This window comes from Prinia subflava, chromosome 5, assembly GCF_021018805.1.
Source record: "Prinia subflava isolate CZ2003 ecotype Zambia chromosome 5, Cam_Psub_1.2, whole genome shotgun sequence".
Lineage (NCBI taxonomy): Eukaryota > Metazoa > Chordata > Aves > Passeriformes > Cisticolidae > Prinia > Prinia subflava.
In genome coordinates, this window is record NC_086251.1 from 39,912,587 (window position 1) to 40,026,486 (window position 113,900).

Here is a 113,900-nt window from a genome sequence, read left to right on the forward strand (position 1 = left end):
ATTTCTTTTCTTCCTTCTTGGGTTGCAGGATAATGTCGAAAACTGCCCTTATTTCCAGCAAATAGCAAAACAAGCACTCTTTCCTGTAGTGAAAAAGTCACTGTAAAGAGCAGAGTCAGGTTCTGTCAGGTGTTTGGGTGAATAACAATGGCTTCAACATAAGGGCAGCACCATATGCAGACCTTGCAGACATGCTCTCTGACCCACCCCTCACTATAAAACCATGGGGCAGCTTTAAATAAATCCTTCTCTCAGGTCCTGCTGGCACATTTAAGGGAATCACCAGGAATGTGCAGCGACCCAGCATTTCCTGACAGAGTTGACATCACCATGTCACCATGCCTGCGGCGCCTGCGGCCTGGCCAGGCTGGCTGGTGACCACACTGCAGGGAGGGCACAGCTGTGCTGGCCCTGCCCAGGAGGGAGCCCTGTGCTTGGAGATGGGCTCCTAGAGTGTACAGGGACCATGTTTGGCTCCTGCCGGGGCACCCCAATAGCTTTCCAGCAGGGAGGGTGCTTTTGTGCTTGAGGTGTCCACAGTGGAGCCCAGGACTCACCTCACAGCTGGCATGAACCCACCACAGGGTGTGCCGCAGAAATGGCATGCCCTGCATTCCTTAGAGACTGAAGAAGTCAAATACCTCCATTTCTGACAGGATGCCCTGATATGCTCCTTCCAGCTGGAACTGAAGGTAGAGCAGCCAGGCTGTGCTGCCCTCACAGGAGGGAGGAGGGTGGGTGGTGAGGACACGGCCAGGCTGGGTGCAGGGCAGGCTCTTGGTCCAACACAATAAGAAGAAATGAGGTGTTACACAAATCAAGTGTTTTGGCACCCTTTCACAGAGCTCTGTGGGACCACAGCTCACTCCCTCCAACAGATATTTCATGCTGTAAGTCAAGCCTGAGCCTCTACATCTGTAGCCACAGTTCAGGAAATCAGCTAATTCAATCACACAGTGAGAGCTGCTGCTTCATGGTGCAGCAGCTCCTGTCTGCAGCCTAACCTTTGCATGCAACAGCTGCTTGGGAAGTGAAATCAAATCCTGCCCTTACCAAAATCATCGTTGGATGATTCTGTAGCAGAAGGTATTTTTGCATTGCCTGGTTCTGGGTAGGTGACACAAGCTGTCCCCAGCTAGCTGTGATTCCCGGCTGTGCCAGGGGCTGTTCCCAAACCTGCCAGCAGTCTCAGGTGACAGTGCAGAACAAGGCTGTTCTATGGCAAACAGGTGTCGTGGTGTCTAGGCTTTGGAACAAGGAATAGAGAAGGCTCTTTTTCATATGATTTCTCAGAGACCTTTATTCCCCAAGAGGGGGGACGAAAAAAGAGGATGGGACAAAGCCCGTGTGTACTTTCAAACAGGGGGTGAGGGGCGTGAACAAACGGGACTGGCCCCGGGGCAGACTGAGAGGTGTTTTTCTATAACATAGGGCAGGGTCAGGGGAAAGATGAACAGCAGACCAAAGCTTCCAGAGACAGGGCAGGGCCAGGAGAGGTGGACAGAGAGACAGGGAAGAGATACCTTCAGGTATCCCCCCGATAAGTCAGGCCAGTACCTGACTTATCGGGGGGATATGGGGAAGAACCATTGAGATACATACCTCCAGAACAGATTAACAAAAACCCACCACCACAGGTAAGTTTTTTATTATATCATTTTCTCTGTTTTGCAGGAAAAAAATTTAAAAATAAAGAGAGAGAGAGAAAGAAAATAAAAGAAAAAAAAAAACCAACACACTTTTCAAGCTATTTCCCAAAACACAGGGTCAATATATTCTTACCACTAGTAATGAATCTGAAAATTCATTCAGTGATCACAAGTTACCAAGTTACCACTATGACCTTGTTCCTATAGATTTTTCCTACAGTCAAAATCACCTTTTTTTAATTTTTGGGCCCACTCTCCCTATTACTCATGGTATGGAACAAGTCTTTGCTTCACATGACTGGGTATGTTTACCTTCAATGCCTCTTTTTCCCTGCAGAAAAGTCTTCAATTCTGTTTGACACGGGAAGAACTTAACAAGGTCTCCATAGTCCTTGCATACATAAAAACCTTCTATCAAAATTGAATTCTTGTGACCTGAGCCTTCCAAGCTAACAATGAAGACTCTGATATTTGTGGAACAAAGATTTTCTTTTCCCAGTTTGTGTACCTTGAATGTTGCATTCAAAGATAAAAAAATTGTTTTATCAAAAGCTGAGTCCACCAAAAAGCCATGGCCTTATGCAATATGCATGTACAATAAACACATTCCATGGTGTATGACATTAAAGACTTAGAAATATTGAAGTATGCATTAGCAATCTGAATAAAGATAGGTCAGCTGGATCTGAGCTACATCTGCGCCTTGCAAAGGTTACAAGTGAATGTCACCTTAACTACATCTGCATTGCATTAAAGTAAAAACTCCCAATTACTGAATGAAGAAAGAGGGAAATCATTCAGATTTAAAGTGGCTCCTGCAGGGCAGGATTGTCATAAAAACTGGGTCATAAGACCTGTGAGTTGGCCAATGGCAGAATTTTGTCAAAAAATAATAAATGAATAGATGTACCAAAAAAATACTCTTGAATTCTAATTAAAGGCTAATTTTGTATACTACCAAAAACTTTGGCAGAAGGCCCAATTTACAAAACAAGGAGCCGCTGCCGCTAATGAATTAAAATTAAAAAAAAAAATCCAAAAAGCAGAAACAAAGACAGGCAGCAAAGGAGGACTATAAAGTATTGCATGGGCAGTCAGGGATGGTGTCAGTAAAGACAGAGCCCAGTTAAAGCTCAAGCTGCCCAGGGGCGTAAAAGGTAAAAGGAAAAGAATCTTGTAAGCAGCCTAGTGGCAAACTGAGGATCAAACAAACTGTGAAATTGGTGTTTAACGGGGGAATACTGCAAGATTTTTTGCCTCAGTCTTCAAAACATTTCCAGACCTCCATACACACCTGCATTATTTCTTAATATAATGTCAAAAAAGTTTATGAGAGGTTGTTTACTTTAGAGTGTTGTCATTTTAATCACAGAGGTTCAAACTGAAATCATAAAGAAAGAAAGAAAATATTGCTGTGTTTTTTCTAAGTGAAGGTGAATTTAACTGAAATTCTACACTGATTGGGCCCGTGCTTTTATGGACCTCTCCTGGTTTCAGCTGGGATAAAATTATATTTCTTCTTGGTAGCTAGTACAATGTTGTGTTTTGGATTCAGTATGAGAATAATGTTTGATAGCACAGTGATGTTTTAGATGTGGATAAGTAGTGCTTAGTCAAAATCATGGGCATTTCCTAGTGCACAAGAAGCCAGGAGGGAGCATGGCCAGGACAACTGACTGAACTGGCCAAAGCGATATTCCATACTGTAGAAAGCCATGCCCAGTATATAAACTGGGGGAAGCTGGCCAGGAGCTGCCAATTGGTGCTCAGGGATGGACTGGACATCAGTCAGCAGGAGGTGAGCAACTGCACCGTGCATCACTTGCTGTTCTTGGGTTTTATTCCTTTCTCTCCTCCTTTTCAAGATTACTATTATTATTGTTAGTGGTTATAGAAAGGTGTTGTCTGGTGAGGCAAGTACCACTATTTAATGCTAAAATAAGCCCTGCCATTTCATTCTGTGTTTTTGTAGGACTGCAGGAGCAGGGCAACTTTCATTTAATTTTTTTCAATTATTAAACTGTTTTTATCTCAGACCATGGGTTCTACATTTTCCAATTCTCCTCCCTATCCAGTAGAGGCAGGGTGGGCAGTGAGCAAGCTGCTGAGTGGTACTCAGTTGCTGAGCGGAGTTAAACCACAACTGGAGTGAAAGAGGAACAATCAAAGACACTCGATTACACCAGTAATTAACTGGAACCAGAATCAGCCAACAAGCTTCTTGTATCTACCGTGGTCTGGAAGTTTGCTAAAGGTAATGCAGTGATGGAAATACTCCCACTCACTGGGAAGCTGCAAATCCATATTACTATTTTCTCTGCTGTTGGCCCGCTATTGCAATCCTACAAAAACCAGAGTGTGGTGGAAGAGGCTTATCTGTTAGCATTAAGTACTGACACTCATCTCAGAAGAGAACATTTTCTTTTAACCAAAGCTCTGATCCTGCAGGAGATTAGCACACACATTTGATCCACTCACAGAGCAAAGCAACCATTTATTCCATTGGGATCAAAGCTGCAAAATCAAATTATTCCATTCCTTTGTGAGACTGAAGGCTGAAGCTGTAAAAGTATTCTTTGCCTCTTGCAAGAACATGAGAACTGCCAATTGCAATGGGCAACACAGTATTTCAAATATTACATCTTTTTGACATATAGTTCTATCAGCAAATGAAATGGTTGCATCTAAGATTAAGAAGTTGCAGAATCTGAGTAAAACAGACATCCTATTTATTCTGTTCAACTTAATTCCAAGTTATTTCAAGCTCTGCTTTGAATGACATTATATCATACATTACCAAATATAGCAACTCAAAAAATAAATCCAGACTTATTTATATACATTACTTAACTAGGACAAAGCATAATTTTTCATACAGATACAACTGGCCTACTCTGCCTACATGTCACTTCATGCATTTCAGGTACACACAGGGAACAATTTAATTTTTTATTTAATCTGCTTTCAGTCTACTTATTAAGATGGATTAAGCCTTTGAAATTTTCCTGCCCACATTATCTTTTCAGTTAAAATTATCTCCCAAAAAATACTCCCTGTATGTTTATATGTGTAGTTTTGTATCATGCCAAAAAAAGCATAGGAAGCAAAGAGCTTTTAGTCCACTTCCTGCGGTTTATGGGACTATTTCCATTTGGGCTACAATTATGCTGGATAACAGAAACCTGTGCAAGGACTTCTCTATAAATTTTCAGCTCCTTTTCAAGTAAAAAAAAAAAGCCATCTACATAAGATCTTGAGTAACCAGCTGTAGGTGGGCCTGCTTGAACAGGCTGGACAAGAAGGTCCTTTCCAATCTTCACCTTCCTGTAATTCTGTGAAAAGTAGCACATACAGTAAAAGAACACTCTATCCTACAACAGTTCACATATAATTACCAAATCCATCCATTTTCTGTACAGTTATCTATCAGGGTTGTATTCTCCCTTTCTCAGGGAAAATTCTTTCATATCCCTTAGCCAGAAAGAGGATATGATGTTAGTAAATCACTTAATGACTTCAATCTGGAAGCTGCAGCCACCAGTTTGTGCACCTGTGATCAAAAGTGTCCTGTCTACATGTGACAAACACATCTCATAAGTGCAAAGTAAATCAGTTTCAGGTATTCACAAAGGAAAGGAAGTAACAGCAGAACATTTATGCACTAAAATTTCAGCATAATTATCTATTTATTGTAGTCAGCCAAACTATAAAAATACCAAGCACAGTGTACTTTGCTCAATTTGTTTTTGATGGGCCAAAAATCAGAAAACAGAATTAAGTAAAGATTTTGTTGCCATGAACATACAGTATAACCTATTCTGCAAGGGCTGCAGGAGTCTGCTCCACCACCACTCAAGGCACAGCTGTGCATCTGGGGCCTTTTTTGCCTTCCTTGGAAACAACCACTAACAACTGCTTGCTCTAGGACGCCAAACTGGTGCTCATAATCAAATGAAAGCTCCTGGGTGTCTTGCTAGCATTTCACGTAAAATTAGCTTCCTGATTAGAACATAGCAAGGATTTTTCTGCTCTGGTTAGATTGGCAGGGAACTCCAAGGTACGACATTTCATATAGCTAACTTGTTCCATTACCTGGGCATTTCACTTAAAATTCTTTGCTATTGCAGACACCGCCACACGCTTTCAATTGCAGATGCTTTTTCTGCCATATCACAGAGCAAATTTCATCTTATATTTCTGTGAGACAAGTTAGTTTTTCAATAGATGTTAAAATACCTTTTGTGGCTGTCATCTCATTTACAGAGGAAACAGCAAAACATAGACCTGCCTGAGCAAAGTCTCTGTTACGCAAGTACGGCTGTGGGGACTTATCGGATGGCAATCTCTCTTTCCAGACCCATCTGCACTCCAGTGAGAAAATTCTGAATGTTCTGCAAATGGTTTTAACTTCAAGGAGACTGTGATAAAACCCTCAGTTTCTAAATGACAAAATATACGTTCTTCAGAGTTCTGCAGTAAATTAGCTTTCTCATTTTCTGCTTTTACAGGGCCAAAAACAGTTCCATTATCTGGTTCAATGCCATCACTCAAAGGGTGTCATCTCCATTTACCTCCTCCTCTAGTAAGGTGAGGGGGAGCACTTCTGAAATGAGAAGTTATATCTCCTCATGCCCAAGCACTGCTCACATCACATCTGGGCTATTTTTCCCCTACAGTGCAGTGTGTAAACCTAGAGTGGAAGGAAATATCACAGCAGCTTGTATGGGAGGGTCACATTTTGATTCTAACTAGACCAGCAGCATTGTCTGAAACCATGAGCCACACCAATAGCCCCAGCCTGGTCCTTGAGAGCCAGCTTGGCCAGTTGTTAGTACGCACCCTTGCAGTTTGTCTCACATCTGCTGTTAGACAAGTAAATTTGTCAGCAGCTGGGCTTCCATGCAGACAGCAACTGTGGTAGCAAGAAGAGGTCAGAGGATCATTCATGGCATGCCAGAAAAATGCAGCAAGCAGTATTTTGCCCACCTATAAACTTCCTGTGAGTTTTCTAGGAAAAATTCAAGTCATCTTAAAAAAACAGGGCTAACAAAAGTACACTCAAGGATGAATAAAGACCAGCAGTGCTATAAACTCCTTATAAAACTACCTCATTACCCAAGTGTGACATGTCTGCTGATTAGGATAGGTCAGTTTAAACTGTTCGTGTCTCAACTAGTAATTCAAACAATCCTGTTATGCTGACATATCTAGCAGGAAGAAACACAGTAAAAAAGGAAAACCAATCTGTCTCCCATGGAAGCACTTGCTCAAGGTCACATAGGATAGGTCCTTAAAATGTTCACAACAATTCAGAGCCAAGATTCAAACATGTCTGTGCTGCTACAGAAAGCAGCAAAGTCCACACCAGCTCATGGTATGCAGCTGAAAAGGAGCTCACAGTTAAACGCTAAAAACATAAAACCCCTTTCTTTGGTACTTATTAAATGTAACAGCTACTTCATACCAATCTAGTGCCATCTAAGCTTTTCTGGGTCTCTGCCCAGCTTCACAAAGGAAAGGAAGTAACACCAGAACATTTATGCACTGAAGTTTTTCACACATGCTCCCTTGCTAAACTTTTACTAACAGCCCTATAAAAGCAATGCAGTTCCATATGCTACCTGTAGACTATGAACTCTGGTACATGAGTCACTGGCATGTCTTCAAGGCTGAAAGGTTGGTAACCACAAAGAGGTGAGTTCCAACTCGGGAGGAAGTGCATGTTCAGGGAGTCCAGGGGCTATCCCAGTTTTGTCTTAACTCCACTTCAACAACCATTATGGTTCCAAGTTATCCTGATCACATAATTTATACATATGCTTGGAAAGTGATAAATCCCTTGAGTGGTTGTCTGTTCCCAGTATCCAGGAAGAGAGACTTTGACAGGGCTGCCATGCCTGGACTTTGTGAGACACAGGTTCTTTTTCTAGTAAGGTATATTGGTATATTGGTCTTTGGCCATTCTCTGTCCAGGGAAACATCCCTAAATGTGCACAGTTCCAATGCATTAAGCTCTCTGCAAATCATGACATAACATACACATTTCTCCCCAAGAAAGCCAAAGAACAGCCTACTGCTTGTTCCATACACATGAGCCAGCAAACAAAGCCTTACCCCACTTCACAGCAAGTGTACCACACAGCTGGATACCTCCAGACAGCCATAGAAAAGAATGGAAAGACACACAAAATGGACAAGCTGTAAGAACTGGGGACAGTCTCCCTTACGTATGTAGAGACCCTGTTGCTTTTCTAAAATCAGTTTATGAACATTGATTTAATTGTTTATCTTTTAGCATCTCAATTCTTCCTTCAGACAAAAGCTTACATTATTAGGAACAATCTGCTATTTTAAACAAGATTTTAGATTAAATTCAGAGCAGAGCAACAGCTTCATTAGTTTTTCCATCTGTTCTGTTCAGGCTTGTTGGCTGTCATGTAACATTTAACTTTTGTATGAACACAAAATGCCAAAAGCTAAACTGAGCTCAATTCTATTGTGCTTTGCAATCTGACAGGAGGCAATACAGTAATTTGCCTTAGATTTGGTTGAATAGGATAGGCTTCTCATCACTGTTCACCAACTATTCTATTTAACCAAGGAAAATAGGGAACATTGAGAAGTGCAATTTTCCTAACACTGATGACAGCCATAGGACCACTCATCGATGTTACAGTTCCACACACCAAGATGTGAAGTTCTAGGAATTTGACAGTATTTGTATTCCTAGGCAAATCCACATGCCTTTAACCAACTTAACTTCAGCTTGTGGTTGAGCTTGTTAAATCTGTGTCTAAACTTGGGAGTTATCCCATCCAAGCATGAGAAGACAGTCTACAGTTAACAATCCAGTACTTTTTCCCCAGGAAGAGGAAAGCAAATTATGAATAGTTGGTATTTAAAAAACCACAAAATATGAAACTGAGAGTAGCTAAAAAACCCCAATCCTAGAGTCTCCAAAAAAAAGGGAAAAAATAGATCCTGAACCCCTGAACCTGTATTGTAATAGCTGATTATGTCTAGTATTTCCAAAGGTTCTTAACACACTGACTGTGCCAGTGTGTTAAGCCCCAGTTGTGTGAAGCAGGAGCAGCCAAGGGGCCAAGCCAGGGCATCTATCACAATTGCCCAGAGTCAGCAAGAAACCAAACAGCTGAGGCTTGATGTCTTGCTAGAGAAAGAACAGAGCACTGTCAAGGATGTTCTGACCTTCTTTCCAGCATACTTAAATATCTATGTGGATGGCAACGATTCTGGTTTTAGATCTAGTCAGAAATACTTCAGAATTTAAAGGTTTTTTACATATTAAATTATCATCCACATTTTAGATGATGGCTTCAATTGCTCTAAATGGCTTGTTTCAAAATAATTAATTGCCATTTCTCTTCCTGAGTGAAGGATCGCTCACACACTTGCAAGGTCCAGAAAACTTCTACCTAATCTTTAAGACACTGACAATAGGAGCTTTTTGTTGTGGGCTGATCTAAACACACGAACGGCATGTGTGTATATATATATATATATATATATATATATATATACACACATATATATATATATATATATATATATACACATATATATATATATATATATATACACACACACATATATATAATAAGTGGACTTAAGTTCAGGACTTAAGACACTAGAAAGAGAAGAAAAATTTAGATGGTTGTGTAGCATGCACAGCCTGTAAAGGTGTGCAGAGAAAAAGACTACAACTAAGCACCTTATAGACCAGGCACTATGCAAGCACTGTCAATCACAATGGGCTTTCCTATATGTCCTAACGTCAGACACAAGAACATCAAAGAACAGGAACAGCTGTTATATTGCTGTGAGCTCCATCTGATTTTATGATCCTGGCAAACCTTTAACTTCAGAATCTCCCATGCTGCTCTCTGAGACAAATGTGTTTCCCAGATGGCAATGCTTCATGTCCAGTGAGGAACTTCAGATCAAGAACAGATCTTACACTGTTCTAAAACCCACAGCCTGCCTAACAATGTGAAGAAAGCAGCACCTGGCTGCTTGTTCCCCTACCTCTGACTTGCCGTGGATAATTTTCAGTCTTTAACTTGCCAGTCCTTAACACAACAGTCAGCAACTGTTTTACCACCCCTTGTTCTGCAGAAGGTTATCTCTTCCAAGATGGTTAAAGGGTAGGAAGGAAAGCACAAAAAAAAATTCATTATCATGACTTGGTGGTGAATTCATTTATTAGGCAAACAGTACCTAACTATCAAATAAACTCGACATATTTAGTGTTACAAAAAAAAAATTAAGCTATTTATTAGCTAAAACAAAAGAAAGTCAAAAAGGCTACTGAATATTCTTAACTGCCACTAGCATAAACCATTCAGTACCTCTGGGAGTAATATTCGTTTGATACCAATTATTACACAAACAAAAAAAGGAAGTTATTCTAAATTTTATCACTACCTTTATTTCCACACCTCATTTCAAGAACTGGCAGAAACCATCACAAATACAAAAAGTGAGAGAAAAACATGTATTTTATTTGCATTGAGGCAAAAGGAGCTCATCTCACATCAAAGAAATGGAGAGCAAACGATTTAATCAAGTTTTTAAGAATCTACAGAAAACAGAAAAAACACCTTCATGTTTATCACACCAATAAACAACTGAATTTCCTATGAACTCTCTATTTCTTTAGACTTGGCACATTTTTTTATTGCCTACTACCACACTTCAAATCTTTGCTTGTCAAAATATCATATTACCTATGTAAACATCTGTTTTATGTGTAAACTTCAACAAGTAAATGAGAAAGCCTAATTTATCCACCCCCCCAAAAAATCAAGTATGAACTAAATATCAAATTAATTACATCATATTTTATGTAATACTGTTTCAACAAGAACTGTAGCCTGTTGAATTCATAAAAAAAGATGCAGAAACAAAAAACAGGTGTGCAGTGTCATGCATTAGTGTAATAACATTATAAGGCAATAATAAAAAAGATAAATTTTATTTTTAACTATACCCACCAAGACAAAAATCAAGGCTGTTCTCTTAGTTAATTTTGATAGTGTAGGATTTCTTCTTAGCTCAACCTAAAAGTGTTAATTTTTGAGCTTATTCACCTGTTATTGTGTTTGATGATAGATACTTTGGTCAAAATATATGTGGATTTAGATTTTGTGCAACAGCAGATTTTGTATGCTTTTAGTTCAAATTTCTTATGTTGAAATAAAAGCTCTGTTCTCAAAGAATACAATAGAGTAAATGGGAAGAAATACTTGACATTAAATACCCCTAAAAAAAACCAACTCATGAACAGCAATATCTCTGCAGGAAATAGAAGTTCATCAGCCTAAAACCAAAAGACTGAATTAATACTATTCTTATATGCTTTTTGTTGTTGCTTTGCTCATTTCAGGGTCAAATTAAGTGAACAAAAGTAATCACATGGCAGTCTGGAAAGCCAGACATCACCAAAGATTTCCTTTATTGTTCAATGGGCATTTGTACTGCAGAGTATAATCAGCCCCAACCATTTAAACAAGAAACTGAAATCACACCTCAAAGTTCTTGCAAATGATCTCAAAGTAATTATAGTATCACAGTAATCAAAATGACTGTTCTTTTTCTTCTGCTTATATCTTAATCTACTACCTGTAATTTTTACAAACTGCAGTTCACATTAAAACATTTGCTGATAAAAAGCTTTTCTTTGAAAACAACACTGCTTTACATCTAGTCAGGCAGCTTGTGCATATCAGAGCATTCTGTCAAGAGAGACAAGGAAAAGGGTAAAGGAAAAAAAAGCTGAAATATGGCTGCAGTTTGTCTGTGCCTTCAATGCACTGCAGAATTTCAGGCAGCACTAGAGACAGCGAGTTTCTTCAGATGATCCATAAATACTTGTAAGCTGACATCATCAGTAAGAATGGGTGCTCCAGACTCCTATGAAATAAAGGAAAAAAGGAGAACTGATTATACACACTGTGAAGAAAAGGCATTTTAAGACACACTGTGCTCCACTGAATAAACATTTTATAAATTTAGCAAGATCTTGGAATTGTATCATTGCTGAAATTCTCTGACAAAAAAACCCAGCAGACTGTACATTTACATAAATTTTCATGTTTACATGAATTCAAGCATAAACCACAACTACATTCTCTTCCATATTAATACATACAGCAATGACTTGCTGTACAGCAAGACCTTTACATCAGCCATACAAAACTCAAGAGTTTTTGACAGCTGCCAAATATTAACTTAGAAACTTTTAAATGTAAGTAAAATGTCCATGGCACAGTTCCTGCATCATTCCTACCTCAGTAGAGCAAAAAGGAGAGAAACAGTAATATAAAAATGATGCAACCAACAAATCAGTATCTGTCAGTGAAGCTCAGACATATCAAAATGGTGAAAGGAGGAAACAAATCTCCTAAGGGTCTGATTTGACACCAAGTGAAGGTCAACCAGCCTTCCCAAAGAGAGGTAGGCCTATTCTCTCCTGTGGCTCTGTACCACCTCAGAGAAAGACCAAAAGCATCTGAAAGTCATGAGCAACCAGATCACAAAAGAATTGAAAAAACCTTTTGGGTAGATTTTTGCAATTTCACAAATCCAAGAAATTCAAAATGGTCATGTTTTTATTACTATTTTTAAACAAATTTACAGTCAAAATAAACCAGCAGTTGGCAACCCTGTAAATATTACACAGTAACTCCCTTAAATCTTTTGAGACCAGTCTACCACTATTTCCATTTACAGATATAGGAAGAATTCCTGTACATCTCGACGATTTAACCTTTTCAAAGGTGCTAGGCATCCATATTTCCAAATAAAACCAGAGCTGTTGTAACTCTTGTAAACTCTTCCAAAACACAGACATAGAAGTCTTTACAAGGATGGTCAGAACTGGTGCTGTTTTCTGAGAACTGACCAGAAACAGTTCTCAGTTAACAATCAAGAGACAAATCCAAGTGCAGCAAGATTTCCTGGAACACTACAATACACAGCCACTCTCAGGGAAGGCACACTAAATTAGCTATCATCTGATGGCACAAAAATGAGATTAAAGGATGCTCTGTCAAATGCTAAGTCTGAGCTCTCTTATTTAAGAATCATAGAATCATTTAGGTAGAAAAGACCTCTAGGGTCACTGAGTCCAACCATTAACCCAGCACTGCCAAACCTGCCACTAAACCATGTCCCTAAGTGGCACATCCATACATCTCTTAAATACCTCCAGGGACGGTGCCTCCACCACTCCCCTAGGCAGCCAATTCCAATGCTTGACAACCCTTCCTATGAAGAAATTTTTCCTAATATCCAATCTAAATGTTCTCCGGCATCTTGAGGCCATTTTTCTTTTCCTATTGCTTGTCAACTGCAAGAAGAGACCAACTCCTACTGGCTCCTTTCAGATAGCTGTGGAGAGTGATAAGGTCTCCCCTGAACCTTCTCTTCTCCAGACTAAGCACCCTCAGCCACTCCCCACAGGACTCGTGCTCCAGAGCCCTCAGCAGCTCCACTTCCCTTTCCTGGACACCCTCCAGCACCTCAGTGTCCCCCTTGCAGTGAGGGGCCCAAAATTGTACACAGAACTCCGAGGTGTGGTTCAGCAGCTGCCAATCAGCAGTCACAGGTCCTTTTTGAAAATTTCAATCACATCTGCAAACACCAACCACATAACAGAGATGCACAAGAGGTTTATCATTATTTTCTGAAAATGCTATTCTGACTATACTATTAAGGCACCTGCCTGCTAAAGTTTAAAGAAAATCTTTACTTAGAATATTAAAAACCAAACTAGGCAATTCATCACCTCCTGAAACATGTTTTCAGTGGTGTGTGGGTGCCCTCTTCAGGTCAATGTGAACTTTCAGTTGTGCACAAAATAAAACATGAAACAATCCAGGAAGGTCATGAGGAAAAAAAAAAGCAAGATGCAAATCAGTTCTAAATTTCTCCCAGATATAATATTTCTTATTTCATAACTAGAACTTGATTCAATGTTTTTCACAAAAATCCTGCAAATAAAAGGGCATATTATCTTGAGTACACACACTGCAGTGCCCCTGGGAAAGTTAAAACACCATTTCTTACGTTACCCTAGAACTGAATTGTTTTCAGCATTAAAATGGACAGCTAGATTTATCAGTCTCCCCTGCCCCTGAAAAATTATCTTCCAGATCAGTTAAAGAATTTTTTCATATTTACATCTGTAATACTGTTTCATTTGCTTATTAATTAAACAGAAAACAGTTGTCCTGTACTGCTGGAAATATGGAAATTTTAAAAAATTCCAGGAAATGTTTAAACTAAAAATAACACCTTCCAAACTAAAGCATTTGTGTGTATGTTGAGGGGAAACATGATGAAGAGAAGCACTAACAAACTGCTGGTTACATTAGCAATTTTGGAAGCAAAAGATTTTTTGATTTGTGTTCAAATTGTGCTGAACTTGACTCAGTACAGAATTTTCAAGTATTTATTTTCACTCTGGACCTCAGTGCTGTTCACTTGCAGAAGCTTCATTAGAACCAACTCATCCTTATGAAAACGTAGCCTGATAAAACTTACTTGACAACATGACTGCCATAAAATTGCTACAGAGCTCTCTCACTCATGACTCCAACACCATTCAGCAAAGTACTCTATTCAGCAAAGTACTCTAAGAACACAGTTAATATGTAGCTTCAATTTGCAGGAGAAGATGAAACTGCACTAGCACTTACTATAAGAAGCTCAATTTGGAAAGAGAACGTGAAACAGAGATGCAACATTCAAGAATACAAGCTGTTACAGAATGTTTAACTTCTGAACTTAACTTCCTTCCTAAAGACAAGATTTGAAAACTGATTCCTGGTCAATCAGGCTACAGAAATTGTAGAAGACATCAGTACACTGGCACTGGTGTATTTTCCAGTTCTTGCTTATAACTACCTTCAAAACTTATTTCCCTTATTGCAAAACAGTCCCTTAGATTTTATATGTGGAAACCATTCTCATTTCCAGTATTTTGAAGGTATTTATAGGGATGAGACCTAAAGCTCTGTCATACAGATGGACAAGAGAATAACAATACAAGGCTGACTTGAAGAGGAGGCCAGCAGGCAAAGGTCAAGCAGCCTTACTAATGGCTCAGCCAGGTGGAGAAGCAATACTGAAGTGTTACAGTTCTGTTCTGCCCTTGAGCAATATGCGCACATTTTCATCCACAAGACAGCTCAGCCTGGCCAAAGCTGCCTAAGCCCTCATTGTCACTCATTTATATATGAAAAAATACACCCACCAATATGAAAATGGTAAAGTGGGTGTCCTTCTTCCATCTTTCACAGCAGCAACACGGAACCAATCCTATTTGACTACAGCAGGTATAAAATTGGTATTTTAAGTCCACCGTGGTGTGAACAAGAATATGATTCTGCCTTTCAGATAGGCTGATGGGTTTGCTCCTCTACTCCTCCAGAGCAGGAACACCATTTGCTAAGATCTGCATCTCTGCTACTTTGCAGAATGAAACTAAACTTAATTACTGGTGAAGTTAAGATTCATGAATTGTAAACTTAGCCTAATCAATCGTTGTCTAACCTTAGAATATTTAGTACTAAGGCAGTAAGTGCACTTATCAGTGACTATTCCAAATCTTTTTATCTGTTGCCTGAATAAAATATCTGCTTTTGTCTTTGCAGAACTGTTTCAGTGGAAGTCCTTGGAGGAGCTCTGTCAGGCAAACATCAAACCCACAGTCTTAAGACAACACTGTCTAAGAAAGTAGGCTAGACATGAAAGCAGCCTAACAGAAGCTTAAAATAGTAAACCAGATATCATTTCTGTCTGAAGAAATAAAGCCCATTCTTCTTAACTTTTGTAATTTTGGTCACATCAGACCAAAACTGCATTTCTTTTTCAGTTTCAAAAACTTCACATTATTACTCAGATGTACGTAATATACCACTTGCCTTCTGAAATAGGGGGAAAAAAAATCATGTACAAGATTCCTGGGCAGATTCATACTCACCTGTCCCCACGCATACATATTGTTATGAGTCTGAGAGGGATTTACTTTTGAAAGCAGGAAACGAGCCTTTAAAAAAATAAAACAAAGACAGTAAATTGAGCTTCTCAAACAGAATTTTCCTGCACTCAGAAAAAAGTTGAGTATGTATGAAATATGTAATTTCTATTATCTGGAGATACAGACACTGCAAACAACACCTCTGTAAATAAAGCCACTTGCTGATTCCACAGCTATAATAAAGAACTGCTAACAACTTTCTGATGCAGCTGAAAGTAAGCCCTTGTCTCCTTCAAGCACTAGCAAGGCAAACGTGAATATCAACAAGACATTAAGTCTTAAAGTTTTAAAAAGATAACACAAATAGTAATTCTGGTATACATTCAGTGACCCAAACAAGTGCTGTCTTTTCTGCCCTATGCACCTTACACAAAGCATCTGAGAGTCCAAGTCAGTATGATTAAAATAATAATAAATAGTAGAATTCATAAATTAGGGAGGAAGCTACTTTTAAATATCTTGCTCTGTAAAAGCTTTAAGATTCAAAACATTGATTTCCAATTTCTGTATATTTTAGCAGAGAAATGCATGTTTACTACCAAAAGTATCTCACAACATTACTAACACATCATTTTCAAGATTATATAATATACATTTCACCGTACCTGGCTTCCTCCATGCTCTGTATCAATGTATCTGGGCATTGGAAATCTGGAATGGAGAATTTCTTGAGCATCATCTACTGGAGCTTGCAGCAAGTGGTGGAAATTTTCATATTCTGGCATATCTTGGTACCCTGACTTACGCCACTGCGCTATGGTCTGGGGACAGGGGAAAGAAAGAATTTTAGAACTGATTCACCAAACTTTCTTAGAGGATACACAGGTATTTTCAGAGGAGAATGTTCCATTGTTGGCCCCTTTTCTATCACTCATCCCTTTCTGCCCTGTAGAATGCAAGTGCATTTTTAAAAGCCAAGATGTGTAAGTGACATGTATTAGATGGGTTTTTTTCCAAGGTCAAACTTAAACATTTGTGGTCCATTTGTATTTCCATCTTTTGCATGCCAAATATTTTGTTTGGAGGAGGTCATAGATATTATTTACACTTCTCTAATATGCATGTCTATGACATATAAGAAATAAGTACTTATAATGTTTTCTTTCAGAGTCTGTAGCACAACTCCCCACCCTCTAGGAGTGAGGCTAGCTGCCCAAGGTCAGCTCACTGACACAGGCAATTGTTAAGAAACAAACCTGGAGGGACCCTCAGCTGGGCTCCTCCCTCCTCTGCTTGGCAGCTGCTTTTAAACAGAGAGTCTCGTTCCTGGCTCCTGCCTGAGCTACACGCCTGCACCAGGCCATGAACCCACTGATCTGGACCCCACTCAGGGACTTGACTTCATGGCCAGAACTTGGACCTGCCTCAGCCTCATCAAATTGTCTGGTGATGTGGTCAAAAGGCTGGGTCTGGCTACAGCCCACAGCTGCTCTGCTTGCCTTGCTCAGGTACAGTGGGGACAGTCCTCAGTGACAAGACCCCGCCTGCCTTGCCGTGATGCTCAGCTCCTTGTTCCCCTTCCCTCAGGTAGCAGCCTACTGCTGCTGCTTACTGATAGCACCATACAAAAATGAGATAACATTCTGCTACTTAAGAAGTGTTAAAGTTTAGTAAATATTTTTATCAGTGCAGCTACAAGGATATGATCCAGAGCAGTATTTTTCAAATTCTCAGCTATGAACCATTAACAGTTCAAAGTAGTAAAAAGCAGCAGCTCAATTCCTGCAGGGAGGCAGAGCAGCAGCAAGTCACATGCACTGGAATTTTATTACCAAGAAATGTCTATCTACCAAACTGCCAGGAGCAGTTCCATTCCTCCAGGACAGTACACAGACAAAAGGTAACCATAAAACTTGGTGCTCTGACTACCCATCCCTGAAGAACCATATTAAAGGTCTAAAATAAATTAGTGAAAAGTGGGAGAGAGGCAGGGTATAACACTCCATAGAAAAAATACTGATCTAAAAAAATACTCTGCATATTGAAGATCATTCATATCAAACTCATCACAAGAAACAGGACCAAACCATCAAGTCATGTCAGGTATCTGCACATAGACATGTTGAACTACTGAATTACAAACACAAACTAGGAGTCTGCTGTCAGCCATGCAGATGAGAGGGTCAAGCACCGAGGTGCATGAGAACTGGAGCCTGACTTCCAGTGATCTCCATAATGTAGCCCTCCTACAGAAAAAGAGTATTTATGTAAGACATCACAACACTTACCTCTCCGTGATAAATAAGGATTTGGAAAAAGGTGTCCATAAGGAGAATGCGATCTGGTAAAATGCTGCTGCTATCCAGAAGAACAGGCTAGTGATTTAAAAATAAATTAAAAAATGATCAACTGATGAAGAACGGAGCAATCAGATGGCATTGCCAGATTTTTTAATCAGTAACTGAACCTTAGGAACTTTTTCAATCACTTACTAAAGCTCTGTATTTGCTCCTTTTCATGTTACACATCTGCAACCCACACAATTTCATTCTGAAGTTATCCTGCCTGATGCTGTATCTAAAACTTCATGAAAGTAATAAAAAATGTATTCAAGAGCTGAAACCCCTTTCATTATTATGCACTTTACTAGTCTTTCATGTACCTCTGTATTTACCCATACAATGCCATTAATTTGAATTGTATTTCAATGCATAAGGATTCAGTAGTTATTCAAGTGTAAGATTTGGGGCTTGTGGATTGTTTGGGGTTTTTTTTTAGTCTTGTTCTTGCAGCATATTATTACTAAGCATATATATCTCCCAATACTGTATATAGTAAATACTCATGATTTATGAAATCTAATATAATATTTAAGGTTTTAAGTCACATTTTTAAGGGTAGTGACACTGTAGCAGTGCTATATGATTTAACTGAATCAGTATTACTAGAGATAACAAAAATATTAACTATTCCAAGAATCAAGAAAAAAATACTATTCATTCTACACTGAGACATCAGTTCCTGTTTAATCATATTTATCCTTCAATCACCAATGGAACTACTTGGTTTTCATACATGGGAGAGTGATATTACACTTGCAAGCTGCTCTTCACAAACCATCTTATTACTTTCATTTAAACTCCACTTCTAAAAGTCTTTTTTTTTATCCTCATGAATAGTCTAAAAAAAAAATCCTAAAAAAATTAGAAATCCAACCTGCCAAGATCCTTGACTACTACGTTGGTTTTCACTGCCTCATTCTCTTTTATGTAGCAGACTACTTTTGTTACCTGCTGACACAAAGAAGCGTCTGACACTTCTTTCAGAAGCTTCTTGAAAGATCTGCTTTTTATTTTAAGTTTATACAGAATGTGCCATCACAAGGTCAGCTGGAAGGTTCTGTACTAAATCTACACATAATGGGAACTATATTAAAATTAGAAGCTTTGGATTATGGCAGTAAAACAGAGCAATTTTTGTACATTTAAAAAAACTCTCAACTTTTCTTTCATACAACAGTGAAACTACATTTTTAAATAAAAACATTTTTGCATATGTTTACATTCCAGCTCCACAAAATAAAAAAAGCTCTCATGAACTAACAAAAAAGTACACCATCCTTAAGTTTAAAACATAACCTCTCTTTACAAAGTGACTTTTCTTCTCAAGACTGCTACATCAGAATTCTGAGATATGACTTCCTCATAGCTTTTTAAAATTAAATTAATTTTTTTCTCAGATGATAAACTTTAAACCAATACATTTTGTAACATGTAACAATGAAGACAACAATCACCCCTTTTCTAACAAAGCACCTTTTAACCCACTATGGAGTTATTTTACTGATACCTCTGGAGGTCCATTGAAAGAGTAGGCATAAAGAATTGGCTGAACCATGATGAGCGACTGCGTTAGATCTTGACGCATAAAATGATGACGATAGTAGGAGCTCTCATCTGGACTGTTGTTAAAAACTTGTAAGAAAGGAGATCTTCTCAAGTGAAACATGAACTGCAAAACAAGAACCACTTGTCTTGAACTTTGACAGATACAAAGAATAGTTGTACAAGCAGAAAAATATTTTCCGCAAACTACACGAGAGCAATGACACAACAAAACCTACAAAACAGCTTTGAAATCCTTCCTTTACTGTAAGTTCTACTCTTCCTAGGAGGGAGGTTGCTGTTCTACAACTAAGTTATAGCACGTGAACAAAAAGAAGAATATTAACCACAGCAAACTTTCCTAGTAAAAGCATATACTTTCATTGCTGAAACTAATTCTCCACATACTGATTCAATCTCTACACAACACCCACAGACAGATTAGTGGGTAACTGAAACAGAAATATCATGGAAGTATATGAGGAGTGCAAAAGTGAAGTATCTGGAGCTGTACGAAGGGTGAAATTTATCAAAATGGATTATTAGCAAAAGAAATTATTCAAAGTTTAGTACAGTCAAGGTCAAGTTCACTTCACAGAGAAGTGTCTTTTTTCTCATATCATAAATCATATGGGAGAGAAACAATAAAGCAAACCCATTTATTTTCTTCTGTTTTCTGCATTTCTTCATTAGAACAGCCCTTTAAAAAGTGTCATTACATGAATTATAAATTCAGGTGGGACAAGGATTGCATTGTAGGAGAAACGAGAAATATACATAGTCAGACATTTAACTGTGGGGGCAGAGGACAAAAGGGGACACGGCAGCACAGACAACAGAAGTGATTTTCCTAATGTTACATGCCAGACAGGAGCTGGGGGCAGGGAGTCTGTTCATCCTGATACACCTTATTGTACTCAGTGCTACAAGGACTCTTTCTTCATTGAGCATTCCCTCTGCTCCTGTAGGCAAACCTTCCTATAGACTAACTCACCTGTGGATAAAGTGAAAATGTTTCTGAAAATCTGAAAGAGCTTGGATCATCCTTGTGATATTCTCCAAATTTCTGACACTGGAATAAATGAGACAGAAAATCTCTATTAAGAAATATAGTTGCATGGTCATTCCATTACTGTAAGTTTGGTTTTAACAGGCACATGACTTGTGGTGCTAGCAACTTTGTAAACAAACAGAAATCTAGCAAAAACACTGACACAAGTTCTCTTTTTAACAAGCAGTGATTTTCTTGTATATGAGGCTTTAAGAAACTTGTGTGTTTTCCCCTCTAAAATCACTAAACAGATTTAGATGATTAAACAGCCCAGAAGAAATTGTTTAAAATTAAATTATTAATAACTAATTACTTAGGAATAAAAATTAAAATCCATTAAAATAAAACCAAACAGAAAACTGAACTTCCAAAAATAATAATTAAAAAACCCATGCAGTTTTCTAGATACTTTGCCTCTTTTTTTTTTTGCTAAAAATATTTACTCTACAAGATCACTATAGATAGCAGAAACTAGAGAAGACTCTGATTACTGCTTATCACATGCTAAAATTTCTCTTAATTCCTGGCAAATGTCCTAAGCAAACATTAATAAATCAACTGAAAATACACCTGCTCTTTTTTTAATTTAAAATAGAAAATCTTAGTTAATTCTGTATAAACTTATGTGGAAATTAGGCATTTTTATTTTAAAGAAGCTACCACTGAACAGTAGTTACTTATGTGTCAGCAAACAAGAAACCCATCAGACTCTTTCAAAGGAGCTCGTTTTACCAGTCGGATAAGTTGTCTGTCCAGCCACCTCAGCACATCAGGGCCCTCCTCGGTCTCTGCCCTGTACACTGCCAGTCTAGCCATGAGAATTGCAGCAGCTTCCTGGTCAAAGGATGCAGCAATGTTTTGAATCTGGGTCTGTGCATCTGCCCAGCTGCAAAATAAAAATACAAGGATTTGCACCACTTCAAAGGAAAAAATCCAACCTCAAAATATCCCTTCAAAATTAAGGCAAGGAAAGCTTAACAGTTAGCAGTTTAACAAACTCATGCTGAAGCTTCAAAAAAATCTGCTGGGCAGATTAAATGAGCAGCCTCCCAGTTAACCATTCTTTAATTAGAAATGTTCCTTATTTGTACAGATGCCATGCAACCAGTGAAATAAAATATACTATCATTAATAGAACACTTATCTTTTTTTTTTTTAATTAATGATAAAAGGTTGTTACAGAAAACACCATCCAGGAATCTAATCGCACATTCCCACATAAGAAACTTTCCTGTGCACTTTGCCAGTTCTTTTTAATTTACAGAGTAAACTTAATTAGACCTTTCATCAGTCACCGGGATTCTACTAAAGCAACTAATTAAGTTAACAACATAGTCTTTTTAAGTTAGGGCAATGCTTTTTCCCATAAATTTTCCATAGAATTAACCAAGCAATGATCTCCTTCAGCTTAGAGTAAATAAATGTCACTGACACTGAAAAATGTCTTCAAAATATTAAACATAATTTCCTAAAACTGTGAAGAATATTGAATCAAGGAGGCTGCAGATAAAGGTTATACATGGAATACCAGGTATTTACATCCCTCTGAACTGCAGTTAGCATTCTCAAATGGAGTGATTTTTGCGATTCCCTAACTCCAAACATATCTTCAGTTTTGGCCACAGAATTTCACTCAGAGCTTCCCCTTTGACTAAAATCACTTGGCTTTCTTCAGAGCAATCCTATAATAACATTATACAGCCACTCAGAGAAAAAACAGTCCACAGAACAAGAGAGGAAACTGTCTCAAACAAGAGACTGCTTACAAAATCTACAAATTAAAAGGCATAGATAGATAGATAGATAGATACACACACACCCCATAATTTTCCAAAATGACAAGTAAAACATACTTTCTGGCAACTGTGGTCACTCTGATACGTCTCTGTCCACTGGAATGCTGGTACTGAGTCACAAACTGGATTGCACCACGTCCTCCTTGAGGAATGGGAGCATTGTGCTAAGTACAGAAGGAAACAAAAATAAAAGAGAATCTCAAGATTTTACAGAATAATTTGAAGATGTATAACTAATGACTAGAAAATCATAAGATTCTTTGCAATAGGTGAAGTTATATTAACTTCGAAGTTATCTGGAACTTTTGTTATGTTGAGTACCTTTACTAAATATAGATAATCAGCATATTAAATATACTAAAATATACATCAGCATATTAAATATATCGAAACTACACTCAGCTCACTTCCTGAGCTACTTCTAGGAATAAGAAACAGTATGAGAATAAGTACCACGTTTGAGCCTCCTATTTTCATCCCCTTTTTTAGTAACCCCTCAGGGAATCAGGAAAACAGACTATTTGCCCTTCATGCATTTCAATAAAATCAATCTTTGCCTGATTGATACTGAGCAATAAATTACAATGTAACACTATGTAGTAACTACCTTGTAACTAAAACATCAGAGGAATAATAAGCAGCTGTTTTAAATATACAGGTAACAGCATTTTCATATAAAGCAATAAAAATACATTCATCAAGTAACACACTGAAAGAAAAAATTGGAGTGAGAGATCATGAACTTTACACAAAATTTGTAAAGCTCTTTAGCAGTCATTATCACATACAAGAATAGCCCATCATTGAGCAGTTAGTGTCCACCTCTAAACTTTGACAACACAAAATGGCAAAATCATTTTTATCCCTGCTACTGTGCTTGGAAGAAATCACACAAAAATACAAGCTTCAACAGTCATATAAAGCAAGATTATTGTGTTTAGTATACAAGTAGACAAATATTTATTACCTGGTTTACCACCTCAAAGTACAGTGCAAGTGTTGTAGTAGGATTAAGACCACAAATCTTCCACTGACAAGTGCCTCCTGTTCCAATCTCCTGCAGAAAGATTTTGTAATACTTTTATAAACCACAAGTATTTCCTGGTTTGTGAAATACAGCATCTAGCCATTATAGGAAACTGTTTGCAACTACCCTCACAAGCTTTCTCCCTGCTCACTCTGTCACCTTCTCAGACAAACACTCCTGCAAATCAACTGCAGTGCTGGATGCAGGAATAATAAAAATAAGATATTGTTGTTTTTAAAATTAATACATTAGAAAGATCAGGAGCTGGCATTAGAAGAAGACTGAAAAAGCAAGTCAGAATCAGGAAAAAGTACCAGACTTTGCCTAAGCAGAGACAAAAAGCACATGTAAGTGGAATGATCCTTCTAAGGTACAGCAGTAAAACTTTAAATAATAGCTTACACACTATATTTTATTTAGTTACACAGTCTCTACTCACTAACAAGGTAACTGTACACAGATAGCAATATATTTCAACTGACAATTCCTTTTTGGCATCAAAGCAACATGGATATCCAGCAAAACCAACTGCAGTAATCCATCATCCATAATGGACACAGAGAAACCAAATAAAAATTTAAAGAAAACTGTGCTGCCAATATTGTCACTGTGCCTGTATTCACTTGAAAGCATTATGGCTAGAGGAATTGTCCAGTTACCACTGAAATGAGCTGCATGCACTCTCATTTTATTCATATTCAAATTTTAATTCAGATAATTTTAACACAAAGGGGTTTGGAATATAAATTAATCATGATATAACTGCAAAGCAATGGACGATCTCAACTGAATTTCCTATTACCTCCTGTTAAATAGATATGTAGCTTAAATAAGAAGATGTACTTTTAATTTATTTTGGGGGTTTTTAACTTTTATTGTAATACTTGCCATCCCTTCAGGCAATGAAATGAGAAAAATCTGTACCAGATCACCAAGAAAAAAAATGCTGGTTATATTGAAATTTTTATATTCACAAAGATGCAATCATAAATACAAGAAAAATGTAAGGAGTAAAAGTGCTTGATTAAAGCAGGCCATTAGTGAGCATTTTCGTAGTGGGAAATCCTCTATTATGCAGATTGTTAGGAACAAAAGTGAGACTTCTCAAATGTTGCAGGAATTGTTTTTTATTGGCAAACAAAAGTTAAAATTATTATCTGATAAGAAAATAAGTGATGATTTAAGTCTAATGTAATTTAAAGGTATTACTTCAGGAGCCCACAATAGCTGGCTCTTTCAATCAATTCATTAAATGTGCATTTGATGAAACAGCCATAGAAATGGGAAGACAGAATTCAGATAAAAGGGATGTTTCCAAAGTCTAGTGTCCTCCTGTTCTGTCAATTCTTTCTAAAAATGTATTTTTATGGTTCACTTTGGATAAAAGGACACACCTCTGATTTTAACAATAAAGCAGGCTAACTCTCTACTTGGTAGAAAGTTTCTGCTACATCATTATATAACTTTTGTATAATAACTTGAAAGCAACCTGTGGAAGTGGACTAATCTAAACAAGTAACAAGGGCTCTACAAGGTCTAATACAATTGAATCTGATCTAGTAATGAATGTGAGCTTGCATGTATTTAATTTAAAATTGGTACAAAGTGAACACTTTGTTCCATTTACGGAAGTTTCAGCCTCTCTTCAAATCCAGAAATCTTAAACCCTGTTTTTCTATAGTAGAACATTACCTTCATTTTCAGCCAAGTTTACTTACATTTTCTGAGACACAAGGTCCCTTCGAGTTGAGAGAGACACAGGGTCCAATCGCTCCAGAAATCTTCACTTCCCTTGAAGTCTTCATATTTCAAACAAAAATATACATTAACATGCCACACTAAAGAATTCAGTCTCGTTTTATCATCAGATAATTAAAACCTCAAGGCACATTACATTACTGATACCTTTAGGAAAGGTTATAATAATGCTTGATACATTTGGAGACACTTTTCACATGCTCAGTTTCTACCCTTTATTATGTTTGTTTGCTATACCAATTAGTATATATTAACAGCATGAACATAAATTAAAGCATGGAGAAAAGCTGCTTGATTTATAAACATAGGAGCCTATGATGTATACAGGGAAATATTTCCTTTCTAATGAAAGGATTAAAATATTCAAAGGTAAGACTAAAACTGAAGACCAGTAAGATAAGCCTACACACACCTGATAAGGAATTTATGTTCTAAACATATTTAGCTAAAAGCAAGATCCAGTTATTCACATTCTTCCAATGTCACTTTCCTCTTTGAGGTGATCTGTACATCCCTCTAGAACTAGGATTCCCTTTTTACATTTTCCAGGATCTTTCAACAAAATTCACATAAATACGTATACAAAAAAAAAGAGGGTTCAACTATTTGTCCTAGTAGTAAAAATTTAAACAGAATTTTACCAAAAAAGAAAATAGTCTCATATTCTTCTGCAATATGGGATCGTAATATTTTTCAAGAAACATCAAGAAAGGCAGTGCCTGAACCTACAGCATATTCGGCTCTAAGCTTCTCACAATGGTGGAAGCAAAAATCAGTATTGTTAAAGCTGGTTATCAGAATAGGTTCTGATAAGGATGGAAAATGAAAGAAAATTTGTCCTGGACTACACAGAGAAACTGACCTACCTAAAATCAAGAAACCACTGATATCAAAATCTAAGCTCACAGCACTGTGAGTTTCTAATGGAAACACTTCTTTTGCTTTAGCCTCTCTTTAAGCTGTCACTGAATGCAAGGTGAGAAGGAACTACCATTATACCTAACTCACATTTACAGAATCCCAGAACTGCAGAAAGATAGCTAGGACTATGTACAGGCCCAACTTAATACATCTGTTTAGCATGTTCCTAAAAATTCCTTAAAAGGGCAAAGATGCCACAGTTGATAGCAATCCTATTCCATTGTTTCCCTAAGAGGCTGCACTTTTGTACACTTACCTTTATCTCTAATGTGCCACCAAATCCCATTTTAAATTGTCCTTGCATATCTTTAGTGAATACTCTCTGGAAAGTTTGTTTGAACAATGATGTATTGAAAGAGTCTCCCATTACCATGTAGCCTCTAGACAACAACAAAACAAACAAGCAAAACCCATGAGTTAAAATAATTATTTATATAGCTCATTTTTATTAAAGACTAAAACTAAAGACAATTCACTGTGAGACATACTTTTACCTTCTTAAAATAGAGTAATGTTAAATTAGAAGTTTGCTATGATTTTAAGGATTAAAGTTTTAAGTGAGCTTCTTGCCCAATGCATCTTAAGGTCATTATATTATGTAACAAAATCTTTCACCAGGAAAATACTATACTGGACTTTCAACACTAAGGATGTCTCAAGATCTTGTTACACAAAGTCAGTTTACTTCTAATAGTTATTATTCCAAACTACAGCATTTTGTGTAGTTCATTCATTATTTCAGGATTAAATCTATGCTCAAGAAACACGATTTATTTTTATGCTTAGCAACATTCTGTGGATGTAACTGCAACAATTGCCACTTGTCATGAAATATGCCTTTAGAAAACAGTAATGAGAGATATTATTTTCAGTCATCAAAAAATGTTAATTGAAACCCTTTAGTAAAATATGTCAATAGGTCAAAAACTACACCCAAAAGAAGTTTCCAGGTGGACACTCAAAATAGAAGAAAACAGACATGGACAGAATCATAAATTCTTCCCTGCATGCAGGATGTAACCAAAACCAAAATACAAGAATACTATTCTCTGTAGGAGAAATAATCAAACTATATATTAAGGCTACAGAGATAGGGTGAGTCACAGGAGCAGACAGAAAGAGCGAAACAGTATAAACTTGAATTGGATTCCAGAAAAGGAATAGGTGTCAAATACACAGGTAAAATCATTTTTAAGCATAAATATCCTGAACAGTGAAAGCTCCCATGCTAAGGCTATACAGCTCTGAAGAGAAGCAGTGATTAGCATGGCCAAGCTGGCCTGAAACTCGGGAGCTGTACCTGAGTCAGGGTACCTGATAGTCATCTAAACCACTAGCTGAACCTATAAACAATATATAAAAGAATGGCATAAACAAGACAGAAAGAATAACAGAATAACAGGTTTTGTACCACCAGAGTCTTGTCTCTGAAGAAAAATAAGGACAGGTCCTTGTCTTTACTGAAACCTGCCACTTACACAAACACACATGGAAAAACAGAAACAGGGTTTCTGCATATCTGATAAACTGTCTTTTTAAAAGATATCCATGTTATTCAAGCCTCAAAAAGATCACATCAAAAGAAAACAGCAAACACGCTTCAGATTAAATCCAAAATTGTGGTAACAAATCTGCCAGAGGCCAAGATATTCCAAAATTCCAGTACAAATGTAACCATCACAGTTTATCAGTGTGGGTTTTTTTTTTAAATAGCACAAGATTCTTTGCAAGTGCTTCCTGTTAAACAATTTTAAACTGCACCTTCATATACTACTAAAAAACAGACACATACCCAGTGTAGTTGGGACAACACTTCATCTCCAGCAGACCAGTCTGATCCAATGCACATGCATATATGTCAATAACATGACCATTTGTTGCAGCTCGATTGGCCAGCGCTTCAAAATGCTAAACACAAGATGAAAATACACTTCAAACAATTTACAACGTGAACTTTCCTTGTCTTCACGTTAAATCCTAAACTCACAACATTTTTCCAAAAAACATTATCAGATTCCATTCATGAAATAGTATATTTTTCTTAAAGTTAGTAAGACTGGAATTTTCAACACTTGGAGGTTTTTTTCTGATCAGCTGAGCACCTAACTCCCACTAAAGAGAACAGTGGTTGCTATTTAAACTAGAAAATTAGTTTGATCTTCTTCCTTTTAAACTTTGAATTTAATACTAGATCCAGCACAGAACTTGAATTTACTACTCTAATCTCAAATGTCTACAATGAGAGGTGCCTGCAAGTGAGCTAATTGTTTGAGCTCCCATTATAATCAGTCAAGATGAATTCAGCGGGTTTTGGATGCAGTTCACCAACCCAAAAGTACATTTTAGATTAAATTAGATGTGACTAAACTCTACAGTCTAATCCTTCCCCAACTACAGTGCTCAAAACTGTCTTAGAAGCCTCAGCCTTACAACACCAGACATACCACTTGGTCATATAAATTTTCTGGAATTAAACCAGAGAAACACTCAAAAGAACTTCAATGTGAGCTACACAAGTCCTAACTCAATATACTGAAATTTCTGAAGAAATTCTTGAGACATACTATGCTATTCAGAGTCAGGTAAACAAAACCACACAATTCCCACCTCCTTATACATTTGCTATTACTAACAGCAATAGTGTCCAGCAATTTAAATGTTTACTTACTGGGAATATGTATGAAATCCCACCATCATCTCTTACCTTAGTACCCTTTTTAACATATTTTGCATTGTCTTTCTCAATGTCATGCCATGATCTTATAGGTAACTTCAATTCATCCCCTACAACCATGCCAGGTCCTTGTGTGGCTGGTCCTCCAATGAACATCATGATGCGTGCACCAGTATTAGGGAAAGTGCACTGCAGGAAATAAAAGACAAGACCATTGGGTTTTACTACAAACTGAACAAAAGAAATAAATATGTGGCTACTTGTCACACTGATAGGATTATAACAACAACTGCATTTTTTCACTCACAGAAGTTAAATCTGCCAGTAATTCAAAGTCTCAATTTTGCCTTATTAAAATACGTAAATGTCCGCAAAATTCTGCGCATGTAAGGGATGATATCCATCAGAATCATCCTACAAATCTAATACACATCAATTAGTAAGGTTTTCACATATTGATTGTGGCAGCTTTTCTGCAAGAAAACTATCTATGTTTACCACAGCTATAGTTAAAGCCTTTACCTCAAGGAGACCGACAGCTATGGACAGGGCCACTCCAGAAGAGCGTAAGGGCCGTTTTCCTTGGGGAACAGGCCAAGGATCCCGTTGCAGTTCACCCAAAAGATCAGTAAGATTCATATCAATCTTCTGCACTGGTTGCAAAAATCTGGAAATAAATACAAAGAAGTAGTTTAGATTTAAATTATTAAATAAAAAATTTCATCAATTGCTCACCAGCAATATATTAGATATATATTTGAGATGTCTAATTCTAGATTCTGGTCTGAATTCAGACCAGTGTCTCTGCTTCATCAAAATAAAGCAGTTTGGAATTACTACATACACACTCAGCTTAAGAAGTTCAGCAAAAAAGCTTGCAAAACTGAAACTTGCAGACTTATACATACCACCACTATCCAGAAAGAATTCTACCTAGTCAAAAGAATAAAGCAGGTGATGACCTAAAAATAAACACGTTTCCCTACTTCAGTGACTATCAAAGATCAGGACAAAAATTAATGGTAAGATCTCTTTCGTGCTGCTGCAAGCAGTCTACATATGCAGCTAATTTTTGGACAGCAGAGACAGCAAATCTGTTTTCCAATCATTTCAGAAATTTCTTCTATGTCACAGTGAAATACACAGGAAAATCAAACATCAGCCTGTGATTTCCAAATGAGAGACCAAAGAGGAGGGAAGAGGAAGAGGGAGAAAAAGGGAAGGCACAACTTGATATCCACATAAGGGGCACTAAAGCATCTATTAACACTTTCCAGCACACCAATCAATAGTAACATCATTATTACTATTTAGGTATCGATAACATGCCTCTCAGAGCACTTCCAGATAATATTACTGTTACCCATTGAGTCAATTCTTCCCAGTATAAACTGTAGGAAAGAACAGTCTACTAGTAAATTTGTGCCTGACCAAGAATGACCAAGAAGACCAGTTTATTGTTTAATGGTCATTAAACCTAGGTTTCCAGTACATCAGAGGAGTCAAGGTACATGCCTTAAGACGTGTAAAGTACACTACCTGTTAGAAGGTGGTGGCTGCTGCACTTGAGGACCCCGACCAACTTGTGCAACAGCTACTTTTGTGAGCCCCAGCATTTCCTGTAGTCAAATAAATATGATTTTATTACAAAATCTGTTTACAGACTATTTCACCATTAGTGAAAATGATTTCTTTTTGTTTGCTTCTGTTCATTACCTGAAGCTGTTTTGCAGAGAGGTCCTTTGTTCCTCTGAAGACATAGCTTTTGGAAATTCCTTCACAGCCAAGCTCATGAACTTGCACCATTCGGCCAAAGGTAATGAGCCCCACTAATGCAGTTGGTGGCAGGAGACTAAGGGACATTTGCATGGATTCCTTCAGAGCCTGCAAGTCCTCATCTTCCATGCATGTATCCACAACATAAAGAAATATCAACGGCATCTGGGGACCACGCTTGGAGAAACAAAATTAGAATCGTGTGAAAAACAAGTCCTGCAATATCTAAGGGATCAAAAACAAACAAGATACACCTTGTAAAAGTTTTAATTTTAATCGTACCAGTAATGTCAATGTTCCATCTAACTTAACCCTCTCTCAATTAATAATCAGGATCCAGAACAAAACCCCTACCAAAGTGAACTCTGTACAAAAATGAAATGCTTACTACTGAAGAAACAAAAAAATCCTTTCAGGATATCAGGTTATTTTTAAGCATGAGCCAATTATATGCAACTTCTAATATACAATGAGCTTTTACTGCTCCAAGTGAACATAACAGTCATAAAGCTATTCATAATTATAAAATATTCTAGCCTGATGACAGTCCACAGCATTTCACCTTCTAATTTTGCTCTAGAGATCATCAGTACTTTTTATTCTATCTAAACTAATTTTGCTGTACTATGAGCAAACATTCAATTTACTTTGCATTACAAGACTTGGCAAAAAGTACTGATTCTGTTCAGTATTCACTCTTCCTTTCATTAAAATTTGTAAGACTTCAGTGAGGATTCAGATTACGATTTGCTTCAATGAGGTCTTAAAAATTTTAATCCTCAAAAATTAATTTGAAGGTTAAAATTTGCAATTGCAAATGTTTGCAATTTAGAGGTTTAGGTCCATTTTTAATTCTATTCAAGTAACCTCTATCCTGAAAAATGATGAATATTAAAATTCAAACACCTGAATCGAATATCTATTAGCTGTTGTCTCTAAACCAGACAGCACTAAAACTAACCATTCATCATTCAAATACAAACTTAAATTCAAATGATTAATGAGAGGTGAATGAACAGTCAAATCGGAACTGAAATTACTTCAGCAAACAACAGAGGTAAGCAGCCTCCTGACACAAACACAAACTAAACTCATTGTAAAGAAACAGACCTAACAGAAGTATCACCTTTAGAGAACTCTCTTTTTCTTTTTTTTTTTTAACCAGTCTTATTAGTCATCCTAATATTCTTATAAAAAACATTCTTTTTCCAACTGATGGCATCAATGTTCAACCTACTAATAAGCACATAAGTACTCACAGTCATTAAAATAAAGAAGTAAAATCAAAATTTATTCTTTTTGTATATTGCAAGGCAATAGATGTTCCATATTGTATTTCATGATTTTACCTGTACTACATATTCAATGCTGGAGAATTGAGGCAAAAGTTCAGCTGGCTGATTCATTTCAGATATACCAGCATAAGTAGGAGGAAACTGCAAATAAAAACATAGAAATTAAATATAAATATAAGATTACAATTTCTACAAAGGAAAAGAACAGAGACTTATTTAAACAGATATTCACTATTGCTGTTATGAAAGAAAGGTCAATGCAATGTCTGAAGATAAAATTGCACACTCCTGCTCTTGCTGTCAATTTCAGTTTACAACTATAACTTGAAAAATCAAGGTTTTCATTTTATCTTGTAAAAAATATTTTCCATATGCTGAATGTTTCATTTTCTTACCTGGTTTCTCTGGTAACAGAAGTTGCAAGCCCAGAGTTTTGCTCGATAATCCACTTGGCTATAAAAATACAAAAGGAAAAGTTTATATAGCATGGACAATTCATTTTCCTCCACTGTCTCTAGAATACATGTCTTAAAAACTTTAGAAAACACATTGACTTTGAAAATGCTTCTTTCTAATATACTCTCTCCTAAATACCCACATTACAAACTGAAGATAAGTGGAGCCTTACACAGATGTATCAGGTAAATTATTACGTTTAGGGAAAAAGAATGGTCTTCAGGAAAAAGGTGCAAATAAGAAATTTAAAAATACAGATTCGGCACCTATATTAGAGCCTTTCTCCAGGGTTTTAGCAAATCTTTTCAACTCTCCCTACCTTTGAATTTTTCATCTTTTTCTGCCTCTATCTATTAGCCTGAATATACATTATGTGCTAAAAAACAGGTTCCAATGTGACAGCTATCTCTGTAACAAAAACAATGATGAGTCTACCTCCTTTTGTCAACATTTTTACTAGTATTCAGGCAGTTTAAAAAAAATGCAAATTCTATCTTCATGCCATGAGATGTCTTAAAAGTCCTAATCACATCTTAAGGGAAAGTCACCTTAACAGTTCTCAATGTACACTTCTTTCTATTACATCTTCTCCTGTCTACAAGAGCAAAAATCTTTTTAAAATATCATTAAACCTTCAGGTAAGTCCCAGTATGCTGTAAACAAAACACAGATCTATTGCTATCTAGTTATCTTTACCACTTATAAGGGCGGCAAATTACCTAGCCCAAAGTGCCACACGGGCTTCTCAAGTCTCCTGAGATTGAGTCTCTAACCACCCTTTCAGGGCAAAAAATCCAGTCATTACTTGCACATACAGCACTGGAAAAATGTACACAGCTCACTGTAATGTTGGCATCTGTCTGAGTCTTTACAACTTCATCTTTTCGTTGTTTTTCTTCCAGCGCTCAATAAAAGACAATGCTTCTCAAAAAGCTAACTTCAACTAAATCTGACTCCCTGTATAACCAGCCACTGTGGCTGCTGCATACTGAAACACAATTTTACGTCTGCTTTGAAGCTGTCTTTTCTCCCAAGCAGGGACATTCATAACATTAAATTTGTTCTACAGGTTCTCTGACATCATGTCTAAGCTCTATCAATCAGGATCCTTCCCTTGCCTATCAAACTCCAACCCAGAAATCATGCTGCTTCTTTTCCATACTTGTATGACAGGAATGACATATGAAACACCTCCTCTGCTCCCAACCCAAACTCACCCAGGACTAGTCCACAATCATTTGAGCGTGTGCCAATATCACTCTTAAGCTTAAACCACTTTCTACCCTCTTTCATGCCTACTTCTGATGTTACCTATCTATCATCCTCTGTTTTGGTAAACTAAAACAGATAACCTGCTTTGGTACACAAATGAACTAATGTCAGCAATAAATGTAGTTTATTTCACTTGGAAATTAAACTATATCAGGGTCCAAAAGTTCAAGAGATACAGTACTGTAACTTTTTACCCAAGTCTAGAGGCAAAATGCAAGAGTATACTAACTCCTAAGACGTATAGTTGCAGAAAAAAACCCACATCTAATCAATACTAGGTACGTTGAAACTACTCATTAAATGAAAGCTATGTTTTCAGTAAATATGTTACATATGCAAATCTATGTGCAGAACCTGTAATTCTGTGAGGAGATGTGAGGATGTGAGGAATATCTGAACTTCCATATGCCAGATCTTTTACACATTCAGCTAGCACGTTCTCAAGATTCTAAGGCAAAGCACTGGAACAATAATATGTATTAAGTTTACCATAAGGGATTCAGAACAGCTCGGCACGTGGTCCTGCTGCACAACACTGGCTCATACTGAATAGGCGGCAGGTCTGGCCGTTCCTTCAGTGGCGTGAAGAGGGCAGCCACCGGGACCACCATTCTCGTAGCTTCAAGACGACTTGAAGGCCAAACATTCCAGCTGAATCTGACTCCATCTCTGTCCTCATTCTGCTGGATGAATTCCAGGAAGGTTGTCATGGTCAACTTCTCTCTTTAACACTAAAATAAAAAGATAACCATCAGCAGAATGTTGACATGCGAAGACTTTTAACTTCTAAATACTGAGTGCACGTAATGACAGTCACACATTGAAATACAGTAACAGAAAGACAGTCAATAAAATACTGAGTAGAGCTTCTTAAATCCTAAAAGCAATGTGCAGAATTCTAAGGGGAACAAAATACTGCTGTATAAATTTTTTAAAGAGTTTCTAACCATATTCTAACCTTTACAACATAAAGGAACAACAACATGACATTCTGCAAGAGTACATTCCTACAGCAATGCTAGGAAGTAACTTTGTAAGAAATACAAGTGCCGTATTCCAATAAGTTATGTACCAAGAAGCACTTTCCAACACTTCTTTGAATTCAAATTTACCATTTTGGCCATTGTCTTAAGGCTTTCAAAATGTTCTGCCATGATTATTCAGAAGCTGGAGGACTGGGGAGCACAGACACATCGGAAAAGCTCAGCAGGTATCTGTGAACATCTGGTAAAGTCAGCAAGGAGCACTCCCTCCCTCCAATCCCAAGCTCCTCAGCTATATACACACTGTTCCTGACTATCTGCTGCACGCTACACAGCACCTTTTACAGCATATGTAGTACAGGTTTTTCCAGGAACTAGGATATCTAAACTCACACTGCCTAATAACTAAAGATTTACTGTAAAACCTACAAGAACCATATAAGAGGAAGCAGAAATACTCCTAGGTCTCAATTTATACTGTACAAAGTTAATGAACAGCTATTAGAAATGCTGGAGCCCTTCTGAATTGGAATTTAAATCAGAAATTCTCACAAGCACACTGACATTCTTAGTTCTGACCTTACATACATTACAGGAGACTCATAGAAACTCTCAGTTTATCAAAACCTACTTCTATCTATCAAAATTATAATGGCATTGCACCTTCAGGTTCTGTGACAGCTAAAGACTTTTCAAGTTACTTAAAATTAAAGCCTAACTTAATGCTTTTATTCTAATGACAACTTTTAAGAAAACAGATTAACGAAATACATAAAGCAAAGGGAACTGCCTCATTTCACAGTTAATATCCTTAGGAAACAATCAACTGCCAATACTTTAATGGGCACGTCTAACTGATAATTAAGAGCAAACCTGCTCCGATCCAAAAACATCATGGCAATTACAACATAGGGAGCATGAGGGACTTTGTGCACAAGACCATTTCCACCATTGCTTTTGCTTAAATTTCTGCAAAGCCATTGGGTAAGGGGCAAAAGAGAGAATACCTGGAAGATGTAATTACTACAGAGAAATCAGAGACAGAAATTAACTCAGCTAAGAGAGGAAAGAACAGCCTGGCATTTGAAGAGGATACAGAATTTAAGAAATTTCTCTCCTAATAAATCAAAATCTACCCATGTTTTGTAAAAAAAGTTGAAGGTCTGAAAAATGGAGTATTAATGCAAGAATCTGCACAATGCAACTATCTGCAGTATAATCACAAAGTGAATAATGTCTCCATTTAAAAAATATTTCCTGGGAAGACAGAAAATTGCAACTTAAGGCTATTTCAGCCATTCACTGGCAGCAGCTATAGACTCATCAAATCCAGCTCCAAACACTGCAACGTGTCACACTTTCTGTCCTGGACTTCAAAGCATTTTCTGCACACTCTACTGTAGCTGTGTTTGAAATGGCTGTACATGGATATTATTTTTACAGCTCAGTTATTGCTCCTTAAAGGGCAATGTTCAAACATCCGTGTGCAGTGACTAATCACGTGCACACAGATACATAAACGAGACATTGGATTTACTGAGTTAAATACCATTATTTTATATTAAATATGGATTTTTCCTCTTCCAAAGGCAAAAGTGGCTAACAATCAAGTTCTCCTCCACTTTTTCTTCTATTCTTTTCAAGAGCCAATAATGTTTACGCATTTCATCATTCATCAGACGTGGAACTCTTGGTCTGACAAGTTACATTCAGTACCATTGTTACAGCTACGCAGACACATTTTCTGAGATTGGTGTGGGGATGTTTTGCATTATACAAGAACAGCAAACCCTCCTGGCCTACAGGCTACACACCAAATTTTGGACACCTGAATGCCAAAAAAACACACACTGCCCACCTGAGAAAACCTCAGAGAAGGGATTTTCAGAACAGCTGAACAGCAACAGTTCCCACTTTAGGGTGTCACTGCTTTACCTTTGCTGCAGATTAGGATATCCAGAAAAAAACAGACGTCCTTTCTGGCTTGCTTCCTCCCTCCCACTGCTAAGGCTGAATGTACCTTGCAACCCTGCACCATGACAATCTCAATTGTGTGCCACAAAAGAAACCACACTTGAATTGCACTGAGAGTCACTGGTTGACTGTCAGCATCTTTAAACATTTACACATCACAGATAAATATGTCCCAACACAGAATATCCCCAAAATAACGTCCCTTAATCCTTGCACCAGTATACAAACAAAAATCAAAACACTTTCTCTACAGCATTGTAAGAGTTCCAGCATAGACTGAAGTCCCTCATAGCACCATGTGTTTAACTACCACTAAACGAGTACAGTTCACTGCACATTTCTCTTACAACACACCTATTCTCTCAGTTTATTAGGCACTAACAACCTGGTAAAAGAGATTAATAATAAAGCCTTAATTATTTTTTACGCTCGAATCCCATATCAGATACAAATCCATTTCAGCTCCAAGGAGGAAGGAAAATACACAAGCAGAATAGTTTAAATAGTTATCTAAAGCAAGTTGCTGACATTTTCACCACTCAACGCAGTCATCCTCCAAATGTGCTCTCCCAGATCTCTCACCGAAAACTTTTTTTTAAAACAAAAACGGTATGTGTTAACCCACCTAAATTTAAAAATCAACACATAACCAAACGCAGCAGGACCTGCATTTCTTGTAGCTTCACCTACACTGCAAGGCACCCCCGTCAGTGGCACAGCGGCGCAGGTACAGCAGAGCTCCGGGACAGGAGCACCACAGGCGCTGCCGGAGCGTGCCGCCCTTTACCCCCGGCTGTGGAAAGGCCGTGCCCCGCCGGCCCTACCCGAGCGCCGGCAGCCGGGCCGAGCCGGGGGCTGCCGGGACCGCTCTCGCAGCGCCGGCCCGGCGGGAGCTCCCGGCCGCAAGGGAAGGGCGCTCACCCCGGCCCGGCCCGGGAGGCCGCGGGCAGTGCTGACCAGCGGCCCGCCGTAGCCCCGGACCCTCAGGCCGCCGGGGGCGCCGAGAGCAGTTTCGGGCACCGGAGATCCCCCACTGCCACGGAGGGGACGCGGGGAGTTCCCACCACGCTCGCTCCGGGCCCGGCGGCCGTGCGGGGCCCCGCGGTCCGGGGTGGTCCCTGCGCCTCCCCGGACCGCCGCCTCTCCTTCCCGCGGCACCCCAGCTCCGCCGGCTCGGGCTCCCCGCGGCCCGCGCTACCTCCTCGGCGCTGCCCTGCCCGCTCACCCGCGTCCCGGCCGCCGCCGCCGCTCCGGCTGCGCTCGCTGTCCCCGCCCGCCCGCTGGCAGCCGCCCCGGCGCTGCCGACGCATCAACATGGCTGATGGGAGAGTCCGCGCCACGTCAAGGGGCAGAGAGCGGGGGCGGGCTGAGCTGCGCCGCTCCCCGCCCCGGGGCAGCCCGCGGGCCTCCCCGGCCTCAGCCGGCCCACGGCTCTGGCTGTCGCTTCGCTGCTCTGACAGCTCTTGCTCTGTGTTCGCTGCCCTGTTCGGCTTTCTTCTGAACGTCGGTCGTCTGCATCTCGATCACAAATCCATTCAGGAAGAAGGGCATCTCGGCCACCGGGGGCAGCTTAGCCTTCTCTCCCCCTTGCTGCGCCTGTGCCCGCGAGTACCGGGGCTGCCCGCGGCCCGCGGGGGGTTGCGCTGCTCTGTCCGGCACGGGATTTCCCGGGACCGAAACAGCCGGGTAGTCCTTGAGCTCACGCTGCTTGTCCCCATCTTCCATCACGAGTACTTATGGCAACTTTTAATCCAGAAGATTGTTTACATGTTTCTTCTGAGTGCCTGGGGGAAAAATATATTGAAATTATATTCCTGGAGATTTTAGCCTGAAACCATCCTTTATCTGGTATTTATAAATATTTAATACGTTTGTTTACTATCTACAGTAATTATTACATAGCCATTACTATATGTGTTTGTCCAAGTTTTTTGTTAGGGTGCTCAGCTTTTTATCCCCAAACCCAACCTCTTCAGTTTCAGGAACTGATTTTAACAACCCTGTCATGAAAGGCCAGAACAGTAATCTCTGCCTTTCCTGAGGTGTCTTAGTGCAACTAATCCAGACATGGGAGAGGACTGAAAAACATTCTGCTGACTGACTACCATATCCTCCCTCCTTCATTGCAACTCAGAAAACATTCTGTGACCATCAAGCAAATAGAAATTACTAAACCGTCTTTATCCTCTTTTGTTATATGTCAAATGTGATTATGATAGAATTTCTTTGCCATTACTATCTCCAGTATCAGTTCTCTTCAGTCTAAAAACACAAAAGGTAAACAACAGCAGAGTTTACTGGAGGGATTTTAAATTTCCTTGTCCACAAATCTCACTGCCGTTTATGGGAGTATTAAGCAGGAGCTTCCCAATGACATGTAACATCCCCACTCTGAACAAAAGAAAAAAGAAAAAAAAAAGACCAACCCCCAAACTCCACTACACTGTGAACTTCAAACAGGTGCACAGAAAGTGACTCGGTGTTGTAATTTCAAATGTATTCAAACACCTTGTGAAACATTTTCAGAAAATTACCTTAAAAAGAGGCAAGTCCTGAAGTCTAAACTGCAGGATGAACTCTATAAATGAAAGAGGCAGCTGACATTTAAAGATACTCAAAGGGCAAGAAGGGAAAACAGGAAAGTACACTACTCTGAAAGTTAACTACAAATAAAAGATAGTCAGTATTTTTAATTAATCTTCAGCAAAATTAAATTTCATTACATAATAACTCAATCCAATGCCCTAAACTTAAAGAAGAGTCTTGCAGCTGTTATGATGAGGTGAACTACAGAGAAAATCAAGGAGAAAGAAATAGAAAATAGATATAAACATATAAACTCATTTACTCATTATAACAAAATATTTTGTTAGATCCCTATCTTCATATGTAGACTGTAGATTGAGTGTTTTAATTTTTCATAATGCAGAATTTATATGTTGCTTTTTTTTTTTTTTTTTAAGCCAACAGGGCATATTTCTTAATGCAGTTCACTCTTTCTTTGGAAAAGTACTCTTCCTTAATACCTAAGCAGTTGAGAAGAAATATATACATTTCCAGTTTCATTTTCCTCTTTCTCCTCTGAGTCACATTTGCTAGCCATTGCATCAGCACTGTTGGTAAGACATGTTAGGAATTATTTTATTACCTGTGGAAGACTATCTGTAATTATTAAAAATATGTTGCTTTGTTTAAAAAGTATCAATGGAAAGTTCCAGAAAAAGTAATCTAAAGATAGAAAGTATATTTAAAGTGTATTTGTATCCGTGGATTCTCTTTCTGTTCATAGTTCTGGACTTTATAACAAATAGGAAAAATAAGTTCTGCATATTATTAAAGTATTAGAAATGAACTTTATATAGCTGGACTCACCAAAGTTTTTGTCTTGATCATCAGTCAGCCTTTCCAAAATTATCACAGTAGGCTTAATTAAGCAGGTTTTATTTCTAGTGGTGACTGCAATTGTTGCATACTCAACTAGGATCTTAGATCCGGGTTTCAGAAATAAAACTCCCTGGTACACGTAGGTGCTTTTGGAAACACCTTAAAACAAACAAAAGCCATTGGAGAGGAGGAGTTAAGGTAGATGTTTATTTAGAACTACTGAAATAGAGACTTGCAGGGGATTAAAAAAAAAAGAGCTTTTTTAAAAAATTTATGTCAGAAGTATCTAAAACTACTCTGAAATATTAGATCTAAATAGACTTTGCTTACAAAGTTAATAGTTACATTTTGTGTACTTCGTATGCAGAATTAATAGTTACATATTGTGTAACAGGAATTTCATAATAAACAATGTAAATTAATATAGCATCATCTTTCTGCTTTTTATCTCACCTGGGAACATTGCCCCTTTGTGCAAATGCTGCCTTGCTGTCTGGCATGTGGGTGCTCCCACATTAGAGTCTTCAGAAAAACTCATACAGCAGCAACTCAGGCATTGACCCTTCCAGAATGAGAACTCTGTGTGAATTTATAACCATTAACTTCTGTGTAACTGACTTTAACCACAGATCTCGAAGCATTTCAAGGAAGGGACAAATATTATGAATACTGGTGTTCACAGGTAAAATAAAAGAGTACTAATGGGTGAGCTATAAAGAACCTGGCAAAAACTACAGTGTATTGGAATAATGGCACTGGGCCTAATGAAAGAAGTTATTAAAGGTTTACACCTGTTCGCCACAAGAATAGGCCAGGTTTGATGGGTAGCGAATTGGCAAACCCCTTTTTGCCCCAGCTCTTGGGCCGGTGGTTTCCAGGGCAGCCCAGACGCGCGGAGCAGGCGGCGCAATCCGAGCGCGGCCGGGGCCCTCGGGGCTCCGCGGGGACACCGCCCCCGCTCTCGCGAGAGCAGCGGCAGGCGCGCGGGCTCTGCCGCGGCTGGCGCGGCCATGGAGCCCGGCCTGGAGGAGCTGATGCCGCGGCTGCTGCCCGTGGGCGACTGGGACCTGGCCGAGGACTTCGACCCCACCGTGCCTCCCAGGACGCCGCAGGAGTATCTCAGGCGCGTCCAGTGAGTGGCGGGGCGGACGGGCCGGGCCCGGGCCCGCTACTTCCCCGCGAGAGCGGCGCGGCCGCAGGTGCTGCCCGGGCCGGGCTTGGTGCCGGGGCGGCCGTGCGGTGCTGCCCTTCGCCGGCATAGTCGGTGTTTTACACACCTGCAGGAGGGGCAGCGACCCATAGCTTCCCTCTCGTGACCGGCGACAGGACTCCAGCAAACGACATGAAGCCGTGTCAGGGGAGGTTTAGGCTGGATATCAGGAAAAGGTTCTTCACCCAGAGGGTGGCTGAGCACTGGAACAGGCTCCCCAGGCCTGACAGAGTTCGAGAAACATTTGGACAGCGCCCTCGGGCACAGGGTGTGATTTCTGGGCTGTCCTGTGCACGGAGCTGGACTCAATGATCTTGTGTGGTCCCTCATGATTTTATGAGTATTTCAAAGGCATCCGATATTTATTGACCTGTTACAGAAAAGAAAAAATGCAGCCTACTTGATTCTGTTTTGTAGGATTGAAGCAGCTCGATGTCCTGACGTGGTCGTGGCACAAATAGATCCCAGAAAATTGAAAAAGAAGCCGACAGTAAACATTTCAGTAAGTTTGAGAGCTTTTACATGTTTTGAGAGAGGGGGAAAAAGGGGAAAGATGTTACTATAATGATTGTATTAATTTTGGGGAGTCAGTAGCATAACTAAATAGCACTGCTAGATTCTAAAAGCATCTACAGAATTAAATGTCTGTGTTTGGAGAAACCCCTACTCAACTGCTGGGTAAAGCAGTCTTTCTAACTGATTAAATTGATAATCCCCATATTATTTGATATGCAGCAGACTGTTTTACTGTCTGAGGAAAAACAAATATTGCATTAAATTTTACAATTATTGACTCATAAAACATGCATAAATTTTATAAGAAAAATATATCCATACCTGTCTTTGGGTTGAAGTCTATATCTGGCAAAAGGGTACTAAGGGCAGCTAAGCTTTACTAAAGTTAGATGAAATTCTAGCACCATTTCTTTCCTTTTGGAAGGAATATTTTATTGGAACTTTTCCTTACTGTTGAAGCAGATTTTTCTGTGTTGCATGGTCCTGCCAGCTTGGTTTTTAAACTACTTTCAAATAGTTTGTCTTTCTCCAGTGACAATGATGTAATCTGAGATTTCACTATTAGATTTCTCAAAGTTTCTACTACTGCCATGACCTTGTAATTTCTGTAGCCATTCTCTTCATCTGTCTCATTTGTGTGTAGTGACATTCTTAAAGACATGTAGAAAGATTTTGTTCAATAACTCTTTCATGCTAATCTTTAAAGAGGTTATATCTACTTAACTATCAGATTTAATTTCCTAGATGGTTTTATGGTCTTCTGTCTTCCCCAACTTACTATTTTGACAGGTGGAATGCCTGAGACTGATAATATCTGTCTCAGATAAGGAAACAGCATCCTGCTTTTTATGAGCAGGGAGATTAAAGCAGAACAATTGCTGAAAGGAAGACCTTAAGTAATTCTTTGACAATGCATTTTGGACACTTAGTGTTCCTGCTTATGTAAATAGGAGAAGAGTCAAACAAAAAATATTTTGTCTAAACCAAAATCTTAGCTCAGGCTTGGATGTGGTAATGAAATTACCTTTCTTAGATGAATATTTAAAGGATATTGTTTACCCAACAGTAAACATTTACTGATTCTCTTGTTCTTGAGGATTCTTCTTATAAAGCTCTCTTTACACTGTAATTATTGCCAGTGTTTTCTCAGATTTCTGGATGTCAGCCTGCTCCTGAGGGATACTCTCCAACACTCAAGTGGCAGCAGCAGCAAGTGGCCAATTTCTCAGCGGTTCGTCAGGTACAAGATGGCCTGTGAGGGGCCTTGCACGGTCTAGATAGGACATACCTGTGCTTCACAGGGGATAACTTTGTATCTGGGATAGAAATGTTATGATTTTGTAGCGGGATAGATGTTTATAGGCAAGTGTTTCAGGTTCTGGAATGCTAATTGAGCATATACTGAGTGGCTTTTAAACCTCTTGATGAAACTGTTGAGAGTCACACTTAAGAAAAATTCTCCTTCAACAAAAATATGTCCATATTTAGATTAAATGATATGGCATAGTTGAAGAAGGACAAAAACCCCTATGATGTTATGCAGTTATATAAAACATACTGCTTGCAGGAAATATTCTGCAGAACTCAACATTAACTAAGAACCAAGTGGATTCTAACCCATCAGGAGATGCATAAAGTCCATTCATACAGTCCATTTAGAAACCTGTTGACAGAGGTGGCAACCCATTATAAGGAGAAATACTGATTTGGCAAAACATATTTGTAACATTGTACAGATTTTAATCTTTCCTGATACATTTGCACCCTGCTTGAAATAACACAACGAGAATAGTAAATTAAGCAATCTCAAAGGGTAAAGGTTCTAACTTCAGCTAAGCCTTACTAAAGTTTTAAACTGAAGGAGGGTCGATTTAGATTAGATATAAGGAAGAATTTTTTACAATGAGGTTGTTTACTGGCACAAGTTGCCCAGAGTGGGGTGGATGCCCTATCCCTCAAAACACTAAAGGTCAGTTTGGATGGGGTTCTGAGCCTGATCTAATTGAAGGTGTCCCTGCCCATGGAAGAGGGGTTGGACTAGATGGCCTGTGAAAGTCCCTTCCAATCCAACTCTTTCTATGATTCTACTATTCTCTATGCACAGTTCAAACAGGGTGAAATGGAAACTGTAATAAAGATGTTGGCAGAGGTCATTTGTGACTCCGGTGCTGCAGGGAGCATGTGTACAGTGCATTGATCCTGCAGTGTAGGAGTACCTCAGGTACTGAGGTGTGACCAGTTAGGAGCTGCTCTAGCACTGAGCTCTGCATCAGCTCATGTACCATGTTTTTTTTTTTCAGGGAGGAAAATTTAGTGAAGGAGGAGATCTGTACCACTGCATCTACACTGTAAACAGTAACTGAGCTACCCCTGTTTCTGTGAGGGAAATTGTATATTAGGCATAGTCTAAGGTTTTAGCAGAACTAAGGAGACTGGCATCTAAAGGCTTATTCACTGTATAGATATTTCTTTTATGCTCAAATCAATCCTCTTCTTCAAAGATTGATTTGAGCATAAATCAGTCTTTGACCATAAATCATTTTTGTGCTCAAATCAATAAGTCTTCTTATCTGTGCCAATAACACTGAAATATGGCACTATTCTAAAAAGTATTTAAAACCAAAAAAGAGCATTCACTTGTTCAACCACTGCATCAGCTGCTGTTACTTACAGAGTTTTTTTTAGTGGTCTTTTATACAGTTACAGTAACGTTTAGAGTAGGAGACAAGTTTCTTCTGCTACAGAACATTTACAGCTCTCTACAAGTAATTGTTAAGTGGCCGATTTGTTTTACACAGGATTCCTGCCAGGTAGAACTGTGCTAAGAAACCACACTTGCCTGCTTTCAAACAATCCTGTAGACCTCTGATACTGATACAGACCACTGTTGGAAACAGGATATTGGCTTTATGTGTGCTTTTGGATTAAATCAAAGTGGGTTTTTTCTTAAGATTGTTCTAAAAAGAAAAGTCTAGAAGACTACTAAAGCTTGCTACTTCAGCTTAACCTTATGTAATAGACTTCAAAATGCCTTCAGCTTTAACATTACTTCCAAAATCCCAGCCATGAGCACCTTAATTATATTTCTGCTAAGAGGCATGGGAAATATTTAGCTAGTTGTGCTGGCTATATATCTACTAACTTATATAAAATCATAAAATATACTTCTCTTACATTTTAAGAATAATGAATAGCCCTCGTGGCTAGGATAAAATAACTGCAGAGTTAAACTGGGTTTTGACTTTGTTTTAATTACTCAGAGCCTGAACAAGCACAGGAATCACTGGCGGTCACAACATTTGGACAGCAATGTTACTATGGTGAGTAGAATTCATAACACTGCTCTGTGGTTTGTTTTCCCAGTTATTGAATTCACAGTTAATCTTGCTTTATAGTTGCATGCAATAATTTATGAGTATTATCAAGTCTTTTCTCCAGTGTCTTCAAGATAACAGTATTATACAGTTTTCATTTATTTTTATTTACTTTAGCCAAAATCAGAGGATGAAGAAGGCTGGAAGAAGTTTTGCCTCGGTGAAAGAGTATACTCAGAAATAGATGCACTATCTGATAATGAAAATTTAGGAATTGATTACATGAAGGTGAGTGTAGGACTTCTATTTAATTTTCAGCAGCTATTTTCTAGACTAGCAGCCCCCAGAAACAATCCTACTGTTTATTACCACTTTGTGCCAAGTAGGAAGTAGGCTCTGGTGAGCCCAGAAAGTCCCAGGGTACATTCTTTTTATGCAGAAATTAAGTGAGGCAGAAAATAAGTCTGTGTCTTCAGTCAAAATTTGAAGGGTTCCTTCATCTCTTATCAGCTAAAGTCAATACTTTGTTCTCTCTGAACAGAATGGAAGCTTTCTTCATAGTCTGCTTTAGTGTTTTGTTGTATAGTGATATGTAGTTACCCTCCTCAAATGTGATACCCTACAAACATGTTCTTTACTGCATCGTTTTGAAAAAACAAAACTTTAACAAGTAACAGTAGAAGGCAGGTGCTCTGATACTTCACTGGGCCTTCAACTTTCTTGAAGATACTTTTTAAATAAATTTCAAAGCTCAGAACAGACTTTCAAATCACTGTAAGTGTCTGAACATAAAATTAAAATTTTAGTATGTTCTAAATCAGAACAAAAATGTGATGATGTTTGCATTTTCCAACTTGCTTGTTTTTTCAGGTGGGCTTTCCCCCTTTGCTAAGTATTGTAAGCAGGATGAACCAGGTAAGCCTATCTCTTAGAATCATATAGTGACATTGCCTAAATCATTATTTCTCATGTCTGTTACAGAAGGCTTATCTATTTTTCTTTGCCTAGAGTAGGCAGTTGTTTATTACCAATTCTATTCATTGTACACTCAGAATGAAAATATGTATTTGTTATACCACATTCAGTTACAAACTACAAGCAAAGATTTTTCATGACTAGTTCTGAAAGTACCTTGTTGTTGTAGTTTCTCTATAACACATTTAATGTTTAAATTTTTTCTGAATACTCCAATAGGTGCTTTGTAATGTTTTTAGATTTCTCATTTAGTATTTTAATTTGATTTTGAATTTTTATGTACATTGCAAGGCTAGAAGAATCACACTTTCCTTTACTACATTTCCCACTTTCCACCATTATGTACAACCAGTCAGTGTGATGCCTCTTTCCTAATTTGTAGCTACTTATCCATAACTTTTCGTTAACATTGAAAATTACCTCATTTCATACAAAGTTCTTTCCAAAAAGAGGTTTAATACTTGGTAATGGTAATTTAACACTTACTTTACCCTTACATGTAACTGCAACCTGGAATAAATACTGTGGAGCAGAAATACTTTTTATATAATACAATCCTTCAGGTAGAAGAGCAGCAAAACAAAACATTGCAGATTCTATATTGTCTCTTTTTGTTCCTCTTTTGAAGGCAACAGTAACCAGCGTCTTAGAATACCTGATAGCCTGGTTTGGAGAGAAAAAATTTACTCCAGAACTGGTAATTTTTAATTTATTCTAACTATTTGCACATGAATGCATTAAACAATTTGTTTGCAGTTTTCTATTACATTATTTTTATTTTCTGAAGAGTTCTCTAGATGGATGCATCATATTGTTACTTTCAAAACTTTCTTGGATTAGATACTAAATGAGTATTCAGAGTTGTTTTTGGAAGGCTAAAATTATAAAACATAATCATCGTTGTGATGGTCACACCACATGAAGTGACACAGTAGAATCCTCAGAAGGCTCCTGTTGATTATCACAACATGCTGTCTTTTATCCACTTAACAAAGTTTACACTCCGCTCACTGGTCACAAAAAATAAACACAACGTTCGTTGGCACAAAAAGTCTCCACCACTGTTTTCAACCAACATTCACAAAACTTCTCCAAGCACACTTCTTCCAGCTGCACGTTGTTTGTCTCCCTCTCCTTCTTCTCGCCTTGGTTTGCAATGCCCATGACCTCGGTGAAATTACTTTCAGGGGTAAAACATGGCTGTTATCAGCTTCTTCTTCAGCTAACTTACACTTTGGGCTTACAGACCAGCTGAAGCCCCTTCCACAATTCCCCCTTTTTTATTGGAACCATAAACACTACTGCTAAGGATTTTTGCAGGGCACTTTACAAAAATATAAGCAGACAGGAGAGACAAAACAACGAATACAACCACCAGCAAAAGTAACAGTCCAGTTTTCAACAATACCCCATGCTGTTCAACAATACCCCAACTTGCAAGGAAACCATTCAATCATTCCCATCCTTCATCCACCTGCAACTGACCAAGTCCTTCCTTCAAATCTAGAATGCTCCTGTGAACTGACCCACTGTGATCTGACGCGCCCATACACCACATGCCCTCAAAATCTTGATGTCCATAACCATACGCCAACAGTAAGCCATGTCAACCATGTCAAAGCTACAATTGGACATTTGAAGCCCTGCATCACAGTGGTCCTTATTAAAAATCCATAGTGATTTTGACACTCCATTGGGAGAAACAGTCTTGTCCCCATAAATTATGTGGGGCATTGGTGACATAAGGCCTGATGTTAGCTTGTTTGCCTTCAGGATGTTTTACATTAATCGCAATAGCAGATAAACTACCTACCCAGTTGAACCACCTAACCCAATGACTCCAAAACCTGCGTGAGTGAGGAGCCATGATTGAGACCAAATAATTATGAAATTATAGTTACATCTGCTCCCATGTCCCATCAAATCTGTTATTGTTATCATCTCTGGATGATATCCCTTAGTCATGACAACGCATTGTTTTTCTGGGTGTCAATCTGTCACGTTTTGAGTCCAAAATATCTGAGATGCCCCTGTAGATCCAAAACCTCCTGTACCACAACTCTGGTTCACTGCATTTGGAACTCACAAAAGGAAGAAGTTGAGCAATACAAGTTCCTTTTTGAATAATAATAGGAGATTCACTGACCGATACCATAGCATGAATTTGTTCCAAACAATCAGAATCAATAATGCCTAAATGTACACCAATACCTTGAATAGTACTACTAGATCTCCCCACTAAAATGGCACTCAAACCCTGTGGGACCATAGGCATCAGGAGGCACTTTACATATTTGTCTTGTCAAAACGGTCCCTGTGTCAGCAGTGGGTATATCAATCCCTGCAGAGCCACTTGTGGCCCCTGAGAATTGTTCATAAATGGATAACTTTGCAGTGCTGGGAGGGCTTGTGGTTGTTGTCGGGGTATTTATGACCCCACGCGCTCTTTCGCATTCTTCCCATTTCCCTGCGATTGCTGTCTCCATTTGCATGATGATATTTTGATCTACATTGTTTAGCATAATGTCCCAATTTAGCACAACAATTGCAATTCACTTTATTGCCTGGATTTATCTTAGATTTTACTTTTCATTTATCATTTTGTGGGCATTGTGCCTTTAAATGCCCTTGTTCTCCACAAGTAAAACATTTTTGTGGAGGCCTTAGGACTGCTGCCAAAGCAGCCATTTTATGCTCAACTGTGCCAACTTTTGAACAAGCAGTTACAACATCAGCCAAAGAGGGATCTCCTGACAAAGAATAATTTTTCAGCAGACTTCATTCACATTATCTCTAGCCAATTGTTTGCATAGAATTTGTCTCAAATATTCATCATCTACTTGTTTCTCAATAGTTGCAGCAACCTTTTCCACAAATTACAAAAAAAGGTTCTTTTATCCCTTGTATAGTAACGTGTCTCTGTTTGGGAGCTGCCATTTCCATTGTTTTATTAAAGCACTCGTACCTAATTGTTGAGCCTGTGCCAAAGTTAGAGGGTCCCATCTTGCCTGTAAATCCAGATTTGAAAAAGGTCCATTGCCTAACGAGGTGTCAGCTCCTACAGCATGACAAGGTTCCTGCTGACATAACTGCATGTTATTCAAAGCTGTTTTTTCAGCTATTTGTCTCCCGGTATTTTGAAATACACCATATTGTTCTGGCTGAAACAAAATTGTAGCAAGATGCATAATATACGGAGCAAGCACATCAGCATTAATAACATTAATTAACTGCATTACTTCTGAAGCATTAATACCATATTTAGCTACCTTTGCTTGGAGGTCTTGCACAAACTTCCCTGTACAAATGTGATGGCTGTCATTTTGTCCTGAGTTAGGAGCTGCTTTAAAAACAAGAAAGGCCATAGGCTCATTACAAGCAGCATTCGTATCAGCACTCTGCATTTCCAACATTTTTGGTGGACCTGTTTTTTCTAATAAATCCCAATCCCCCACTTCAGCTGCTTTCTTTTCAACATTCTCCCAAAATTGTGGAGGCTGTTGAGGGGGTCACAGTCACTTGGCAAGGAGGTAAAGTCTGAGGAGCAGCAGGCTTAGCTCTATTACGGGGTTTGCCACAAACAGAGCCATGCACCAGTTCAGATATTCTGGCCGCTGGCATTTCATCATCCTCATTATCATTGCTAGGCAGTGGAGGATACAGCATTAATGATTTCATTTGTTTATGCAGTTTTTGGGGGAGAAGGCTCAGCTTGCTCTTCACTTTGTTTCTCCTGAAAAATCATTTCAGCTAACTGCTGTGCAGGAGTAACATATTTTGACTTGGCACTTAATTCAGTTAGCTGCTGTGCAGGGGAGGGGTACACAGGAGGCTTGACATAGCTTTTTGGGGAGATACCAAGCAGTATTATCAGTTTGTAGGGTTTTTTTCCCACAATGATAGACCCAGGAGAAAACTCAGCAGAAGTAGATCCAGCAGGCTCTACTTGAGTGAAAAACGCATTCTCAAGCTGAACCTCATTTTTCTGTTGTTACCCATTAACTTCAGTTTCTTGCTCTGATTCTTCTTCCACTTCCTGCTCCCTCTTATCCAGCTCTATTTTCCATTCTTTTAATGTCTCTTAAAGCAATCTCCAAGTGGTAGCCCACTCTGCAGCCGCCTTGCTCCCTTTAGATACCACATCCCATAGTCTCTCCCCAACTTCCTTCCATGCTCTAACATAAAAGGCAGTACTTGAGTTAGTCTCAAAATCTTGTGAGTTTGCCCACAATAACACACTACGAAGGGCATAGTCAGAAGTCTTAATACCTTTTCTTTTCAACAAAGCTTTCCATGTAGATAAAACAATCTCTTCTTCACTTGATAAATTATTCCCCATTATATCCCCAGCGGCTCATCTGTCCCCCGGGTGTCAAAATTAATCACGTCTGGACCAAGCAGCTTCCCCTTCTGCTCTGTGCTTCGCTGGGTTCCCATCCCCTGGCTGTACCTCGCTCCTACAGCCCGCAGATCACGTTCAGCGCCACCAGATGTCATTGTTGTGACGGTCACGACACACAAGGTGGCACAGTAGAATCCTCAGAAGGCTTCTATTTATTATCACAGCATGCTGTCTTCTATACACTTAAAGTTTACACTCCTCTCATTGGTCACAAAAAATAAACACAACATTCGTTGGCACCAAAAGTCTCCACCGCTGTTTTCAACCAACATGCACAAAACTTTTCCAAGTACAGTTCTTCCAGCTGCACATTATTTATCTCCCTCTCCTTCTCTCCTTGGTTTCCATACCAGCAGTCTTGGTGAAATTCCTTTTAGGGGTAAACACGGCTGTTACCAGTTTCTTCTTCAGCTAACTTACACTTTGGGCTTACAGACCAGCTGAAGCCCCTTCCACATATAACAGATACAGACATAAAAAGTACTGCCCAAACTCCCTCCCCCTTTGTATCACTCGCCCCACTAATTTAAGCCACGAGACTTGATGAGTATCAGGGTTTAGGAGCAGAGAGAGATCACAGCAGCTTTGGTTCTGTCTGGGTGCTCCACTATTTACCAAAACCTCCAACTTAGTTTGGAGGCACATTTCAGTGTGCTGGCAAAGACACATTTAATCTTTCCACATACAGCACAGACCAGAAAGCTTAGCTGCATTCATGTGGTGACAAATCAAACCCACTAAGAACTCCTGATTGACAGGCTACACTGGCATAGAGTTTGGTCACAACTAGACTGACCAACGGTGTCATGGCACCATATCTACAGAAGACCTTGGTGGATGCATCTCATCTCCTTCAGTACCACAAGGCAAAATAGTAGTGAAAAATTACATTATGCTTAGCATAGTTTCACTATTTTTTTCAGTCACTTGAAGACCTTCCATGTTCTGTCCTTTCCTGCAAAAGACTGTTTTCTCTTTAACCAGTATGCATGTTGCAGAGAATGTGCACACTGACTGTTAGGTTAGATCCCCGAATGAAGGTCACTAAACACTGTGATTAAACTATGAAGTTAGACTGGTACCAGAAATTAAAATTCTTACAGACCAGAAAGTCTGTAAGAATGCAGTAGAATTCAGAGATGTAAAATTCAAAGGACATATTTTCACAGTGCTGCAAATCTTAAAGCAGATCTAACCACTAATTCCAGAAAGATCTGAGTTCATACATTCATTCTTCAGGAATGTTTTTTCAGATTGTAAAATTAAAACTTAAAACCAAGTAATAATGTTTAGATATTACTAAAATAATCCTTCCTTCAGACTACAATAGCATCAGCTGTAGTAATTTTTATCTTGGCCGTTCCTTGGCCAGGAAACCCAGGAGTAGTGCACACAGGAATCTTATCTAAAGATACAGAACTCTCTACTATGTGGCATCTCAAAAATTCATGTAGTGGTTTTCAAAATCCAATTACAGCATATAGCACTTAATGCAGTCTTGTTTTGAGACCTACACTTCAGTCCTGCTCTGTGTAACATGAATTGCTTGAATCTTCAAAGAAATGCTCAGAATTAAAACTTTGTTATGTGAATCCTCACAGGGTAGATGGCTTTATGCACTGTTGGCCTGCCTTGAAAAACCTTTGCTACCTGAAGCTCACTCCCTTATTCGACAGCTGGCAAGACGGTGTGCAGAAGTCAGGGCACTGGAGGTAAGATTTAATATAACTGTGCAGAGGAGTTGGTGAATTTAGCAGGTAAGGAGGATCATTTTTCAGAAGTCTTAATAATTAATTTTTCATGTCCTAAGTTTGCTTGAGAATGAAGACTAGAAATACACATAACATGGAATGTAACAGCTTCTCTATCTGACACAGATAACGAAAGAATTGTTGTGATATTTATCTCTTTTCCAGGAGAGCAAGAATGAAGAACAAATATCAGCTCTGAACTTGATAATCTGCTTAGTTAGCAGGTAATGCAACTTATACACCCAAACCAGTAATGTATGTCCAGCATAAACACAATGATTTGTACTAACCTAAATCCTTTTAAAAGTGGAAGTCAGTAAAAGGACCCTGGGCCAATGCAGCAAATATACTTAGCTAAAAGGATTTAAGATATACCTAAGAGTAAAGTAAGCTTATTCCTTTCTTCAGATGAGCCCTCTGCACCATGGAGCCAGAATTACGATAGCAACACTAAAAGATGAGCTAGAAAGCAACAGGTGGGACAACTTGAAGTAAGGAATATATTGCATTGGAGGTTTCTTACCATATTCACTTCATCCCTAGGTACTTCGATCAACGCGACCTGGCTGACGAGCCTTCCTAGGCTCTTTTGAGAACATCCAGTATTTTGCATTGCCACAGTACAAACAGCATTATCAGAGTGAAGAGCAAGACACTGCACTGTTCAGACCTGAAGAATTACACAGTCCTTTCAGAACACCCTCATGCTAATGCATCTGGGACAGCTATGAATTACTTCAGCTGAGTTTTAGCTGAGATTGTCAGTGTCTCTAATACCATCATCATGAAGTGGTAACTGAAGTGTCCAGCGTCATCTCTCAAGCTCCTGTCTTCATAAATTACATTCTTGGTTAGACATTTCTACAATCTGAGAGATCTATGGACACTGCTATTAGGTGAAGTCTGATGTTACATTACAAATTATTATTCTTTTTCTAACAGATTTATTGAGGACTTTTTAAATAAAACTAAATGAGTTTAAAGACTTTTCTTAAAAACACTGTGGATTTTCTCACTCCATATTATTTAACAGCAGCCTTACTCTAGAAATCTACAGAGTTAGGGCAGAATGTGTTTTTTCAATTTTGGTGCCTGAGCTTTAGCACTGCTTAGCAGTTCAACTATAGCCAGCATGTTACTGAAACAATTGTTTCAGTAAAATGTAAACATTACTACTTCTAGCTAGTACATTACAGAAGTAAACTGTAGCTAGCAATTAAAAACAATTACATTAATATTGAGTTTATGCACAACAAGGTGGAAGAAATTTTCTTTGGCCAGTATAGACAACCTTAGGCATACATCATTCTGACACATGGAACAGTTGCTAATTTTAGGGACAGGAGAAACTCATGAACTGTGTAAAAACAAGTTTTCTTCTACTGCCCAAACTACAATCCTACAAAAGTCTCCACCTAACATCTTTAATGATGTGTGAGCTGTTGGCTCATGTGCTAACAGGCTCCATCAAAGAAATACAAAAGCAGTCGCTGCCTCCCAGTTCAGAGAGAATGGGGGAAGGTAGCAGATAGGCATTCACACTGGGCAACAAAATACACATTAGTTTCTTATTCCAATTTAGTCTTGGTCAGGATTTTTCTCTGTTCTCAAATTCTGCCTCTGGTCTTCCAGGCTCTTTTGGTAATTGAAATATTTTGCTGAATATGTGGAGTACAGTTTTTACCATGTGAACATTATTACTTTGGTATAGAATAAATTTCATACCAAGACACAAGCAAAGTGTTAAGTTATTTTGATGAACATTTATTATATATTTTGGAATTTTCCTGCACACTGCTATAATTTACATGTTATATACAAGATTGAGCCAAGATACTGAATCTACATACAAAGGCTTTGTAAAGTAGATACCCAGATTTGAATGTGCTCTACATCTTCTGTATCATCACCTGAAATTTACCTGCAGGAAAAGCACAGTCAGATCACATTATTACCACTAGAATTATTTCCCTGAGTAATTATTTTCTTGTAGATTTTTCCCAAAGAAATAGTAAGGAACATTTCAATCTCACAGTTTAATTGTAAGCAGTTGAGCCATTATTTAAATTTAGCATTTAAATTTTAATTCCATGCTGAACAGCTTTTCTCTTATCTTTTTTTTATAAGTTGACCATGTCCCACATCACAGTAGTTTTGTCAGCTAAACCTAAAATTTGTTTTAAGTCTGTAGAAAACTTGTAATTGAGCAGCTTATGTAGTAACAATGGTCGTCACTTACTAACATTCTTAATGACTCCTATAGAGAAAGATCTTGACTTGTGCAAATAACCTTCTGGACAGACATCCTTACACATTTGATGCTTCTAAATGTAAATGCAACTTTTTAATTTGCTTTGCACTCAACATCATGGAGGCTTCTCCTCTGTCAGTATTTTCTAAATACTAAAGGATTTAGTGGCAAGCCATATCCTGAAGTTCACATGGACTCCTATGGCCCAGCAGCTTCAAACAAAACCCACCTCGAAAAATGCTTATAACAGCAACACAGTCAGTCAGGAAAGTTACCAAGTGAGCTATAATTGAATACTCCAAGTGCTACTTACATGCAGGCATTGATGAAACTTCAGCTGTTACAATACTCTTTATTCCCAGATTTGATAGGCCTCCTCTGATTAGTCCACAGGTGAATGCTAAATACTAAATACAAAGTTGTACTTCAAGTGAGTGTCAACAGTGAAACTTGTTGATAAAGATTGAAACTAAGTACTCAAGAACAAGACTTAATACTTGGATAACAGAATACCATGGAGGTTTTGAGAGACTTTGTCAGGCCTCTAATAGATGAAAGCTCCAATATTTGGTAGAGTGGAGTTCACTCCGCAGACTGTTCTCATTAGGAGCAGTATTTTGAATCACTTTCTCTTTTCCATTAAACCTGTAGGAACTTAACATCCTTAAAACAATTATTCCCAAGGCTTGGCTGAAATTAGCAACTGGTACTAAAGTCAATGAAGGAGAAACAGTCCAAGACAGCATTGCTGTGCAGGCCATACCTTAGAATACAAAGGCATGTAGATACTTCAAATGTGTGTTGCAAAATAGAAGAAACATTTCAACAAACACAAAAAAAATCCCAAAGACAGCAGCCAGTTGGGAGCACTAAGAATTAAGAAACCTTAGAAAAAACAGAACTCAATCTCCCATTTCTTAATCCACTTGAATCAAAGTGGTCTATGATAAGTTCTGCAGAGGGACTCATTTTACCTGAATTATTACCATAAATCAGCATCTGCACTCAAAACTATTTTTAATTGGTGGAAGATCTCTCTGAACATTCACATCATCTCAGAAGCTTGTTTTACATAACAAATAGCATCTTCCAAATGTGTTTTGGGAATTTTAAAAAAAGTTTCTGAAACCACATGCTTCCTGAAGAGAAAGAATTTGTGTGACAGTGGCAGGTAGTGGCAGACAAGCTTTCACCATGAAGTAAGTCAAATGTAACAGCAGCAAGTTTCACAACAACCATGACCATTTTCTGAACTATAAATCAAATCTACTGCTCTAAAACAGGCTACCTTTCTAAAAAGGGAAGAGTTTGTATCTATTTATTTACAAAAATTAAAGTTATTAATAGATCAAAGTAATTAAAACCAAACTGGCAGAGCACTCCCCGGCACCCCCCCTCCAAATAAAATCAAAGGGTACCTTTGGTGCATGTTCTAAATACTGCTTTCCTGCAGACATTTGTGTCAAGAGACGAAATTTATTGTCTTGAAGGACATAAATACCCTGTTTAAACAGAAAAAAATTGAGGGGTTTAGTTAAATGTGCAGTAAAATAAAATTCACATTTTCTGTGAATGAACTTTATTTCTAGGTAAAATATATATGATCTTGGGCTGAAAAATAAAATTTTAGATTAAGGTATATGTGATTTAAGTTTAAATGGTATCATTTACTTACAAGGAATATCAAAAGAAAATACACTTAACCATGAGTAAACAAAACCCCTAGATATGATCAGTTAACCCTAAAAAAATGTTCACGTACATTTCTTCTTGGAAGAATCCTTCCAATGATCAGAAAAAATAGTTCCATACTAGAAAGTCTTTGGTAATATATCAAATTCATATTGATTTTTACAGTCAAATCTCAGTCTTCATTGGGTTTTGCACATCGCTATTCTTATTCTCAAATTCAGTGGGAATTATTTTTCTTAATAGCAGTACAGACAACAACACTCAAAAAGCAATCAAAATAAGAGTCTATCATTTTCTACAATACAATTTTATGCAACAATATGCATCTTAATAAATTAAGCATAAACACAGTATAGCTTTATCTATACTTGCCATTTTAATTTCCTTGCCACTGACTGTGCTACTTGGCAATTTCATATGCCTTGAACTTAAATTAAGGCTGCATATACAATTAAGACCTTAAGCTCAATACTGCAGTTTTTTTGAATTAAAACTCCAGATTTCTAAAGTAATAATTATCTGTTATTACTTGATAAGTTACTGAAAAATAAAACCTATTTTATTCGGAACAATCCTTGTACAAATTCTCTTGTTCATAATTTGCCACAACAGGGAAATAGCCACAAGAAAACCAAGTCATTCAATAGGGAGAAGATTTTTTACTCTAGTGAAATGGCTCCTTAAGTTCTTCTGATCTGGCTTTAAGAACTGTGACTGTTGACACAGGAAAGCACATGGATACAGCCCAATGTCACCAACATGCAGATCTGAGAAGTTTCTCATACAAGTGTTTTCAACAGATTACAACTCTCTCAGCTGCTGAAAACTCTTAACGTTCTCCAAAGTAATAAAATCACTTCACAGCAGCCATTCTTTTCAAACAGTCTTTTCAAACAGGGTGGCAATAAAGACATCATAGGCAATTATTAAATTGTATTCTAAAGCTACATGATAATATGATTATTGAAAACCACACCTTTTAAACAGAACAAATATGGAACATTTTGAATTTCTTATCTGGTAATTAATTTTAGACCAAGAAAAACAAAAAAGTGCACTAGCAACTCAAAACTCTCAGTGACTTGCCAAGCTAAATCTTAATCTACAGCATTAATACCTGGTGATTAGTCCTTAGGTTATCTATTTGTTTTTTGAATACCGTTGTCCAAAAATCTTTGCAAATGAACTTCATAATATCTAATTCATCCTTGAACCTGGCAGTGTCTTTTGTAAACCTAAAAGAAAGGTGAGAAATATATCAATATTGATGGTACACTTAACCTAACCAATTAAACATATAAATTTTCAAATAGTACTATACAAGATAATTTTTGATGTTATTATAAAAAATAGTTTTCCAGCCATCAAAATTAGTTTTCCAACACTATCATTCTAGCTTCACTGTGCATTCATCAAATATTTTAAATTCAGAGCAACACAGTGTTATCTTACTATCCGCAATATGATACCACAATAAATTGTTTTAATTCCATGATTATCAAACATAGTTGACATACAGAAAGATGGAAAAGTGCTCTATCAGTTTCATCTTCAACAAAGTATCTAAATAAGAAGATAAACAAAATGCTCACACCTATACTACTCCTTGGAAGGAGTCCTTCAAATAGGCAAAAGAGCTCTAACATTTACTTGCTTTACAAGCAAGTAAAACTTGTTCCCGTTTTCTAGAAGGGGTCTCTTTCTCTTGCTTATTTCAGATTTCTCTCCCTTTATCCTCCTTGACGTTCTTTATCTGGCACTAAAGGACCGCTTTATTCAACAAAAGCATGATTTAAGAAACTCAGGAGTCTCCACATGACCTCGGAACGAGGGCGCCGGAGTTGTATCCCGGCTCCCCAAAGTCGCGAAGTCTCAAGGACTTAGAGCACTTTAAAATTACGCTTAAGAAGTAAATCAGAAGGGGAAAAAAAAAAAAAAAAAAAAAAAAAAAAGGAAAGTCACAAAACGTACCAGACACAGGAAACGTGCAAAAGTCTGTATAGAGAAGAATTAAAGATAATTGTAAGTATTAAAACTAACCATGTACCCTGACTCGGTTTTCATGACGGGAAGCACTAGGAAAACAACACACTCCAAAACTGTCCCGTGATACGCAAACACAGGTCACCACAAGCACGAGACAGACAAGAGGCGATGCCAGAACAACTGACAGTAAGAGGAACGCACTCTCCGTGCGGCCAAAGCAGCACACCGTGCCCGGGCAGGTGTGCTTTCCCGGCGAGGTGCAAGCCCCGAGAACCTGCAGCGGCTGCCGGGGCCCGGCGGGGACTCACCTCTCGATGAGCCCCTGCCCGACACGGAAGCCCATGCTCTCCAGCTTGGTGGTGCAGCGCCCGTTCTCCTGCAAGACACAAAGCGCCGCAGCCGCAGCGTCAGCCCCGGCCGCTGCCGGGCGGCCCCGGCGCGGCCCCGGCCCCACTCACCCCTTCGCCCTGCTCGGCAGCGCGGTACAGCCCCGCCACCATCTCGCTGTGCAGCAGCAGGAACAGCGCCTCGTCCGCCATCGCCGGGGCCGCCGCCCCTTCCGGGGGAGCCCGCACCGCCGCGGGAGCTCCCGGCCGAGGCGGGCAAGCGCTGGGACAGGGGCTCTGGCGTTAGGGCTCTGCAGAGTCCGCGGACTCGGGCGGCGCCGGCAGCCCAGGGTCCGGAGTGAGGGCCGGAGATCAAGCGCGCCCCTCCTGCGGAGCTGCCCCGCCCACCCTGCTGCTGTGGCCGGGCGCGTGTCACTGCTTTCAAGACGGTGCCCGTGCCTTCCCCTGCCCGCTGCGGGGAGCCACAGAGCAGCCGGGGAAGAGCGTGGTTTAAAGCCTCGCCGCCGCCCCGGGCGCCATGAGTAACGCGCAGTGCGGAGCTTCCCTGCCACGCCGCTGCGGGCGGGATGTGAGGGCAGGAACGCGCCTCTCGTCAGGCCGCCACCGCAGCCAGCATCAAGTAACGCCCCCGTCTATTGGCTCGCCGGGCACAGCCGCCTCTGGTAGCGCAGCGGTGATTGGCCCGCGCCCGAGTCCCGAGCGTGCCGGCTCTCGGCCCCATTGAGAGAACTCCCACCCCCATTGAGGTGGGTGGGAACAAGCAGCCTCGAAGCCGTCTTCTGATAGGGTTCAAGGAAATGAGGTTTGAGTTCTTATTAGCTCTGTGTCATGTCACTCCGGCGGCCCCTTTCATTGATTCGTCCAGCTAGCAGGCAGAGCCCTCCGCTAGTTGGGCGGCCGGAATGCCAGTCTTCCCCTGGGCTCTGTGATTGGTGGGCGCTTTTGGCGAGCGACCCTGGGGGGCGTGTCCTTTCCTCTCGTGCCCGGTGATTGGCGGTCAGAAGGGGCCACCGGGGCGCGATTGGCTGCGCCGTCCCGGCCCGCGGCCGCCGGAGTGGGCGGGGCCTGTTCCCCCCGCTTCCCAGCGCTGCCTCGCGCGGGGCCCGGCCAGGCCGCGCGGCGGGCGGGATGGCGGTGGCGGTGCGCGCGCTGCAGGAGCAGCTGGAGAAAGCCAAGGAAAGCCTCAAGCACGTGGACGAGAATATCCGCAAGCTCACGGGCCGGGACCCCAATGATGTGAGGTGAGGCGGGGAGCGCCGGGCGCGCCGCCGTCCCACGAAGGAAGGGCCGGGCGGGGGGGGCGGTGCGCGCGTCGGGCCTGCGGGGCGGGCGGGCGGAGCTGGCCGCGGGTCCCCGCGTCTCCCTGCGGGCTGTGCCCTCTCCGCCGGCGCGGCGATGGGGGAGATCTGCCCCTGGCGGGGCACGGCCACGGGGCGCAGGGCGGAACGGCCGCGGGCCCGTTGGGCCGGGCGGGCAGCAGCGCCCCGGGGGCCGGCAGGAACCACTAACAGCGCCCATCGTCTCTTTCAGGCCCCCTCAAAACAGGCTGTTAGCCCTCACAGGCCCCGGTGGAGGTAGAGGGCGTGGGAGCTTATTGCTAAGGTAAGGAGGCGCAGAACGGACGGCGGGGTTTCACCCATCCTTTCTCTGGCAGTGCCTTTGCGGTGGGTGTCGTGTGTTCCACGTTTGACACCGCTGCTCGCTGCGGTGCTGTTTGAACGAGCACCGGTGCTGCCCTACAGGGCTTTGGGGGTTAAATTTAAAGCACCTTTTAATTCTGAGCTGCAGCAAGTTTAAATGGGTGGTTTTCCCCGACCTTCTCAGGTGCTAGGCTGAAAAATAAAGGGAAATGTCAAAATGAAGGGAGGTATTTTGTGGTGGTTGCGACCTTGTCTTTGAAATCGTTCAAGATCAGTCTCTGGGTGATTAAAAAACTGGTAGGTGCTCCAGGAGGGATTTTAAAATACATGTTGATAAAACCACATCCTGAAAATTACTTCAGATAAGATTATTTGGACAATTTGTGATGCTTGTTTTAGTGTAGCCACTCAAATAAGTGAAGAAATTCCGGGTGAAATTAGATGGTTTCACGTGCCATGTGTTTGAACACTTCACTGCAGTACGAACACTAAATGGTGATAGAACCGAGTAGAATTTATGTTTGATCATGACCATAAAGCCAAATTATAATTCAATTGGGCAGACTTGAGGTGGTCCAGGGATTAACCTAACTTGGTCTAAGACCACAAGTGGTTTTTTTCAGGCGTGGATTCTCGGATAGTGGAGGAGGACCCCCAGCCAAACAGAGGGATCTTGAAGGTGCATCCAGTAGGTGAGTGCAAAATCTGACGCAGCCAACTTGCTTTTCCAAAGGAAAATTTGTAACAGTAAACCAAAAACTGGTAATAACTGGAGACTTTCACAGTTTTCTTTGGAGGTTACTTATTCAAGATTTGATGGGGATAATTTGGCAATAATTTGACAGCAAATCCCTGTGGTGAAATCTTTTTCATACCTTAGAGCAACATAAAGACGATAGTGATAATATAAAGATACAGCAATACAAAGATACTTGAAATTTTCTGGTTTTATTTTGCTTACAATCTGCATAGTAGTGACATTTGTTTGCAGTGAATACAAATTGAATTATGACTGAGACCTCCTGTTCAATAAATTGAATACAATTTATTGATGTGACAACAAATTTGGAGTTTGAGCTTTCACATCTGGATGCAAATCCATCAGATGTGACTGATAATAATGAGCTTAAGTGCTGTGGGCACTTATTGTGCAATGGTAGTTCTTGACCAAAGCAAAGCTTGCTTTGGAATTTTTGAGTTAGCAGAAAATGAAGCTGGAAGACAGGAAAGTGCTGTGCTACAAAGCTGAAAATAAAGGCTGAAAATAACTTCAACTTTAATTATTTATTTTAGGGTTTATTTTATTTAAATTATTTACTTTAAATTGTTCTTTGTTAAAGCCTTATTTCATCCGTGTCTCAAGTGGTAAGCCCTCTGCCTTTCTCCCATAGGTATTTGGCAGGTAATTTAAATAGCATTTTCTGTTTACGAAATTGTACCAACCTTTCCATGTGAATTCATTCAAAACTGTCTAGTGATCCCTTTATAACAGTAGCCATTTTAGAGGTTCTGGAAAAGCACAAACTTTTAAACAATAAATTCCAAATGTATTTTTAAAAGTCAAATATGGTATTTGTGAATTCTTTTTTTATTACTCTGCAAGTTGTATTAAAATTTAAACTGTTCTGTCTCAGTGATATTCACCAACAGTAGATTCTGTCTATAAAATATTACTTACTGGTTGTTGGAACAATGGGGAGATTTTTACCAAAGTGTGGGTTCTTCTGACTAGACAGGCTTGTATTTTTCTCATGCTGGAAGAGATTCTCTCCTAAATACATGTTCTCTGATGACCACTGCCTTTCTTTCTCAGGCTGGGTGGAGAACGACGGACAAGAAGAGAATCACGCCAAGAAAGCGACGCAGAGGATGACGATATTAAAAAGGTAATACACAGTAAATGGAGCTGTGCAGGAAGAAACCTATCTGCAACGTGATGAACAAAGTCATTTGTTGTTCTTTTTTGTAGCCAGCGTTGCCATCTTCTGTTGTTGCTACCTCCAAAGAACGAACACGTCGAGACCTTATACAAGATCAAAATATGGATGAGAAAGGAAAACAAAGGTATGCAGAAATCTTTTTTACCCTAATGTAATATAGCTTTAGATTTAAAAGTTATTGCACACAAGCTGTTATGTATCAAAGATTATGTTGAAGAGCTACCATTATGGTGTAAAATTTAATTTAAAAAGTATTCTCTGAAAATACTTCAGTAGCAACATGTGCATTGTTCGCACGGATTCTGCTTTTCAGGCCACCTGCAGGAACAGGTTTGCTAGTGCTGTTTTAACATCATTTGAGTAAGACAGAAATATCTGTAGCTTCATTGGTTGCTTAATGTCTTGGATTATTACAGCTGTCTTGGCTCATCATTTATTTTATTGGTTGAAGGAGGGTTTTGGATATGGTTCCTCACTCTCTCTGCGTCGTTTTTTTAAATGACATAGTTCCATCATGTTTCTTTTCTCATACTACTTGGAGTTGTTGTGTGCACAGCCTTTCCTTCATTTTGCCTGCTGCTTTTTAGATTCCTTGTATGTATGTCTCCTTTTTCCTATATTTTATTTTTCTCAGGCTATTAAAATTCTAGCTGAAATGCAGATCTATTGGTAAGAGGTGTTGGAAAATCAAATTTGCAACTGTGTTCAACCTCTTGGCCCCCATCTACTTCAGACTACAAGTCACTTGGTGCAATAATAATTATACTTCAAATAAACAGAAGAATTCGAACTGGAATAAGGAGCTATAGAAAGCTTCTCTGATAAGTCCCCACAGATCAACTGGCACAGAAAACAGGCACTTTGCTTACTTCTTTGTTATAACTCCACTTAGAGTCTGCTTTTGCTTCTATTACTAGGTTCTAATTGCTTCCTTCACAGGGAGCCTTCCAAAATTCTTACTGAGCTTCCTAGAGCTTCAGGCACTGAAAACTTGTCCACTCAGAATTGTAGTTTTACTGCTTTTCAGTTCAGTAGTCTCTAGGGAGATGAGAAAACCAGTATTAGTCTTTATTAATTGTGGTGAAAGGAGATTCTTTAGGAGGACAACATCCACTGAACTCCTGATTTTGCTTAGTGTCTTCTGGGATGTCATTCATATACAAATGCACTTTCAGTGATCTCTAACTTTAATTTTTTTATCTGTTTCTACTGTTTAATATAGTTTTACCTTTCCATGTGAAGTTTGTGCCACTGTAATAAAGTGGTACTTAGGGAAGACAGTAGCATTTCCTTACTTACCTAATCAGGTAAAGGTTCAAGGCAAATACAGTGAGTCTGCATCATGTTGTAAAGACTTAATTTGGGATTGAATGAAAAGAAATAGAAGGAGAAAGTCAAGAAACTAGTTCTTGCTAGAAGGGAATTTGTTGAAGAATTTTACTTACTTTTCTCAAAACAACACCTAGTTGGATGAGAGCAGTCCTGGTTTCATCCCACAGTGCAGTGTCTCACTGTTGGGCAGCTGTGATAGATAAGCTTTCACTCCCCTGTGGCTCCATTTCTCCTTAACAGTCCAAGAGGATTGTGGAGAGGGGAGTGTATGCTTTTTAGAAAACTCAGTTTGCTCCCTTGTTGATAGCTCACACTCTATTTACTTGACTGTTTTTTCTTCAGTCTGTTTTTTCTTTACTTGACAGGGTTTTTTTCTCCTCTGCTTTAAGATTTTTTTTTTAATATTTCCTTAGTGTTACTATTTCCAGATGAAAAATGTGCAGGCACTAGTTTTGCCAGTGCTAGCTGTTCTGTGTTACGGATAAGAGCTGTGTCTCACTTGTAAGCAAAATGATATGTCACTGTAAATTATATCCTGGACTGTTGGCACAGTCAGTATGTCTTCTATTGCTAATGGCCTTGGGCACTACTGGGCCTTTAAAATAAGTACCTTTGAGGTGAAAAGGCTCTCTGATTATTTATACAAATAAAAATCTTAGTACTTGAACTGAATCTCAACGTTTTGTTGTGGGTTTGTTTTTTTTTCAGGAATCGACGTATATTTGGCTTGTTGATGGGCACTCTTCAAAAATTTAAACAGGAGTCCACGGTTGCTATTGCTACTGAGAGGGTACTTACTTTAAATTCTATCAGATTGTAAATAATAAAGCAAAATTGTGTGGTTAAGTTATTTCAAGTAAGAATGAAAGTTGCCTACAGTGTAGGTTGCAGGTGCAGCAAATTGGTGGGAGTGCATGTAGGGTTTTGTCTTAATGCAGGGGAATGAGGGTGGGAGGCAGGGAAAGGGTTCTTACTATGACTTTGTAACCCTATTTCTCACCTTTGTGGAAACAAAAAGGCAATGTTAAATGGAATTTAATCAGGTAACTATTTAAGAGGTCAGAGGCTATTTCTGGAAATAATAGTGATGCAGTATTGCTGAAGCAGTGCCTACCCTGGTGTGTTCTAGATGTTTAAATTATAAGCAAGTATACAGAAATCTGTGCTTGGTTATGCTATCTGTCTAAAAAGTCTTTCCAGTTCCAGTAGAGATAACTGGAATTTCTGATTTTAATAAATGAATGTGTGATTGTACTGAAGCAAAGGCTTTGCATAGCTTAGTGATTACTTCAAAAAACTTTTGTATGGGATGGTGATAACTTTATTCCTGGTATGCCATTTTAATTTGTGAAGAGTGTGGTATTTGTTTACTCTTGCCCTAAATAGGTTATTCAGTTAACACTAATAACCTTTAAATTAAAAACCGTGTTTGAAAGTTTGATTTTTAGCAGTCCAGTTGAAGCAGATAGAAAGATTTAAACTTAAAATATTTTCTGTATAGTGTCAGTAGAGATGACTCACAGTGCTGGTATTGATTACTTTCAGATTCAGTATTTGGGTGGTTTACCTAACTTGTCATGCGACACATAAGAACAAAGTTCACTTTTGCCTGCTTGCATTAGAACAAAAAGCTATTTATCAGGATGGTCTAGAAATGTGGAGTCCCTGTCTAATTTATAGCAGTATGTGTTTGCACAAAGAGACTTCGAGGAGTTACTGCTCCTTGCAAAATTTTTCTGAGAATGCATATGGAGATTTTTTTTGTTCATACATACACAGTTGCTATAAATCAAAGTCAAGGCCTGGGGAGTTTTACAACATAGCTATTTTATTGTCCAGGCAGTAAATTCTATCTTTTTATTGACAATTATTGTACAATCTGAGCACATGGCAGTCTAGGACATACAAACGACATTCCTGTATAGTAGTAATATATGTAATTAACAATTAATATACTGGTTCACAATCTAATTTTTGTTGGTCACAAACACCAGTCTGCAGTCCTTTGTTTGTTTGTTTCTGGAGGAGTTGACTTCTTTCTCTCCCAGTTTGCCAAATTTCCCTGATACCTCAAATACATTCCTGTTATTTTTCTTCCGTTAGCTGTAGTTTAGGAGGAATTTCCTAATGTGTTTTTAGGAATGGCTTTTGTGTAAATAATTGACAGTTTTAAAGTGGATAGAACTAGAACACTTTCTCTTGACATAGGAAAAAATGAAGGTGGTATTTCATTTATTTTAGCAAAAAAGACGACAAGAAATTGAACAAAAACTTGAAGTGCAGGCAGAGGAAGAGAGAAAGCAAGTTGAAAATGAGAGGCGAGAACTGTTTGAGGAAAGACGTGCTAAACAGACAGAGCTGCGGTTATTGGAGCAAAAGGTTGAGCTTGCTCAGTTGGTGAGTTTTTGTTTTGGTCTTGATCTTTCTCTTGCTTAAACTGTTCTTGTGTATCTCAGGATTATTTTCTTTCATTTCTCAGCAAGAAGAATGGAATGAACATAACGCTAAAATAATTAAATACATAAGAACAAAGACAAAACCTCATTTATTCTACATACCTGGCAGAATGTGTCCTGCTACGCAGAAGCTGATGGAAGAGTCACAGAAAAAGATGAATGGTAAGAGGTTTTTGTGATACAGAGGTCCTTGTTCTTGCCTCCCTTTGTTTGCCATACAATTTTTTTTTAAGTCTGTGCTTAAATACATGAATTTCATGCTTAGGAACAAACTACATTCCTACATGGGTGTTCATCATAAGTGGACATTACTCTTTCAGTGACTTACTTTTATATTGAATGGGATTTGATTCTCTTACAAGAAGTCAAAAAAATGCATATGCATAATTTCAGAGGTATATGTTTAAAACACTCCTTTATATTAGCTTTAGTACCCAGATGTATCCAAATGCAGCAACTTTATTTTTGAAAAGGCACATTCTGTGAAGACCCAAGGAACTGCAGGTGTTTGCAAAGCATTTAAGAAGTATTTTCTTAAACATAGCATTGGAACTTGATGATGATGATTTGATTTACCTCAATGTGTGTTCATTTCTGTTTCACAGGATGACTAGATTTTTCTTTTGGAAAACAATTTAAAATGCTCCGATTGATGGTAGTCTTACTGTTCTTTTTTTATTAAACTAAAAATGTATTGGTTTGGTTTTTTCTTAGGAGCTTTTCTTCATTTTATGGGATTGGGGGATAAGAGAAGGTAGCTCATCTGTCTGTCTGCCACCAGTATCTTGTAGGATAGCCTACAATAATTAAACTTTCTACATACCTAGCTAACTTCTTGCTTATTTTTACTGTCTTTTGTTTACCTTAGGAAGTATAACCTTAATAGATAAATACCAGGAAATCAAGGTATTATTTTGATATACTGTTGGTTGGTTTGATTTTAATGAAGTCAAAAAGTTTTTGTTAGCTTAGTTTAAGGCTTTACTGTTCTAATACTCAGCTGAGCTTACTCTCCTCCTTGCTTTGTTTTCTTAAGGTAACTAGCAGTCTTTTTCATTATACATGAATGGCTTGCTACTTCAGAAAGAGCAAGGTTGCAGTATTTATACGTTAAACAATTTGATAACTTACTACCTCATAGTTAAAGGGTAAATAGACTTCACTGTCTGTAGATTATCTTAACTTATTATTTATGCATTTATTCTCTAGCCCTCTTTGAAAGCAGGAGAAATGAATTTGCAGAGCAGATTAACAAAATGGAGGCCAGGCCCAGAAGACAATCTGTGAAGGAAAAAGAACATCAGGAGGTGCAGAATGAAGAAAAGAAGGAAGAACAGAACAAGGAGCAGGAAGAGGGTAAGGTGGCTCAGCAGGTGGAAGAGATGGAGACAGGTAATCAGCACAATGATGTAGAAATGGAGGAGGTAGGTGAGGAAAAGGGAAAAATAGGTTCAGGTTCAGGGCATAGCGATGCAGAAAAAGAACAGGAAGAGGATGAGCAGAAACATGACACGGAGATGAAAGCAGAAGAGCCTACTGAGGTGAGAGAGAATGACAAGCAGCATGATGGTCAGCATGAGGAAGTCACAGTTGTAAAAGAGGAAAGTGAAAACATTCAGCCAGTGGATAATGAACAGGATGTGGCTGAAATGAATGAGGCAGATAGTGTAGAACCTGTAGAAAATGAAAATAGTAAAGAAATAGAACCAGAAACAGAGTGTGATGCTCAGCCAGAAAAAGTGTGTAATGTTCCTTCTCCCAAGAAGGAGAAAGGTATCAAAACAGAAAATAAAGCTGAACTTGAGGAAACACAGGAGAAAACACCTGAAGCTCAGACAGAATCTGTGGCTGAGGCTCTGTCTCAGCCACAGTCTGTGCCACTAGCGCAGTCGCCTCAGTTGTCTCAGTCCACTCAGGATACAGAGCCCCAGACAGACAAGGATGAAAATGCTGTGGTGTCTGTAAAGGTGGTAGAAGCCCAGGCAGAGCAGAATCAGACACCGAGTGCAGAAAGTAAGAGTAAGATTAGGAGTAGAAGCAGGGGTAGGGCAGGGAACAAAACTGGTCATAACCGTAGCAGCAGCAGTAGCAGCAGTAGCACTTCAAGCAGTACTACCAGTGCAAGTAGCTCCAGTACTGGCAGCAGCAGCAGTCGGAGCAGTTCCACCAGCAGCAGCACTACAAGTGGGAGTACGAGCAGGGACAGCAGCAGCAGCAGCTCTAGCAGTAGTGAAAGCAGAAGCCGAAGCCGAGGCAGAGGGCATAACAGAGATAGAAAACGCAGGAGGAGCACAGACAGGAAGCGAAGGGATGCTTCAGGAGTAGATAGAAGTCACAAGTCCTCAAAAGGTGGTAGTAGAGATACCAAAAGCTCAAAGGATAAAAGTTCGAGGTCTGACAGAAAGAGATCTATATCAGAAAGTAGTCGGTCAGGCAAGAGAACTTCACGGAGTGAAAGAGACCGTAAATCAGACAGGAAAGACAAAAGGCGTTAACAGAAGAGACCAAGCTTCCTTAGCCTAATCTTTGCAGCAGAAGATTATTTGAGTGAAAGGATTCCTTGTAAGGAGGAAGAGAAGGCTGCCTTAAGAATTGCATGCTGTAAAAAATCTTTTGGAAAAATGCAGACTGTTTACCAGGCATTCTTGTACTTTTTACATAATTTTGTAAAAGGTTACTTACCAAAATTATGTGAAGTTCCTGAAAATGTAAAAATAAAAGATTAACACTCCTTTGCATCTTTTTTTTAAATATCCTGTACTCATTAAGATCCTCTGTATATTTTAATAGGTAAACCTTTAAAGTAGATGTGATCATTTCTTCTGTATCATACACTTTTTTTTTGTAGAAATAAATGTGCATTTTAAATAAATTGTTTGAGATGTCCTGTTGACGTTTAAATTCCCCATTTTAGATTATATGTAGGAAGGCAGTATTCCTTGCAAGAATGGGAATTTTAAGACTTAGTAAAGCAAATAATCTCCAGTGCTAGGTAGGAAGGCAGAGTAATTATTTGAATCTATACTTTTTGTTTTCTTCTGTAACCACAAGCTCTTAGTCAATTCTGTCTATCCTTCAGTTTTATAAAAATTTCCTATCCATAGGCAAGCAGTGATTAAATGGGAATGTTAACACTGGCCAAGGTAGCTCAAGTCAGTCTGGAAAACCACTCTTCACCTGCTTTCTGCAGGAGCTTTGGTAGTATTTACATCTGTGTTCTAGATGTAGTTAATCTGTTCAGTGACGATCCTTGTTTTAGTGGCCAGTGGAAGAAAGACTTCAGCTTGCTTGTCAGCCAGGATTCTTTTTGTTTTAGTTGCAGACTAATCTTTGATCCCTTCATACCACTAGGAATAATTACATTGCAGTGTTGGAGTTACCTGGGACTACCTAATACTAATGTTGTGTGCGTGCAAGAATGCTTTCTGAATGTATTTAATAAAACTTCAGGTGGTGTAGTGTTATCGATGAAGGTGAATACTGGTTTTATATAATTTTGTATGGAAAACAATAACATCTGTTGCTTTGTTCTGTACAAGTGCAAATAAATGTTGCTTTGTAGACTACTTACTCTCTCGATGCCTATGATCCTTTCTATTAACAGGTGGATTACCTTAGTCTTTCTACATTTAAAATATGAATTGTAATTGCAGATGGTAGTACCTTACAAGCTCTCTGCCGAAAATTATTCTTAAGGGCTTTAGTTGTCTGTTAACTGAGTGTGAAACTGTAGTGCTATAATCCATGCTGTCTTGAGAGGAAGAGAATTGTGTTATCTGATATGCAAAATCACAGACCAGGAAATCCTAGAAAGATTTCAGGATGGAAGGAAATGTAACCTTGGTTTAGTGTACGAAATGTCATATACACCCCATTTTTCTAGAAGGTAGTTGCCAAGTTGTAGCTTGGAGTGTGTGTTTTCATCTGAACTCGAGTGGTGACAGATTTATGTGTTCTGAAATGCTGAATGTCATGGCTTCAAGAAATGTGTCTAGTAAGGGATGGAGTGCAGCACAAATAGGCAGTGGGAAAATAGAGGCTACCCCTTTCTCAAGGAGTTAAGATTCTTCAGTGACTTTGCTACTTCAATATCCTATCTGCCTCTGCCTCTCCACAACACAGTAATTTTTACTCTTGTCAGTAGTTTCCAACAATGTTTTCTTCAGGGAATGTTGTGGTTCAATATGCTATCTTTTTTTGAAGGACAAACAAAAGTTCAAATGCTTTATTGAAGATGTAAACAACGGTCTACCAAAAAAAAAAAAAAAAAAGAAAAAAAAAAGAAAAAGAAACACTGAATAACTGAGTAAATGTTACTGGTCTACATGTTTTGACTAATTTCAGGTTTCAAATTGCCTTTGGAAGCCATTTTAGTTTTTCCAATTAGTTACACTTTTTTTGTAACATTGAATAATTTTAATGTTTCTGATTTTGAGCTTGTGTGACTCACTGCTGTAATGCATTTGCTGCACAGGTTTAAATGGCTGGTACTGGAGTCAGTGTGCAAATTTTCTGACCACTGTTTCAGAGCAACATGTTAACTGGGTTTATAAAAACAACAGGATTGTGGGTCCAGTTGCTGAACTAAGGACTGGGTTGTTTCAGGTTATATTCCCAGCAGTAATATATTTTTGACTGTGAAAATAGAGGAGTTTTGTTGCTACCTACAAAGCTGGTGATGTAATAGTTCAATGTTTGTTAGAAGAAACTTACTAGCATTGTTAAGCAGTGCCATTAATTGTTAGCATTCCTAGATCTAAGCGGCTCAGTGTAACATGTCAGTGTGTGATGACTTCGAATTTTTCTAAAAGGTAAATATTCCAGTCAATATTCCACTACAGAAATAGTGTAAGATGGTAGTGTACTATTAGCACCATAAAGCAGTAATGTTTCTAGTTATTGTTACATTTTCCTTCAAGGTCCCATCCTTTTAACCTGAAACAATATGAGAGCTGTGGATAGGAATGAGACCATGAAAATAGCTGACAACTTCAAGACTAAATTTTATGGAAGAGTTTGTATTTTTCTGAGCATTTAGTCCAGATAGCTTAGTAGGGGAAGGAAGTGATTGAAACATTTTCATATCCCTTCCCCACGATTGTGAGTGGAGATCAAAGGAAAAATGCCTTGTTCTCTTTTCACTCAAGTAAAGTGGACAAAGGAACAATAGTTTTTCTCCTGTTCTAAGAATGAAGTAGAGATGCTTTATGTGAGTAGGGAATATACCATGTATGCTCTGTGCCTGTCTTTTGAAGTGTTTCCACCACATGGTCCCTTCTAGCTTTAAGTATAATTTAAGAAGACTGTTGGTGGTTTGGTTGTTTTAGAAACTTTACACTATGCACTGACTATACCATTACTTGCTGGTTTTTTCTTCAGTCCTGATGCACAGATAAGCTGGAATTCTCCATGAATGTGTTTTTTCCACAATGCTCCATTTGGAGTTCTTGTCACAGTAGATGTTACACAGATTTTTGATTGAGTATAATCTGAAAGATGACTTTGAATTAAAGGCATACCTCTTCAAATTCCTGCTCTTTAGGGTGATGTCTTTATGCTTGTAACAGCTTCTTTAAATTTTATTCAAAGGAAACCTGAACATAATTTTTCTGCAGACAGTAGGTATTAGAGAACTGAACAACCCCCCCTCCAGCAAAATTAATTTCAAAACCAATACATTTACAAATAGATTTCTGGAACATCTTTGATTTCTCGGGAAAGTAATGGTCTTGTGATTAGGCCCCACATGTAAGTTTCAGATTCAATTGCTGATTTTATAGCAATTACTGTGGTACAACAGAGTAAGCATATGCATTTAATGTATGTCCAAGATCTTCAAAATGATTTTGCCTGGTCAGAGAAGAATTTCTCTGAGACTACATGTATTTATGATGAGATCAAATGCTGCAGCAGTGGTGCATTAGTCATGTATAGGGATCTGTGTTATGGAGGATATTCAGTCTTGGGGTTTTTTTCTACTGGTTCAGGCAGTTTTTATTAGGTGAGTGTATTCTATAATATGGCAAAATGTGAGGTGTTCAAAGTTTGAAAATGTGTTCTAAAGATTCAAAGTAATAAAAGTCATATATCTTCCATGATTTTTTAAAATGCAGTATTAGTTGCCATGTTTGTAACTTGTAATAGAGATGCAGTAGAGGGGTTTTCTTGCTACGTGTTATCCTGGTTGAAAAAGTTGGTTTAGGTCCGGATGAATGACTGTTACCTGCTTAGATTTGTCTAACTGGAAGAGTGAATTAATGTTACTTTTCTTCTTTGACTTATTTCTTAAAAGATACTTGTTTAAAGAAACAAAATTTAGCTGGCATGACATTTGATTCAATGTAAAAGTCAATTTGTATTTTCATCCAAACATCTGATGTCAAGAGAACTATATTGTTAAAAGTGCTTTAGCTATGGACTACATTATTCCACATATTGTGCAATATTCTATACCGTGAAATTCTGTGTGGAGCCCTTTGGTGCTATCAAAACAGTATAGCCAAAGCTGTATATTCTGTTTTTATTATAAAATAGATGCTGGGAGAACTTCTACCCAACTTCTGATATGATTTGATCTTTATTATCAATGCAGATACTGAATAGTCTAGGAAATGCAAAATGCAACTTCTTCACTTCTATAAAGCCATGTCTTAAAAGAGCCATCTAGTGTGCCATACTACTAAGATTCTATTTCAATTACTCCATTAATTCTGATCCTCCTTTGACTTCTAGTATGCTTTAAGAGATGTCTGCCTTTCTACTTCAGTAGTTACAGTTCTAAGGTGTCATTGCAAATAAAAATAGTTCCATTCTAATGAAAGTTATTGGAAATTGATATTTTTCATTATTGTTGTTTGTCTTTGCATGTGCAATAGTACTCACATTCATTGCTTCAGTTCTGCAGAACAGAAGTTAACTGAAGTCTCACTCTATCTGCTATAAAGCTTTCAAATTTGTCCTTTGGAACTTAGCTATAATAAATTCCATCAATCTTTGACTTCAGTTCAAAGGTGATTACAAGTCATGCTTGATAGCCTATGCTATGTATAGGATTTGCATCCAAAGGAAAAGAATATTTGGTATGAATATGATTTTATTGAAGTTACTAGAAGAACAAAGAGCAGAGATCAGAGCAGTGTTTGTCAGCATTTAAGCCTTGAAAAATGCTTGTAGTGACTAAGCAACACAATAAGCAGTGCCCAGAAAAGCTTGAAAATTTCAAATGCAGTTTTAACTGAGTAGCTGAGATGTTACCTCCATGCAAAGACTTGGACTGTTTGGTATCTATATCAAACTGAAATCAGTGCCAGTTTCAGAACTATTTCTACAAATACAGTAATATTGTACAGATCTCAAGATGTCTGATTGTTCTCCCTCACAAACCTACTTAAGTATGTTAATTTAGATGTCATAATACCTCCCTTTTCCATTTTTAGGTAAACGGGCTCCATGTTGCCAGGCTCAAAAAGAGACTGTTAACCTGAAGCCTTAAGTTTTAGCTTTCATGTTTTCAGATTTCAGATTCTGTGCTGCCTAGGGTTTAGTTCTGAGCCTCATATTAAGTGCTGGTAAGCTCTCCTCACAGAGCAGGCAGGCAACACAAATCCTTTCCTGCTAAAGGACCAAAGGACAACTTTCAGGCCCCAAAGCATAAACAGTGGTGGACTGAAGGGAGGAACAAGAAGGATGAGACCTCACAACCCAAAACTGTAACTGGAAAATTAAACGCCAAAATGCAAATGGACCAAAACTTATAAAAATGTAAGATCTCATGACCAGTCAGCCGTTTTGTGACCATTCTTAGTCCACCCGGGATGCAGCCTTGGTCAGGTTCCTGTCGTGCCCAAGGTGGATCCTGGAGGCCTTTCAATAAATACCTGCTTTATTCCCTAGCTCTGTCCAGGCTCTGTTTCAGGTCACCCTTCCAAGGCATTTCTAGGCCCATTTTTGGGTTTTGCTCCACGTTCTATGGTTGGTGTGCAATACTATGAAAGACTTTGGACCAGTTGAATAAAAATGTCCTTTTTCCCTTTCTTTTTTTCTTTTTAAAATTTGTACAACAGTGAGGATATAGAAAGTCCTTCCAATATAAATTACTTGTATATTCTTTCTCACCAATCTGTTTTCTATAAACTTGGGAATGAAAAAAAATGGGGCAGCATTAAAGTTAGTCAGGAGTGACAGGGGGTGCTGATCTGCAGTGTATTCCTTGGTGCTCTCCGGTGGATTACCTAACAGCAGAGACAGCTGGTGGAACAGGTCACAGGATAGGCTGCCTGACTATCAGGTCATATGGCAAAGGAAGGGGCCAAAGTGTTAGATTGCAAGAGGGGGACATGTCTCTGTGAAGTTTTTGTTTGCAGGCCACTGCTGGTTAAGGTGACCCTGGCTTATTTTGTGCCTTTTTGCTGGCTCTGTAGATCAGGCTCAGCACCAGTGTCTGGCAGGTTTGTGTTGTGGAGCAGAAGGAAGGAGAAACTATGGTGCAAGTAGGACACAGCTTTTGTGGAAAGAGAATAGTGACCTCTGTGTGAGTCATAGTCAGGACTGAAGGAGGGGCAGGTTTACTAGGAACCATATGACTATAAAGATCATGTTGGGAAGGAATGTGGATTCTTGGGGTGCTATTAAGAAGGCAGGGAAAAAAGAAGGGGCTCCCTCATGCAGGACAGCAGGAAAGGAAAAGTGAAGGTTCTGTTTATAGGTTAGAAAGATATATTGTGTTTAGGTCACTGAAGAAGAGTGGGACAATCACATGAAACCTTTGAAGCAAACCCTGCTTCTGATGCAAAGAAGATGAAGACTTTTTTACAAGTAGTCACATGTAAAAGACAAAGAGGACAAAAATTTAGGGGAGATTCTAATTAGACTACAGAGGAAAATACTCCACAGTGAGAGCAATTTGCCATTTGAACAATCTTCCCATAAAGTGGTGGATGCCCAAAAGTTTTGACACTTCTAAAATTCATGTGGACCATCTTAGACCATGCTTTTACCAAGAAAAGTTAGACCATATAAACCTTAAGGGCCCCTCCCAACCTAGTATTCTGATTCTCTGCACATTTTCATTTATAGCAAAACTTCATGCCAGTATAACTATTGTACATCTCCCTGCATAATTACTAGTTTAAAGCATAACATATTTGAGAAAAAATTATTTATAACTACATATTGGATACTAGGTCACTAAGAAACAGGGTATTCTTTAAAAAGCGGGGCATGGCATTTGCTTAGCTTTGCTATATTGCTCTGTGATATATGATGAGGAGATAGCATATGGATTTTCTAGTTGTCTTACAAGCCTGAAAACTGCTGGGCACCTTTAAGACTTTGGAGCCAACTAGGCATTCCCCATGCTAAAGGATGGATCACACTGTGATCTAGTGCATTAGACAACTCCAAAAGAATATGTGGAAAACATTTCTGTTCTAAGTTCCCAATGACAGCTATACATTATCTAAAACATATCAGTGCACAGAAAAAAATAATTTATTAAATAAATGAATGAACAAAAAAAAACCTACTGTCAGTAGCTAGGTTAGCATTAATGCAAATCAATATAAGCATAAAATTGATAGTTCATCTACTGTGTTAAGGGTAGAGAGATTGACAGAAAATAACACCCTCTGCATTCCAGCTAGTCCTTAGAGATCAGAGGGTCTGAATGTGGCTGGGCATGATTTATAATTATAATCAATCTGGCACTATAGGTCTGGTTGTGTTCAGTAAGAACTTTCACAAGAATAGATTCACAAATAGTGCAATTTACCAGTCCAAAACTGCAGATCAAGCTGTGCTCAGTAAGAACCTTCACTGTCCCAGATTCACACATAGCACTCATAGTTTGGTTTATTGAAACAACAGAAACACAGACTTGGAATTGCTGTTGATAAACAGCATTAGATGTGACAGAGCTCTAATGATAACAATAATATTGTGTTAGCCTGGGTAATACCAATAATCCTATGCAGAAGCTTACCAGGCAGGCATCCCTCCTTGTGAAGAGGAGAGTAATCCACCAGCTGACTCCAAGATCTTTTCAGGTCTTTTGCTAAGTACATGAAAATTCTGACTTACATACAGTGCCATCTTATTCTCCTCCTCCTTCACTATGGGTAGCATAATCTAGGTGGAGAATTGAGTAATATAGTCATGTATGTGGTAGCATGGACTTCAATAATCTTATTAGCATTCTCAGGGTGTGTGCTTTAGATATTTAAACCCTTACTCGGGCAAAAGTTACTTTCTTGGCCATGGTGTCCTTCAAAGCTCTAGTCATATATATGACTTTGTTCTGTTCAGTTCTTCAGAGCCAAAACAGGATCATCCTATCTGCACAGGGCCTCCTCCTTTGGCCCACTCATCTGCTCTTGATGTCAGCTATGCAGAACTCCATCTGCAAAGATAATGTAGAAGGAATGTGGTGTAGGCTGTAGATAGTAGGCTGTCTTAGCCCTTGCCAGGCTTCTAGGTCATCACACTACACCATTTCAAAATCAGATGAAACAGGTAAATTAAAAATGCTTTCATGATCCAGAAATAATCCTAATACAACTGCTGTTGGATTGTCCCAGGCACAATCTTCTACAAACTCAGTACAGAAGAATCTGTCTGATAGAGGCTAAACCTTGATTTGACCAGAACTACTTTCTTTGTATTCAAAACATCAGCCTAGCTATCAGAACATAGTTAATTATTAATGCGTGTGTACAATCAGGACACCTGACTCTGCAGATTGTTAGCAGGTTAGCATAGTGCACTTCTGTTTAAGCAGATCAGAGAAGGAAAATAGGATTGAAAGTTTACTTGCAATGTTTTGTTATGCTAAGAAAAATGTAGAATCTTCTTGCTAACTGCACATCAATGCAGCTTCCTCAGTTTCAGTGCATTCTGGATTTAATCTAAAATGTCAAGGGTCTTGGATCAGAGAATTCTGTTGTTAGTAATTTCATTTTCAGCGAGTGTGCAGAGTACAAAGGTACTTTCAGAATGGAAGAAGTGTGGTGATCCGGAATGTGAGAGTAAGTAAAAATTTTGATTTTTCCAAGGGTGTCTGTGGTGTATATGCAGCTATTAGGAATCATAATGCTGAAATTAGCAATGAAACAGACTGAAAATGAATAGCCATAGCAAATGTTTGTTGTTAATATACTAAGTTTATGAGCAATAAGCTTAAATTTTTAAAACAAAAAGAGGGGGGAAAAAAAGACTTGTTGAATTGTTGTGTAAGGTTATACAGATCAAAGTTCAGTAAAAATACTTTTGAATAGCTAGTTTTCCTCAGATGTCCCTAAAACAGGCAGTATAAAACAGCCTTAAAGTATTTTAATTCATTCTTTACCGGTACAAAATAAAACAAACAAAATATAAATAAAATTAAAATGTTAGGTTATAAACTGAGAAAGAAGACTCTTTATCATCTGTTTATAGTACATTCATAGCCCATTCTGCAGAACTCTTGGGTTTTTTTCTACTGTAAGCAAACTGGTTTGGGATTTCTTTTGTAATCCCTCTTACAAAACACTGTTAATATTTCCTCTTTACTTATTTTTTCTTCTTTAACATGAAGTAAGTGCTGTAACTAGTTATGTGGTTCTCAATGAGTAAATAACTCCACAGGAAGCAGAGCCATTGAATTAAAAGTGGGCAAATAATGTCCTGTTTATTATCCACTGATTACTATCATGAAACCTGTCATAATCACAGTTGAAGCTGTTTCTAAGCTGTTTCCATTGGTTTGGCAGACTTAAGTGTTGTATTTTCAATGTATTTTCAATCTTCCACTTCCCCTGAAGTGGAAGGGACCTTAAATTTCCTCTGATCATGGATTTCTTGTGAAGCCATAAATAAAGTTCTGGATATTCAGAGATGTCTGTCTTTATAGAACTACATGTGAAATGGGCTCCAAACTGACCAGAGAACATCAGTACTGGTTTCTGAGGGGAAACAGGGGTGGAGACAAAGAAAACTTAAAATAATTTAAACTGAATTGGAAATTTTCATTTTAACAATATGTTTAAGGTTTATATTCCTAAAATTTATGTATTTTTGCCATAAGATAAATGTATTCTAAAGAGAGGAAAAATCCCTGAAATAATTACTAGATTTAACTTAGAATTTCTAAAATATAAAATTATAAATATGCCTGGGAAATACTTTTTAGCTGTTTAGATCTACTTTAGTAATTGAACTTGCTAATCCTGCATACATTCTTTCAATTTAAGCAGTGAAACCTTGCAAAACAAGCACTGGAAAATGTCCATTTAGGACACAAGCTTTTCCCCTTGATGTCTGCAGTACATAGGAAAGAAAACAAGACAGGGCTGCTTTTTGCATTTGATTTCCACTTGATGATATAAACGGATTAGTATCGTGATAAAGCACATACATTGAAATGTTTGCTACAGCAATTCATCAGTATCTGATATATACCGTATTTCTTCACTAACCTGACTTCAGACAAAATGGATGTATTTATTTCTTCCACATATTATTCCAGAGGCAATGAGCCGAGTTCAAGCCACTACCGACTACTCAGGGCCTGATTGCCGGTATCTTAACTTCAAAACGGGGGACGAGATCATCGTATACTCCAAACTTTCAAGGGAAAATGAAAACTTGTGGACAGGAAGTGTAAGTACTTCAATCCAAAAGACTTTCCCCATAAATATTTTAGATATAGTATTAACATAAGACCACAGTCTCGCTTTCAAGGATTGAAACTTTCAAGTAACAACCACTTGCTTTCAAGGATCTTCTACCTCTTTTGGAATATTAACCAGTCACGGAACAATACAGTATTTGGGAGATGGGTCATTGGTATTATCTTTACACAGAAAGAGGAAACCAAATCTTGGCAAAGATCACTCATAGAGAAACAAAGTCAAGATCAGAATACAAGTTTTCTGTTTCCTTCATCTTATCATTTGGCTGTAATGATTTAATTTGGTTCTCTTGAAAACAGTCAGATCTATCAGGTCAGGTTCCTACCTATGGGTCTGTGGGCAAGACATCCAGTATTGGGACCTGACTTCACAGTTCAGTGCTTAAGGAAAGCTCCCAGAGAAGTTATCATGCATATTTAATGACTTGGAACAAGTGTCAACAAACTCAGAACAGTCATTTAATAAGGAATGGATGCATTGATCCAAATCAAGTTTTACTGCTAGTAAAACTGTGTAAGTGCTTCAAAACTACAAGACATTAGTACATTTTTGGGTGGGTTTTTTTTCTGTAAATAATCTGTGACATTTATTGCTGAACAGTGAAATTCTTCCTTTTTTTTTCATCCAAAGTATCTTGGCAGGGATCTCGCTGTTCCTTGCTTTCCAAGATGTATCCCTCCATTAAAGGCTGCCTGCAATGGTTTGATATAAAGACAGCAGTGGTTTCTTGGCCAGAGGGACTTGATTCTTCTGGGCCCTATCATTAACTTATCTTCAGTGGTGTTGCCATCTTCACTGTAATTTTTTCTTGAGCTGCAGCTAGTCTCATATCTGAATTTCATATCCTACTTTTCTTGTAACTTAACATGGGTCATTAGTTTTTAAGGCATTACATTTTTCCCATTTGAGACAATGGAAAATTTGCAGCCAATTTTAGTAGGAGCTGGCTGCAACCATCAGTGCACACAGCACTCTCTTCAGCTGAAGCAGTTTTACTACTGCTTTGGTACTGCACAAACTCGTGCTCATAAAAATAATACAGAATGTAATACTATGGAGATACATACTTCCCTTGCTTTCTGAAATGGAAAGGGGAACACTTCCATGAAGGAAAAATAAACCAGTCTTTAGACAAAACAGACTCAAGGAGATAGGGGGCTGTTCTATAAACTTAGTGTTCATCCATACTTTTCCAGCACATATGCAAGTACCTAAGATATATATCACTGAAATTTAAATGCTCTTATTAGTTTTCTATCTTTTACAGAAAGGAAAGGACTTTGGATATTTCCCAAGAGATGCTGTGAAGGTTGAGGAAGTTTTAATTGGAGAAGAAGTTGAAGTGCTCACTAAGGTAAATCAACATCACTAGATTTTCCAGTGTAGTTTACAAAAATTGAAAATCCAATATCCAGTTAGAAATTCAACTGTTACTGGATATTTTATTTCAGATTATTCAAAATATGTTTTTATAATTGTTCCATTTGCAAGTGTATTGTTCTCTAAAATAATTTCTGTGTAATTAAAGATATAGAACCTTTAGGAATAATATAATTACAGTTCTTTATGTAAAGGTATAACAGAAAGAACAATGATATATTTTGCTGCACTAGATAGTGATACAGAAAATTACACATTAGAACATTTAAAAGTTACTATCATTCTTTTAGGAAACTGATTTCCTTTGTCTTCATGAAGATAAGTACACTTTTGAAAATGAAGATAATGCGTTATATGATCACAACAAAGAAACTGAATATTCACTGTCTGATGCAGAATCAAAGCTGCATGAAAATGAACTCTTAAAATACACAAGAGACCCCATACAAAATGAAGAAAGAACTAAATCAGTTTCTGAAAATGACTCAGAGGAATCTCACATTCAGGAGTCTGTAAACAAAAAGTTGGTTGGAAAAGATGATACCAAAGAGCCACAAATGCAAAACAGCCTTCCAGTAGAACCTGTTCAAACTCAGTCTAGTTGGATTTCAGGATGGTTCACCACAGAAAGTGAAAATGATGAAGAGCCCTTAAAAGTTGTTACTGAATCTTCAGAAGCAAATAAATACCAAGACAGAAAAATAGAGGTTTCAGCTGAAAATGATTTACAGGAGCCAAATGATAAGGAGGAACAAGAATCCCATGCATCTGGTTGGTTTCAAGGTGGACTGACAAGCTTTCTGTATTTTGGTGCAGAGAATGAAGATGTTGATGTGGCATCAGAAAAAAATGATCCACAAAACCACGATGTCTCTGGTGTGACTGAACATTCTAGTGCCGAACAGGAAACAACAGTCACCGAGGTATTGTCAGAAGAACACAAGAGTGAAAGCCAAGAATCTGAATCAGTTTGGTTTAATTTGGGTTTAAGTGATGTTCTTAATTTTGGCCATGGTGAGGAAGCTACAATTGCTGCAGAGGACCAGAGAACGAGAGAAACATCAGATCAAGCAAATAAGAATGAGGAAGGGCAGACTTTAGACCAGAAAGAATTACATATGAAAGAATCAAAGGAAACAGTTAATGCGGTGACAGATGAAGAAGATGAGAATTATGCACAAGAAATAACAGATTCTAACAGTAACAGGCCAAATCCTGGGGAGATACCAGCAAGTGCACATACTCTTAATGACACCAAAAACACCTCAAGTAGCACAAAATCATCTTTTGATACACTAACATGTGACAAAGAGAAGCCAGTTGAACCTTACAGTTCAGAAGAAGACTTGGTATCAGAAAGCCAACTGCTGAGAAACACCGAAGCTGAAAAGAAAAATCAGGAGTCGGAAAACAGACGTGGCCAATCAGGTTGGTATACAAATATCTATAATGGTTTTATTAATTATAATATGGAAAAACATGATAATCAGCAGGAACGTTAATCAATCGCATCAAATTTCTTGTTCTCATTACACCCTCTGAATTGTGATCCCTCAGACATAAAAAATACAGGAGAAAAGCATGAACTACCTGAAGAACAAAGCCATTGCTTCTCTTTTAGTCATTTTGCAGACATACTGAAGTTTCTGAGTTCAACAGCCAAAGGGCAAGTGCAGCCTTATGGGGAACTACCAGGAATGCAAATAATCATCTGGGCATCAAGAAGTCCTCATGTGACAGTGAACCAAGGCTTAGTCTGGAAACACCTGAGAGAGACAAACTAGTCAAAGGTTGCAGTGTAGAAAAAAATTCAGCATCCAAAAGCTATGTCGAAATGGACAGTACTGTAAAAGATGAAATTCACAAATCAGAGAATAAAAGTGTCTCACAAGGTTCACAAGGTTTTTATAAAAACATCATCAAATATTTCAGTCAGGACATTTTTAATGATGAACATCATCAGGAATCTGGGGAGTTGCAAGTCTGACTCCAGACCAAACTTTCTCTCCTCGTCTCTTATCGAATGGCCTCAGTTTACCAGGTGACAAAACTTCCAAAGAAACTGGCCATTTGGAAGAATATGGGGTTTCAGAATGGAAGGTAAAAACTGCTAGCTGAGAACTAAGCTTCCATAATAAAGACAGACCTTGGTAAGCCTTGATAAAATACCACAGGGAAAAGAAACTAAAGGCTCTTCAAATCAGGAGGTTAAACATAGTGTATCAGGTAACAGTAATGCAAATACCTCCAAAGAGAATGATCTTTCCTCCTCAGCTGGCAGTGCAAAGTAACAAACAGGGCAGTGGAGAAAAACCTTCAACAAAATCTACCAAATGAGTAGAAGATTGGACAACTCTTGATGCTCTTGCTTATAGCTTGTCAGAGAGAAGCAATAAACTGAATTCCTATAAATGTGCAACATCACCAGGAAGATGGAGGTGAACTAAAACGGGGAGATTCGTGTTCCCAGCATCAGCTTCTGGTACCAGGGAATGGACAGTCTTAATCTAGATCTCAGAAAGAAATATAAAAATCACCTGTGATATAGTAAAATAAAATATTAATCTGCATCCTCAGATTTAGACCTATCAATTCAAGCCACCATGACAGTGCAAGATACAAAAGCACAGAAAATTAATCTGAGTTTTGAAAGGCATACTACTTCAAAAAACAAATTAGTATCAGTCTTCAGCTGAATTCAGGTCCAAAAAAATATTTATAAAGAAAATTTATTGAGAATAAAAGCAACAGTCATGTGATATGAGTCTGACCAAGTGTAAACTTTTATCCTTTGAGCTCTCTAAAATAGAAGACATTTTTAAAGAAAAAAAAATAGACAACTAGTGTCTTCTAAAGCCATTTAACTAGAAACCCAGACTGCTATTTAAAAAACTGGATTAATTAAATCCTGGCAAACTGGGATTGCTCATAAACCTGGCTGATAAAGTAGATGTTGAAAAAGAAGATACTGTTGTAACAGAAAGGATGAATAGTGCTGAACAAAAAATTGCTGCTACTAAAACTAGTTAGGAGAAGAAAAAAAGAAAAATTCTGAAAATAAGAGTCAAATTTCAGAAATACAAATAATAGCAATTATGTTCTAACAAAAAGGATTTCAGTAGTATTTTTACCAAACCATCAGGGTTCTTTGCAAATATATTAGTAAAACTAACAATTAAGCCTGTCAGAAAAAGTCTAAGCATATATGTTTGGTCAAAAAACCTGAATGAAGATAGAAGTGACATTAGGACTAGTACATTTGAACACTGCACTGAAGAATGAGAGGAAGTTGAAAGGAATCTGAACAATATAAGATACCATTAAATATAGAGAAGGTGCGGAAAAAAACAAAACCAGGCAAATATTATATGATAAACAGATTTACCAAACCTATTAATTACATGTCAACAATTTTATTTAAATCAAAGCAAGATGTTAAGCAACCCTTAGAGTAGCTCTGTGATGAAAGCAAACTGCTGTAGCAGCACCAGTCATTTGAAAAGATGCATCGTGAAATCACAGCTTACTCAACTAAAGATAATGCTATGTGGAGGGAATAGTTCTTTGTGTCTGCACAAAAAGGGCACAATTTGGACACTGAGAAGAGAAAATATACAGAAAAAAGGAATGTTCTTCTAGAGCTGCCAGAGCTTTTGTCTGCTATAACAATTAAGTGTGCTGCTCAAACTGCAGCTAAAGTTACTAGAGTAATGTTTCACTAACAGGGATTTAGCAAGAACAAAATATCCTTTGTTGGCAGAAAAAAACCCACAACAGATACAGCTGTCTCCTTCTGGTGATTTAAAATGAAGAGGTATTGAGGCTAACTCATACCAGTAAATGACTGATTTATGATATTTCGAGGAGCTGATAAAATGAGTTAATATAATGGTAAGTTTAGGAGCAAATTACCCATCTTGAACTACTGGACTACTTCTGATGTGTATCTTTGGCCAGTACCGTCTTGAAGCTTGTGGTTGAATTAAACAATTTGTAACTTTTTTTCTTTGTGGGTAAGCACGGTATGGGTCTTTCTGCAAGCAGTATTTTATTGGCTTCAGGCAATTTACTCCAAGTCTCTAAAACTGAGGCAGCTAGGTGCTTTCAGTCATATCTCTGCATGAACATGCCTGTGGGTTCTTGTATTTTGCAGGGAAGCTTGATATATTGTGGGAATTTGTTAAGCTTTAATCCTACATAGCATTTTTAACTGTTCTCTAAAGCTTACCCCACTTGTATTTGGATATAAGAAAGAGACCTACTAATCCTGACCAGGGAATCTACAAACTAAGAAAACCAAACTTATTTTTTCTTGAACACTGATTTTTAACTACTTTACTACAACATAAGTTTTGCTTAAAGGTCTGTCCTTCAAATTCTGAGATCATTATTTGTATAGTGTTTATTAAATCATAAATCTGTAGCACATTTACTCTGATACTCTAGTGTAGGGCTTTAAGTTGAGGAAAATAAAAATTAAAAAAATTAAAATCTCTGTAGAGGTTAATATCTTATAGGAGTAAGTTGAATCCTCTAAAAATAACCACAATTTCCCTTCACAATTATGTGCAGGAGTAGGCAGAAGAAAGCTACTAGAGGAAACACCAGTGGAGCATGAAATGTATGTAGCTGTAGAGAGTGAACATGACAGTGACCAAGATTCAAAAGCAACAGCCATTGCTTCAGTAAATTCTGAAACAAAAATGGACAGTTCAGGACCTGACTCTGAAGTTGATGTCAAAAAGTCTTTCTCTGATGCCATCCAGAACTATGTTCCAAGTAATGGTAAGTGCTAAGTTTCTTAACTTTAAGGAGAATAACTTTGCAATCTTAAATAAAAAAGCAAAACAAATAACAACAAAACCAGTTGGAATTATCTGAAGTTGACAATAGTAATGTAAAATCTCTTGTTTTATTCCCTATGATCAATCCAGAAGGAAGCTGGATATATCAGATACTTCTGTGCTTGAATGCTCTTGAGATCAGAGAAACAATAAAATCTGCATCGTCAGCAGTGATGATTATCATCAAAATGGTAAGAATTCTTTCTGTGATATAATATTGACATTAGTGCAAATTTAAGCCAGCTATAAGTTATGTTCTGCAATGAAACTCCTAAAAAAGAAAAAAAGAAGAAAAAAAAAAAGAAAGAAAAAAGAAAGAAAAAAGAAAGAAAAAAGAAAGAAAAAAGAAAAAAATCCTTTAAAATAAACCCTCTGCAGTATCCTGCTTCCAGGGTTATCTGATACCAAATGACAGCACAAGAAAACATTATGTCAGCTGCTCATCATCTGCCTCTTTGCAGTGCAGAATCTGATGAATTTAGGGTGTGAGGACTTGGAGTTTTGTTTTGTGGGTTTTTTTTAACAGCCAGGAAACACCTGAGTGGTGTTTTTAATTTTTTTTTAATGAAATTAATAGCTCCCTCTAGCTCTCAGAACAGTTCTCATTAAATTTGCTTGGACTTAAAAAACTTGGGTTATGATGAGCAAAATAACCAGACAAGTTTTCTTGTTTTTAAAGACTGTTTTCAAAGCCTTGATTCACAAATCCTCCCCTCGTTCATAGCTGCATTGAAGAAACTTTTCTAAGCAACTATATAAAATAGAAAATGGGGTTATTATTGCTACGGGGGTGTCTTAAACATCAAAACGTAGTGCAGAGTGAAGGTGAACCTTAAAGGGCACAACTGCAATGGGATCAACGCTGGCAGAGCACCGTGCGAAAAGGTTGGTGTTGCTGCACTGACTCCTCTAAGTAAAAGAGCAGCGACAGGCAAAGTGCCATATGGTAAACTTCACTCCGGTGCTTTGGTTGAACTTTGTTTAGACTGCGTAAATGAAGCTTAAGAACCACATAAATTTATTCCTGATTTCCCGTGTATGTATTTAGAATATGGTTTAAATGTCGTTTAGGATAACGAAAACTGAGGGGCTTAGTCCCTCGTGACTGACTGCAATTCACTGACAGCTCACTGCTACGACCAAACTCGTTCTTGTACTGTTTGATACAGCTAAAAAAGCTTTAAAAGGCACTTCCATCTACCACCTACCCTGATCCATTAGGTCCTCTGCAGGCAAGTCACTCACCTTGCGTTGTGAAAGTCGTTAGCACAAGTTTAAAAAAGAATCAAACCAAATTAGCGTTAATCTTAGTGAATGAGACGAAGAGAGCCCTCTGCTATGTGGCATTGCATCTTCCCTTACATCAGCAGCCCGGCAGGATCACTTTTGGCACAGGCGCTGGGCACAGCTCGGCCCGCCCAGCCCCGCGCACCCGGGACGCACCTGCGGCCGCCGGGCCGGGCCCGCCCCGCCAGGCACTGCCGGCCCCGCCGCCCGGGCCGGGACACGCGGCGGGCGGCCCGCGGGAGCCAGGCCTGCTCCCTGAGGGGAGCTCTGTGTCCGTGCCACCCGCTGCCGCCGGCGCACATGGAGGCGGCCAGCGCCGCACGGCAGGTGAGCGTCTCTGAGGGTGACTTTAGGGAGGAACAGGAGCGGGTCCCGCGGGGCCGCGTCCGTGCCGGAGGACGGGGCCGGGACGGTGGGCGCACGCGGAGGGGAGCTGCCGGTCCCTGCCGCCGGCGGTCCCCGTGCCCGGGGTAGGGGCTGCCTGCAGAGGTCCGGAGCCCCCGGGAGCCGCGCTGGGCGGGCGGGGAGAGCCGGGCCCCGGCGGCTGCCACCTGTGCCGCTGGGCCCCCGGCACCGCGGCAGCAGTGGTTCCTCCCGCGCCCCCCGCGCGGGCAGTGGTACGGGCCGGTTGTCAGGCGGCGGGCCGGAAGGGGCGCGCGCCGCCCGCGGGAAGATGGCGGCGGGCGGGCGCGGGGGGCCCGCGGGCGGCAGCGGCACGGCGGGGCTGTGGCCGGGGCTGCGGGACAGCGCCCGGCGCTACTGCGGGCTGGCCTGGGAAGGGCTGCGCTGGGTGAGTGACGGGGTGACCGGGGCCGGCGCAGCCCCCGCCGGGGCCGGCGCTGCTGCTGAGGGGCTCGGGTAGGGGGGAAATCGAAATTAAGACTCAACTGCTCAGTACCATGTTCTTAAGCATGTGTCACATGTAGTAAATCTGAGCTGTATGGTGCACGTCGTACCTTTGAGCAAATAGGTTTTATTTACAAATGAAATGTGAGTGTATCGAAGCGTTTAAAATGTGTTACATCACTGGTGTGTTGAGTATGTTCTTTTAGCATGAGGTTGGTTGAACAGGTTTTTCTACTAAACAAGTTTTCTACCAGCCAATCGAGAAGTGCTTTCTGCTATTGATTCTTCCAGTAGTGAAATGTGTAAGACAACTCAAAGGAGAATTTTTGATAGTAAATCCTCAGTACCTAAAGAGGCCAACCAAAAGGCTGGAGAGGCACTTTTTACAAGAGTGTGTAGTGACAGGATAAGGGGGAATGGCTTTAAACTGGAGAGGATACATTGAGGTTAGATAAGAGAATGAAATTCTTTACTTGTTTAGGTGATGAGGAACTGCAGCAAGTTGTCCAGAGGAGCTGTGGATGCTCCATCTCTGGAAGTGTTCAAGGGCAGGCTGGATGGGGCTTTGGGGAATTAGGTCCAGTGGAAAGTGTTCTTGCCCATGGCAGAGGGGTTGAAACTATTTGATCTTTTGGGTCTCTTTCAACCCAAATCACTCTGTGATAATTGATAGTCTCAGAAAGAAAAGGGTTCAGAGCTTTATCTGTTGATTTTCATATCTTGTTGGAACTTCTTTCTTTTTTTTTCTTCAGCTGGTAAATCTTATCATTTAAAAATTAGTTGCTTCTGTTAACCATTTTCTCAGAGTTTTGGGAAAAAATAGATATACAAGCATTCGAAGTAAACAATGTCAACATGTAATGTCTGTTTCTGTGGGTAATATTAACCTCTTATTTTAAGCTGAAATTTTTTACTTTACTTTTCAGGCTGTAGCTTCACTGCCTGAAGATATGAGACCTGGCCCTGATCTGTATGGTTTCCCATGGGAAATAGTGGTTTGTGCTGGCATTGTTGGAGCCTTGACAGTCTTCTTGTTCCTGTACAGAAGTTATCAATCAGTAAGTGTTGTGGTTTAATCCCAGACAGCAACTAAGCACCACAGCCACTCTGTCGCTCCCTCTGTCATGTTGGAATGAGGGAGGACTAAAAGCTGGAAAACTCGTGAGTTGAGGTGAAGACAGTTTAATAGGGAAAGCAAAAGCGGTGCATGCAACAAAGTAAACCAGGGAATTGGTTCACTGCTGCGCATGGCAGGCAGGTGTTCAGCTGTCTCCAAGAAAGCAGGGCTCCATCACGTGTAGCAGTTACTCTAGAAGACAAACTCCATCACTCCAAACACCCCCCACTTCTACCTCCTTCCCCTCAGCTTTATGTGCTGAGCATGGTGTCAGCATGGTGAGGCTCTGCTCAGTCGAGGTCAGCTGTCCTGTGTCCCCTCCCAGCTTCTTGAGGACCTGCGGCCTCCTTGTGGGTGAGGTGAGAAGCAGAGGAGTGCTTGACTCTGTGCGAACACTGTTCAGCAGTAACTAAAACATCCGTGTGTTACCAGTGCTCTTCAGCACAAATCCAAAATATAGCCCCATACCAGCCACTGTGAAGAAAATTAACTCTATTCTAGACAAAATCAGCACAGAAAGCGTTCAAGTTACTTGCAGATACATAAAGTGCATTAATAGTTTGCATTGAAGTTGTTATCCTTCCTGTACAAGATATATAATGCTTCAGAGTTTTAAATCTGTTATGATTGAATTTAAAATCTCTCTAAAAGAGAAATTGAAATATCTGATATCTGTTTTGTCAAGATAATAAGTGTTTGTACAGGTAGAGAGTGGCTGTTGTAAGAGGAAATGCAAAGAAACTCGCTGTAGTAAGGCTTCCTCTTTTTTTTAATTTCTACACCGGACTTTCAAAGTCAGCCCTTAAATTGTTTTCACAGGATACAGGTGTCTTCCCTAGCGTGTATGTATTGCTGTGTGTATGGATATCTCTGTGACTAGCCTGGCCATAGCCAGAGCAGCTCAAGTCTTTCAAGGTGATTGTAAGCAAAAGCAATCCACATGGTTTCCTGTCAAGGGAGGCACTTTAAAAGTGGGCAGTGACGCCTGGATTCTGTTTATTGCAACACTGGAACACTGAACCAATTTAGTTGCATGCTCTTTGTGAGCACTAATCTGATGACTTTGAGAACTGCAGTACTGAAACCTTTATTGCACAAATCAGATTATATTTTTGAAGTAATATATATCTTCTCTTGAGAGTAAGTAAAGATCTGAGTAATAAAAGTTGCCTACCATACTTTCCCTGCTATGGAAATGGGGTCAGTATCTGTAATTCAGTATTCTAAATGTCTTCCCATTTTTCAGATAGTCTCATACAGACAATGTATTGGTAGTAGCTGTAATGATACTCAAGTTTTAAGACTAGCTGCAAAGCTGCTTAGTTTTTCAGATATGAGCAACTGCATTTTTAGGGTTTTAACATCAACTAACCTTGTCTGTAAGGGGATCTGTGTTTGTGTAAGTTAATGTAACTATAATTTGGTTGTACCTTTTGCTCTCTAGAGGCATCTCTCTAGGTGATACAGAAGGTATTTGAACTGAAATCATGCAAACAGCTAACCTAGTATTGCTTTCCTTCTGCACATGTCATTTAAGGCATGAGATACTACAGAAGTTATTGATAGCTTTTTCAGTCATCCATCCATGCACTGACTGCTCCTTGAAGAATTGGTGGTTACTGACAAGTAATGGAGTAACTAAACATCCATGGGGGATGACGGGAGAAAAATATAACTTTCTTACCCCTTTTTCATCATTTGGACTCCTTGGCTTTAAATGAGGAAGAAACGGGAGATCTGAGGGGCCCATTGTTACATTAGGCACATGACCCAGGCCCAGCCTGAGAGAAATGCTGTGTTGTAAGAGTTTTGTGGGTTCAGCCAAGTTCTGCATCTTTAGTACAGGCCATTTGTGACAGATTTTGCCCTGCAGTTTGTTAGTTTTTGATTCTAGGGCACTGGACCCCACGTGGCAGCAGCTCACCTGGCACTTGAAGGGTGCCCATCGGGCAGTACCTTACTGCAGCGTTAACTGTTGTGTGTTGTAATGTGTGGGAGATCTTTCCCAAAGGGAAATCTGAGCTCGCGTGTGGAGCTTCCCCCTCCTTCCCTTTCCTACCCTTCTGACTGTGTGTGTCCACTACGGGCCTTTGTGTGGGCAGTCATGGTTATGTGATGAGTGTACAGAGGTGTGTTATGAAAGTGATTCAGGTGAAAACTAATCTCCTTTCCCCTCTTTTGTCTGATAAGAGTGGGAGAAGGATGGGGCAAACACACAGACATGGAGGTAAGAGCAGAGTATATGATTGCCTGTTTTTAATAGAAGCCCATATTTACATTCTCTTTTTAGTTCCATGGTTAAACTTGGCATGGAAATCACAGCTTAAAAGATCAGTTTTCAGCTACTATGTGAGAGTAATTGATCAGACATTTTCAGTATTTATTCTCTTTTTTTTCAGGTTAGAAGTCGACTTTATGTAGGTAAGCTTCGTTTTTAATATTTCTTTGGAATATGACTTTATTCTTTCTTTTTTCACTTTTAATTATCTGGATGGTGCAACATTTGCTTGTCTTTCACTTTTTAGGAAGAGAAAAACAGCTTGCCAATAAAATCGCTGAACTAGTTGAAGAAAAATGCAAAATTCTTGAAAAACTCAGCCTCTGCAAGAAAGAGGTAACAGTGCTCATTTATTGCTTTCAGATGTGTCCTAGAAATTGATTCAATCAAGTAAAGTATTAACTTTTCTAGAAGTAAGATATTTTAAAGCTTTCAAAGGGATTCTTCAAATGCTTTTTTCTGTCAGTGCCTTTAAGAGCAATTAAGGTGTTAGCAACTTCTGCCTTTAAACTCTCAATACAATGTGTTTCACTGGAAGCAACTTCAAAATCTCTTTTTTTGGTTTACATCACTGGGATAGTCTAGTAGGGTTAAGGTTTTCCTGATGTCCAGCAAGGTGCATTTGTAAATATTTAGGTGATGTCTGTGTTTCAGTCTAGAGGATCACAAATTAATGCTAGTATTTAATCAATTATTTACCTATATTCTAACATAAAATAATTTCTTTTCAGTTTGAAGATTTACAATCATCTCTGAAGGATGGTAGCACTCTGCAAGAATCAACAGACCCATCTTTTTTTGAGGTAAGAAGATTAATGGATATTGTTGTTTCTGCAATATAAGGCAGTATTTTAGGAAAATGTGGCCCATAATAAAAAACACTCAAATAAACTAAATGAAAACAACAGTAAAAAAAGTCAGACAAACCCAAAAACTCCAACTCAATTATTTTGATTGGGTTACTGAAAATGACTTAAAATCAAAGCATTGAAATTAAGAGAAGCCTTTTTTAACAATTGCATTGAGAATGAGTAATACTAGAACAAATGACATGTTGGACAATATTTAATTTTAAGAAGTAAATTGTTCCCATTTCTAGGAGAGAGGGTAGTGCATGAAGTATTTTTTTCTCACATCTGATCTAATTCAAATACTTTGCATAGGCTACAGGTACACAGTTTTAAAGAAAAATTACCACTACATTGTTTATATCCCCCAAACTGAGAATATATTTGTAAAAGAATTCTGGATAAGTGAATCAAATGCCTAATAGGCTCTATAAAATTCACGTAAAGAAGCAAGTAGGTTTATTTCATTTTGCACCTCAGATCCTATAGAGCTAATTCTTACAGCTTTTGTTTATGCAGGAGTTTCTAGAGTATTTGAGTGAAAAATACTTTGCTGTCATATTTAAAATGTACTTGTTGTCTTCATATGTAATTAATATCAAATTTTTATTAACTCACAAACCAACTCGATTTAGGAAATACATGAAAAACTGAACAAGTCAAACTTGAAACTCAACGAGGAAATAGAGAATCTAGAAAAAGAACTGGAAGAAGAAAAATCTAAGCAGTTAGAAAATGATACCTTGGTAAGAATAAATAGAATCCTGTCTCTGTTTACATTCATTTTAAAAAATTCTCACAGAAAAAAATCTCTGCAGAGAAGACAAACTATTTTCTTTGTGTGTTGTGAAATAAAAACTACATTTTTCATTTTGTCTTCTCTGACATTAGCAAAATGATACAGGAAAATACTCAAAAGAAGAAAAGCTGGTTTTACACACATTTTTACTGATTCAGCAGTAGAACTTTCTTGGTTTGAAAATAAAAATGATTTTATTAATTGCCTAGACACTGTCAGTCAAATATGTGAAATAAGCTGTATGACAATAAATTTCAGGTGGCTGAAATTCAGGAGCAAGTGGAGTCTTTAGAGAATGAAGAAAAATCTATCCAGTCACAAATTGATGAGGTATGTCTAACCTTTATAGTTTCTGTTTCCAAATCTTTGCAATTTCTCTATCCCCATGTGGTTACTGTTCTATTTTTTTTTCTAATAAGGGTGCAGAGATCATATGCTGTATAAACCAAAAGACTTTGTAAGGCTTAGTACTTTGGTTAGTTTGGCTAAGTGGTTTGATTGAGCAGCTTTTACTTCCATATAGTGATTGGCATTTAAGTAGTTACCTTGTCTTTTCTTCACTGTCTTACTCCTTAATGATACATAATACTGCAAAACTACAGTCAGCAAAAACTGTTGAAATTGTAGAGAAAATGTGAGAATATGTATGTAGCACAGCCAGAAAACCTAAGACAAGTCCAGTAATATCATCATGATCCCACCTATATCTTCACCAATACTGTTTAAACACACTTTTTAATTTCACTTAGGCCAAGTCCACCCTAAAAGTGTATCAGATTAATACTGAGAGACTCAAAACGTCTGTTCAAGATGCAGTAGATGAAAACAGCCATCTCCAGGAAAGTGAGAAACAGGTAGGTTCTTCTTAGGTAAAAGCTCATCCTCAACAAGTTTGTTAATACCTCTTGTATGTTTTAGTAAATGGAATGAGGAAGAGAACATGGTTTTTAAACCAATTTTACATTGGAGTGACTTTGTCTAAAATAAACCTGTTGTAAAAGAAGTGCAGTAGTTGCAGTTTGTGGGGAATCAAGCGTGGTGAATGGAGTGCATGTGGTAATGTAAGTCTAATAAGAACTTTGCTGGGATCTGGAGGAAAGCAGAAATACCTGAACAAGTCCACAACTAGGATTCTCTACAGAGGCAGAGAGAAAATTCTTTTACTTGATCTAGAAAACCAGAGAAATTGAGGAATGGCAGAGTGTTCAGAAGGCAGGTAAAAAATGTACTCCAGTACCACTGTACCTGTATTAATTGAAAGTCATGTACATAACTGGAACATAAAAGACTTCTCAAATTCTAGTTGTCTGTTTTCCTCAGTGCTGCAGTCAGATCACAAAGAACACTGAATATTTTCAAATATTTAGCACATGCAATAGATTGCTTTACAGTGAAGCTATATTTTTTTTTTTCTAACAAATAGGTATTTTCTATGAACGTTTAAAGTTCTGTGTAATGTTGGCTTGAGGTGATTTGTTGTGATTTTAATGGATATGTGCTTATTTTTCTGACTGACTGATGATCTCCCTGTTGTCTGAGGAATAACCTGATAGATATTTGCAGAGGGGAAGGAATAGTGGGGGAGTGGAAGTACAGACCTATTGCTTTTTAGCAGTCCTATAAAAAGCTGGGGAGTGCTTTACTCCTTTCTGTCAGAACATGATGTATGTCAAACTTAGTGGTTCAGGAAAAATGAAAGGGATATTGGAAATAATTTTTTTTTGCAGGAATGTCTTGGTTTAGGGCAAATTTGGGAGAAAACTCCCGCATAGGGTCCCTGTGGGAAGTAAACTCAAACAGCCCCTCCCCCAACTGGTCTGGGAAAGAACTTCCTTGGAGAAAACTGGAAAAAACTACTTATTTAACAAAGTGCCCACAAGCATAAAGAATGAATAATATGAAACAGTAAAACTTTTCATTCTGGAGTGAGATGGCAGATTGAGAAAGTTTGACGTGGTTAGCTCGGTCTGCTCAGTCTCTTATCAGTCCCAGTCCGTCCGGCAGTGCTGGAAAATGCCAAAGTCCAGGCCCGGTGAGCTGCAGGTGGGAGCTCCCAGTGCTCCTCTGGGTATTTCAGTCCAGAGCAGGTTCAAACAGTCCCAAGAAAAAGAAAAAAAGAGTCCAGGGAACTCCTCTGCCACAGCTAGCTAGAATCAACTAAAAGCAAAGAGATCTCTGTCATGCTGCTGTCCGTGCCTCCGATGAACACACGGTCTGGAGAAGGAATGCAGAGGAGTCAGGCAGTTTCCTCAAAACAAGCTCTGTGCTGCTTCTTCTCCCTGCTTTGCTCCCAGAATCAGTCATAAAGGCACAGAACTCAATATACAGCACAGACAGAACAGACTGGGGATACAAGCATCATAAAGTCATCCTAGGACAAGGAGAAATATTTCAATTCTGCTCTGTTAGTAAAACTTGATCTTTTTCCCTAATTCTAGGAGGAGTCCATGTTTGTGATTACCAGGAAAGGAAGACAGTTTTATTAAGAACTGTGGGTGGAGAAGCAGTGGATTTGACTGTTACATTGTTATGTTATCCTTTCTTCCTCTGTCCATTTTATGCAAACGGGTCATAATCTTCTGGCACATCACAGCTTAAACTTTATAAGAGGTGTGCTGTTTCAGGTTTGTGATGTGTCAGAGAGAGGATTGAGCCTTTTAGGCTGAACAAGGGAACTGTTAATGAACTTGTGTGCTTTGCAGGTTTTTTGGTTTGATTTTTTTCTGCTTTAGGAACATTAGAAATATATATTGCTTTAGCTCATTGCAAAGCCTTGCTGTTTCTCTTTATTGTAATTCTTACAAGTATATAAGGTCAATTTATACAATGTAAATTTATTTTCTCCTTGGTTTCATGAAGAAGGAATCTCTTCAAAGTCATCTTTGGATGATGACAATTAATGATAAAAACAGCTGTCTGTGTATGTCTTCGAATCGCTAAAATGTCGATTGCACAATGCTGCAAATTTATACATACCTTTTACTGCTTGGAAAGTGCAATTTGTGCAAGGGGCAACGTGTTAATTCAGTTCTAGTCACATACCTTTTGTTCTGTGCCTTCTAGTTTATCTTCTTCTAGTCTGTCTATAAGGAGTGTTCAGGCTTGCTTGTCTATTTGCATGGCAGTTCCTCTGTTTAATTACCGTTTTCTGGTTTTATTTTTAGTATAACTGCCTGTTATGTTCTCATTGCTCAACCCAGTTATTCTTTTCTGTACATTTACTGCTCTTAAACTGATGGCCTGTTGTGCACTTTAAGCTATATTTTTTGACAGACTCTTAAGACAATTTGTACTTTACCCTGTGTTGTTCTAGTTCATGTTTGTCTTTACAGAAATTTGCGTCCATTCAATTTTATTCTGACAAAGTAATTAGTTAATATGTTGCAGTGGTTATTTTTAATAGCTGGTGATGAAGTGTTCTAATCCCTTTACTCCTATAAAAATATTTTTGTGAAATGAGATTTTACTAGGGAATATCTGTAAAATGTAACCTTGGAACTACCTATCATTTTAGTTAAGCACAGTTAATTGCAGAGATACATACTAGTAGGTGTTGATTACATACAACTGGGACTTTCATTAATGGGAAAGGTTGTTTAAAATAAAATTTTAGAATTACTTTAAGTGGCTTGGAGAAGAGGAGGAGAAATAATACAGTTTTGCAAGTGACATGAATATAAATAGCTGCCTAAAAGGTTCCTGTTTTCCCTTACTTCTCTGACCACTTCTAAGTTGAAGAGACACAGGCACCATTTCAGAATTGTGTACACATACTGGAGTGTGTTTTCCATCCATCTCCCAGTGTATGCCACTGTTACATAAATTATCACTACTTTATATTCATTTCTATTGTCACATTAAGGTTTTTAAACTTGAGTGGAATAAACTGACCACTTCCAATAAATGCTTAAAAATATCCTAACAACTAATTCCAATGGACAGCTATAGCAGCTGACCTATAACATAGAAGTCCTAATTTTCAACTCTTGAGGTAGCTTTCTTGTGGTCTTATCTCTGCTAATTCTTACTGGTGGGTGAGAGGTTTAAATCCCGCTTATGTATAGACAATGCACGTAACAGGCTCAGTACTATTCATCCTGGATTCTTGGTTTTGTAGACACACTAATCTGGTATTTCCCTTTTTAGCTTTTACAAGAAGCTGAAGGATGGGGTGAACGACTTAGTGAACTAAATGAACAAACAAAGATGTTTGAATCATCTAAAACAGATGTAGAAGAAGTTTTGAAAAATAAAGAGAGCCAAATCAAGGTAAATTATGACATTTAGGATGTAATCAAATTATTTAGACTGATTCTAAATCGTAGAGTTCCAAGAAAGCCTAACAACCTCTCCTTGTCTTAATATGCCTTATGCTGTTTTGGGCTTTTGATTGCTGTCTCTCTTCTCTAATGTCATGTTTCTGGCTAAGCAAAAAAAAAAGGTTACTTAGCAGCACAATGGAGCAGTCTGATAAAGACAACTAAGGAAAAACCCTTTTAGTTCTGATAGAATATTGGCTTTCCCTCCGTCCCCAGTTTGGAGTGTGGAACTTGGGTGTATGCTCTTATAGTTGTGTACCTTATGTACACAAGCCCCACTAAAACCACATGTGCTTAGAGCTATCTGAAAATTCTTCATAAGGATGTGCCTGCAAATACATGCTTTGATAGAAAAAGTATTATCAGACATCTAGAATCTTGTATGTGGGGCTGACTTAATCTGCTAAGTGAACTAAATAAAGGAGAGAAATCTTGAAAAGTAGTTGTGATGATAACTACACTTTCATTGCTTGTATTTGTTTGTGAGGTTTTCGTGTGCTTCTTCTTAGTCACTGACACAATATATACTGAACATGAAGGACTGGAGTTCAGCAATACGAGAAGATGGTGACACTGAAGACAACCACTGGGACACAGATATAAAGGGTGAAACAGAGAATGGAGAGCACTTAGGTATGCTTTGTGTAGTTTCCCTATTTAAATATTTTACAGATGTTTTAGAAATCCAGAACTGACTAACTTCCAGGAAAGCTGAAAGGTTGGCTGTATAGAAGTCGGATTTTTAAGTCTCACTCAATGTCACCCATGTTGGACAGTTAACTGATGCTTGGACATCTCTGGAGTAGCAGCCTGTCCTGTTCAGCACTGTGTGGCATACAGACTGTCACACAGCAGTGTAACAAGTCAGTGGTCAGTCTCTTGCAGAATGACACTAGTGTCATTAGTGTCATTCTGCAGTAGGTGCCTGTGTATTTAGCAGTGACTCTGACATTTCTAGGTGGAAATCTTGCTTTTATTCTTCTTTAAGCTCCTCCCAGCAGTAGTACTGAGGGTCCTTAGAGCCTAATTTCTGCTTCCTTATCCTTACAGAGGTGTTATTTGTTGCAGGCAGTGTGGTGGCACTGTCATCTAATGGGTGTAGATCTGGGTCCCCTTAAACAGCAACACAGAAAAGCTCTGCTTCTTCCTTCTTCTTCTTGCTGCAGCTTCTTTTTGTGCTGGTGCTTAATGATACCATGGGGCACACGCCTGTGAACCTTACAGTGTGGATTCAGCATCTCACTCTTACCGTGACCGGTCTGAGTCGTGACTGACTGGCAAACAAAGCACTACAATGCTGGCATGTCTTCTACTCACACCCCTGCTTTTTTACCTCCTTTATCCTCCAGGTGTGCTGTGCCTGTTGTTGGCATTGCTCTTGTATAAAAGCAAAATAATAGCAGTAAGCTCTGTCACAAACCCTTTCATGCTTTTTATGGTACTTACTGTTCTATTCCCTCAAGCAGATGATGAGCAAAAACGAACTGTAAAGAAACTGATCTATGCTGCAAAGGTACGTGATTTTAAGAAACTTGTGGGTGGAAGAGGGGAAACTAGAGAGAATATATGTCATTATTCTGGTAATGCCAGTATCAGAGTTCAGCATCTTGTAATGTTTAATTAGCTATTTTTGCATGCAAACACTTTGTTAATCTTGTAATCTTGAAAATGTTCTCTTTTTTTTTTCAATTTTGATTGTAGTTAAATGCTTGTTTAAAGACCATGGAAGCAGAAAGAGACCAAATGTATTCAAAACTGTCCGATGAGAATAAAGCTAAAGAAGAACTTGCAGGTAATTAAATCTTGTTTTACCTTAAATAAGTTGCTGCTTTGGTAAAATGGTCTTACAGGCTGCAAGTATTAATTCCAGTAAAAACTGAATTAAGTCTACATTAATAACTACTTGATTTTTTTAAAATAATATTTAAGTTACTTAGGTATTTTAAAGACATGATTTTAGACGAAGAGCCATTGAAGTTGCAAATTTGGTTGTACTCTGTTGGAATATTCGGTAACTATTAAGTTACAGAATCTTAAAATACAAGAGCAAAGTGATGCTAATTGTGACACTAATAAATACAAAATACCTCCTTTACATAATTTCTGTACATGAAACAGTAGAGTTTTAATCTAAATTTTAAAACCATCTATTAGAAGGGTAGCTTAATTATAGTTAGTTTGTAATGGGTACAAGCTCAATCCTTAAATATAAAGTACTGCATTTAGAGAATTGAACTTGAAAATATCTTGCTCTGTTTCTTTTCCTCTGTTGTGTAGGACATACTGAATTAAACCTTATGAAATAAAAACCACTCAAATTCAAATTAAAACTTGTAATTAGCTATTGCTTTCATAATCATAGCCAGCAGAGTAGCCATCACTTATGAATGTATGGCTTTGTTATTTAGGTGGTGAATGTTCCATCAGACTGATTTTTCAGTTTCTTACAGTACTTTAAACATATTCCTTTTGCTTGTGAGTTCTCTAAATTGACTGTAGCTCTGTCCCATAAAGATATTCAAACTTAGTTGAAGCTTTGTTACATTTCTTGAAAAGAGGCACAGGAATAGGAAATAGGAAAAGAAACATGACTTTGAGTTCTATTTGGAAAGATGAAGGTAGTTCAACAAATCCAAGTTACCCATTCAGGCTATTGAGGAAGACCTTGTGGGGGTAAATGTGCAAGAGCATATGATGGTGCTAGTTTTACTCCTTTAGTCAAATAATTAGAATAATAAGAGCCCTAAATGAAAATTTAGATTCTGAATTACAGAAGTGAGTTGTTTTCAAAGAAGTTTCGTGGTTTGGAGCAAAGGCCTGATACACACACAGGGCTGCACTTTATGCCAGGGAGAGAGTTTAGTTGCTGGTTTCTCATTTTGTGTCATATATTGAAATATAATGACTTTATATCTTATATTATTAAATCAACATAGGATCAAAAGTTTTTACAGACTTATTGTATACTAAAATATTGCCAATGTGTTATCCCAGTATAATTATCTCTACATTTGACAGAACGCATAGAAAGCCTTCAAAGCCAACAAGCTTCCTTGCAGTCTGAAAATGAACGTTTTGAGAGTGAAGTTCAAAAGCTTCAACAGAAACTTAAAGTGATGACTGAGCTATATCAAGAAAATGAAATGAAACTACACAGGTACTGGTTCCTCTTCTTATATTCAATGTTTGCTGTTTCATTTGAATGTAACTCTGATTTGGGGGACTGAAAATTATTGAAAGTTTGAATACTGCTTTCCAGAATTTCCTGAATTGTGAAAACAATTTATTACACTTTCATGTACATTTATGATTGCAGTAGTTTTATACAGACTGTTTCCATGAAACAATTAATTCATTTTAGGAGTTTTCCATTAGCAAGTACAGAAAACCTGAAGCAACAGATTTTTAATCTATGGAAATCAGGCAGTTGAAGTGGGAAAGCTTGATTATTTTTTCTTTAAATTATCATATGATGTAATAGATGTGTCAAAGTTGCTGAGAGAAAATCAGTAGGTGTTTTAACTTTGAGATATATTTTATTTACTAAAACGAGGATGTCAGAGGAATGATGAGATATATATAAAACTAAACCTAAGACATAGACAAGCACTTGTTGGCAAGCAATGTAGAACCCTTATGAATCAGGCTTTCCTCACCAAGAAACCCAGAATAGGAAAGCTGTATTATCTGCCTCAGTCAGAGTGTCAGTGGGGGTTATGACCCAGTAATTGAAATCAGAAATAGTTTAGGACTAGAAATTAAAGTTGATTGGTCCAGGGCACGTAGTAACCTTCAGGAGTGTGTGTGGCAGCAGGGCACATCACTTTAGGGCATGATGGTAAAATTACTGTTTTACTAATTGTAAATCATTTCTTCAAAGAGCGGGCACACTGTTGAAGGCAGCAAGAGAATCAGCACAAGACTAGATCCTGCACTGAGCAGTGTGCAGGACCTTTGAGAAGTATTATTTTCAGTAGTCTGCTCTGTAGCATATATATTTGTGTAGATATTTAGCATCTTTGTAAATGCAACAAATCCTAGAAATCACTGCATTAGCATTTTGATTTTTAAAAAAGAACAGGGAGGGACTGGGAAGGAACCTGTCAAAAAGAAGATACAATAAACAGGCTGAAAGCAGACAGTGTGGATGATATTTAAAAATAACCTCACTAAATCTCAGCAAATGTATGGTGCTTATCAAAGAATTTTAGAAAAGCCATAAAGGAGGAGGGAGAAGCTGCTGTGGTGATGTAGCAGCACAAAAAAAATTAGTATTAAGGCATTTTCTGAAAACTGGGTCTGTTCAAACAGGGGAAATAATAAAGTAGGAAATGAAGATTGAATAGAAAAGAAATTTAAATCACATTCACAAGATCCATGATTGCTTGATTGCTAAGAATTGCTGTTTGCAGGAGAAGGACAGTTTTACCCATTCAGGGCTGTTCTCAGCAGTGGTATCCATGTGTGTTCTGCAGAACTACCTTGTGCATAATCTGTGGACTGGAGTATGAGTTTTCTCTTCTGTAGTGCCCAATATGGCATAAGGATAAAAAAGAAGGACCTGCAAAGACTTCTTTTTAAATATCTAGTAACAATCTTTTTTTTCCTCTAGAAAATAATTTTTAGAAAATACCAGAACAAATCACTGACTATTAGTGTAGTTTGGGTTTTAGTTTGTTTGATATGATTTGTGGCTGCTTTCAAAATTGTTGTCTTGAAACACAACTAACCATAGTTTTTGAATTTTGTTAAAAGGAAGTTGACAGTAGAAGAGAGGGAACGACTACAGAAGGAAGAAAAGCTTTCTAAAGTAGATGAAAAAATTATTCATGCTGCTGAAGAACTTAACAGCTACAGGTAATGGCAGATTTTAGTTGCTGTAATTACTTGTTCCAAAGTGAAGAAAGAGCAATAGAGATTTTAAACACAGCATAAGCAAATGTATTTTCTTCCAGTTTATTTGTGGTGTGTATTAGATGCTAGTTTGTATGTAATAATACAAACTAAGGGTGGTTTTACTTTCTTAAAACATTTGGATGTTGAAGATTGTAGCAACTTCTCTTCCATTGGAATCCTAATTGTACTGATACATCTGCTTTAATGGTGTGGTACAAGTGGGTCTGTAATCTGAGATTAGAGATCTGATCTCTAATTTGTTCCCCTTACTGAACAAAGCTAAAAATACAAAGTCAAGAGAATGTTGTGAAGTAAATGGAATGTTCAGTTTTCCTACAGAGCTTACATTTATGCTGTATAGTTACAGTATTCTATTTCTGTACCTCAAAGCTTGTCAGATAGTCCTGTTGCTTAGAAATTCTTGACTAAAATATTGTCGTGGGTGAATATTTGCTGTAGCTGTTTTTTAAGTGCTTTGCTCTGGTTTTTGTTACACTAGCTGTGTACCTCTGGGTTTTTTCTGCATTTTCTCTAACTGTGGCATAATTTTTCAATATGTAATTGTGACTGGAAACATCACAAACCACTGAAAAGTTGGGGGTGTGTTGGTGTTTGGGTTCTGTTCTCTTGTTTACATCCCTGTTTTGCAGTAATGTAAGGCCTAGAATTTCCACTCTTAATGTAATTTTTTGTATCCCATGGGCATAAGTGACAATACTGTCTTTTGGATTAAAAAAAAAATCTTAATTACACTTTGTGGCTACTGTTGAGTTTATTGTATCCAAAACTTTCCTGCACATTTTATTACAATATCATAAATTCTGATTTTGTTACAGAGAGCGAGCAAAGGACCTTGAAGAAGAGCTGGAGAGAACCATCCGTTCTTATGAGAATCAGGTATTTTGTGCTTTGTGACAACGTCTATGCCAGAGGGAGGGATGTTAGTGCAACTGGAATACCACTTGCTGTTGGCTTGTGAACTGTGTTTGGCTTGGCTTGGTTGGGTGTCTAATTTTGCCTCCCCCTTGCTCTTCTTAATGTCATCTGGTTTTGACTGACACGATTTCATAGCAGAGATCACCAGATAACTTTTTAGAAAAGTTGAATTTTCAGTTTTGCCATGTCATTATAAATTACTCACACACATTAAATTTATAAAAAAGAGCATATAATCATAAGTTTAGGGATTTAGGTGAATAATAAATCTCTCTTTCACAGATTACTTCACATGAGAAAAAAGCTCATGATAATTGGGTAAGTAGCAAATACTGAATTCTCCATGTTTTCGATATCTTCATTTTTCATTATTTGAAAAGTTTTCTTTATTGCTTTTTGGTTCTTACTAGAAGCAGATAATCAAAATTATCTCTAGCCTTTCACTTTTAAACATAAGGATTTCTTGCAGAAATACACAAAAGCATGTTAAAAAGACTTCTATTATAAAGAATAGATGGAAAAATTAAGCTGGATACTTAGGAACACAGTAGAATGATAATCTTGTATCATTTGTTATAGCAATAAATCTGCTAGAAGAACATTGACACCGTATAACAAGCGTGTGACTGTGACATTTTGCTAATAATGAAAGCTTTTGGCCTTGTTTCAATGCCATTTTGATCTTTTCTTTGGGTGTACTTCACTTCTTTTATCTACAAGTAGAAGACCTTATGTCCTGTGAGAACAGTATGTTCATTGACAGCTTCCTAAGAGCGTTTCTACAAGATCCATTTTTGCCTTTTTTTCCAAACAGGAACATTTAAAATATCTCCAGACTAATATATTTTTCACTTTACAGAACATCTGAGATAAAATCCTGCTAAAAGCTATGGGGCTTTGTGTGGTCATAATTCCAGAGATTTTATCTATCTGATTTTAAAATATAACATTCTTACATAGAATTTGAGACTTTAAATCTTCTGTAGATGCTTCAGAGTAGCTATAGCCAGAGAATTGAATCCCTGAAGTTTTAAGGACCTGCAGGAAAGCCTTACCATTCCTCAAACATTTGGGGTTTAGAGCTGCTAATATCATTTGTTGACATATGTGAGGCTCCATACATGAGTCATATCTTGTGCGAATGCGATCTATACACCTCACACAGAATGTGTTGGACCTAGGAATTGTCATATTTATGAAGCATTTAATTAAAAATTGCAGCATCTAAGCATCTGGTTTTTGTCCTTTCCCAAAGCTGACAGCCCGAGCAGCTGAAAGACACCTCAATGATATAAAAAAAGAAAATGCACATAACAGACAAAAGTAAGTGCAGTTCTTATTTACTCCTAAAGAAATGCAGTTTGGCTTGTGTTGGATTTAGGCAGTTTGATGTTTTCTGTTAATGTATTGTAGCCCAAACACGGCAGAGAGATCACAGTGTTTGAGTTCTGCAAAGTTACTGCTGAGCTAATGGTGGGTGGTGATTGAGAGGAACTTCCAGGTGTGAGGTTAACTAATACTGGAGTGCAATTAGAGGGATGTCATGCTAGTAATGGGGTATCTAAAATGCACCTTCAGCTTCTGCAGTTTAAATACTGCAGCATAGAGAAATACTTTCAGGCATTTTTAAGTTCAGAGTACTGTGACATCCTTTGTCTTATTTATTTAGGGAATAAAATACCTTGTTTCATTAATCAGTTAGGTAGAAAGCCTGGCAGTAAACAGTGTAGTGTGGTAAAGCTCTTGCATTTCTTGGTCATTTACTGCTTATTTGTTGTCTCTTTGCAGATTAACTGAAGCAGAATTTAAACTTGAACTTTTAGAAAAAGACCCTTATGCTCTTGATATTCCACTGAGACCATTTGGCAGAGGTACAGTATTGAATTGTGAAATAGAGCCTAGTTCTTTTGGCTTATGGTTTTGTTTCCCAAGACCACACATATTTAATTGTTTGAAAACTATCTTGGCCATGTGTATGTATAACACCAGTCATTTTAAAAAAATAATTGGGTCATGAGTGACTCTAGGTCATGTCAAGTATTTTGCTGAAACTAAGAGCATTTGTACTACTGATGAGAGTAGACTGGGAATATGTTACACATGGTAATTAGAGCACAATTTTCATTTTAGTTACACAGTTTAGTTTTTGACTTCACCTGAGAAGTTATTTTATACAGTTTGTTAAACTAAGTATTGTGAACTTGAGTATTTTGTTTTAACTGTTCCAGAGCATTCCCCATATGGACCCTCACCAATGGGCCGGCCTTCATCTGAAACAAGAGCTTTTCTTTCCCCTCCAACTTTATTGGAGGGTCCTTTAAGGCTTTCACCTATGCTTCCAGGTGGAGGAGGAGGAAGAGGTACAATTCTTAAACTTGAAAATTTATCTATTCTGGATTTCTCTCTCCTCTCCTATAAACCTGTCACACCTTCTCCTCTTGTTGGTGACAAAAAGTATTAAAACAACCAATTCAACATCAACAGTTAATTGGACAATTTCTTCCTGTTTTTCAACTTGCTTCTAAAGCTGTTTAATGTGTAACAATACAGTTGGAAATCTAGGTTTTCTGGGTAGGTTGGTCAGTGGATTCATTTTAGAAGCATAAATTAAGAAAAGTAAAAAGCAAAATTTACCTGTTGTCTTTTATTTCTTGAACAGAGGGTGTTCTGCTGAAATAGATACGAGTTTAAAGTAAAAGGGAGCCAATTAGTTTTCTGAAGAAGAAATATTGCCCCTTCCATCTCATTTGTCTACAGTCCATGAGAGAATGTTGTCAAAAACATGAGGCAGCTTTATTGGTTGTTGTGGTATTAGCAAGTTACTGGTTCAGTAAATTGTTTCCCTTCCCTTTGTTTTAGTTTGAAGCAGCCATCATTCATGGAGAGCGTTTCTTCCCTACTGATAGGAGGCACCAGGCAGTTTGTGTGTAAGGAGTACAGTTCAGAGATTCAGCAGTAGGTGACAGTAAGCTGGGGTGGCATGGGTTGTAAGGGAAGAAAAATACCCTCCATTCATATTTCTTATGTTGAGGGAAGCAGTGTAGGTAAATGCTAGAGTGAAGTTCAGCATCTGTTACAGGTAATAAAGAAGCTACTGCTTAATTTATTTTCACCATTACACCCACTGAAGCCTGTACTTAATTAATGGGAAATATGTCCAAATTTCTCTTCTATAAGAATTTCAATAAGTGCAATTGTAGTACTTGTCTCAGAACGCACAAGACATACAATAACTTCAAGTTTTAGGTTGAATTTTAGTATGGAGAATTAGAGAATGATAGCAGAATTCATTATTTTTCTAATTTTTCAGACCCAGTCTGTTTTAGAGCAAGCTTGCAATCTAAAATCACTCATTTTTACAGTTTTTATTGCACTTGATTGTGTGTTGATCTGGCCTTAGAGGTTTTTCTTTTGTCTGGTTTGAATTTTTTGGTTTGGTTTTTTTCTTCTTCTTGAATGCAGATGGGTGTTTTATGATACTGGCATTAACTCTCTCAGCATGCTAATTGTTAGTTCAATTAGCAGCAGGTTTTTATCACTGAGAAGATAATTTATCATGAGGGTACTGGTTTCTGGATCAAATTAACTGAAACTTGTACAATTGTTAGTTTTTTCAGAAGCATTGCAGGTCCTCTGTGTGGTGCTGTTGTTGAAATAAAAGGTTTTCGTTGCACACCTTTGAACACTTCTCGTGGGCATAGGTGGTCCTTAGCAAACAGCTGGAGAGTCCCATGGAGCCTGCACCTCCTGTGTCTTGACAGTGTTGGCATTCCATGATTTGTTTCACTGTTTCCAGACTGAATGAGGCAAGCCACAGCAGAGGATTTAAAACACAAGAGTTTTAAATAACTACTCAATGTCTTCGATTAGGATCCAGAGGACCGACTGCCATGTACGAGGCTGGAAGTGAAAGAGGAGAGCTGAATTCTGATAGATTAACTGATCCCCACAGGCCACCATCAGATACTGGATCCCTGTCTCCTCCTTGGGAGAGAGAACGCAGGATAATTCTGCCTCCACCAGGTAGAAACTCTGCTTAGCTACTGTATCCATGGAAAAGAGGAGTTACTGACTTGCAGTCTATTTATTTAACTCTTTTGGGTTTAAAAATACTAAATGTTTTCTTGGACCTGCAAGTGCTATGGAACTGGTTTTTTTAATAGTAGTGTTTTCCTCTTCTTGAACAGTGTGGCTCACTTGCACTTCTCTACCTGCACTTCTCTTGCACGTTTAAGTATATCTAAGTATATATTGGTATTACCAAGGACAGTCAACTGTTTGTTTTCATTGTTTTACTGGGAGATTTAGTGCATTAAAAGACCTGTCTGGGCTGGATAGTTAATAACAGATTTAAGAAGTAAAAAGTTATAATTTATTTAAATAAAACTAGGTAATGTTGAAAAATATTATTAAAAAACCATTTATATTAATAGTACAGGAGTACCATGGTACATTCGTGCTGTCTGGCACATGTTTTCCTGTTGATACTGTCTCTTCAATGATTAGCAGCAGCAAAAGTCAGTCTTCACTCTTACTTCTTCAGCTAAACACCTGTATTGCACATTACCAGTCAGAGAAGGCAGACATGAGTTAAGAGGGTTCTGCTGATGTTTCTCAAGTAAAAACTTTGGGGGATGGCCAACTTTCTTGGATACCTGTTTTAAAGAAGAAAAAATGTTACAAGTTTAGGAAAAATAAAGATTTAGGTAATGTACACAGATTAAGGTACCTCAGTTGTTACTGCAGCAAGCAATACAGATCTGTGTGAAAGCCTGGTGTAAAACTCAAGGTCCTCTCAGGATGCAGTTTCTCATCTGGCAGGTCTGGTCTGTTGACAGGATACTGCAGAGAGGTAGTCTGGTTTCCTTGGCCTTTCCTTCTTGTTCTTAGCCCACCTTTGCCCTTGGATCTCACTGATACAGTTTGTCTTGTAGCTGCATGATGGATTACTAGATCTGATCACAGTAAGTTGGTGGAAACGTATTACAGAGCTATGAAACATAATGGAAAACATTCTTACCTAAGAATGACTTCAAATGTACAGTACCTTATTTTGTCTTCGATCTTCTTTGCTAAGCTGAACCTTTGTTTCAAGGCCCCACTGTTTATAACTTAGGCAGCCATAACTTCCAAAATTCTTCTTTATGTTAAACCAAAAATCAGTGAACTTTTTCTTTTGCAGCTCTTTAGAATCATAAGCTATTGGATATACTTGGTGGGATTCCTCTGGGTTATTTGTTTGCTCACCCTGATTAATACACACTTTTTATACTTACAAGAGCGTAAGATACCCAGAGAATCTTTCTGGTCTAAAATTGTGTGGAATGGAAGGAATAAATCTTCACAGACCTGTTTTTTGTGATTTCTTCAATGTTAGGTGAGCCTTATGCTGATCCAGTTCTTCCTGCTCGAAGACAAGAAAGATTTTTCCCTAATCCTCCAAATACTGGAAGACTTTCTGGACCAGCAGAACTACGAACTTACAATGTTCAGTCTTTCGATAAAACAGGTGGGAATCACTTCCACAATACTCTAAAATGGAAAATCCCAGTGTAAACTGACTGTGCACGGTAAGCTGTGGCAAGAGGACAGGTTTTTAGCTACCACGGACCTGAAGTTCCATTGTGTAAGAAACATTTGAACAACTGCTGGCCTTGCTGCAGCCATTCCCAGTTGGAGCAAGAGCCCTCCCTGCAGTCAGGTGGGCAGGATTCCATGAATGGCAGTCATGAGGTATTTTTTTGGTCTACCCTCACCGTTCTGTATGTTAACCACTCATAATTGGCTAAGGGTCTGGTTTGGTCCCTCCCATGTGGCTCATCACAGCATTAAAACATCACAAACCCATACTTGCATTTCTGTGCCACATTTGGTAAAGTTAGAAAGGGTTAGACTCACAAACAGAAACAGCCAACCATTCAAGTGTCCACTGGCTTGGTGCACGGAGGTAGAAGGTGCTGAGGGCCCTCCCTTCAAACTGTTGACCATAGTGGCAGCTTTTTGTAGTTCACAGTGCAGTTGCTCCCAGTTTAATCACAACTTCCACAGACCCACAGTTCTGAATTGGCTGATTGTATACATTTTCGTTTCTAATACTTGGCAACTGCCAGAAGCTCATAGGCAAAGTTTTGGTCACTGAGACCTTATCACTGACAGCTTAACAGCTTAACATTCACTAAGCATTTTTCATCTTTAGGTAATGCCCTGGTAAGTCACATGTGTCTGATTCATCAGTGAAGTGAAGCCATTAAATTCCCAACAGAAACTTCACCACCCAGGACTCAGCTACTGACAGGATTAGTAGGTTACCATCTCCCTTGCACCATTTCTGGCCAGAGGGGAAAGAACCTTTGCTACTGTGTCACAGTGTGAGAACTGGGAATGCTGAATTTAGTTTTAGTTGAAGGTTCAGGTTTCGAAGGGAATTGTTCTTTACTGGAAGCCAGTTGTGTCCCTGTGCAGCTGCTGACCTTCCCTCTTTCTCAAGCCTTCTGTCAGTTCCATTTCTGCTTTCTCTCACTTCTGCTTTCTAATACTTCATGTTCCACTGAGGCCTTTCTTCAAGCATCTGGCTGCTGTCTTAAGGACAGGAGAGGTGCACTGTCTTTGCACCTTTTAATGCATCCTTTTTTTTACCCCTTTCTTCAGTCACTGCCAAGCAACAATTAATTTATTTTTTTAAACATTGTATTCAGGTCTTGGGCAATTCAGAACTGTGAATGGAAACAGGGTTGGATAACCTTGTTGCCAGTTTTTAACAGGTCATTAGTAGTGTGAATGTTGCTTTTTAGAGACACATAATTTCACTACAGTTGGCTGAGTATTTGTTAAAAAAACACAACCCCCCCCCCCCCCCCCAAAAAAAAAAACCCTCCTCAATTAAAAAACCAACCACCAAAACCCAGCCCATCCAGCACATCTGACTTCAGGACAGCAGAGTACTCAAATCAAGGCTCCCACTCATTAGAGCTAACAAGTTACACTTTTTAGAAGATTATCAAAATGTTACTTAAAGTGTACAAAATAATATGGCTTTTCCTAAGCTGGGGGGGGCAAACTACAAAGACTTTTCACTTGAGGAGGTACTTGGAGCAGGAAACTGTTTGTCAGAAAGAGTTAAAGGTTGACAGACTTTGTGAGGACCTAAAGTGGAAAGTGTTATGCAACATAAATATCAAGACATGAATATTCTGTGTGACATAGGAGTTGAAATGTTTTAGATTAAGTAACAATATCATTATCAAGGCAGGGCCTGCTTGAAACGACAAGTACTTTAGAGTTTTTGAAAAGACCTGTCTGTTCATTGAGAAATAAGCTTTGTTTGCTTTCAAGGAGTAGAAATAAAACAGGCACATAAAAATTCTGGCACCAGTTAGAAGACTGATTTTGGTTTATTGTTTTTTAGTATAGTCATCTCTATTCAAGCTGAAGCATAAGAAAGCAATATTTTTCAAATACGAGGTTTGGGAGGTTGTTTCTTGGTTTAAAGAAAGTGTATTTAGTATGTTTATATCCAATCAGATTCTACTCTCTGACAATTCCCTTTAATAATTTTCTCCAGTTGTTATTGAAAATGCTTGTTCCCAGCAAAGTTTAAAAGTAAAAACACTGATATTTCTATTTATCTCTTTACTTACAAAGCAAATAAGGCAAATGAGAGGAAGAAGATGATGATGATGATTATTCTTATTATTTCTGACTGCTTGTCCAAAACTGATGTAGTTCTGGAAGTCTCCTTGATATTTGTCAGCCAAGGAGGGAATTGGTTTTTGTCATACTTGAATAGGATTGGTGTCAAGCTCTGTGCCAAGAGCATATCATAGCACAGCCATTCCTAGCATGGGGGCTACTGAAGAAATAAATTATGAGTTGGAGGGAGGGGGAAAATGAAACTGCTGCTTGCTGTTTGTGTTGTTGCCAATCTATCCTGATTTCAGAAAAAATGCTGAAATCAGTGGAGAGAAAGGGATCAGCATTGAATAACCTTTTTAACTCCTGCATACAGATGGCCAGACATCTTCAGAACATAGTCCACGAACAGAACCAACTGGAGATGGGATGAAGGATCATTCTAACCTTATTGTAAGTAGCTAAAGAGAGGCTTGACTTAAAGAAGCTTTAATTTAATGCAAAAAATATAGAAACATTTGTCTGTAGTCTAGTGGTCACATTATATTGCACTCTTCAGTGCAAATTATAAAATTACATGTTTACTTTATCACAAGACATTGTCTTGTGAATTACTTTGATGTATTACTAATATAATCCCTGTTGAAAATTACTTATATCCCAGAAGATGAAACTGTGGTCAAGCAGATGGTCAGTACACACTGACAGCCTTGCTCAGGACTATGCTGCAGCTAAGGCAGTGTTGGTACTTGCTCTTACCTAGTGTCACACCTACATGAAGGTGGGTCTGATGGGACTGGAGATGTTCCCTTTCCCTCTGCTAACTTCCCTGGTTTCCTTGTGTTGCAGAACTCGCTCCCTGATCAGTCGCTGACACCTGAAAGTGAAGCTGTCGGTTCAGGGTTTGCACCTCCCCCTTTCCCTCCAGTCAGAGCTCCCCTGCTGCCTGTGGATCCTAGAGCGCCGCCAGGCCCTTTCATGAGACGAGGCCCTCCTTTTCCTCCCCCTCCCCCTGCCGGCATGTACGGGCCACGGGAATGTTTTCCAGTGCGGGACCTGGGGCCGCCCCGCGCGCCGCTGCCAGGTTCGTGGCTTTAGGCAGCCTTTGCCTCACGGTGCTGAGCGTGTGTGCAGCTAGAGAGTTCCACGGGGGTGGGTGTGCACATGTCTGCACACCCTGCTGCTCAGTTCAGCTCACAGGGAGCATCTTCCCTGATTAGGGTTCACTCTGTTGCGCACTTCCTTTTTCACCACAGCTCACCTTAGTCTTTCTACAAATACTAGCTTTGGCTGGAAAACACACCTACATGTACTGTTCAATGTTTAAAGGAGTCGTTCAGGGGGTAGGAAAGCAAGTAGGTGGTTACCTTAATCCTTTTCTTCCTATGAAATTGCATCTTACATAAATCTTAAAAGTTTCATCCTCTGGCTCTGAGGTGTGCTGGTGCTCTGCAAGGGGCAGTCCCAAAACAACTGTTTTCCCTTGGAGTTTGCATGAGTGGAGCAAGGTGTAAGTATCAGACTGCAGGACTTCTCTCTGCCTCTTGCCGTTCTCTGAGTATGTGTAAGAACTAAGCCATTTATCTGCCAAAATAGCTGTAAGGTGTGGCATGTAAGGGTTGCTGTGGCAGACTGAAGGGGACATTGGCAGCAGCAGCCCAGGAGCTGGCAGTGGCTGGCTGCTGCTTTGAGACTGTTGCAAGTAACTACTGAGAGAAGTGATAGTTTTGCCCTCCTCTTTTCTGGCATCTGTCTCTTTGGCTCCTGACATGTGACTTCTAGTTAGACAGGCCTAGCTGAGCAGTAAGCCAGCAAGAGGAGCAGGCGTACATGTTACTGATGTGATTGATATTAACTGGATTGCTCTGATTCTCTCACAGTAAGAAATCCATTTCCAATGAGACCTTATCCTCACTATCCAACTCAACGACCTGGATTTTTGCCTCCACCACCTCCTCCTGAAAACAGAGTTGAACCATCTCAGTCAAACCCATCAGCTGTAGATCCAGAACCACAGCAGGAGACTTGACAGTCACTTGGGGAATGTCCTGAACCAGTTTTGTGCTCTCCTACTGGCATTTTTCCTTACATTAAGTAACCATTGTTACTTAGATCTATACAAACTACTTCGCTCAAATTGAAGCTTAATAGGGAAAATTCTCAGGATAGTATTTTGTAAATAAAGAATTAAATACCTGTGATTATTGTGAATAAGTGATTTCCACTGTACAATAGTCATTTTAAATTAAGTATTTCTAACTTGAGTAGTCTCTACAGAGGTGTATAAAATTAAATCATGTGAACCTTATTGTAAAAGTCCAGCTGCTTTGTGGTGGTTGAGCTGTACAGAGAGTCTCTGCATGCCAGAAGTGATGCTTGCTGCTTTATGAATAGGATGTGAAAACAAATGGAAACAGTTAATAAAAATCTACAGATAATGAAAGCAATGTCACTGGTAACATGGTATAATATATAGGTGGAGATGAATAACCATGATTCTGCACTTGAGTCCCCTCTGTTAATGGCCTCGTAGGTGATCTTTCAGCTCTCAAGCTCTGTGGCAGTTCACAGTGTGTCAGTTCTCCTGCCATGACACTGACTGGGAAGAGGCAGCAGAAAAGCTGAGCAATTCTCCCATCACTCTTCAAAAGCTGGGGTGGAGTAGTGTTTATTGAAGATGGGTACAGGGGGGTTTTATGACCTGGGAGGAAGGAGTCATAGCTCAGAGATGCTCCAGCCCAGCCCTTGCCTTTGAAGATGTATGTCTGCAGCAAATCAATAGGAGGGGTATGTTTTTACTGTCTCAACATGAATTCGGTTTATTAGGCTTCAGATTTTAACACCAGCATTAGGAAAATGCTAGGCAGGACAAAAGCAGAATTAAAAAGTACAAGAAGTGGCAAACTGCAGCATCAATAAGTGTGTATCTATAAAAGGAGTTGATGTGGTACCTTGTTCACCTCTTCAGATTCCTGTGTGGTGCTCCCCTGGCAGGAGTGGCTGTCCCAGCAGGAACAGTGCACCCACCTGCAGCCAGGGCAGGGTTGGCAAGTGCTGGGCTGGATCTGGACAGAGCCGAGCTCTGCTTTTAGGTGACTGTGCAATCTAAAGACTTCTGCTAGGAGCTGGGGGCTGTTCTGACAGTTTAGCTTCAACTTGAAAACCATGTGAGGGCTCAGTACAGTCCCTTGGTAAGGGACCCTCTAAGATAAAGAGGCAAGCTGGTTTTAGCAAGCCCCAACTCAGCAGCAGTTCAAGCACCAGGCTCCATTCTCTGCATGCACACACACATAACACACAGTTTCAGGCTTTAATGTAAATGCAGCCACCACACCCCATAATTAGAATTTACCAAAAATACCTCAACCCACTTTTTTTGTAATTGCTTAGGCTGAGTCTGCCAAGGGAGCATTTTCTCTTGTAGCTCAGTACTCCTGCTCTACCATTATTCCCACATCGGCTTCGTTCAGCTGTAGAATTCTTCCATGGCTCAATCCTACAATTTCTTTTTCCTTTCCACTTCTAGTTTAGCCCTCAAAGCATTTAGACAAGCCTTTGTACTCCAGCGATTCAATGACAGATTCTGACAACAGACATTTTAGAGCATTATCCATGTTAAATCAACCATGCAGTTTAACGTGGCTGTTGCATCAGTTTTAGCCAATTATTTGATGGCTATGAGTTTGCCTGAGAGACTTCACAAGGATTCTCAAAGGAACTATTGGGTTTTACCCTTACCCTTACATCAGCCTTAGGATCAACCAGAACTGCCAAAGGTTCCAGCAATTCCAAATGTTCCAAAGGGGCAGCCTTGCCCCTGCATAGAGAACCACAGTAAGGCACAGAAATCCTGAGCTGATAACACTGCCATAAACCATTTTCATTCCTTGTCCGACTCATCTGGGAGGCTGCAAAAACTATTTATGAATATATCTATGTTTTCTGAACAAACAGTATTTTCTCCATGTGGGTTAAATATTTAAGTTAACTCTGAAAAATTCTTCCTCCACCAAAACAGTCTATGCCAAAAGCTGCAGGCAAAAGAAAAGATAGCTGGACTAAGAAAACGCAGGAAAAGTGTGGATTGGATCATCCTGCAAAGAGAATGGCATCATTTGAGACCTTTTTTCCCCTCTCCAATAGCAGTCCAAAATTTTATTTGCAAATTTGCAAACAAGCTCAGGTTTATGCAATAGGAAGCAGGTGGATGGTAACCTGTCAAATGTAGAAAGGTCACACAAAAGTTTATGTTGGAAAGTCACTGTTCTGTCCACCCCCAAAAGAATAAGGAACCCGGTTTTGAGAGTTGAAGGCTTCTGTTCCAAGCTCCTGCAGCTGA

The 113,900-nt window shown here is 38.7% G+C and overlaps 5 protein-coding genes across 10 annotated transcripts; 3 read left to right on the forward strand and 2 right to left on the reverse strand.

The window, feature by feature from the left end:
• Positions 1 to 10,150: 10,150 nt before the first annotated feature.
• Positions 10,151 to 37,886, reverse strand: SEC23A (SEC23 homolog A, COPII coat complex component). 2 transcript variants are annotated; one of them, XM_063398948.1, is made up of 20 exons: positions 37,747 to 37,886; positions 34,054 to 34,295; positions 32,232 to 32,289; positions 31,891 to 31,977; positions 30,482 to 30,718; positions 30,305 to 30,384; positions 29,288 to 29,432; positions 28,796 to 28,954; positions 27,884 to 27,999; positions 26,348 to 26,471; positions 25,131 to 25,211; positions 23,353 to 23,442; positions 22,443 to 22,549; positions 21,322 to 21,475; positions 20,533 to 20,610; positions 19,504 to 19,665; positions 17,943 to 18,029; positions 16,320 to 16,475; positions 15,658 to 15,723; positions 10,151 to 11,582 (listed from the first exon to the last, which is right to left on the reverse strand). In XM_063398948.1, exons 2-20 carry the CDS (start codon positions 34,272 to 34,274, stop codon positions 11,493 to 11,495), a joined length of 2,298 nt encoding a protein of 765 aa, XP_063255018.1. In that variant the 5' UTR covers positions 34,275 to 34,295; positions 37,747 to 37,886; the 3' UTR covers positions 10,151 to 11,492. The 2 variants fall into 2 exon arrangements, with proteins under 2 accessions (XP_063255018.1, XP_063255020.1); XM_063398950.1 differs by having other exon boundaries at positions 37,720 to 37,795.
• Positions 37,887 to 40,849: 2,963 nt separating this feature from the next.
• Positions 40,850 to 53,707, forward strand: GEMIN2 (gem nuclear organelle associated protein 2). 2 transcript variants are annotated; one of them, XM_063398953.1, is made up of 11 exons: positions 40,984 to 41,037; positions 41,533 to 41,617; positions 42,771 to 42,871; positions 43,932 to 43,979; positions 44,892 to 44,951; positions 45,123 to 45,233; positions 45,816 to 45,860; positions 46,549 to 46,617; positions 51,924 to 52,034; positions 52,239 to 52,297; positions 52,617 to 53,707. In XM_063398953.1, coding segments are annotated over exons 2-11 (645 nt in total). In that variant the 5' UTR covers positions 40,984 to 41,037; positions 41,533 to 41,616; the 3' UTR covers positions 52,657 to 53,707. The 2 variants fall into 2 exon arrangements, with proteins under 2 accessions (XP_063255022.1, XP_063255023.1); XM_063398952.1 differs by lacking the exon at positions 43,932 to 43,979 and having other exon boundaries at positions 40,850 to 41,037; positions 42,782 to 42,871; positions 52,617 to 53,672.
• A 109-nt stretch (positions 53,708 to 53,816) lies between these two features.
• On the reverse strand, positions 53,817 to 59,068 carry TRAPPC6B (trafficking protein particle complex subunit 6B). The gene is made up of 6 exons (XM_063398954.1): positions 58,461 to 59,068; positions 58,311 to 58,378; positions 57,134 to 57,251; positions 55,743 to 55,826; positions 54,638 to 54,731; positions 53,817 to 53,994 (listed from the first exon to the last, which is right to left on the reverse strand). Exons 1-6 carry the CDS (start codon positions 58,539 to 58,541, stop codon positions 53,963 to 53,965), a joined length of 477 nt encoding a protein of 158 aa, XP_063255024.1. The 5' UTR covers positions 58,542 to 59,068; the 3' UTR covers positions 53,817 to 53,962.
• A 327-nt stretch (positions 59,069 to 59,395) lies between these two features.
• Positions 59,396 to 69,283, forward strand: PNN (pinin, desmosome associated protein). Its single transcript, XM_063398951.1, has 9 exons — positions 59,396 to 59,590; positions 59,880 to 59,951; positions 60,613 to 60,681; positions 61,803 to 61,875; positions 61,959 to 62,053; positions 63,970 to 64,051; positions 65,503 to 65,658; positions 65,741 to 65,879; positions 66,927 to 69,283. The coding sequence occupies exons 1-9, from the start codon at positions 59,478 to 59,480 to the stop codon at positions 68,210 to 68,212; spliced, it is 2,085 nt and encodes a 694-aa protein (XP_063255021.1). The 5' UTR covers positions 59,396 to 59,477; the 3' UTR covers positions 68,213 to 69,283.
• A 7,172-nt stretch (positions 69,284 to 76,455) lies between these two features.
• On the forward strand, positions 76,456 to 112,004 carry MIA2 (MIA SH3 domain ER export factor 2). 4 transcript variants are annotated; one of them, XM_063398955.1, is made up of 29 exons: positions 76,456 to 76,738; positions 78,217 to 78,350; positions 79,650 to 79,736; positions 80,053 to 81,190; positions 84,335 to 84,547; positions 84,697 to 84,797; positions 87,666 to 87,797; positions 90,256 to 90,277; positions 90,382 to 90,470; positions 90,866 to 90,937; positions 91,618 to 91,728; positions 92,040 to 92,111; positions 92,531 to 92,635; positions 95,928 to 96,050; positions 96,610 to 96,733; positions 97,567 to 97,613; positions 97,802 to 97,892; positions 99,119 to 99,257; positions 100,856 to 100,957; positions 101,833 to 101,893; positions 102,215 to 102,250; positions 103,188 to 103,255; positions 103,721 to 103,803; positions 104,161 to 104,292; positions 105,803 to 105,955; positions 107,310 to 107,441; positions 109,938 to 110,014; positions 110,411 to 110,645; positions 111,442 to 112,004. In XM_063398955.1, exons 1-29 carry the CDS (start codon positions 76,624 to 76,626, stop codon positions 111,588 to 111,590), a joined length of 4,143 nt encoding a protein of 1,380 aa, XP_063255025.1. In that variant the 5' UTR covers positions 76,456 to 76,623; the 3' UTR covers positions 111,591 to 112,004. The 4 variants fall into 4 exon arrangements, with proteins under 4 accessions (XP_063255025.1, XP_063255027.1, XP_063255026.1 ...); XM_063398957.1 differs by lacking the exons at positions 76,456 to 76,738; positions 78,217 to 78,350; positions 80,053 to 81,190 and having other exon boundaries at positions 79,667 to 79,736; XM_063398956.1 differs by lacking the exons at positions 76,456 to 76,738; positions 78,217 to 78,350; positions 79,650 to 79,736; ... (1 more) ...; positions 84,335 to 84,547; positions 84,697 to 84,797 and adding an exon at positions 85,953 to 86,220.
• Positions 112,005 to 113,900: the final 1,896 nt, after the last annotated feature.

What these genes read in the sequence shown, in the direction of transcription:
- SEC23A (XM_063398948.1), bottom strand. Translation starts at nt 34,274, where the DNA reads ATGACAACCTTCCTGGAATTCATCCAGCAGAATGAGGACAGAGATGGA. An exon ending in TAGCTGTCGGTCTCCTTGAG is followed by an intron (nt 28,955 to 29,287) that starts GTAAAGGCTTTA and finishes TATTTCCTGCAG; the next exon opens with TGCACTTTCCCTAATACTGG. An exon ending in GTGACCACAGTTGCCAGAAA is followed by an intron (nt 21,476 to 22,442) that starts GTATGTTTTACT and finishes TTTATTTTGCAG; the next exon opens with CTGGGCAGATGCACAGACCC.
- PNN (XM_063398951.1), top strand. Translation starts at nt 59,478, where the DNA reads ATGGCGGTGGCGGTGCGCGCGCTGCAGGAGCAGCTGGAGAAAGCCAAG. An exon ending in GATGAGAAAGGAAAACAAAG is followed by an intron (nt 62,054 to 63,969) that starts GTATGCAGAAAT and finishes TTTTTTTTTCAG; the next exon opens with GAATCGACGTATATTTGGCT. An exon ending in GTCACAGAAAAAGATGAATG is followed by an intron (nt 65,880 to 66,926) that starts GTAAGAGGTTTT and finishes TTTATTCTCTAG; the next exon opens with CCCTCTTTGAAAGCAGGAGA.
- GEMIN2 (XM_063398952.1), top strand. Translation starts at nt 40,916, where the DNA reads ATGGAGCCCGGCCTGGAGGAGCTGATGCCGCGGCTGCTGCCCGTGGGC. An exon ending in AGCCGACAGTAAACATTTCA is followed by an intron (nt 41,618 to 42,781) that starts GTAAGTTTGAGA and finishes GTGTTTTCTCAG; the next exon opens with ATTTCTGGATGTCAGCCTGC. An exon ending in TAGGAATTGATTACATGAAG is followed by an intron (nt 45,234 to 45,815) that starts GTGAGTGTAGGA and finishes TTGTTTTTTCAG; the next exon opens with GTGGGCTTTCCCCCTTTGCT.
- MIA2 (XM_063398955.1), top strand. Translation starts at nt 76,624, where the DNA reads ATGTCAAGGGTCTTGGATCAGAGAATTCTGTTGTTAGTAATTTCATTT. An exon ending in AGAGAATGGAGAGCACTTAG is followed by an intron (nt 96,734 to 97,566) that starts GTATGCTTTGTG and finishes TCCCTCAAGCAG; the next exon opens with ATGATGAGCAAAAACGAACT. An exon ending in AATGAAATGAAACTACACAG is followed by an intron (nt 99,258 to 100,855) that starts GTACTGGTTCCT and finishes TTTTGTTAAAAG; the next exon opens with GAAGTTGACAGTAGAAGAGA.
- TRAPPC6B (XM_063398954.1), bottom strand. Translation starts at nt 58,541, where the DNA reads ATGGCGGACGAGGCGCTGTTCCTGCTGCTGCACAGCGAGATGGTGGCG. An exon ending in ACCTAAGGACTAATCACCAG is followed by an intron (nt 55,827 to 57,133) that starts GTATTAATGCTG and finishes CTGTTTAAACAG; the next exon opens with GGTATTTATGTCCTTCAAGA. An exon ending in AGTTTCATCAATGCCTGCAT is followed by an intron (nt 53,995 to 54,637) that starts GTAAGTAGCACT and finishes CTTTTCCTGCAG; the next exon opens with GTAAATTTCAGGTGATGATA.